The sequence below is a fragment of the Amblyomma mixtum genome, chromosome 2, assembly GCF_055824585.1.
Source record: "Amblyomma mixtum isolate Tamu chromosome 2, ASM5582458v1, whole genome shotgun sequence".
Classification (NCBI taxonomy): Eukaryota; Metazoa; Arthropoda; class Arachnida; order Ixodida; family Ixodidae; genus Amblyomma; species Amblyomma mixtum.
The window spans coordinates 126934836-127079014 of NC_143013.1; the positions used below are offsets into that span (position 1 = coordinate 126934836).

The following is a 144179-nucleotide window of genomic DNA, read 5'->3' on the forward strand; positions in this document are numbered from 1 at the left end:
TAATCCAAAAGCCTGTGCGCTTTTTAACCGAATGTTCGTAAAGTAAGGCCGCCAGTCGTCCTCAGGTTTTTATGTCCGACTCAGAGAGGTTGAGGCCTCAAATTGAGAAAAAAGAACGACTAAGAGGGTTACATTATTGGAACGTCCGTTGGAAAAGCATGGACTGCACTTGTGTTCACGTCGAACGCAGGTGTTTCAGGCCGCCACAGATGAGTGAAAACAAAGAAAAGGTATGCATGAAGTGGGACAGGCCGCGAGTTTGCCGGGAGACGACAGCAAGCGTTTACGGTCTGCGCAGCCTGCAAGCTTCATCATTCACGATGTCCGGTTCAGGCCTTTTGGACCTGGGATTCGTAGCGCTTGTGTTGCTAATTTTGGGCCTCACTGCTTTTTCTGAGGACGAACTTGGACTGCAAGCTCGCCTGACACCCGTAAGTAAATCGTGCACAGGTTTTTGTTATAGCAATTTTGTGGCCTATTTTTTCCTCGCAAATTTTTTCTGATGCGTTATATCGTCTACTTACCTGCTAATATTGTTTATATGTATGTTTTGTATCCGTGTGCTGCTAATATTGAATAAGATTATTATTTTGGTTTTATTCTTTTGGTAACCGTGTGCAGCTAATATTGTATAATTTTATTCTTTTGGTTATATAACAATGTAAATTCACTCCTGCTTGGGCCAAGCAGTCGCCTGCGGTACTTGAAACAAGAAATAAATAAATAAATAATAAAACAATGTAGCAAATTTATAAAAAGGCTTTCCGCACAGACGCAAGCACACAAAGTCATATCCAACAATTCTGGAGAAAAGAATTTTTCACCGCGAGAGACTGGTGACGACCATTTTTCAAATATTGTAAGATCTCTCTATAAATATCAACATATCTGCATGTCTCCCGTGAGCAGACGCATTTTTTTGCTATTAATGTGTTTCCTGTCATCGAAAACGTTCTCCATTGGTGTTTTACGGCAGTGTTAACTGCTCGATGCGAGGCATTGAAAAACTTTAAAAGAAAGATTTCGCTACGCATCGAAGAAATTCGAAATTACCTCCAGTTTTTTTATAACAGGTGCTTGCGATTTTACAATATTCAAAATTTTTGTCTAAGATTGCTGTATATGGGTCAGAACAGAGCTCAATGCAGTGCTTAACCTGGCCTAGAAGCGTCAATGCCGTACAGAATTTAATTTTTTTGATGACTTTTTCTTTGCATAAATTGCACTTTTTGCAGTGGAAAACGTACTCCGTCAGAAACACCACTTTTACATCTTTGTGCTTGCGTAACAATATTAATGAACGATGATTTGAACAAATTTCAAATTTATTTGACAATAATGACCGTACATCATGCCGGTATTAGAAAAAATTGCATACTGTGCTGTCTTGCTTTTATGTCGAGGCAAAGATTATTTTATCCGCGTTGAAAACAAAAACGTTAAGTCGTGTTAAAGAAAAGAAGATAAAAAGTCCACAGAAAAGGATGTTCGAGCTTGGCTTTAAGATGCTTTCACTATATACCGGGTGATTTTTTATAAGATCCAAAATTAAAAAAAAAGGGTAAATTGCTTCAGATATATTTTAGCACTGGGGCTATACTGGAGGCTACGGTGGCCGCCACACAAGAGGAAGACTGCTTTCATTAGTCCGCTGATTAACTGAATATGTTAATAAACTTTCCTAATTTTCATTTTAGGGGGCATGTCGTATTCGCAGAATTGGAGACCGTCTTCCAAACAGTGCAACCGAGAAAAAACAATTTTCATTAAAAAGTTTTCACGCACGTTACGACGCGCGAAAAAGTCACCTGGTAGGCATCTTCACACCGTAACTCAGCGGCGGTGAGCGCCTCTGACGTAGTTCGCTTCGCCCTGCGCTTTGCGTCACACGGCTGACGTCTCCTTAAGCCCGGATGGGCGGCCCGCGCTATCGCTGCTTGTTTCGCTTCGCTCCGCGGCCTCACGGAATGCCGCGTTGGAACAAAAACGCACAGACACAAAGCGCAGGGCGGAGCCAACTACGTCACAGGCGCTCACAGACGCTGTGTTACAGTGTGAAGCTGCCTACCAAGGTGACTTTTTCTCGCTTCGTAACGCGCGCAAAAAATGTTTTCATGAAAATATTTTTTCTTGGCTGGACTGTTTGGAAGACGATCTCCAATTCTGCTCTTACCTGAGGTCCGCCGTAGCGCTCAGAATATCCCCAGGGCTAAAATAAATCTAAAGGAATTTACCTTTCTTTGAAAATTTTGAACCTTCTAAAATAAACACCCAGTAGAGTACAGGCCATTGAGCGTTCATGCCTTCTTCGAGACCTCAAAAGCGAGCGGAAAATTAACAATACATTTTTAAAAATTACCGCTCTCGCACTTCGCGGCGACGCGCGGTGCCGGGCTTTCCCGGCACCGCGCGTGTAATCGGGCATATGACGTCACGGCGTGCAAGTGACGTCAGCAGCCGAGGGTTATCATCGGTTAACCACGCCAAGCTATTTCAGACATCACGCAGCTACTATGGCTGCAGCTACGCGCGCGCCAGCAGGCGGCGGAGGTATAGGAGAGTCCGAGTGGGGGGGTACGGCGGAGGAGAGCCGACGTTTTGGCGCGCGAAATTCACGAGAGGAGAGGTAAAGGTGCGAACACGCGGAAGTTGAAATTTTGACCACATATATACTCAGTTTCCAGAAAACGCATAAAAATAAATACTTGTTGGAGGATGTTTCGTGAAGCTGCGACCTTTAACATCCCAGACATGCCGCAACTTTATTAAAAGTCCCTTTTTAAGGCCGTTTAATTTGTGCTAATGCACATGTACGTTCATCAAGTCTCTTTGCGAGATAAAGGCAATGTTTCCTGCTTCCCATCTTTTACTTTTAATCACAGTAGTCACAGTAAGCGAAATACACTGTTGGCTGTGGAGGTTAAATGGAAGTATCCCGGAAGTCTTGTACTGAGTGGCATTTGGCTTTTTCGCTCATCTCGCGTATATTACAAACTATCAACTTTAACATAAGAGTAGCGCAATACCAGGACGACGGCCAAAAGGGGTGAGAACACACACCAACAAAACAGGCGCTATCAGCTTTAAACCGCTACGGATTCGCACTCTGGGGGGTGTGCGGGCCGGGCCGTCATGACTACTCTGCGTTCGGTCGTGTAAGGGTGAATTGACTGTGGCGAAGTGAATATGTAAGAAAACCAAGCTTGAAATGGAGCCGCATACCTGGCGCGAAAGAAATAAATATATGATGCAGTATGTTCTACACACTGTAATTCAGAATCTGTATTTTTTTTTTTGGGGGGGGTGGGGGACTAGCGCTCTGATTTGCGCGAAGAAAATAAATATTTGTTGCGCTATGTTCGTCAGACTATAATTCACACACTGCATTTTTTTTTTTTGGGGGGGGGGTCTAGAATTGGTATTTAATTCTGCGCACCTCTATACGATCCAGGTTAGAAATATGATGCGAACTGGACTGTGAACAGGTGCTTAATCATGCAACTTTTAACGCTTTGTATCCCAGGTACCACAAATGTGGCAGCTTTCGTTCATTCTTCTTTAAAACTAGATTATATGCTGAGGAAACCTCACGCTCCTAGCTTGCGCACATGTTGCAGCTGGTGCTTGTACTCACTGTCAATAGATGGCACTACCGGTACCGCAAGCAGAATATTTTCAGCGTCGAGATCATGGATTCCACTGGCAGCCGGCCAAGGCTAGGTAACTAGGCGCCGTTTTTAAGCATGAAATGCTTTTAGCTCCCGTTGTCGGCAATGTGGGACGTCACGCCGAGACCGACAGCCAACATCCGGGCACTGAATTCCACTCATCCGGGCTTTAAGAGAAGTTTATCGAACCCAGGACCAAAAAGGGACATCGGTCCCTCTACAAAAACAAACAAACGTTGCGGCGACTGATGTCGCCCGGTGCGCACACACACACGCAGGGAACTTAAAGAGTCCAAAACCACGAGATGTCCAAGAAAGTTCAGGGGTCCATACGCGCGGGGGAAGCACGCCGGATGGAAATACCGCGCACAAACATAACGTGCGAACAACGCACACAAACCTCGCGCACAAACGCGCGGACAACGCACACACACCTCGCGCACAAACTCTGGGCGCGAACATAGCACGCACAAACATAACGCGCGAACAACGCACACAAACCTCGCGCACAAACTTCGAGCACGAACATAACGAGCGAACATCGTGTACGAAACACGCGTACCACACAGGCGCGCCACACTTAATATGGCAGGAGCCGCATCGACACACGGCCCCTGCCCGCGACGATGAAGCGGATGGACCAGCGCCGAAGGGACTGGTGCTCCTCCAGCGACACGAGGTCCATGCACGCTTGGGCCAACATGCGCGCACGTACCCGCTGTAACATAGGGTACATGGCTCTTCGTGGTCGTCCCTGCAGAGCCGCCACACCTCTCTGGCGCCACAGCACGAATGCCCCGACGCAAAGAAGCATGCGTAGGAAAGGGTCGCGAAACCTGCAGTTGGGGCCGAGGGTCGCTACAAACATTCTAGACATGAGAACCCAAAATGTCCTGGCGACAGAACACTCAAAGAGTGCGTGCGGCAAGGTTTCAACAAGGCCACACTGCGGACATCGTCGGTCGGAGGGGGCCACGCCCCAAGCCGCCAGGCGATCTGCCGTAGGCAGGGCCCGCCAGCCCCGCAGCCAGCCAAAGTCTCGCACGTCTGCGGGAAGGGATGACGACGTCAGGTCCCGCCATCGCACCTCTCTGCTTCGCGCCAATTTCTCCTGTGGGGCTTCTTTTACGGCCAGGAGCTCGCATACCCGAGAGGCGGGAGTTGAAAAAAGCTCCACCTCTGGCAGCGCTGCAGTGAGGGACCTGAGCGTCTGGCAGACTCGCTGGAAAAACCGAGGCTGCTGGAAGGCTGTCGGGCCGACACTCTGCTCGGGAAAGAAAAGGGATCGCGACGTACCGAGCAGGTATGACAAGAGCGCCCTGCCCGGGTAGCCGGCCTGGTTAGCCAGGTCGCTGGTCGCCCGCAACGCGAGCACGTTGCAGAATGTGGGCAGGTGGGGAATGCTGAATCCCCCCATGTTAGTAGGAAGTCGGAGGAGCGCGCGCGCTACAGACTCAGTCTTGCCTGCCCAAAAGAACGAGCCACATAAAGTGGCCAAACGACGCGTGAAGGTGCGGGGTGGGTGGGTGATGCGTGCGACATAGTACAGTGGGGCGCACACCCACGCACAGATGATAAATGCGCGCTCCGCGAGGGAGAGACGGAATCGCGCCGCCACTGACAACCGTTTCACGGCGGTCTCTCTAAGCCGGGTCCACGTCTCGCGAGCCGGCTCACCGGACGCGAGGAAATAAACCCCTAAAACCTTCACGGCGGAAACCCACTGCACGTCGCGCAACAGGTCCGAGGAGAACGCGCCAAAACGCAACGCCCTACTCTTGCCCCTGTTCAGCTGGGCGCCGGACAGCTCGCTGTACACTTCAAACAGCCGCAAAAACGCTACGTAGCTGTCCTCGTCCCGCAAGAACCGGGACACATCGTCAGCGTATGCCGAGACCTTCACCTGGCCGTGGACCGGCAGCGGGAAACCACGCACGGACGGACTCGCGGCTATGCGGCGCAACAGTGGATCGAGGCACAGAACGAAAAACATGGGCGACAAGGGGCAGCCTTGCCTGATCCCTCTGGAAACACAAAAGGGAGCGCTTATCGCTCCGTTGACGGTCAGGCGGGCCGTAAGCCCCGAGTAGAGGAGCCCGGCTTTGGCTACGAAGGCTGATGGAAAGCCAAAAGCTTCGAGCACACCTAGCAGGTACCGGTGCTCGATACGGTCAAAAGCTTTGGACTGGTCAAGCGAGACAAAGCAGCCCGGGATCCCCGCTCTCGAGGTGAATGTGAGCAAGTCACGAGTAAGTGCGAGAGCGGAGAACACCGAACGGCCGGGCACGCTACACGTTTGCGCTGGGCTGACCACCGAGGGCAGAATCGCGCTCAACCTGTTCGCCAGCAGTGACGCCACGATCTTGTAGTCTGCGTTGAGCAGAGTGATCGGACGCCACGCCTGCTGGTCAGATGGGCACCCGCCCAGCTTCAGAATGAGCGTGACTCGGCTCTCTCTGAAAAACTCTGGTCGAACTCCGTCCGTCAAAAAGCTGTTGACCATATCGAGCAGGGGACCCTCTAAAACTTGGTACAGCTTCGCGTAGAAACTGACGGGGATACCGTCAGGTCCGGGGGCCGAGGCAGCATTCATTCTAGCTACTGTGGCGCGGAGCTCGTCTGGCGTCGCCGGCGCGCAGAGCTGCTGCGAGAGCTCGTCCTCGACTGCGGGAGACCCTGGCAAAAATCGCGGAGTGCGTCGTGGAACGCGGGGTCGCCCGCCCGCTCAACACTGGATGCGAAAAGCTGGGACACGTGACGTGTGAGGATTTCGCGTATCTCCGTAGCGCTCCTGCTCATGGCCCCGTTGGGCAGCGCGATCTCCGCAATGAATGCGGGCGCATCCTCATCGAGGGCGCCTGCGCGAACCTGCCGCAGGACCGATGGATCGGCTTCGGGCCTACCCTGAACGAGGGCTCGGCTGGCAGCGCGCGACGATTGCCTCAGCAGCGTCTCGTAGCGAGCCTTCAATAAATTGTAATAATCTCGCATAGCGAATGTAAGCGGCGCGCCTCTCTTGACTATGCGGATTCGAGCCAGCGTCTCATTAAGTTCGCGAGTGATGCGTGCTCTGCGCTGGCGGCCTTCTGCGATAAGGAGTGCGCGCCACTCGCCCTTCGGCTCGTCCCACGGCACTGATGGGTTAGCGCGCGCGCCCGGAGCACCCAGCGCACGCTGCAACGATGTGAGACTCGACCAATCTGTCAGTAGGCTGGCGTCCATTCGCCACAAGTCTGCTCGTGGGCGCACCCGCCGAAATCCCGCACTACTGACAGCGGTCGATGGTTGGTGATGCGCGGAGTGCCCGCGGGAAACGCGAGCACCTCGCATGAAGCTGCATATGGCGCGAGAACGGGCGGGAGCAAAAACTTGTCGAGCCGGCTGGCCGACCTCCCTCTCTCCCATGTGGCTCCGAAGTTGTCGCCATGCGACGAGACCCACGCGTCGGAAAGTCGGAACTGCACGCATAGGTCACGCAGGGAGCGCGCGCCGGCGTAAGGCCGACCCTGACCTGGGCCGCGTACATCACGTGACGGGTCGAGCACACAATTAAAGTCGCCCACTATGAAAGTGGGGTAGGAGTCTAGCATAAAGCAATCGAGCGACTCGAAAAACGACGAAGAATCGCCTCGTTACGCCGGCGCGTACACAACCAATGCCCTCACCCGTCTGCCGTTAAGGGAAAAATCGACGGCCAAAGTGCGACCGTCGACGCCGTACGTGCAATGTGCGCCTGAACGGAGAGAACTATTCATAAATACGACACCGACACCGCATGACATTGCGTCGGTAAGCGAAAAGAATGCTGGCACGAGGAAGCGATTCTTAAAGCTGGTAACATCAAGCGCGGTGCGGAAGTTGCACTCCTGGAGGAAGAGAATGTCGACGCCCTGCGCGCGAGCGAAGCGCATCACCTCCCTCTGCATATCCAGCGACCGAAATCCCTGAACGTTCAGGGAGAGGAGATGCACCGTCGCCGTGATGAAAAAGCAGGGTGCCGACATTCCGCCGACAAGTTTAGGGGGCCCCGCCATTGGCGAAGTCGCTCGCGCGCGTCAGCTTTTTGGGGAAGGACGGATCGGCTGAGCCGTCCGAGTCCGCGGACTGCGACAATGCGTGCTTCCCCGAGACCCTACTCAAGTCCATGGGTTCTGCGGAGGGTAGAGAGTCGGTGGCATCTCTCACCGCATCCTGCGAGGCATGGTCAAAAGGTGTCCTGCACGCGTTGCGGTCGGTGGAGTCCTGGGCCTTCCCCTCCGCGGCCTCTAGGGGTGGTCGGCGCCATGGACCTCGAGGCGGGCCGGCGGCGCTAGGCAGGTCGGTCGCTCCGGGCTGTTCGCAGGGGACGTCCCCGGTGAGGCGGAGCGTCGCGCTACGTGAGGGCGCGACGTCGCTCTCGTCCGCAGTGGTGGAAGAGTCGTCCTCGCCAGAGGAGGACGAGTCTGACGAGCTCGTCAGGGAGATCGGCGGGAGGTCGCCGATGTACGGGAACGTGAGCGAGTGCGTTGACGTCGTGTCCGCGGTGCTCTCCGCCTGCTCCTGCAATGAGGCTGCAGGCTCCGGGCCGGCCGGGGTTTCCGACACGTGGGTGGCGGGCGTGTCGCCGTCCTGGCGAGGCGCGGTCTCCGCAGGGGGCGCAGTCGCGGGGGCAGGAACCGCGTCCTGCGGCGGTTGCGCTGCTGACGATGCCGGCTTCTTCTGAGGGCCCCCTGAAGCGGCCGCCGCGGCGTAAGGGCGCGGCCGCAGGCAGTCGGCCGTGGCGTGGGCTCCGGAGCAGCGTCGGCACGCCGCCTCGCAACCGGCCGTTTCGTGCCCGAACTCGTCGCAGCGGGCGCACCGCGGCGTGCGGCAGACCGCGCCCACATGTCCGTCCTGGCCACAGCGTGAGCAGACCTTTCGGACGCCCCTGTAGTCGAACATGACGCGGTGACCCTGCACGGACATGAAATTAGGTACCGCCTGCTTCATCTCCATCCTGACGAGGCGCTGGCCGTTGCTCACGTGGCGTCGCCCCTTCAGCGTCGGATGAGAGATCTCGAGCACCTTGCCGTAGGGGCTCAGTGCCGAGGCCAGCGCCGCGTCCCCGACGAACAGCGGCACCCGGAATGCAGTTACGTGGACCACGGAGGGGCCCACGCAAGAGACTGGGACAGAGGTCCCGTTCACTGGGAACGATCCCTCCGCGAGGAGCTTTTGTGCCGCCGCAGCCGAGGTCACGGCGATACAAAACTTGAGCCCTCCTTGATGTTGGAGGCTTTCGAGCCCTTTCGGGCCGACGATGCTTTCAATGCCGTCGAGAATGTCGTCGGCCGTGGCGTCCGCGTTCATCGTGAACGTGAAGCAGTGCGCCTTGGGTGGAGGCGCCCGGTTTTCCGGACCAGCAGGACCGGAAGCTGGCATGGTGGCAGCAGGGGGGGGGGGGGGCCTGGAACAGCAGGACCAGTCCAGGAAGGGGCTCCCGGGCAGCTGGCGGGCAGCGCGGCGCCGTGACGGCGATCCTCCAGCGGGGCGGCGCCTGCTGCTGGGGGCGGGGTCCAGGGGTCCGCTCCGCTTCGGGTAGGGCCTAGCTCCTCGCAAGACCGGCAGGAACTACGCAACGGTCCCAAACGAGAACATCCGGGCACCGTACGAGACTTAACGAGATTCAACGAGACTCTCTAAGCCCTCCTGCGGGACCGGCATACAAGCGCCGGTTGCTGTGCAAACGAGTCGCAAAAAAATAACGGCTGCCAGTGTCTTCTCAATGCTTATCAAGATACCAGTGGAGCTGTGCATTTGATAATGCACGGAAATATAATTTCCGATTTCTAATAACGCGTGCAAAAAGCACATACATGCTACAATACACTTCGTTGTCATACGTGATCTGTTAGGGGCTTTGAGTGAAGGCCGCTTAGAGAAAGAGGGGAGCTCCAGGGCGAGAAGGGCTTTCGGCTGAAAAACTGCTTTCGCGCGCTCCCCAAGGATGGCGCTGCGGTCCTACACTCACGCATGTAAAAGACCGGCCGCAGGGCCTTCATGCCCTTTCCCCCTCTGGCAGAACGCGCTGCATATACATTCTTGTCAGGCCTGCGTCTCGTCGTGTCCGCGTACGCTTCTGCATCGTCCTGGATTTCAATGCCGCCACCGTCACAGCTGCTTAAGCCGAGCAATGGAGCCTGTGTTAGGCCCGTAAACATTTCATGCTTACTCTACTCTCGGTTACGGGAGAGGCATTTTTTTAATTGCTTTCCTCAACACGCAATTGTTGAGAACACTGAGAGCCGTACTCCGGAAGCTTAGCGAATATACGTACACGGTTTCATGTTTTTAGGTCTGCGCCTTGTCAAGCAATTCAGTTCGTTCGGCTTACATACACGTCTGTGGAACCCAGGTAACGGACGTCTGACCACCTAGGGAAATGCATGAAAAAGTACGACTGCCTCTAGCGCTTATGTGAGAGCAACAGAAGCACCTAATTTCTCTACATGAAGTGAACCTTTATAGGCGTTGTCCAGATGCGACTTCGATAGATATACATATATCAAAAAACGTTTTCGTGACATGCTGACAGCGCCTGACTGACAAGGAAATCCACGCAATTATTTTCTAGTACCCAAGTTGAATCGGGGATGAAAAATTTGGATGGGTCGGATTGCGACGAGGTCTGCACGCTGCCGGAAAGACTAAAGCTTAGCGAGAACAAAGGCTCTGCAGACAGTGAACAGGATGTGAAAGTGAAGTCGACCCCCTAAAAAAAAGGGGGGAAAAATTTGCCACTGTGCTCTTTTGGTTTTTTTTCTAAACGCTTTCTATAAATTTGTACGCTTATTCAACGAAAATCAAATGGTTCGAGGAGTTTCACGCTTTTCAAAACTACATGGCATTTCTATCCCGCAGCCATAGCTGGAACGTTTGAGGCACAATAAAAATTCGCATAAAATACAGAGGTATCGTGCTGACTTTTTTCATGGCTCTTCTAATGAGCAATACTTGCCTAAAAATAGCTATTTCTACACTCTTCATCATTTGCGACGACTGTGGATATAAGGGTTCAATTTCTCCCAGGTTCTGTGCATCTATTTGCTAAGAACACAGAGAGATTGCCAATATATTAGACGAATGACTCTTCATTATATATTGACCAAACTGGCTGGAGCATAAACGAAAGACTAAGAGAGCACCAGGGGGGTGCCTGTTTTATCAATAGCTGGAGCCGGTCATTTGCTGGATCGCAGCAGAAATTGCGAGGAATATTGCTCGATATATGATTCCACCTTTGCGATTAAGGCGGGAGGACAACAGATAGCACAGTGGGAAGTTGGGCAAGTTGGAAGCTGCTCATAATTGAAATGGGGGCGCAAACAAAACAGACACAAAGAGAGAAGACAACAGGACGAGTGCCTTGTCCTGTTTTCTTCTTTCTGTGTCTCCGTTTTTTTCGCGCCCCTATTTTCATCATGAACAGATAGCACGGGAGATACTGTAGCAGCAGCAGCGGCTTTAAGCAGCAGGAGCAGCACCAGCCGCCGAAGACGATGACGACGAAGTTCCTACGAATGGAGCTCGACTCTCGTGCCGGCGAAAATACCCTACGCGAACGTGATTCACAAGGGGGGAGGGGTACGAGATGATGTCCACATCCAATGCCAGATTTCGGCGAAGAATGAAATTAGCTTTCTGGACAGACCCTTCTCAAGCACGTATGGGTAGTAGTGAATAGTGAACGAAGGCAGAACAGTTAGCTGCGATGACGCGAGTGTGAGTGCTTGCTTGAGTGTATACACTTTAGATGTGCGCACAGTAAAGCTAACACAAAATCTGCCATTTCTTGTGTCTGTCAATCTCACGATCGCGCCTTTTAATTTCCTAGTAACCACGATATTACGGAGGTTTTTAGCTATATCCAAAAAAGAGGCTTGACTTGACTGCTTTCAAAACTGTCTCAGCGCTAGCGTTTATTTTGTCTTGCAGTTTGCCTTCAGTCTCCGAATGGCCTGTTGCTGAGGGTAATGGATGCATAATTGCTTTGAATCCCGACATCCAATTCTGTACTTCGCGCTTTGCTTGTCTTAAAAGGCGTTTCGCTCTTTTTTTTCGCCTTTATTGCTTATTACAAAGATACTGAGCTCTTAAGCCTTCCGACAGGATGAGGAAGTGTGGCCCAGCCCATCTTTACGCCACATAGGCGCGCCCGCATCTAAGCCCAATGTGCATGCTACAACTACAGAGAGAGAGAGAGAGAGAGAGAGAAAGAAAAAGTTTTATTTTGCTCGGAAATTTTAGTCTCGCATGTGTGGAGCCCTCATTTCAGGGCTCTTGCGGCTGTTTGTGGCAATTTATATTTCGGACCCGCCGTCCCACAAGGCGTTTGTGGCCCTGCACCGAGGTGGGCAACAATGTCGTTGATGATCAGGGAAACGCACGAGTGGTTGGTTGCGACATAAGCTTGTAACAATAACTGCTCCCCCCCCCCCCCCCAGTTAAATGTTCGTTGTCTTTGTTCCGCCGTAATAGACAAGTCTCTACATGAGCCTTCTGTGGCGTAATTGTCTGCGCAGTGCGAGTTGATCAGGCACTTTGGCTACCCGTGCGATGTCAGCTACGCGGCTACGGACGACGGGTACGTTCTTGAAGTTGACAGAATTCGGCACGGGCGCTACTCGCGTGACACCTGGAAAACGGGAAAGGAGCGTCGTTACCCCGTGCTACTGCTACCCTCTCTCATGGCTTCCTCGGACATGTGGTTCTTGAACTACCCGTCACAGAGCCCAGGTAAGCATCCCCGAGGCAAATATTTAGCAGTGGAGTTATCTATACGGCTAAAGCACTTTGCAGGAGATGCGGCTAGATGCAGAACTGTTAGAGATTGCTCTGACTTCTCACTTGATGCTCCGAGACCCTGGTGGTTGCTTTTAACACATAAGTTCTCGATCAGAAGCACATCGGTTTAGCGCTCACGTGACCTTAGCTCATGGTGACAGCAGCGTTCGCTACATTTTCGGACGTCTGAAACATGACATGAGTCAGACTACCATTATAATTGGCGTGCAAAGGGCTATTGTGAAGGCGACAAACTTTACAGAATGCTTTCAATTTATTTATTTATTTATTTCATTACCCTCAGGGCCAGAGGTCATTACAGAGGGGAGTGGGTTACACAAGAAAGTGAAACAAAAAATACAGCTGTAAATACACTTAAAATTTAGACATAAGTGAAGCTCACAGAAAAAACGAACAAACAGATTACGTCAAAACATTTAACAAATTAACAGCGCATATCGTAGAATAAAAACAACAACAAAAAGCAACATCTTACAAGTAAAACAAAAACGACAAGAAAAATCACGTTCAAAAGGCAGTAACATGCGCGCATATAGAACAAGTGGACAAACCGTAAAAAAAAAAAGATGACAGTGTTAATGATTCTCGAGTTTATGATAGCAGCAGGTTGGTTAAAGCAGATTTAAACGTAGAATTATCAGAAATTTTGACGATAGATTCAGGAAGGTGATTCCAGCTTACTGACGTACTTGGGATGAATGAATTGTGATAATGGTTGGTTTGGCATGAAGGAATAGCAACCTTATGGCGATGGTCAATGCGATGTGAAATGTAAAATGGAGGTAATATCATTTTATTCTTAAGAATTGGAATTAATGGAAGAATGGAAGAATTAATCTCCCACCGGCGATTTCGAAAGCACGTTCTTAAAATTGAAAAAAAAAAATTAATGTAGCGAATTTTCCCAAGATTACTAACCCTTAGTTCAAATGCAAAAGTGCTGCCAGTCTCGGAACCTTAGAACAAGCGTGGACGTAGTGCCATGAAGATTTAAGGCTTCCGCTTATAGTCGCAATTTTTCAAACACTCGATTGCTGCCTTGTGTTGCGCTTTCTTAGGGAGCAAGTAACAAGCAAACAGACATCAACATATCAGCCGTGCACTGACGGGCTTGCTGCAAACAGAGTTTCGAGGTAACTTTTGTATGGATGTATTGAGAGTTGAAAAAAAAAAAAGACCGGAGCGGCTGCACAAACGGGATCGCCAAATTGTCAACTAATTATATCAGATCTTTCTCACGTCGACGATTGAGCAGAAAATTCGGTGATAAAACTTCGCTACCAGCCAATGCTGTGCAGGAAGTCTTTGAAGGTATTTTTCTGCCTTTTGATCGATCTATTTATTTAGAGAAACCGCACGCCACTATTGTAAGTAAAACCAGAGGGGCAATACGAGAAATATTCGATCGCCGTAAGAGAGAAATGAAGGCTAGTAAAATACACAAGGAACTCTTGCAAATTCAACGGTAAATTGTTTGAATGCGTTAGCAGGTAAAGGTTTGTTATATCCGAGGTTAACACAACAAAGTTCGTTATATCCGAGGTGCCACACTAGGGTTTCTTATATCCATGGCCAACACACTAAGTTCTTTACATCCGAGGTCCAGGCACAGGAAATGGTTATATCTGAAGTGGCATACTTAGCTTCTTACATCCCAGGTAACACACGAGCGTTAGGCATCCGAGGTTAGCGCAGAAAAGCTAGTTATGTGCAGTGTAACGCAAGAAACCTCATTATATACGAGGAGGCATACTAAGGGTCGTTATACCCATAGTGGTATCCGAGTTCGTATAGTTGGCATGTGATTGCATCAGCAAACCATCTGTACTTTTGACAAAAAAAAAAAGAAAGGGAACTGTTGGATGTACGATGATTATCGTGGAATTGATTATGCGTGTGGCAGAAGTCACGTGTCTGTGTCTCGTTTTTTTCTTTCGCAACAGTGTATAAATCAATGCATGCCTCGAAATAAACGTGTTGAAAGTCAACTCTCGTTGTGCGTTCCCGTTCAATGTGTCCCGTCTGTGCTTTTGCGATGTTACTTGAAGAGACTGGGCGTCTTCGATACGTGAGATCAACTTACAAAGACACCAGTGAGAAGAGATAAAAAGCCGGATTGGAGTCGGGAGAATTTAAACGCTTGAACGTTGTCGCAGTAGTTTCCTGTTATAGGCACGGTGTATCATAGGCCCCATTCAAGAAGACTTCTCGCGAAACGGACTAAGTCCGCTAACTTTGCCTGCAAGTCAAAGAGGACGCCATCGTCTGCATTTCCACTTAGCTTTGCAATGCGTGAATACAAAGCATGGGTTGCACTCGGCCGCCCATGTTCTCAATGGGCCACATAGTGTTTCCAAGCGGCTGCTTGGTTTCCTTTCGAATGCATTGTGAGTGTTGTTTTTAACTCGCGAACGCCAACTGCCGCACCTGCAATTGTCCTCCCTGCGCAGGCTTCCTGCTTGCCGATGATGGCTTTGACGTCTGGTCTATGAACACGAGGGAGGCACCGGAATACTCGCACCACAGGACACTGTCCAAAGAGGACGCGAAATACTGGCAATGGAGGCAAGCTGTTCAACCACTTTCTTTTAACAGTAAAATTGCATGGCCTGCCACTGGTTTTTCTTACTAACTTCTGCGGCGATGTTATTCAATATTTTACGACGTCGTGGCATTTTTAAGTTTGCACAGTATTTATTTTATTATTTTATTTCTTCGATTTGCCTAATACTGCGGACCTCATGAGGTCGGAAAGGCAGATTTCGAAGGACATTTTCAATAACACCATAAAATTTGTACAAAAAGACGCAAGAAAAAGAAAGCTATAATACTTGACATCCAAGAGCGAAACAGAAAGCTCCAAGAAAATACACTATACTTTTTTTTTTACAGCACACTGCTCACAGGCCTTTCAAGTTTGTCACACGTTACAATGGCTTCAGGCAAAACATTCCACATGTTTATTCTGCGCGGAAGGTATGAGCATCTGAACAAGTTAATTTTCCCGAAGTATGCTGATAAGGCAATGATATGTGGAGAATTGCTAATTAGCAATTTTTCATCTTATTTGAAGGTGTTTTTTTTGGCAGGAGATAGTTAAAGCAGATGGTAAATCAGTTCTCTCAATCTTATTGAAAATGAATCGGCAGCCTATTTTTGTACCCTTTCTATTTTCACTAACTTTTTTGTGTATGAGTCCCAGATAATGCCGCATATTGAAGTTTTGTCCTACTATCACAGTTATAGGCTATAGATTCTACAGTGATTGGAGTTGCTTCGAGCTTAAAAAAGCTCAGTTTTGAGATAAAGTCGTGTTACTGGTTTGAATGCGGTGTCTTTTGATACCGTTCAACTTCAATCAAATTTCTTTCTCGGTATCTTTTCAACTTTCTCGGTGTCCTTTTAAATCCACTCTTCGTCCGAGAGAAGACCCAATTGGTATTGAGTGTCCCCACACAGCCCAGAACTTCTTCGAGAATACGGAAAGTAACGCGTCTTACACTTGCTTGGAGTTTAACTGCTTCCACGTATAGGTGGGGCTAAACTGGAAACTACGCGCCAGCAGGCTTTTAGAGAAAAAAACAAACAAACAAACAACCTATACCGTAGTTTAGGGGTTTAGCTGTTCCTAACTGAATCAAAATGAAAGAATCTTCCGAATCGTGTCTAATTTCATCGAGATCTGTTGGCGTTTTGCTCACTATGGGTCGGTGATAGAGTCTTGGTTAGTCGTTAACCATAAGTGGCAAAGACATACATGTACAAATGATCGTAATTTCCCTCTAAATGCTTGTTATTCCAGATGAAAATTAAGCGTGCGCCATTCGTGCGTGGTACAATGACATCCTGATAATGTTTTAAAGGGATCATGAAATGATTTTGATGGTAATATTCTAGTTCAACATTTCTGCAGAGGTGGCCTTTCTGAGTCTGCGAGTCAAATTTCAAAGCTCTGGTGACCCTATAATTTACTAATTATTTTTTAAGATTGCTGCTCGCAGTAGCTCACTACCGATTAGGGCGACACCTCACCGCGCATCCGCTAACCCGATGGCATCGGTGGGCAGTCTGGGCAAGCGTTTTCATTGTGCGTACCCAGGTGGCGGCGTGGGCGGGATAGGGCTAGTTGAGGCACGGAGGGGTACAGTTCCAGCCTGCTATGTTTATCTTTTTAGTCTTGTGCGTCGGCGTTTATGAGTTGAAGGGGGCGAAGAGGAGCGTCATTTTGAATTGCGAATATCTTCGATGTTACTCAAGCTGGCATAAAAAATTTTTCTGTCCAGTGACAAATGATGGAATACTGATCGCCCGTAGGCTTTTCCTGACCTCTGTATATGCTATTTCATGGGCGCTTTAAGAGCTGATAGACATAAATCTCAAAATGCTTTTTTGTGGGGACGAAATGTTGACTTCTGTCATATTTGTAAGGTTGATGAAAGTCCTAAAAGGATACCCAGGGCTACTCTATAATTGTTTTATGCCTAGCAGAATCTATACTATGGCTTTTTCCCGGCACATCGCTGTATGTTCAGCAGAAAAAGCTAATTTAGTAACGAGAACAGGGCATTAAAGAAAATTTCAGCCACTCCGTTCGAACTCGTGCCATGTCCATTGAAAATTCAAAATTACTCCGTGATCACTCATGATACGTGAAGGGTGGTGTAACCAGGCCCCCGGGATTGATTTGAAGACATTTACGACGTACCAGTTTTTTGCTTGCAAAATCGGGCAGTGATGGCGACGGCTGTATTTAACTTTCTGGATCGCCTGGCGTAAAAAAGCTCCGTTTTAACTGAAAATGCCGTCTTCTTCGTGAGAATGGAGTAATCTATCAATACAGGCTAAGTAGAGTTTCCAGCGACCGTAGCTTTATAATAAAATTCCATCTGTTTTGACAACTTTCGTTGAATGATTACACCGTATGCATTCGACGTTAACTCGGTGTAGTTTTCAAATACTGTCACTACGGTTATGAATATGTGTACAATAGTACCCTAATTAGCGCAGATTTTTGTCTTTGGTGTATTGAATCGTTTCGTCGACTCAGTAAGGGCGACCACACTAGGCGAACCCGCGTAATGTGAAGGAGTTCAACATGCAGCTTAATCCAGCAGTTATGTAAAAACTACGGAGTTTGCTCTCAACTTAAAAAAAAAGCCTCTTGTAGCGTGCCTGCAGGCTGGATACTGCGTGTCGCCTTGAGAGCGAATACCAGTGTGCTGGCAGCTTGCGCGGTGCTCGTTATATTGATCCTCACTGCGCAATCTTCGAAAGTCATTGCTAGTGCGAGCTATAAAGGTAGAGCGATAACTTTACTTCCTGCACAGCTTCGACGAGATTGGACGGTACGATCTGGCGGCGGGAATAGATCACGTGCTCAACGCCACCGGTGCATCGAAGCTGACGCTGTTCTCTCTGTCCCAAGGAGTGACCATTGCGCTAGTGCTGCTTTCAACGCGGCCCGAGTATAATGAAAAAGTGAGTTGTGGCGCTATACCAGCTGTTTGTCGCATCGTGCTTTCAGCTAATGGCACTGTAGTGTGTAACTGTGCTTATGAAATGAACCCATGAAGAAACAGTCTGCTGTACACCTTGAGGCTTCCACCTTTTTGGCTTGCTTACTTCACGGAATATAAAAACCGTGAAGTAACAATAACAAGCAGTTTATTCTGGAGTTAGCATGTAAATAACACCTTAGCATCAGTTTTCCGTGACCTATGTGTAATCAAATATGAACTGAGGAATGGTCGTAGTAAAGTTCACAGGTTCTCTTCGTTCCTCGCACCAGAGGTGCCCCGCCAGAGACGGTTTAACTTGAAAACTGAAGCTTATCTTCGCACCAGGGGTGCCCCGTCAGAGACGGTCTTCGATGAGTTACGATGCAGAGATAAAGGGAATACTTGAAGATTTATATACAGATATTTACAGTCACATACAAGTTAAGACACTGGAGACATATTAAGCGGCAAAAAGAGAAACAACAAAAGGGTGGAACTGGCTAACACAAGGGGAGGCCCCTACTCGGCATAGCCGAAGATGCATAGCACCTGACCTTAGCTCAGAACCCTGTTTCCGGGCTCCGGGGCCCGGTCTTAAAACCCTAAAGGCCCGGCCCACATTTGGTAGCCACCAATCATGCTACACTCTTCATACGATTGGCTCATCGGGAGCATGGCCAGCCCTCTAGCCTCCGTAGGGCAAAACACCCTCTCCATTGCAAAAAAAAAATAAAAACAAACAAACGCACAGTCGTGCCAGCCAGTGCCAGCATGTGCGGGGTAGAACATTCTCCCTCCAAAATAAAAGTAAACACAAACACAAAACACACTCGTGCGAGCACGTGACGGCGGTTTCCCCAATGACCCTCGACTTTGGCGTCGTCCCGGATTAAGGGATTATCGGGCTTAAACGGGTAGTTACCGCTGTTACTGCCACTGCGAGCTCGGACCTGCATTCCAAGGCGACTTAGCCTTCCCAAGGCTGTTTAGTCGGCGCCTCTGCGGTACCCGTAGCGTCACCCAACTCGGGCCTTCGCTGCTCGCGGCTAGACTCGCTGTCGCCGGCTATTCCTCATCTCTTTTGCCCCCTCGTCAACGGCGCCCTGACGCCGCTCCGTCCGGCAGTGCTTAATCCTCTCAGGAATCCTGCAGACTTTTCGAACGAGACGTTCGTCGCGAGCTTGTGTCGCATATCTGGTGTCCGCTAAGACGAGGGGATTAAGACAAGGGGGGGCCGACGTGTGGCGGCCCTTCAGCCACATAGCTTTCACCGCTCTTTTGCCTAGCCGGCGCGAGTCAGCCCCAAGGGGCGATGGACGCCCGAGCGGCCCGGCGCCTGCGCGCGCACGCATCGTTCCAAGAAATGTCATTCTTCGCTTCCAGCGCACCCCACCGTCCCGTCCCGTCGAGGGGGGGGGGGGGGGGGGGGGGGTCCATTGAAGACGGCCGCTGCGGGGCACTGAGAAAGAATTAGCGGTAGCAATGACCCCGCACGCACTACCGATCCCTTACAGTCGTACTAACTTGAGTTTCAACGCATTCAGCTTTAATCTTTCCAAAGCTATACACGTGCGTTGTCTGGGACCCATTGAAAAGAGCTACCGATCATGCTCTTGAAGCTATTAAGCGTACTGCTATTTGATTAATCTTTTCGATATTGTTCAATAAGCTCATTAACTGGCTTAATGCAGGGACGCCGAATTAAACCTTTAAAAGTAAGAAATTCTATGACTGAAGAGTTTCTTTTTTCTTAAATATAAGTGATTGTCAATGAAGCCGCGGGTCCATATGTTGATCCTTTTTCTATGGTGTGGTTAAGAGCACATCGCCACTCTCATATAATTTAACGCCAGAAATCACGTCTACATGCATATTCTTAGCATTAAACACCACTTACAAGCCAGCACCAAATTTTTCGGCTTTAATTTTTACATTCATTTCAGTGCTTTTTATTATTTGAATTACACTGTGCCGTCCACCCTGCTAGCGCTCAGCAGGTACCCCAGTATTGTGTATATCTACAGTAAGTAAAAAGCTGGTGATCAATCTTCCCGTATACATATCGGATACGGAGCAATGTTGGTGTTTTTACATAACTTAGAAAAGAGTGCGCGTTTTGACCCTTTCTTTCTCTCTCTCCAGGCTGTTCGAACCATGTGCCATCATTTGTTTCCTTTCGCTTAAATATCTTCACTTCTTTCGCGATACTCTCGAGACATGCCCACTGATGCAAAAGTTCCCTTCGGGGCAATAAGTTGACCCCTCTGGCAACCAATACACCACCTAAGTCGACGCAGCAAGAAAACACCTTAGTGCAGCTGGTGCCCAGTGATGAATGCAACTAGAAGAGGTAGTAGAAATTGACTTCACCGAAAGAGTTGCATAAAGATGAAGCGCTTAAAATTTAAACTGTTGACATGCATCACGATCAGGAATTTGTCGCATGCTATGGCGATTGGGCCACAGCGTGCTCATATGAGCATCAGTTAGGAATAATACACATATGCAGTGCGGTTGAACAGGTGGTTGAGCGGTATTACTGAGTTTATTGCACATGTTGTGCGTGAGTGATCTAAGAAATGAAGTTAAGATAGCTTCCACTCTAAGCTAATCATCATCGCATAATCTTATCGCGAAGACAACTACTGAGCACAGCGTGGCACCGAGCTGATTGCATATGGTGCAGCCAACATGATTATACCAGTACACCTAATATCCTTCAACTGAAGCAAGGAGAGAAAAGGGGAAAATGGTTCTCGAAGTTGAAGCGCCAGCTTGATTAAAGTAGGGTGGGAAGCATTGTCTCAGGAGCAGCGTTTCTGTAAGAGGAGTTTCTTTAGTCGCATAGAGGAAAACAATTATTGGCAAAAGCTCGTGCTCCCCTCCCGAGACTAACTTGTTCGATATAATTTGATCTCCACCAGAGGTTTCTTAAAACGCTGATGATTCCTGAAAATCACGAACACTAGGTCGTCATTTTGAGAAATTCTGTGTACGACGTTTAAAAAACGCAAGTCTTTGCGTTTTACTGAAGTTGGTAGACTACATATTCGGCATGAGAGCCCACAATGACGACGTCTTGCAGAAAATTCGCAAAGTGACGGTGGTATTAAGCGCAGCTGCCAGCTTTGGTTGTTTACATTATGTACATCTCTGCTTGTAGCCTGTACTTGGTTCCATAATGGTGAATCAAAATGAAATACGCTGGGAAGAACGCTTCTAAATTATTTTCCAGGTAGAGCTCGTCGTGGGATATGCTCCCATGGGAAACATTACCAACATGAGGCATCCATTACCATCGGTCCTGGAAATGCTTCGGCAGTTTGCAGTAAGCGAGCCTTCTTCAATCCAAACTGACCATGTGAACGCATTTATGGAGCGCCCTGTGGATGTATACAGGCAAATGCGCGTTTGATTATAAAGTCAGCACTCAGCGTAGGAAGGACAGTTCTGTGTTCCTCGCTCATTAGGGACACAAAAACGCATTACAAACACCGCGTACTACCACTTGGAATTGTACTTTTGATATCGTGCGCGATGCCGCTGTGGAACTTTAGGAGAGCCTCGTGCATTTGCGGCTGCGCAGTCACACACCTTGTTCTGCGCTCTATACATGTTTGCGGGGGAAAATGCGCGCGGTGATTGCAACGGGCAGACGCTGCTTTCGACTCGGTGTTTACTGCGCATTGCTCTTAACGCATCAGTTATCTTCCCTTCTTTACTTTCCCATTTTATTCCCTGCCGTGTACCCTGGTGTAAAAGAGTATGCCGGAGGCATGTTGGTCTAGCCGATATTTCTATTGATCCAGTGAGAAATCCTTTCTTCATGTTTGTTCTTTTAAATAAAAAAATACCATGCGGATAACGTGGGCGCATTTCTGATGGTCTCAGTCAGTCAGCCACCACGAAATGCCTGTTAGTGCATGAAGTCAATTTGTACTTTGTCAGGGGCGCTTTCTTCGTAAAATTTTTGCAACGCATTTGAACGTTCAGCGGTGCGCTGAATACAGGCTTGGGAACTGCTGGCCCTTCTTTCTTTCCGGCCTGAAAAGCGCCTACAGTACCTTCCACTTCACAAATCAGGCTGAAGCAGTCATGCCTTTTTAGAACGGATCGCGAAAACATCCGATGCACCTGTGCCCCAGACTCGGTAAAGAGGGCACGCAATAATAACTCGCTCGGTCTTCGAAATTGTTTGCCGTTCATAGCACCACCGCGCTTATGCCCTTGTGGTGTCATAGTAAATCACTCGTCAGCTATGAGAGTCACGAAGTGACTGGCGTAACGTTTCTCTCCCCCTCTACTCACTTTTTTCCGCTGGCCAGCCTCGTCACATTTTCAATCTTTCTTGGTCTATTGGCAATCACACGCGTTCTCCTGATAAGAGCTGCGCGACTTTATTTAAAAGATTAGTAATTATGAGTATACAAAAATATACGCAGGGCCGTCACATTCCAAAATGCGTAAAGAATTAGCTACTGGAACTCGCCTTAGTGAAGTTCTCGAAGTAACCAAGGTTTCGTACAGCTTCTTCAGTGTAGAAAGTTGCTGCCTTAAATCAAAGCCTGTATGAAATCGTTAGGCCTCTTACCTTTTACAAGCAAAATGATTTACAAGGAATTAATTACGCCAGCGGAATTTAAATTCTGAACCTGCGTTTCCTTGCGCTTTGGAACGGGAACACTTCAAGACTCTAGCAATTGAATATTTTCGTTGTTGAGTCCATATGAATAAAGTAATTAAGATTTGGTTATGTATTCTTTGTAATATTTATCGCATTTTGAGCACTTCCATCGAGCTTTGGCTAGCAGTTCTTCATGGAGTGTCGTCTGCTTTATGATGCGCCAAGATTATTTCGAATTTAACCTTTGTCGGCCTAAATCGTTTCTACGAGGACGAACGCTACAATGATTTGTAAAGACTGCACGTACTTGCATCTTCAAATTGAAATTACATCACTTGGACGGGGCAGGTTATATCATTTCTTCAATGCGTCTCTGACTGAAATTCTTTCGATATTGCAATGACGTTGCTACAATACACGCAGTCGTTAAATAAAACCCGCTAAACTAAAGTTTGCCATAGAGGATACACTGCAAACAAAATGGTTCAGTTGTGATGTTGCCGCGATATTTTCCCTAAATACTGTTGTTTAGCGCTGTTACGTTTAAATGCAATTCTCAGTGAAAGAGCTTTTTACGCAAGAAGGCATCGTGTTTTGATGCGTTTGGTGAAGGACTTACTTCAAACAGATTCAGAGAGACCAAAAGCTGACTAGTTGAAGTTAAGCATAGCGGTTCATGGCAACTTTTAGAAAACATCTTGGACGATGGTCAACAGATGGCTTCGGACTACAGCCACCACCATTATGAGGTGGAAAATGTAAGGTGTGTGACTGAAATGTTGATGCTTCAGGAAATTACTGTTTTTTGAACTGAGTGGAAATTTCCTGCTGTTCCTTAAAATGGTGCCAGGAATCATTTTCAAAGTGGGCTCACACTCACCTCAGTGAGATTAAAATCGAGCGTCACAAGATTCTAAGCGCTCATGAAAAAAAAATTCAGAAAAAATTGTTGAAACTGGCTGCATAGCATATTAAATATAAAAAACAAAACATGTGAAATCCGGCTCAGTGGTGAAGTAAGGCTTAATGCTGAAAATGTGAGATTTGGTACAGGTTACAAATACCTGGTTTAAAAGCGTGTTACACTTGAGAAGAATTGTGCCTTTCTTAACTAATTATGCCGAAAAGGTATACCAAGCCTTATTGCCATTGCCGTCGTAAGGAATGCAGCGCTGTGGAGACAATACATGCACTTTAGACCATTATAACCATTGTGTAGTACAAATTCGCGTAGTATGTTTGATTTCTCGACTTGTAGCTCCAGGGCGAAGGAAAAACATTTTTTCTCTGCACCATGTGCTTTCTCTGCACTATGTCCCCTTGTCAGATTGATTGTTGGAGATAATGACACCCCCTTTATAGTTTTTCTCTTGTTTTATTGATCGCGAGAGATAAGGTCGCCACCTTTTTTATTAACAGCTTTTTGTTACTTGCGAAACCAGGATATTCTTATGCATTGCTTTAGTGGGCACGAAAATTAAACGGCTTGATTCCGCACAGCTAAACCATTAGATATTTCCCTAGGAGTTAAAGTTTTAGTTAACTTCCCAGTCTTTCATTGCAGCTTCTGAGCGTAAATCCAAAACCATGGTGACAGTGCTGAAAACTAGGGAAGATGAAAGACTCCTTGCGTGTACATCTATTTATCTCACGTATTGATTGGTTTTAATTCTGCTGAAAATTGCCATTTGTCAGAGGTTTACGAAAGAAAAAGAAATAGCTCGCGAAGGGAGGTAGCCAAGGGGACAATGAGTGCGCATTTATTTCACAAATTTCTTCACAATTCGTCACGTTACTGTAGAGCGACACAGAAGTGAGACAACAGCTGAATGCAACATGGCGGAAATAAAAATCTATATACAAGAGATAGGTAGTACCACCAACAAATGCATTTTGTGCATGGGGTCAGCCAAAAAGATTTTGGACTGAGGTGGGCATCTCCATAAAGCTACTGTCGGCGTTCAGCACTGCTTGGCATAACTGCCAAGCGCGGACTATAGGGAAGATGCTTTTTGTTGCGAAAGCAATACTCCGCCAGGTCTAACCGCTCGTCGCGGGGTCCGTGGACCTCCCTGCTCCTCGAGGAGCCGCCGCCGCCGCGCTAACAGATGGTGTGACGTCAGCCTCTTCGTTGCTATGGCGACACGTGACGTCAGCTTGCTCTCTCCACCGCAACCAGGAGGAACCGGTCGTGCCGCGCTACTCGAGGAGTCTTGCCATGGAAGTCACCGACGAGGGGTCTTTATCTGAATCTAGTTGCTCCACTGCTTCTGAACAGTTTAACTCCAAGGCGATAGCCAAGCAAGTTAGGAAGAATGCAAGAGAGAGGTTACAACGTGCCGAAGAAACGGAAGAACAACGAGAAGAACGACTGCGGAAACGACGAGAAGTCGAAGCAGCTAAACGAGCTGTATCGAGTTCAGAAGCTGGGATTAGGCAAGCTAAACAGAATGAAGCCAATGCGGAAACAACGTGCCCCGGAAAAAGAGGAACAACGAGAAGAACGTTTGCGAAAACGACGAGAATCAGAAGCAGCTAAGCAAGCAAAGCTTTCGCAAACAAGCAGGTTTAACCAGAGCTAAACCACACCAATTTTTTCTTTACACCAGGGGTGCACCGTCTGAGAAGGTTTGTTGAATGGAAACCTCGTTGCACTCTAGGAGCCCCGTCGGTGACGGTGTAATGACGACTTGTAGCGTTGGGAAGTAAAGAGGAGATGAACTTGAAATTTACGCTCAGCAGATTTCCAGAGTGTACACAATAATAAAAAGATTGACAAATAACATCGAACTGGCTAACAGGGAAGTCTTCCCTGCTCGGCATAGACGAAGGTGCAGAACGTCTAAACCTAGCCCAGATCGACTGTTTGGGCTCCCGGGCACGGTTTTAAACTGTAGGCAAAGCATCTCACATTAGGAAGCATCCAATAGCAGCGAGCCTCAATAGGATTGATTTCTTGCTGCGTGCATCCACCTTCAACTTGAACAGCATTAATAATCTCTTCCCACCCCCCCCCCCCCCCAAAAAAAAAATAATCAAATTATTTACAACGTGGGCCGTACAAAGCGAGATGCGCAAAAGCCATTGGATCATGTTATCGTGCGTCCCCCCTTACATCTAAGAAACCTTCTCCGAATTTTTAAAAAATGAACTAGATGGACCCCGGAGTCCCTTTGTTCGCCGGTAAATCCGGCGCCTCCTTGGGGCACATTCCGTTGTGACTCCTTGGAGTTCCTACGCTTAGGACATTATGGTAAACCGGAAGGATCATTGTCGTGCATTATCCCCTTGAGGTGGGGTGGATGGTTCTTTATTGCGCCGCGTACCAGCCTCTGCTGTCTGCTGCTTTGCACTTCTCCGGAAACTTACGGGCAGGCTACTTGTGACCGACGGCGCGGCGGGGGAGAAAGGGTTCTGTCCCCACGTGTCTGCCTCGCTGCTCGTCGTCGTCTCCACAACACGTACAGGCGGCCGCTGACCCTTGTCCCCGCAAGCGCGCCGCATTCTTTTGAGGCAGCCTTGGCTGGGCTCACCTCAACGCGTCTCGCTGGTGCCTGATGGGACACGCTCCTCCCGTCGCGTCTTCTTCGATGAACAGGTCCCCTGTCCTTTCTTGCTATCGCTCCCCTCTATACTCTCCTCACTATCCTCTCTCTTTCCCTTTCATTTCCGCCGGCTGCAGCTCGGCTGCTTAAGATATTAGATAGCAAATGCCGCGGCCGGCAACTCTTTTTTGCTTCACTTTTTTATATTTTTATTTTTTAAAAATAAACCACTGCTACTACCACCACGTCACCCGCGGTCGCCGGCGGTTTCAGAAAGGCACGTTGTCGGGAAGAGGGGAGTTTTTCGGTTTGCAAGCAGAAAGGTAGTGGTCCTCGCCTTCTGATGACCCATTGATCGCCAGCCACACAGTGGCGCCTGTCTCCCCAACGGCGCCCGGCGTTACCCTTCCTATCCAGCTCATTACTGCGACGGTGCGCTTTAAATCACCTCGCCGTACAACGCACCTCGTGCTGACTCATCTACCCTTCCACGCGGTATCTAAGGTTCAGTTCCCTTCGCAGACTTTTTCACTTTGTGATGCTGTTTGCTAGCCGTGATTCAGTCTTGAAGGCCTTTGTTTAGCTCTGGGCAATACTGGTACCAAGTCCTTGGGTCCAAAATATTCTGGCTGCCATGAGCGCCGATTAAGCGCGAAAAGGACCGCTAACACAGAGTAACGCTACCTGAAACACGCTTTTAAAAGACTGTTGTTGTGAACTTTCTTTTAGGGGACTCTATTTATCAGAAACTATACGATCAGCGTGTCATGCACCCGCTACCTTTTAACCGATGTGCGGCAACGTACCGATAACCATAGTGCAGATATCACTAGCCTCAGATGTGGTAATTCTGCACATGTATTTGAATGAAAACCAGATCACATATAAGCAAAATATGGACGCAAACATGAAGAAACTGATTCATTTAAAGTTCACGACTTTTAGATAAAAATACATGTCTCATTAAACCATATCTCGCGGCAAAAGAATAGCTGTGAAATCAATAAAATAATGATTGAAAATTTTGAGGCATATCTTTGTATCTGAAATTCGTTTTTAAATATAATGACGCTATTATTTTTGAGTGTCATACACAAACACAACTACAAGCAAATATATTATACTGTTTTATTTCTGTGTACAGGTGGATATGGACCCTGAAAATAAGGGAGGCTACATTCATATAAATCCTCTTCTGGCCGGTGGATGCAAAAGTGTTGCCAAATTTTTCTGTACTTGGATGGGCACGTCGTGTTTATTCGCCAGTCCACATCAGTTAAACAAGGTAAGTGGTGAATGGGTAAAAAAGCATTTTTACGTTCGGCCAAGGGGGGCTTTTGCTTTGAATACAGCGATCTCCTTCGACCTTTCGACACGCAAGTGCTGCTGCAGCTGGTAATTATATTAGTGATTCTGACTGGATGCTGATTGGGTGCTTTGGATAAAGGATAAGACGACTACGAAAGTAGATGACGTTTCTTTTCCCTCAGTTTCCATTCTGGAATCCAACGTATACTCACCACAATCAAAATCTCTAGAAATTGTTGCATATGCATTTTCTTTTTCTTTGTGTTACCAAAACACCCAAAATTTAGAGCGTAATTTTTTTTTTACCAGCAGTATATGTCGATCTCTGCGGGTAAGGACTATTGCGCTAAAAAAATCTACCGGCATGTTTCCACACTCTCAATGTTGGCGAAAATAACAAGATAACATTGAGGCGTCGTGGTCCGCTGGTATCATGACGTCTGCAGATGCGTAGCGCATGCGCATCGCACACGTCAAAGTCGGCGTATTCCGCCACTTCACAAAAGGCATTTAGCCTCTTAAGTAAAATAATCACAATACTAGACAATTCCTGCTTTAATTTTTTTTCAGGAGATCGAAAGCGTTGTCAAATGTCGCTGGCCCTGTGCCAGCACCGATAGGATTAGACAGAGTTCACATTCTTAGGGCGAAGCTGAATTGGGGGTCAGAGTTTAAGTGTAGCAAACAAACGGCCTTTTGCGTAACCACGTGTGCGTCTAATGAAAGGTCTCTCGCCTTCTAACGCCCTGTTCAATGCGCCCCGAGCACTAGATCGGTTTCCAAATGGTTTGGCACCATCAACCTCTGTGTTTATTTGGTCTTTATAATATAAAACTCAACTGCATTTATTTTCTCCAGCGAGCAGCGTTGCGATGAAGGTAGCGTAATCTTATTGTCAATGAATCTTGGCCGTATTGAAATAAAATATAAAACAACTTCGACAACATGATATAACATTCGCTTAAAAGTGGTGATGAGGACTTTAATATACCGGGTGCTTCAGCGAACATTTTCAAAAATTTTCAGCAATAGGCTTCTTCGGGGAAATATATGGCTTCTGCGGCATAGAATTACCAGTGTTGGCGGACACCAGAAAACCGGTGAATCGTCTTAAGTAGTACGCTGGTTAACTAACTTTTTATAACTAACTTAATAAGTAGTAAAGTTAGGCGCCTAGTTTCAATTAGGGATTTGCAGCCCGTCATTAGTAAATAGCCATACCAGCTTCTAGAATTTAGAATACGGGACCACCCTTGCCGTTCTAGCTCGGCAAAATTTGGCTGCATGGTGCGAAAATTCATGCGCGTTCCAATGCATCCCGGCAAAGCAACTCCTTTAGTGCCCGTAACTAGTAGAAAAAGCCAAATGTTGTCGAGCCACAGCGCCAAGGGTAATCGCGTTTTCGGAATTCTAAAAACTGATATGGCTATTACTAACGACCGGCTACAAGTCTCTAATTGCAACTAGGCGCCTAACTGTGCGTGTTAAAAACTCAGTTATTAAAAATTAGTTAATCAGCTTAGTACTTAAGACGATTCACTGGTTTTCTGGTGTCCGCCAACACTGGTAATACTATGCTGAAAATCTATATTTTTCCTCAAAAGGAGTACTGGTGAAAAATTTTGAAAGTGTTCGCTGAAGCACCCGGTATACTACTACGTTCCAAGTTAGCGCTGCTGGCAGCTTTCTGCTTGCCTATAGGCTACTATGGAAGGAACCAGCGACAAAACGCCAGGGTACAGTTATGTCATATTGTCTGAAAAGCGAGCAGGCCAGTCCGGTCGCATGGGCTTCTACGGTATAGCCTGAGCCATTGTGCTATCGTTCAGTATATAAAGCATCATGAAGTTGCGAAGTCTCGAGTTACTGAGCCGCTTACGTACCTGAGAGCCTCGGCGGTTTCAAGTCGCTATGAGGCACTGTTGGCCTCAAAACAGATTTGTCTCATTGGACATTTTCCTACCCTTATTTATAGAACAGCATTTCTAGTGACTGTCCACTTACCGTTCTGAAATTTCTAATTGGTTAAATCACCTTTTTTTGACGAGTTCGCGTACCGCCCGCATTTGTTAAAACGCGGTGTTGTCTTTCTTTTAGCAAATTGTAGTCACAAACCTTTCCAGGTATTGATTAGGAACGATTGAAATACTAACCTTTTCCCGTTTTCAGACCCGCATGCCGATGTACGTTGGCCGCTACCCAATCGGCACAAGCTTCCAAAACTTGCATCATTACCATCAGGTACCAGTATATGTTGCCTTTTCGTTTCAGATGAAAACACAATTGGGCTATTGAGTATAAGTGTACCTGTCGGTTTCTATGTTGTGCACAATATTATATTTGAAAGTGCCTAACACAGACGTAACTGAGAGGGTCCCAAGGTAGGGCCAAGTGCCTCATATGCTGGAAATCTGCAGCCAGAAGCACCTAGATCATTTCACGGAGCAAGGAGACATGTGGTAGCGTCACAGTTTGCCAGACACCTAGAGCATACCACTGTCTGTCAAGTCACACAAGGTCTTTAAGCATCCATTTCAAGCCTCGGATAATTCTTTGTTCAATGCAGCAGTATTCTGGAACACGCTGTTTGACTGCTGCCAGTGTTCTAGCATTTAAGATTAGCCTGCTCCTAATTGCAAATCCGAAATAGATTGATGAAAGAAACGTATTTGTCACGAACTATGTCTACTGAGGCCCGGTCGTGCTGTAAGAACTTGTTTAATTTCTTAATAACAATAAAAATAGCATGTAAGCTCACTCCCTCTTTACCCAGTACATTAAAAACACCTGAAGCATTCTCTATAATTTTGCACGTAATACTGTTGATGTGGCAACAACTTCAAACAATGATGTTGTTTTATGATGAAGTTAGCGCTTTAAGGCCGTATGCATTGTGCTCAAGAGAGTTCAGGTTTTCAAGAATTAATCACTTCTGTTTTCCTTGGAACCTTCTTCGTCACCTCGTGAGATACGCGCACACTACTGCGCAAAACAAATTAAATACCTTTAGATTTTGGGCTGCATAAACATTACTCGCGACAACATATGAGTAGTAAGGGGTAACTGATGGCGCACAATTTCAAAACGAAGAACCTTCGCTCATACAACGAAGGAAGAAGGAGAATTAAAGTACTGCGTAGTGCAAGGTACATCGCATCCCGCAGTGCACCGGTCCCAGTTGCATGCAGGAAATGCCACTCTTCGCGTTTTACGGCGGGCGAGTGGACATCATCCACGATGCCTCTTTTCTGCTCTCCGCCTTTTGGCTCGGCGAGCAGCGCTTCTCACAAGTCTTTTGAGCTCTGTAGTTTGCCAGATCTTAATGGCCGCAAATGACTGTTAACTTTCTGATAGCCATTTCTAATATTTTATTTATTTATGCGTACCTGGAAGACCCCAGAAGGGGTATTACACGAAGAGGTGGAATATTCAACAGTTGATTCTTTCAGTGAACGATCTGCAGGATTATGGGCCGAGTTGATGCACGGCGACGTTTGACAGGTCATTCCAGTCCCTTGCTAGACGATACAGAAAAAAATGACGGATGCGCAGAAGTCCGGATAGACGGAGGATACACGGTCTTCATAGAAATTTGGCAGTTACAGATGCGGTATGCGGGGCTTAATAAATGAATGACAGCAAGAGTTGTGAAAGACACAGTGGAGAAACTTTTGGACAATCAGCTAGAGTTGTGAGGTTGGTGTTATGTTTTGGTTCAATGACACTTACATAATAAAAACAAGGGCGACATGATTAACGTGATCTTGCTGTCGTATCGCTGGCACGGCCGAGCGTCATGATTTGTTTAGCGTCTGAGTGTCTATGTTTTTCCTTCATTGAGGTGAAAGTACGATCTGTTTTGAGAGGAACGACTGTGTTGGCGACATGCGCTTCACATTCGGAGGAACTTAACTCCGCTGCCTTCCTCCGCTTGCCGGAGGGCGCAACGCATCCATCGTATGAAGCCTCTTGAACGCGCCACTACCTGGAATGTGTTGGAGCCATTTAAGGACACCGGCTTCAGGCGAATCCCAAATGAGGTCATGACTGCTTGACTACCTTTTTATTGGCCTTCAGCGCACTTTGTTTCTTCCTTTGCAAATCCGGAAAGCTTTTGCTACACATGCGTTTGGAAAGAAATATTTTTGTTGTAAATTTCAGAATCAGCAAGGAAACAGGTAGCCAAACCCTTCAAAGGGGGAGGGGGGGGTATAGGGACAAACTTTATAGCAAGAGTACCGTTGAGTGGTAGCGACTATATGATTTTTACACACACCAGAGATTTTATGAGCCAAAAACTGGATAAGAAAGAATAGATTTCTAAGTTTCCAGGTAAATTTTGATGATCGCACCTCATCGCGTGCATTGTTCAGTGTCTAAATATTCGTTCATGGCTGTGTCGTGCAGGAATATTTGGAGAAGCAAGCAGTACCAAAATATCTCCAGGAAATGCAAATTGCCTCCTTGTAAAAGTTCCGTCAAGCGGATTTCAATAATATAAAATCTCTGAGATAGGCAATTTTAGGAAGCGCACTGCGAGGAAAAAAATTTCGCACCGACTTTGCGCTGACATGCAAACGCATAAGTGCAGTGTTGAAAATTACACTTCCACAGTTTTTGTTGCACAAAAAACGAAGAGCACTACAGGAAGCCAATTTTTGCATGCAGGTTTTTGCGATCAGGTGAACATAGATTCAAACTACAACCGTGTTGGTCAGCCACCAGAATACTTCCTAGAAAAAAAATGAATAAACTTCTTATGAACTGAACTTAGAGCACTCATCCATAGGTCGGAATTTTTAGGCACCAAAAATCTAAAATCCTGCTCTTGGTAAAATTTTGGTAGTATGCCCACGCCCTTACTTTTTCGCCTGTACACTTTCACGCAGAGTACGTAACCACGCAAGGCAAGCAAGGACGGGACGAGTGGAATGAAACTGTTTTTAGTGACAGAGCTGTTGGCCGTGGCATTTCTTTAATTTCGCATGGCGGTGGCGGGGGGGGGGGGGGGGGGGGGGCGAGAACATTTATTACTAAGGGACACGAGGTATGTTTGGATCAGCCCGTAAGAGGCCGATCCTTACAAGCACCAGGTGGAGGTCTCTAGTTTGGGACCCCAGCGAGAGTTCAACATTTGTTAGCTTAACCTGTTTCTCAGCGGCGTTTGCAGATCGGATGCCATAAGTAACAGCTGCATCTTACCCAAAGGAGCTATGCGTTAATCGCCAACACCTTGTGTGCCTAATTTCACTCACTGACTTAGAAAATCGTAGAGATTAGTTCAAAACAGAGGTGTGAAGAGACATTTGTATTGTCACTGCCGTAGACGTGAAAAACGACGAGGACAATGTGCTGTGCGTGTGCACCCCTTTGTTGTTCGGCTCTTCGGCTGTCTCTCCCAGCGCATATCTTCATTCCTCTTTTGTAAATATATTTCTTCTCATTCATTATAAAACTGAATAGCCTCAGAAAACGGTGCCTCTAAGATGGTGACGTCAACTTGCTTGCTAAATGCAGTGGCCAAAACGCTTAATATCCGATTTCGTTTAACTAATATATCGTAGCCTATCAATCACGTAAGTCTATGCCCGTCCGGTCGCATAAGCGAGGTTCAAAACGAGTTTTGTGTGTTGCTCACCATTTCTTCTTAAAAATCATGAAATACTAATTTGGAACACTCTGCATAAGCAATACTGAAAAAAGGCAGGTTTTTGATCGCCTACCTCAACTGCTTGCTATTGAAGGGCACCAGATAGAAGTGTGGAACTCTTCCTTACGTACGTGATTAGCGAAAAGAAAGATCACGGAAATCCTCGGGCTGCTGGTCGATTAGAGCGAGGTGCGTGCCGCTGCTTAGACCTAGATCAAAGGTGAGCTCCCTCACGCCATCATCCGCCCGTCCTGTATTGGCCGACTTGATATAACAGAATGCAGATCAGTGAAATGTGAGCAAGATTATCACGTGGCTTGAAATTTGCTGCATCTTGTTTCGTTTGCCTTATGGTGAATAATATATAACGTCCGAATTTATTTCAGCTGTACCATACAAAAGACTTCTTGATGTACGACCACGGTCCAAAGGAAAACCTTTTCCTCTATTCTCAGGTAAAATTCCCAAACATTGTTCTTGACATGGCTCGCATTTTAAATAAATAAATCACTTGTCCTGGGTCAGAAGGAGCTTCTAGTTAATTAAAAAAAATGGGCGCTTGAAAATCTCATCATCGTGTGGTACCCATCAAAATTGAAGTCTATACCTACAAAAGAAAAAGAGGCCTTATTTTCAGTCCGTAGTAAATTATTCAGTTCACAAGTATTACCCTATCCCTATAGGCGTGCAACTAATACATGTTTTTATTCTTGCTTCTTCATAGTTCAGCTGAGGAATGCATCGTGTTGCCACTTTGTTGTAGCGCTTCCTGTATCGGCTACGTGCTTCTACAAAAGAACAATGCACGCGGCTGGGGAAGGTAATAACAAGGAAAACTCGAAAGCAAAAAACAAGAGGCGATAGAAAATGTGGCAGCCCCCAAAGAAGCGAGATAGATGGGGCAAAGAAGGAAAGAGGGGAGCTTACCAAGGAGGAGGTATCTGTTTGCTACCCTCAACTGAGGGTGAAAGGAGTGGGTGATATAAATGTGAAAAAGAGAAAGAGCTACGTTAAAACGTAAACAGGCAAATGTTTCCGCGCAACAAACTTGGTCAGTCCCGCTGGCACGACGCCCCAAAGAAAAGGAACAGTGCGTGCAAAGTCTTCACATCCGATGATCGTTGAGGTCACTTTCCGAGAATTGCTATCGCCAGCAAAAATACAGTGGATGAAGGCCACTTGACGACGATCTGTTGGATCTTAGTACTGTCTTCGCCTAAGCAAACCAAACGACGCGTTTTGTTTCTTAGACATGTGTTGGAGCACATGTGGCCACCCTTAAGCTCTAAATCTGTGCCAAGCATGAAGAACGTTCGCCGTCACTCTTCAAGGCCTATATCTCTTTAGGGTTGCTTTAAAGGCTTCACTAGGCTTATGGGAATCAAAACCCGTTTCTTGATGAAATCTGGTAACTATGGCACATATTTTTGCGAGCGTATTCCGCAGAATGGCACCAACAGTACAGCATGCGGATAATACAGAATTATAGAATTAAAAATATAGTTCTTTATTGCCTTTTCTACTTGTCGGGGCCAGGAAGCTGCGAAAGCGACAGGATTGTAGCGTTTTCTGCAGCGACACGCGAATGTCAGGCAGTGAAGAAATTAAGCACCTAAGACGGCAGAATATGTCTGTTCAGGAAACTAAACTTAATGTACAGAGGGCAAAACGCATGCCTAGAACAACCAAACTGTGTGTTCCGGAGCTCCCAAAGCCGCTGCGACCAAGAAAGCCAAAAAAGGCGATGAAATTCTATGAGTTTAATAGCACATGTTTACATCTAGACCATTTTTAACCAAATCTTATGGCTAGTTATCGCGTGTTACGCCGGAAACACGCTCAGAGCGTGTTCTAGACATGCGTTTTGCCCTCTGTTGCCCTTTAAAGGCATGAGCTATGAGTGCTTCGCGCACATGCATATATACTGAATTTGTGTGCCGTGTGCGAGCTATGTGCGAGGTATGTAAAGTGCGCATTAGTTTTTTTTTTTTTTGCACGGAAGGACTTCGCAGTTTCTATCGCGTTTTCTCTTTTGTTAACTTTCACTAGGCTCCGAGAGTAGCAGTCAGCTCCCATCAGTGGTGTGAACATCTGCCGAGCTCTCAAATCAATAAAAAAACCATTTTAAGAATTAATTACCAATACTGAGATGGAGTTCTTGGGGTACGCTATAGAATAGGTGTCCAGTTCAGCCGTCATGTTGAACTATTCATTCCTGTTGAGGCAAATGTATTTTGCATTGCGTACTGATGTGGTGCACTCAAGAGGCAGCACAATGAATAATGCTCTCATGCAAGAGCAGCCAGCATTTATTTCAAATTCAGCTGTTTTTTTTTCCAGAAAAGCTGAATCCTTAATCTAAGACTGGAATTACCCATGACAGCTGGTACATGACACAAAGTTAGCACCGCAAAAGACAAGAAAGCAGAAGACACAGACACGAACGCTGAGTGAGCGCTAGAGTGCTCTATGTCACTTGTAGTATTTAATTATTTATCTGGAAAGTAAAGCCAGTCCATCATTCACGATTGCTGTGCGCGTGCACTAAATCACGCGCGCGAATAAACCTAGTAGTTATTAATGAGTTAGTTAACTATACCAATGCTACACCCCCTGAGAACATTGTAACTTATTTTGCTTAAGAGTCTTTCGCAAAGATTAGATTTAGCGCGTCTCGTGAGGAAAGCGCGTTGCGAGATTACGTTACACTACGTCTTGCCTGCATTTCTCCTGTCAGTGCTCACTACGGGAATACGCGCGCATAAATATTCGCATGGCGATTCGTTGGGACCTCTTTTTATCGTCCTTCTCCATTGAATTCCTGTGTGCATATTTGAGAATTCCACGGGGTGGCGACGCTGCCGATCAAGTTGAACCTGGTGCTCGAATTTGTTCAGAAGCAAGAACGCTAATTATATTAATCAGAGAGATTTCGTGCACTATCTGAAAATCCTGAATACACTGAGGGTTCCTTGTTATGTTGTCGGCACTGGTAAAGCACTACCTAAAAAGGTAAGTCCCCTTTCAAGCAGGTGCATCCGTGGCGCAATGCGTTCCTGCATGGAATTTCTTAATTCGTCTTTTCCTTTTAATGTTCACAGGAAACTCCACCACCCTATCCTCTTGAGCGGATTGGAACTGCCTTCGCTCTTTTCTCATCGGAAGGAGATGTGTTCGCCAGCTCTGAGGATGTCGCTGACCTTGTCAACAGAATGCCACAGCGAACAGTTCTTCTCCACCACACAATTCCTCCACCAGGAATCTACCACTTCGACTTTGCCGTGGGGTACAGGGCGACTGATGTGCTACACAAACTTGCCATCGACGCCATACGTAAACACGCCAGCGTAAGAGTGGGCGCAGAGCATGGTGCGCTCTTGAGCACTCAGTAAAATGATAAATTTCATTTTTTTAATTGCTCCACATTTTTATTTGGGACAGGAAAGCGTTAAAACTACAAATCAAAGCGCAAAAGAGCGGATGAGCCATTTGCCATCTGCCCGATGCTGGGTAACGTGTTTTGATTGACGGGTGAGTAATGCTGGTATAAAAGAAGTAAAATAATAAAAGTGCAGGAACCAGGAGCCGTATCTTATAAGCTTTCCATTTCACGTCCACTCGGTCCTGTGTCAGTGGTCACTCAGATATAGCCGCGGCTTCCAAGCGTCCGTCGCAAGCGACCCGGCCGTTGGGTTGTTAGTGACCGGACATTATCTTTGCCTTAAAATTGTATGCAATATACAGAAAATGGTGACGCGCATTGCAGCGCTCTGTCAACAGCAGAAGATCGGAGCTGAACACGGGCTGCCATTTGCTGTGATGCGCAGCCAATGGTGAGGTCCAGTTGACAACCAAACAATGGCTGAGCAATTTGGCACAGACGCTTGAAACCCGCGGGTATAGACATCTGAGTGACCCTGAGTGACCACTGAGAGAGGACAGGATGGGAGCGAAATTGACAAAGGAAACTGCGCAACTTACAGAATACAGCCGCAGGGCATCATATTTTTCAATAGCCTCGGCACTTATTAGGAGATGGAGGTTAAGAAACTCCAGCAGCGACTCGATTATGGAAGAATTATGGCAAGAAAAAGTTAAGACAAATAGATTGTCTTTGTTTGCAGAGAAACGCACAGAGGTCAGTCTTCGTAAGCAGTTTCATCTGTGGTGACACTTATCATTCATAGGTTAGAGACACTGTGCTAGGGATAGGTGGAGAAAGAGGATTATTTCTTGTCATGATCTGAATTAAGTAGACCGCCAATGTGTAAAACCAGGTCAGCAGCGTGGATTTTCACAGCGAAGGTGAGAGCCGCGATAGCTACAAAACGAGTGGACACCTGACCAAGAGGGACAGTTTTCAAACCGCGCGACGAGTCTTCAAGAATCACCCACAGCCGAAATGCGCCCATGTAACAATTGCATGGACACAAGTAGGTCAGAGAGTTATTTATTTATTTACAATTATATAACAGAAAGTTATATATTTATTTATTCTTAGAGGCATATGCATTCAAAAAAGGAACGGTTACAACGTTAAACAAAATAAATGAAGAGTTCATATACTAAAAATAACTTTAAATTTAATATACAATGTTCGTAAAGAATTGGGAAAAATTCTACGGTAGTTCATGAATACAACTTCGGCGGAAAGGTGCTTCTCTTCCCAAATTGGTTGGTTTATTAGGGTTTAACGTCCCAAAGCAACTCAGGCTATGAGGGACGCCGTAGTGGAGGGCTCCGGAAATTTCGACCACCTGGGGTTCTTTAACGTGCACTGACATCGCACAGTATACGGGCCTCTCAAATTTCGCCTCCATCGAAATCCGGCCGCCGCGGCCGGGATCGCACCCGCGTCTTTCGGGTCAGCAACCGAGCGCCGTAACCACTGAGCCACCGCGGCGGAACGTTCCCAAATTGTAAGAGGAATAAAGGACGACAAAAAAGGCCTCGCTGCTGTGATAATCAAGACATATTATGAGAATGCGATCAACGAGATGTCGTTGATATTGTGGTTGAAGAAATAGCTTTTACTACTGTGATACATGGGAGAAACGCTTATGCAGTGAATTCAAATTGGCTAGTTAGTGCTTTCGCACGAAATAATGACAATTAAAGGCAAGTCTCAAGGCCGATATACTGGCTAAAGTCTTTTTTAGGAGCTTTATAGCAGGTGTATAGTTGCTGTGGACCAACATTGCCAGAATTGTTCCGGCGGATAAAAGATATGCGTCCGATTGAAAAGAATTTGACGATATGGTACGCTGTGTAATGGTGGATTTCTCTTGCATGTATTACGTAGCTGGCGCAAAAGATTTCGGTACGGCTCACAGTGCAGATGCGTCGATCCTGGAGAGAAACGATACGACGCTCGTAACGTGCATCCTTGCATTAAAATCAATAAATCTTTCAGTGTAGGCCAATCGCTATGGCAGAAACAAAAAAAAAATTATTAAAAATATAGATAGCTTGTGTCCGTGATCACTAAACTTGTACGTCGTTATGTCGCGTTTGCTTTAGAAGGAAATGCGCGTGCATATTTATTGTATCAGGGATATTATACGAATAACGCCCACTGGCGAAGCCTGCCGTGTACCCTGTGGAGCGCATCCGATCTCCCTTCGTTGTCTTCTCGTCAGAGGGAGGCCTGTTGGCCAGCCCCCGGGATGTGGATGACCTGGTCTCTAGGCTGCGGCCCAGAGTTGCAGTACATCACGTTTTTCCGCAAAAAGAGTCGCGTCACTGCGATTGGGCTTCAAGGTGGAACTGAACTGCTTTCTTGCACCTACGGGCAGTGAATGTCATCCACGCGTGTGCCATAATAAGCCTACGAGGAGAGGTGTGTTTCCAAATGAAAAAACAAAACAAACAAAACAAATAGAAATATTCGTTTTTCTTTTGCACGCATCCCCTCGTGCTCACGGAATAGCTTCTGACTGAGGACGTTCATTCGTTAGGGAGCAGCAGATCAACCTATTAATATTGGGTGAGAACAGCGCATGAAAATGTGGCGCTTTCTATTCAGAAATGAAACAAGTCCAAATTTTCACACTACCAAATTTATGGAGTACTAGTGAACATTTGCTTCACTCAGCTGTCAACAACATGAAAATAGCTAAGCCGGTGTAGTCGTCGCGAAACGTACGCGACCGACTTCGCTGTCGCATCCACCCACCGCTCACATCCGCTCATTGCAACTCACGTCCACTCATTGCCAATCGTGTCCACTTACATCCACTCATCAATAATGTCCACTCACCACTCACCTCTACTCACGCTCATATCCAATCACTCGCACTCACACTCCACTTACACTCACATCCACTCACTCGCACTCACAGACGTGAGTGCGCCGACCTATGTAGAGGAGTCACTACTAATATAAATGTGATTTTCTTGACGACTTAATACACGGGCGCCACGTCGTAAGCGCCCGCGTCATCTTTTCCAAACGGGCTTTGTTTGCACCATTGCAACGAGAGGCGTTTCTATCCGCATGAACAGATAAGAAGCTTCTTGCTAGGTAAAGACAACTGTATTTCTTCCAACAGGGACTTCATTAGCTAGCGCAGTGTGGCGCTTCCGCGAACCATAGACTCACCCAAGGGCTCTCGGGTCCTTCTCGGTGGCTGACACCAGTGGGGTTGGATTGGCGCATGGCAGAACATTAATAACCTGCTCCTGGATGATATGTTACAGAGAAGGCGACAGGGATGGCGACTTCCTCCCGCGCAAACTGCTTGATCTGCTGAAGAATGGTGCGCTGATCGCGATGAGTACCGCCTAGAGCCAAGCTAGAAAGGGCGTCGTCCGGAGAATTGGTACAGCGGGTGACTAGACGCTGTTTTTGAAGGTGGCCATAGCTGTGACATAATGAGACGACGTCAGAGACGATTCGGAGCTTTTCGGACGCTAACATTTGAAACGTTTCATCCTGAATGCCTCTAAGAATGCGCTCAATTTTTTTCGGCCTTGCTCATAGATCAATTCAGTCGCTTACATAAGACGACGACGTCTTCGATATAATTGGCGAAATTCTCGCCGTTATTTGGGTCCGACTGCGCAACCGTTGTTCGGCGCGAAGTTTCCTGACAGCGGGGTGGCCGAAGACGTCAGTCAAGCTTGTTTTGAGGGTTGCCCAAATAGAAAAATCGGCTTCGTGGTTGTGGAACCAAGAGTTGGCGACGTCGGTCGAGTAAAATATGGTGTTAATGAGCTTCACTACATCATCTGGTTTGTTACGGGCGCTCAGACGCTCGTATAACGCCAGCCAGTCTTCTAAGTCGGTGTCGTCTGTGCCGCTGAAGATGGCAGGGTCGCACTGACGCACGGTACCGGAACATATGACAGCAGTGGGAACAGCCTGGGCAGGTTGGGTTGAGGTGCCGGTCATCGCGGTAGAGCGAATTAAGGTGGGACTGCATAACTCCAGAATGGGATCAGGCGGCACCTCTACCAAGTGTAAAGAGGCAAATTCCACCGCTAATGTGAGTAGCAACAATCTTTATGAAAACTTGCGCGTACCAGGGTTTTCCAACCTACCGCACCATTGTATGGGTCCGAGCGAATGTAGGCATTGAGGGGAATGGGGCAGCTGATTCTGCCGCCCGTGCGCTCACTCACCGAGCATCGCCTCATCCACTACCAGCGCAGGACGAGGAACTCAATCTGCTATTACTACTTTCCGTGAGATTCCCCTCCCCTACCAAAACTTTCACGGCCACTCCCCCCTCCCCTCCACCACTGTAAAGGCCTCAAAAAGGCAGAGGTGCGCTGGTTTCTTCGTCTATACACGAACACGGGCTTGTGTTGGTGCATAGACAGAGACAGACCCGAGATGACTGGGAGGCTGCCCTACTCAGTTGCTCCGACCTCCAGGCCCAACAAGCCCTGGTGGCTCGAGCTCAGACCGCCGCGGAAGTCACGGGGGTCACGGACTAGAGAACTCTTCCCCCTTGAATTTGTAAGGGTCTGACCCAGAACCCTCTCTGTTCATTGTTTAATAAGTTTACCGCCACCACCACCACGTACTTGAAGCCAAGCGCTGGAAGTGGGGGTGGGGTGGGGCGCCTCTTCCGCGCGTTGAGAGAGCAGCTGCGCAAAGGCTCCGGCCATGGCACTGCGTCCAAGGCTGAAGCTTCACACATACCCGGGGTTCTTCAGCTTTGCTAGTGAAGTAGTGCTTTTCGCACAAGAAGAAGAAAAGGGAAAGAATGAGCATCGCCGTCAGCCGGGCGCAGCGGTTGCGGGCAAAATACAAGTAACAGATGGCGATGGAACCGCAAAAGAGAGAAGAATTTCAGATGAATGCACTCGCGTGCCGTAAATGAAAAAAAAAATTGGCTGTGGTTTAGCTCTGGTTAAACCCGGTGAATTGAGAAAGCAACATCTGAGCGCAGCCATATTATAATGTTGCCTGAGGTACGTACATTGCCCACAGTCTCGCCGTTTCGCGTGCTCTTGCACGACCATACTTCGCATGCGCGAGGAGCAAGTGACGTCACTACGCACAGCTGGCGTGCCTCGCCGCGTGCGCTCGCCTTCCTTTCCTTGCAATGATCAGGGTGTAAAACGTTGACAACGCAAACGCCAATGAGAACAATGAACTCCGATGGCCTACGGCTTCAGCCCCGCGTTTCTGGCACAACCTTGTCAATGCCTGCACCTCAGATCTCTCTCCCATCACCCCACGTACCTACAAGCACGATTCACGCGTCCACTGACCCAAGGAGCCTTTATGTGCACTTCCTTTCCTTAAAATGATCGGAGTGTAAAACGTGGTCAACGCCAACGCCAACGCCAATTAACACAACGAACGCCGATGGCCGTTGGCTTCAGCGCTGCGTTTCTGGCACAACGTTGTCAAAGCCAACGCATGCAGCGCACATCTGTCACTACCGCCACTTAGTTTAAAGCAGGTGTCCACTGTACCAAGAGGGCAGTTATGCGCCTTCCCTCTGGGTCAGGTGTCCACCGCGATGTGGACACCTCGCCCTCACCTCACGCTACGTATATCGTGGCATAGCAGAGCTAAGCCACTTCCAATTTTATATAAACCACAAGCCACGCAGACTGTGGAGCGCAACCGCTACTGCGCATCCGAGAGTGAGAGACAGAGAGGGAGACTGTCGGCGGGGCGACGGAGAGCGCGCGGCGGTGGCGGCGGCTACGGCGGCGGCCCCGGAGCGCCAGCTACGCGTTATGTGACGTCATCCTCTCCTCGCGCATGCGCAGCTTGGCCTTTCCAGAGCTCCGCGAAATGGCTCGGCGACTAGCGTAGTGTTGCTTTCGCAACAAAAATGGCTGGTGGTTTAGCGTTGCTATGCACGAAAAAATTACCGAAGACACTTTGGAAATCCTACAGTGTGTTCGGCTAAATCCTCGTCCATTCTGCCTCCCTTGGGCTTTCGCATCTGGTGGCATGTTCAGTCGACTGACGACATAGCGCACAGCTGGCGCGCCCCGCCACGCGCGCTCGCCACTGCGCGCTCACGGTATGTATATCCTGGCATAGCAGAGCTAAGCCACTGACAGCTTTTTTTTTTTTTTTAAAATGCAGATATTTCCTGGGAGCTGCGTTGCCAGAAAAATATCTGTAGTCTTGTGTTTTCTGTTATGCCTTGTCTGTTTTTTAACACACGTTTTCTGCTTTCGCTTAGAAAAATGTTTGCGAGTAGTCTTTCTTCGTTTTTTTTTCTGTTTTCTGTTTGCTGTTTTTTATATTTTCTTTTATTTTGTTGTTCTCGTCCTTCAAACACTCATAATTACACCGGGGTGTTTGAGCAAAATCATGTTTTTTTTGAAGAAAACAGCCCAGGGATGTTTAAAAACATGAAGCTTTGAAGTGAGATTATTAGCACAGGACCTCCTGGTGCCAGGCCGTGCTTTTCCTTGTGGGCTTCACCCTTGTGCCACTGCCCAAAGTCCTTAACTGTTATGGGTCTGCTGGAAGGAAAAGACTGGCTTAAGATTAACATACTACAACTACCTAGACCATTTAGTTTAGACCATTTTAACTCAGGGCGTGCTACGTCCGCCGCTTAAGAACGTGGGTGGCGCTGGTGAACACTCCCAAGATTAGGTTATTTGTGAACATAAATACCCCCAAAAGCAGCAGATCTGACAGCCGTCGCCGTAGCTCAGCGGTAGAGCACCGGACGCGTAATTCGGAGGTCGTGGGTTCGGATCCCACCGGCGGAGTGTGGTTGTTTTTTCTTCTGCTTTTCTAATCAATTAGCTTTAAGCGATAACATATTCAGTAACATTCTAAATCGAATAACAGCACAAAATAAATAACTTAATTAAAAATCCCCTCTGCCCCTTGGTTTCTGTGGCTGTTGGCTTCTCTCATATTTATAACGAGCCCCTCATTCCCCTTCCCTTGTTTGCTTCATTGCTTAGCGAGGGCCTCGGGTCTGGCAGCCTTGACGCCATAGGAAGCATAAGAGGGTTCTCACACAGATTCCACTCTCGCCGTTCGATGACGTTCTACGTCACATCAGCGGTAAGTCAGGACGTGCTACGTCCGCCGCTTAAGAACGTGGGTGGCGCTGGTGAACACTCCCAAGGTAAGGTTATTTGTGAACATAAATACCCCCAAAAGCAGCAGATCTGACAGCCGTCGCCGTAGCTCAGCGGTAGAGCACCGGACGCGTAATTCGGAAGTCGTGGGTTCGGATCCCAATGGCGGCATGTGGTTGTTTTTCTTCTGCTTTTCTAATCAATTAGCTTTAAGCGATAACATATTCAGTAACATTCTAAATCGAACAAAAGCACAAAATAAATAAATTAATTAAAAATCCCCTCTGCCCCTTGGTTTCTGTGGCTGTTGGCTTCTCTTGTACCAGGCCTTGTTGGTCTTCACAGCGGTCGCTGTACAGCAGAGTCTCCCACTGCTCCGCACTCGGGTTTTATATTTTGGGGACCACGTCTATGTTTTGGCAGGCCCATGTGATGTGGTATAGAGTAGGTTTTTCGTCGCACCAGGGAAATTTGTCCGCGTATATAGTAGGGTGCATTTTGTTTAGTATATGTAGGTTTGGGAAAGAGCCTGTTTCTAATTGTCTCCAAGTGACAGCTTCCTCTCTGCTGAGAGATTTGTGCGGTGGGGGATATCGCATTCTTCTGCCTCTATAGTTTTGTAGTATAGCCGAGCATTCCCTGGGTGCTGGCGCGAGTTCCGCGGTCTCGTCAGATGCTCGAAAATTAATGTATCCTCGAGCTATCCTGTCGGCCTCTTGGTTCCCTGCCACCCCCGTGTGCCCCGGTACCCACACAATTTTGTGTGGGATCTTGTCGTTTTGTTCTTCCTGGTTTTTAATTCTGTCGCTCGCTGCGAGGAGTATACGGAGCGCGTGACTACCTATCTTGCCATTCATGTAATTTCGGCAGGCTGTTTGAGAGTCCGTGAGTATTGTTAGTGACCGCCCGGTTCTATAGCCCTCCGCCACCGCTAGAGCAACAGCTACTTCCTCGGACTCTGCAGCTGTGCAGCCTCGGAGAGACGCGGTGGTCATTTCGCGTAAAGACGAATCGACCACCCCCGCTACAGCGATTTTGGTATCTCCTCCTCTCGAAGACGCGTCTGCATACACGGTCATGGCTTGAGGAGCGTATGGTTTCTCGAAGAATTCGGCCCTCGCTTCTCTTCTGCCTCGATGGAGGTTGGGATCCATGTTTTTTGGTATTGGCGCTACCTTGAGGGTCTTGGTAAGCTCGTCTGGGATCGTTGCCGTCCTCGACATTTCTCGCATCTGCTCGCGGTAACCGAGCCTCTGCAGGAGCGCTCTTCCAGTCGTTGTTTGCAACAGCCTGAGTTTTTGCGACTCAAGCTGCGCCTCTCGTAGCTCCTCAAAGGTGTTATGTAATCCCAGGGCCATGAGGTTTTCTGTAGACGTGTTGCGTGGTAGTCGGAGCGCTGTCTTATACGCTTTGCGTAGCAGGGCATCCGCTTGTTGTATTTCGTTTTTGTTGAGGCACTGGTAGGGTAGGCTGTACGTGATTCGACTAACTACTAGGCTTCTGACTAGTTTTAGTGTGTCCTCTTCACGCATGCCATGTCGCCTGTTGGTGATGCTGGTGATCATGTGTGAGACTCGTAGCGTTGCTGCTTTCAGTAGGGTAAAAGTGTGAGTACTGCGCTGGTTGGATTGAACCCACATGCCCAAAATTCTTATTGTTGTCTTTTCGGGTATGGGCGTCCCTTCTAGGTAGACGTTGAGTTTCAGGTCCTCGTTGGTTGGGACGGTCCGGTTTCGCTTGCCTGTCCAGACTCTCAGCAGTTCCTATTTCTCGGTCGAGCATGCGAGTCCTCTTTCTGCGAGGTATTGCTCTACACAAGAGGCCGCTTGCTGTAGCCTTTCTTCCTTCTCTCCGAGACAGCCCGTGTTTGTCCAGACTGTTATATCGTCAGCATACATTGCATGCCTGATGCCTTCGCTGTTCTCTAGTTTTCGAGCTAGGCCTATCATAGTTATGTTGAAGAGTAGGGGTGAGATAACTAACCTTTGGGGTGTTTCCTTGTTTGGAGTGCGAATTTTGTCCGATCGAAGGTCTCCTATGCCGATGGTGGCAATTCTATCGGACAGGAAGGCTTTGACGAAGCCGTGGATTCTGCGTCCGCAATCCAGGTTGTCTAGGCCCGTAAGGATCGCTTCGTGGCTGACGTTATCGAATGCCCCATTGATGTCCAGGGCCATTATGACATTTTCTCCCGTCCGAGGTATGTTTCGCAGGACATCTTCTTGTATTTGGAGGAGAACGTCCTGCGTCGAGAGCTTCGCTCTGAAGCCGAACATGGTATGTGGTACACAGCCGTTATCTTCCATGTAATTTTGCAGTCTTAAAGTTACAACCCGTTAGTAAAGCTTGCCAAGGCACGACGTGAGTGATATGGGCCTGAGGTTTTCAATTTGGAGAGAAAACCGGCAGCATAGATAGCAGAAGCCGGTCAACAAGGTTTCAGTTCCCATTCCTTCTCTTTGCTCACGTGGGCATCCTTAGAGTTCTGTACTTGTTAAAATTGTTTCTCAAGTGATGGCATATTTGTCATCACTCTATTTGTCAAGATGGCGCAAGGGCATCTGCGACCAAAGAGCGGCCTGGCACTAGGTATGTTTCTTCTACTCAAGGTGAGATCAAAGACCCATTTTGCCAAGCTTTCCGCCCTAAATAAGCCAAGCAGCAGAACAGGGGAAAGCTTGTACCCATTTTATCACCGGTGGGTACCCGGAGGCACTGGGAATCGAACCCCGTGCCTTCCGCATAAGAGGCAGATGCTGAGACCAACAAGCTAGCGCTGCGGCATAAACACCCTGTTAAAACTGATCGCAGCTTAATATTTAACCTCAAGATGGCCAAGCCTATTTCTTATCGTGCTTTTCAGGCACGCATGATTTTCTGGGGCTGAACCCTCTATTTCAGAAAAACAACAAGCCTTGTTCAAAAACTACCGAAAGACGGGCACGCCGGGCACTTCGACGTTCGCGGAATTGTAGCCCTATTTTTTCTGTCAAGGACATGTAACAACAATTAATTATTTTTGTTATCCTCTCAATCTGTTTCGTAACCAAAATATGGGAACGGTTAAGCCGCCTTAAAAGTGAATTGGTATAGCATTATATTTAACATCTGTATTCTCTTATATCTGTATTCCCTTAGCATTATTGCCCATAAATACTCACTACGTAAGTTTGAGTAAAGATCACACTGGCTGTTCTTTTTTATACATGAGGGTTCAGACGTTTATTTTTGTACTGACATGAAAGCGTCGATAAATAAGAAACGTACAAAACCATGTGACTGACCTTCCATGACACGCAGAACATTGTCACTGCCTTATACTGGCATGTCTGCGGATCGTGTCGACGGCAAGTTTATACAATGAATCTGTCGACCTGTACCCCGTGACGAAGTCGCAGTGACGCAGTCCTGGGTCCGACACAACATGGTGCAAAACAATTCGATGCGGCATCCTGACGATAAGGTCGGCGACATCCCGGGAGCTGGCGAAATGATCTTCTTCCGACGAGAAGATAGCAAAGGCAGTTCGGATGCGTTCCAGAGGGTACGGTGGTGGCGTTGCCTGTGAACGCCAGTAAGAATCATATGAGAGTGAAGAACACAGGATGGTTATAAAACTGTAAACTGTGGGGTTGAACGTCCCGAAGCGACACAAAGGGCACGATGGATGCCGTAGACGAGGGCTACGGATTGATTTAGACTACCTAGTTTTCTTTCACGTGCGCTGGCATCGCACAGCACACGGGCGCCTTTTACGATTTGCCTCCATAAATACGAGGCCGCCGCGGTAGCCGGGATTGAATCCGTATCCTCCTGCTCAGTAGCAGTGCCCTAACCAGTGAGCCACCGCGACAGGTGGATAAATAATGCTGAGGATACATCCAAGCTGACTTAATGGCGACGAAAGGTACACAAACCGGATGACCGTTTCTACTTTATATGGGTAGCTTACCAGCATTTACGCATTACCTCATATGATTATCAGCCTGCAAAACGCTATGAGAGGTGCTTTTGTGCTGCATTCCCTCGCAAATGCGGATCGATGGCTTGGTTTGGTTTGGTTTATGGGGTTTAACGTTCCAAAGCTACTCAGGCTATGAGAGACGTTGTAGTGGAGGGCTCCGGAAATTTCGACCACCTGTGGTTCTTTAACGTGCACTGAAATCGCACAGTACACGGGTCTCTAGAATTTCTCCTCCAAAGAAATTCAACCGCCGCGTCCGGGATCGAACCCGCGTCTTTCGGGTCAGCAGCAGAGCACCATAACCACTGAGCCACCACAGCGGCGCGGATCTATGGTGTAACTTACTTACGGGCGATTGAGTGTCCACAGACGCTGCATTTGAGAGAAAGGGGTTATGTGAGGGATTGGAGACTGTGGCCTTCTGTCTCCCGCGTGCAGCTCCTCTGTCCTGTGTGCAGTGCGGCTAGAATTGCAGAGCCAGTGGCTAACAGGCGCCGCCGCGGTGAAAAAGATGAAAAACAGCAGATCACAAAACTTTGGCCCGATATTGAGCCGGTACGTGACCTCAGAAAAAGTCACTGTTGTACGTAGCCAGGTACCGTAAAGGTACCTGGCTACCGGTCAAAAAGTGTCCCAACGTAATTGAACGAACGATAAACCAGTTTAGTCTCTCTGAAGAACGTCTGTCACGATCGTTGGCCTGAATAAGGTACGCAAACTAGAGGCCAAAGTAATCTTTCACTGGAGCATGATAACAAGAGCAATGACAAGAAGAAAGGAAAAAATGGGGACCACATGCCACGCACACGGGAAGAATTCCTCACTAGTGCGTGGTGTGTGGTCCTACTTTTTTCCTTTTTTTTCATTTTGTTTTTATTGCTCTTGTCATCTTATTCGCCGGGTGTCATTTTTATGCTGCTTCTATTTTCACAATGAATCATGTGGTTTGCTCGTCAGTGCAGGTGTCTGTCTCGTTCTCGGTCCAGCCTTCAAAAAGCGCTGTTACTTATTTTCTGCCTTTTTGTAAATATTTATTCCCCAACATGCACGAGGTATTACATTCATGAGGTATTGCCTCTTACACAGCCTGAAATATTATACCGGTCACTGTTGACAAACAGCGACTGGCAGCGGGTAATTCTGGGAAAAATTGGCAATATAGGTCACGCCGAATTGCTTTCTCTAACTTCCGTATTTCGCTGTGTAGAATTGGTGCCTGTTTGCTGCATTTTTTGTCGGTGCATGTTGAGCAACGGTGCGACTTATGTCCGGCGAAAAATGACGCGCTTGCGCGGGCAGTCGTGCGCCATGAACAGTAACTATACTTGAAGAAAGAGTCGAAGTTTAAGACAGGAGAAAGTCAAGACGTTAATACAATGTTAACCTATCGGTAAAATCACATAATCTCGCCACCGCCCGGCTTAATGCGCACGCAGCCACTCCAGATATATTCTCAAAAGTTTAAGTTTCGATGTTGCATTCATTTGGCCTCTTGAGCGTCGCGTGTCATGCAAACGAATGAGCTACGATACAAAACCCAAGTAGAGTGACATTGCATCAGAACGGAAACAGAGCAGCGGCTAGAAATTCAGTATGAGCAAAGAATGCTCGGGCAATTGCGGATACCCCCAGAGCGGTCCGGTCGATGAAGCGAAAAAAAAAAAACAAGGCCTACCGTAACAGGAAGGCATGTAGGCCAGAGCTAGCGAATCGTCTAAACACGGCGGCTGTCGCAAGGGCGAATTTTCGTCCAAATCTGTAAAGAAGGGATCTTGAGTGTGTTTTATTATGTTTTTTCGCTTTTTTACAACAAATAAAGAGATTGTTAAGCCTTTTATTAGCTCGAACGAGCAACATAGTAAATTCGCAATGACATGACGGTCATGAAGAGGACGCCCCCTTTTTTCCAGCAGCTTCGCACCCAAACATGTCGCTAGATCTCATCCGACATTAAAGGGACAGGCTGTTTGTTCAGTTCTGGGTAAGCGCCGGCAGCTACCTCAGTCGCACAAAAGGCATTTTGGATCCACGCATCCGCACTGGCGATCCACTCGCGTCGCATCCGCACTGGCAATCTAAAGATCTTCTTTGACTAAAAAAAATGGCGGTCGATGTAATATGGTAAGGCCAAATTAAAATTAGGCGCGCTAGCACTTTGGGTTTCCGTTCGGTTTCTGTTCGAGGCTCGGTTTTCAAGGTGAAACAGGTCAGACAAAGTTGAGCGAAATCGGTGAGATGAAGGTTTTTTGCTCCCGCATTAGAACTGCAGGCGACAGTGATGCTCCGCCTCAAAGGCATGACACGACGGCGTTATTGCCCATATAGGCGAAATTACACATACTCAACCTTAAATGCATAGATCGATCGTAATCGCCATCATCATCCGCATGACTACGCCCACTGCAGGGCAAAGGCCTCTCTTGTGCCTCTCCAATTAACCCTGTTCTTTGCCAGCTGCGGCCACTGTATCCCCGCAAACTTCTTAATCTCATCCGTCGCCACCTGCATGCTACGCTTGGCTTCTCTTGGTGTCTACTCCGTTACCCTTAGGAACCAGGAGTTATCTTGCCTTCACGTTACATGCCCTTCCCAAGCCTAATTCTTTGTCTTGATATCGACTAGGATGTCATTAACCCGCCTTTGTTACCTCACTCACCCTGCTCGCCCCCGGTGTCTTGACGTTATATCTTGCATTTTTCTTTCCATGGCTCGCTGCGTTATGCTTAACATAAGCAGCAGTTAAGCCATTTGCAATTGCCCTGCGATGGCAGATGCTGCAACCTGTTGGGCTTGTGAGACCAAGGTTGCTCTCCCCGTGCAACTCGTCACGACCAATCATTACTAGAGCTGCTCCCTGCCAGCGCGCGGAGTTTGCTCACAATCTTTTGGGCATGCTGTAATGACGTCACAAGGTCACCTGACCTTAGTGTTCCACTTCCCATCCAGGAGGGCCACCTAGACAGACAGACAGACAGACAGACAGACAGACAAACGGACGGACGGACGGACGGACGGGCGGGCGGACGGGCGGGCGGGCGGGCGGGCGGGCGGGCGGGCGGGCGGTCGGGCGGGCGGGCGGGCGGGCAGGCAGGCAGGCAGGCAGGCAGGCAGGCAGGCAGGCAGGCAGGCAGGCAGGCAGGCACTGGCGAAATCGGTAAGTGAGGGTCTTAGTCCTAGCGCGCTGAAAAACCCGAAGGAAAATTAAGGTTTCACCTGAGAATAGCGACGAATGTTTTCTTCGGTACCGTGATCGTACATCACGAAATCCTGCGCCTGGTATATCTGAAATAAGTTTTAATATTAAGCAGTAGTGCTCAAGGGTTAAATGAACAAAGGCAGCTGCCGAGTAGAAGTGATCAGTTTGCAACATTGCAAAAGTATTAGAGAATGTATTTCTCCATTCAGAAGTATTTGGGGTACCATTGAAGCAGCGCGGGGACTTGCAGAAATTATTAAGAAGCGAAGAGTCACATGCAGGAGGGAGGCCTTTGGTTCCACGTGTTGCGTGCAAAGCTCCAGCACCTGAGCTCATCGGCGGCTGTGTGGCCCGCACCTTTGGTTATATTTCTCATGTTAAGGCAGGGATCCAGATCCGGCGGTTGCCACTGGCCGTTTTTACAATGTTTTAACGATCACTGTGACCCTCCCGCATGCACAAGATAATTCGAATCTGCAAAGTATGTACTTTCTGATCGCATATTTCATCATTGCCAATTAATGTTGGTGCATGGTGAGTTATATATGCAGAGCGCAAAAAGATATTTTTTCGACTTGGCTGTCTTTGCGCAGCATTGTGGGAAAACAGCTACCGCGAAGAAGAAGAGCTTCTTCAGCAGCATTATGGAAATATATCATTTTCTTGTTAAAGCTATCTGTTAAGGAGAACGCGTTTTCTTAGTTACGGTGACTGTTGAAAAGAGAAGACTAAAGAACTATAAAATCCAGTTCTAAGAAATTGTGCAGGTGTAGCTAAATATGCGCAATCTACAGACGTAGAAAACATGTCTTCATTTGATAAATCAACCCCGAAGCTATGCGAGTTGTGCCGTGAGTAATTTTTGCTATTTTTGGTCGTTTTGAAAGCGTGTAGTGTTATAATATAGCCACTGGGGTCAAATCTTACATCTGAGATGACGACAGTAACATCTCTTGAAAATGCTGCACAACCACGGCGCTTTTGGCTCCGTACATTCTTGAAAACACTTCGCAAATGTAGTCCGATTGAACAAAAATACCGTTTTATTCACTGAATTTTGCTCACTGTATTGGCGTTAACAATGCACTCTCCATGCAAATTGAAACAGACTGATCTTTCCTACGGCCTCTAACTTGTTACTCCAGCTCCAGCGCAATGGCTACAGCATGCGAATAAAAATTGTCAGTAAAGGCCAGTGGCCGTATTAAGCCGCCGACCCACACCTTCAGATTGTATTAATCGGGACAGCGTTCAGAAGTGCCGCATCCAACCTCATTCAACACTGTACTTTATCAGCGAACATCCCCAATGTTTTTCTTTTTCAGCATTTCCTACATAAAAGCCTATTGGGCACAAGAAACCACTTTTGGTTTCTGCAATCATCGTGCTGCATTTTAGAAGCAAGGTTAGCTCAAGTCGTTCGACGCACATTTTTGGCTCTGTAGTGTTTAAGTCATACTTCTGAGTTTCGTGGGGCACGGCTGTCGCGAAGCGATAATTCTGTGAGGCTCAAACCTCTGCAGCTTGCACAAACACTTCAGAATCATTGAAGGCCTTCAAGCTTGCTGCTTCTTGAGCAAGTTAAATTCACGTTAGCGCTCATACCCATTTCCGACTGAATTTGACAACACAATAGTAATGAAACGAGTGTTCTTAGCACTAATTATCACCAACTCTCTACCGTACGTGTTGTCACTTGACACGATGGAACTTCGTTGAGAGAATGTGCGTTATGATTTAAGCCGTACAGAGCACGACACATTGTTGCGATCTTACAGCGACGTCCTGATGTTGCCAGAATAGGAAGCCAGCAAGTGCTCTCTTCCTGTCCGCAGCGTTCGTACGAAAGCTCGGAGTTGAACCGGAAAATAAAAGTTATCTCTCTATCGCTCCCAAGACAACCCCGAGAAGTCGCCGCGAAACTGCACTCTCTACTCAGAACGCTAGCTGGTATGAAATGCGTGTGATTCTAAATGTTTGCGGGAGCGCCATATACGTATCGTTGTGTGCATTCGTACGAGTATTCGTATAGTACAGTAGTATCGTATAGTTTATTCTAGTGGTAAAATATGCAGGACTAGATAGCGAGGCCGTCATGAAAGGAAAGACTCCATTTTATTGACTTTTTATAATGGTCAGCAGTTTCAAAGACATTATTTAAAATATAATTGCTGTGTTGCTGTGACAATAAAATGTGGCAGAAAATATTAATGTGGCTAACGTAACTAGATAAAACGACGTTCTGCTATACCGCAACAACAAAAAAGAACTTCTAACGGTACCTGATGCATATGGTGCACATTTTGAAAGCTTGTGCCGATAGGGTAATGGCCCACGTACATCGGCAAGCGCGTCTGAAAGAAGAAGACCATTACTAAAAGTGAACATGGGTTATGAGTGCCACCAATAGAGTTGGTGACCAAGCTTCGCTAAAGCATCGCGTATTTCAAAAGCAGGCGGTAGAGAACACCGTAAACATTTGACAGCTTAAGCGAAATGAGCGGTGCCTGCTGGCACCGCCATACTCTTTGCTATTTTCGAGCATTAATCATTTATTTGCGGTGCTGTGTCATTCATAAAGCGCTGTGTGGCCTAGAAAAGTTTTTTGTAAGCCTAATTTAGGTCATTCTGTCTGTGGAGGTTGCAAATACATCAAAGTGAAGAAGGCTCTAGTGAGATAAAAGCAGAAGGACTGTGATATTATTATGTAATCTCGTGATGAAATGCAATTATAAATGATTCATTTGCATTACTGCAAGAGTCACAGTTTAGTACAGGCAAGTGGAACTGAAAAAAGTAAGTTATAACTGCAGCCATCGCACCTCCTTGACGCGCCAAATGCGGTGCGGAAGACTTGGATTACCACCGCACGATAGAAATTCTCTGGACAAAAGTTAGGCTACTCAAAGCAGTCTTTAACATGCTACAAAAAATTCATCGGGTAATTCAGCGAGGACATTAAAATAGAGCAAGGGTGAAAAAGAAAGCAAATATTTTAATTAAACGTACTGTACGCCACAGCGAACGTAAGTGTATAAGTAACCATACTAAGCAGCTGGCTGTATGCTTCTGGCTTAATAATTAACACTTGAATTCACATACTCTGATTGTTGGTGTTATTAGCGAATTTAAAGCTAACAGAAGATTATGTTATATTAGTCTTGAAAACGAAGAGAAATTAACTCTGTAAAGGCGCAATCAGACAATGCAGATACGAATTTTGCGAATACAAATTGGTTAATTTGAATTTAAGTTAATCCCCCCCCTCCCCCAGGATGGCTTTAAAGCAGCTGACGTCTGCCACGGTTGAATGTGCGTCCATGTACATATTTTATTTGTATTTTTAACTCAACTGTTAAGAGTCTTCCAAAACTTTCGCGGCAGCACCCGGTATAGCCTCGTTCATGCGGTCTCGTTCTAGTTTTGCCATTATGCATGTAGAACATGCAGGACAGAGCCAATCGTTCAATGCACTAGTACTCAGTAAAAGCAGAGCAACCACTTCCCAATGATTGGTGCAGTAAAGCCTTCTTATTTCGCTCTTAAATGTGTTCAACTTGTCCAGTTAAAGTATCTTTCATTTCTAAGTTGCGAACCGCTGTGTTGAAGTGAGAGGATGTCAGATTTTTTCTAGAACACGTGAAAGGTAGGGTGCTAATAAAAATGGCTGTAGCTTAGCTTGGTTAAGCCCGGTAATTGCGAAAGCAACATCCGTAGCTACGCCATGGTTCAGCTGGTAGTGTAGCTGGTGGTGGTGCTTGTGGTTAGACTTGTGGTGATGCATCGGTTATTCAATCCAATCCAATCCAATCCAATCCAATCCAATCCAATCTAATCCAATCTAATCTATCTAATCTAATCTAATCTAATCTAATCTAATCTAATCAGATCCAATCCACTCCAATCCAATTCAATCCATTCCGATCCAATCCAATCCAATATTCTAATTTGGTAGCTACCGGCCTCGCTACGCGACGGGCTGAAAGTGCAACTAGTATTGCTTTCGCAGTAATATCCGTAGCTACGCCATGGTTCAGCTGGCAGTGTAGCTGGTGGTGGTGCTTGTGGTTAGACTTGTGGTGATGCATCGGTTATACAATCCAATCCAATCCAATCTAATCTAATCTAATCCAATCCGGTCCATTCCATTCCATTCCATTCCATTCCATTCCAATCCAATCCAATATGATAATTTGGTAGCTACCAGCCACGCTACGCGACGGGCTGAAAGTGCAACTAGTATTGCTTTCGCAATAAAAACGTGAATGTGCGGGCAAGCACTAGCAGGCGCAAGGGAAGGCGATTCTGATTCAAATATTCCTACAGTCCTTACGAACATTTGCAAAGGAGAAGGAAACAGCAGGGGTTGAAAAGAAAACCCTATTAGTGTCGGTAGAGGCACTACCAGAATTGCAACGAGGATGGGAGAATTTCAGTCGTTCATAGCCCATATATCTGGCACAGTGGTTGTGAGAAAGAAAGGCGATGCAAGTAGCGCAGATGCAAAGACGTCGTGGACAGAACATGCGTAAGTGAAACTGTTGCAGGAAGCGCCAGAATGCACTAAAATAGCTACTTAAACCATAAAGATACACTGACTCCTTCGTCCTCACTGCGCCTGAGCCCCACATCTGCAGAAGCCATGATGTGTGCAGTTTTCAGTTCAGCAAGGTGAAGTACGATGGGGCCTTTGGCACCATACAGGGCTCGGCAATATCTGCATACTACGAATTAGTTTCGCTGTAGGCAGTTCTAAGCGTGGACAGTTGCGCATGCTTAAAACCTCTGCTGTTGGAAAATGATATGCCAAATAATATGAGATTTTCTTGAAAAGCAAACACAGGACACCTTAAGTTAAGTTTCTATCTCATCACGGACATTATAATTTCACAAATTCTGCAGCCGGATGCTTTTACTGACTATAACACTCAACTTTTACCCTGCATTACTACAGGTTTTCTTAGCGTACCCAATATAAAAAACTAAGAAATGACCCTTGGAGAAAAAGATGGTCTGCCGTTTCTCTTATGTCTATTATTCTACCGTTTCCAGTCAGCGCCCTCTAGGAAACAGCAAAAAGTTCGTATCATCTACAACTGTGGTTGAATGGTATTTGTTCGAAGTGAAATCAGCCTATTAGAACCAAATGCATTCCTTGTTGGAGTACAAAATTGAACTTTCGGCCACGCTTTCAAAACTTACCTCGTTGAACTGGTAAGCAGTGATGCAGGAAATTGATCTAAGAATCCAAGAGCAGAACTTCTCACCGAAGAGGCCGCAGCCATTCATAATGAGAGATTTGAAATAAAAGTACCCTCCTTCCTTCTCGGGGTCCATATCCACCTACAGGCAAAAATGACCACTAATTAGTTTTTTCATGTACTTCTCTTGAAATTTAGGTACTCATTACTTCTGCGCCCAGATGGTGCGAGTCTCGTATCTAACAGTAATCTTGGGGTATCTAACTATGTTCTCTTGTATGTTCTTGTTCTTCGGGTATCTAACTAAAAGGTGTACTTAATGTCTCCGTGAAGACGTGTCGTGCGTCACCTCGCCAGCACTGCCAAGGCAATGTTAACGCCGACCATAGTAGTTCTCCTCTCAACATCTGCCTTTCGGGGCTAGCCAACCTAGAAATTACTCGCATATGGCCTGAATAGTTTCACAAGAGGCATTTACTGCGTGGCCGAAGTGCTGGATTTCACACAGCACAAAGAGCAGACGAACGAGAGGGAAAGGAATTGCGCCTTTTCAATGTTTCCATTCAAACAACAGTTATCTAAACTCCGTCCTCCTACTGGGCCAGCGGTGTGCTTTGCGGAATAGGAAAAATTTTTGCATGGTACGTTCCACGGTCTGTCATGCATTCAAAGCTTTATTTGGGTCTTGAATTTTTTTACCAACTTGGGGAATCGACGGAGACTACAGGACGACAAATCTTTGGCTGGTATGCAGTTAGGAAACAAAAATACCCATTATGTGTGCAAGGTTATCGAGTTCAATCGTCCAACGCCACAAAAATATATAAAAAAACTTTCCAGGGTTTGATTACCTTCTGCCTGTACTGGTTAAGTACACAATAATTTAACGTATGTTGTAAGCTGAGGAATACATGTATTCTGCGTCCTAAGGGAAGAGATAAAGGAGGGAGTGGAAGAAGAAAGTAAGATAGAGGTGCCGTAGTGGAGGTCTCCGGAATAATTTCCACCATCTGGAGATCTTAACGTGCACTGACATCGCACAGCACACGGGTGCTTTTTGCGTTTCGCAAGAGGCTCCCGTGTGCTGTGCGATATCAAAAGTGAGCCAGGCATTTGGATTTTTATTTCCGGCAGTGTTCTTCGAATAATCGAACGTCGAAAATGTGCATGTCGAAGCTCGTTCAGCTGCCTTCCTTGAGTTTCACATTGAAAAAAATGGTGAAGCTCGCATTTCTAATGCAGCAAATACAGATGACCGTGCATTTCATGACGTAGAAGGAGACTACGTGATCCCCTCTCGCCTGCTAGCGCCGTGTTCTCCTTCTGCACTTTCCCTCTTCCTATTCCGCATTATTCTCGTTCAGTACTACCTCGTCTTCCCCTATTTCGTTCTTGCCCTCCCTTCGTTATCACCCTGCTTTCAACCTTCACCGTGCTGTTCGCTTTGTCATAGCTGTGCCGGTGCGTCGTGCCCTTCGCTTTCTTTTGCTCTGCACGTGGCCTAGCTCTTCGCTTTGCTATAGCTGCACCGGTGCACCGTGCTCTTCGCTCTGCTGTAATCGTCTTTGCTCTAGCCGTGCTCTTTCCTGTGGTAGATGCTATGGCATATGTGGTGCTTGTGAGACCTAGTATGCTGTTCGCAGGCAACCTCTCACCACCAGTGATTAATTGGTTTGGTTTTATGGGGTTTGACGTCCCAAAGTGACTAAGGCTATGAGAGACGCCGTAGTGGAGGGCTCCGGAAATTTCGACCACCTGAGGTTCTTTAACGTGCACTTACATCGCACAGTACACGGGCCTCGAATTTCTCCTCTAAAGAAATTCAGCCGCCGCGGACGGGATCGAACCCGCGTCTTTCGGGCCAGCAGCCGAGCACCATAGCCACTAAGCCACCGCGGCGGCTCCAGTGATTAATTGAACTAGCACCTTCCTGATGGGCAGTGCATGTATATATACATATATATTGTAGCGGGGAAGATTATAGTTACAGCGAGACATATACCAGCAGCCGGGATAGCTGCTAGTAGCGCCGTGCGGACCGAGCGAGCGATCTTTGTCGTCTTCGTCCGTTGTCCACTCGTGGCAAATGCATCTCTTCATCGTCGTCGTCAGCTCGCTACATGACCCCGTGCGGCAAAAGCGCCATCCGGGTGTTAGGGGACGGAACTGTCAGCGACGTGGTAGGGTTTAAGGCGGACAGTAGTTATTGCATACAACTACTGTCCGCCTTGGGCTAAATGTGCGTGAGGATGTATCGAGCATGCTGTAGTCATCTTTTTCTGCTTCTAAACTCACCCGTTATCTTTTGTGGAACCTGCAGGCCTTCGAAAGTAAATAGATAACTAACGCGCACTTATTTACAAGTCAATGTGGTGACTAGTTTAGAGGTCATCCTTACTGAGGCTTGTTATCTGGTTGAAGCCCCGTAACTCTCATCGAGTGCAAGCTGACTCCCTCAGTGAGAATACCTTCACTTTCTAGTCCTGCTGATACTCCAACGAAAGTCCGGCCGAAACATCTTGAAGGAGGCAACATGCCACTTGTGTAAGGAATCACACATTTTGAGCCAGTGCAGTACCACGGCTTTGTTTGCTGCAGAACCGTCTGGAGGTATGCCAAAAATGGCATCATATATGTGTGGCATTTTTACCCCTCTAAACGGGTCAATAAGAGGGCCTTTTTATTTCTTGGACAGTGAGCTTCGTGCCATTCTTGTAGTTAGCTACGCACATAGAATGCCCCTTATTGTAATGCCTAAGATTTCAGCAAAGACCCGTCTATATGCTCGTGGCAGCCACGGTGGCTCAGTGGGTACCGTAATGGGGTCCTGAGTAGGAATACCCGGGCTCGAACCCGGCCGCGGCAGCCGTGTTTCAGTGCAGGCAAAACACAAAAGGCACCTGCGTTCTGTGCAATGTTAGTGAACGTTAAAGATCATGACGTCGTCGGAATTATTTCGAACCCCTCCACCATCGCACCACTTTCTGTGTCGTCTTTCACGTCTACCTTCCTCCTTCCCTCATGGCGTGGTTGAGGTGTCCACCGAGAAGGGAGAAAGTTAATTCACCCTTCATTTCCTCAAAACAAATTTTCCAATTTTCAATTTCCTATATGCACACATCCGATCAGGCCCGAGCCCGGCCCATGCTCTGCCATGGATTGCTTAAACAGCGTTTTTTTTCGGCCCTCCGAGATTTCCCACCCGCCCTCCGAGCTTCAGGGCTTTCGGGTTGACCCCCAGCCCTGGCCTTTATCATGCAGTAATGCTTGTATGCTGCCTGAGCTGGTGCAGACAGAAAAAAAGAGAGCATCGAATTTTCTTTATCGGAGGAACATCATTAGGATTGAAAAGGAAGCATGAACGCAGCGTTGTATATTCAGTACTGTTTTACAGCGTGATTTTGACGTGACATCTGCATTCAAAACTGTACTTAATATTCCTGGGTTTGAAGCGCTCACTCATTAAACAAAGCGGGGTTGATGTGCCAACCTAAAACATTAGCATAGCAGTACAATCTAGCATGTAATGAGAACTTCTATATTAATTGTAAAACAATGTTTGGAATGTTTTGCACAACCTGGGTACTCACATATTTATATCTGGGTGTAGCAAAGCAAGGGAGTTTGATTTATGAAATATCAGCTCTAATGAAAATACAAACAAAGCAAACTTTTTCTGAGGTGAATCTCAGACTCACAGTGTAAAAATTTCCTTGGTAAATAATTTGATAAGAACTGCAATATTTTTCAGAGAACGTAAAATGCATGTACCTATGATATGAGTGTCGGATGGTATGTTTTAATACAGGTGTGAAAGCTCCGGTTAGAAATCGTGCTAAAGTGAAAAGAATGCCCTGTTTAATTGCCACATGAAACATTTTCAACAAGGGGGCTGGACTTGAGTGCGGATAGCCTCTAGAGTGGCCTCCAACCCCATCTCCGCACGGGAGCAGCACCGTTACCTCCAAGTTGCATCCATTACTGTCCACAATTCTACAGTGATACCAGTGCTGCGAAAGAAAAGTATTCCTAGCGTTCACAATTTCCAGCCTGTCCCAGATGAGTGCCTTTGACAACAGTCGCTGTGGGCCCTGTTGAGCAGAAGGCGAAATCGCGATGTTGTTTAGTGCACTAAGGGTACTATCCGTTACAGGCTCTTTTGGTAGTTGCGAAAGAAAAATCGTGAAGACCCTTTGATCTCAGAGAAAGTGCCGGAGCTGACTGCCAGAAAATTCCTGTCTATTTTTGTTGTCTGATAAGAAAACGATAGAACAGAAGTAACTCAGAGGCGTGAGCCTTAGATTTCTTGTAGGGATAACAGCAGCTATGCAAAGGCCAACCCAAAATGGGCGCATATTTTCTTGTGCAGAAGTTCTAATTTCTAGGAGCAAATACAAACTCTCATCCTCATTAGCGTACAGTAGTTCACGTATGCATACGCACAAATTGTATATTAAGTTCAAACCCCACTTAGCACGCCCTCACCTTCACTAGACACGAAGTGACATAGCAAGCTTAGTAGAGGTACTCCTTCTATAGAACTAAAGATACATAGTCACAAAATAAGACTAAACACGCTTTGTGGCGGCTATTTCAAGCAAACAAAACTTTTCCTACGTACCCCTGAAAAGCACCAAGCGGACAAAGTAGAGCATATTGCCACACTCTACCAGCGCTCCCGTGCGGTCTGTCTTCGACCTTTGTCGCGCGCCGGACTTCGTCTTCTTCTGCTCGGTGCTAGGGTCGGCCGGCTGCGCTCCGCCCAGTGTGCTCGCCAGGGACAGAACGTTCTACCGGCGCCCGCGACATTTTGGTGCAGCTGCGGGGTACGATCCATGTACGAAGAGGTCCCAGGAACCTCCAGCGCTCCGCCACACCCCCTGGACACGACGCCTGTCCACAAGTCAAGCCGCCGCTTGAAAGGCTTAGCTCCCGAGTACAAACCCCTCACCGCGCCATCCCGCACGATGACCTCTACGGTGGCCAGCCAGACCTTCCAGCCATCTGTGAGTTCGCCACCGCTACTTCTTCATACGCCTCGCACGCCTGCGTCGTTTCATGGTGACAAGTTTGAGGATGTGGAGGACTGGTTGGACGGGTATGACAGGGTTGCTGAATTTAATCTGTGGGACGAAGACCGCAAGCTTCGGAACGTTTACTTTGCCCTCCAGGACGCCGCCAAGACGTGGTTCGAAAACCACGAGTCCGCCATCCACACCTGGCAAGACTTCCGGCGGCAGTTGCTGCATACCTTCAGCAGCAACGAACGGAGGGAGCGTGCTGAATTGGCCTTGCAATCGAGAGCGCAGCAGCCAAACGAGAGCGTGGCGATGTTCGTGGAGGACATGACCCGGCTCTTCAACCGCGCTGATCCTTCGATGTCTGAAGCCAAGAAGGTGCGCCATTTGATGCGGGGAGTGAAGGAGCAATTGTTCGTTGGGCTCGTGCGCGATCCTCCGGCTACAGTCGCCGATTTTGCGAAGGAAGCGGCAGGCATGGAGCGCGCCCTGCAACAGCGGTTTGCGCACTACGGCCGTCCATCAAACATCACTGCTGTGGAGTGCCACATTCCGAAGCCCGGGGATGAGAACACCTCCCTCCGAGAGCTCATCAGGAGCATCGTGCGCGAAGAGCTGCAGAAGCTTCGCTCTGTGGAGCAGCCTCCTAGTGTGACCGCCATCTCGGATGCTGTCCGTGACGAGATACGCCGCACGGTGCAGCCCATTCCGCCTCCCCAACCGCCAGCGCCCTATGTGATGACATACAGCGAGGCATTGCGAAGTACTGCGCCACCACCGCCGGCGTTCTACTCTCCTGCCCCTACCGCGCCGTCCCGCCGATTCCCGTACACGGCAGCGCTGCCAGACGACCGCCCACCCGTCACGAAGGCAAACATGTGGCGCACGCCGAACAACAGGCCCTTGTGCTTCCACTGCGGCGAAGCAGGCCACATCCGTCGTCACTGCCCGTACCGCCGGATTGGCCTGCGCGGCTTTTCGCCAGACGCACCCCTGCCACGCTATGGTGAACGACCCCGCGAGATTGATCAGTACCTAGCGGCCAACGTCCCACCTGCACCCACTGCCCAACGTATGTCCAGGTCTCCGTCACCTCGACGGTTGTCTTCACCAGCCCGCCAGTCCTACGTCCGGCAGTCCTCCAGCCCGCGCCGGGAAAACTGAGGACGGCGACCCCCGGAGGTAGGGCCGCCGTCACTGGACATAATGACGAACATCCTCCGCTCACCGACGTTAGCATGCGACCCGACCTCCGATCTCACGCCGCTACGACCTTTCGACGCCCAGAGACGCCTTCGCTTGACGCTTCAATTGGACAATGTGAACGACCCTTACGTCCGACGACTTTTCGACGAATAGAGACGTCTCCGCTTGACGCACCAACTCGACCGCGAGAACGATCCCCAAGTCCGACCACCCCCACACAGCGTTTTTCCGAAGGTGACCAAGCTTCGGCTGATATCCCGATCATCGTTGATGGCCGCCGCGTGACTGCTCTCGTAGATACCGGCGCCGACTTCTCCGTCATGAGTCGTGGTCTGGCGACTGCCCTGAGGAAAGTCCTGACACCTTGGCCTGGAACGCACATCCGGACAGCTGGAGGCCATCTGGTGACACCGCTAGGTGTCTGCACCGCTAGAATGGAGATTCGCGGTGTAACCTTCATTGCCTGCTTCGCTGTGTTGGCTCATTGCTCGAAGGACCTCATCCTCGGGTTTGATTTTCTTCGAGAACACGGTGCGATAATCAACCTCCGCGAACTTGTCGTGACGTTCTCACCTCAGTGTGCCACAGCCGGCAGAAGCGAGCCCGACAGGCCTGTTTTTCGCGTGTGTGATGACAATGTCACGCTACCACCACGCTCCAGTTTGTTTATTACGGTGGAATGCTCCAACCCACGCACGCCTCACGGGATTGCGGAAGGTAACCTGTCGTTACTGTTGAGTCAACAAGTCTGCGTTGCGCGTGGTGTTGCTTCCCTCCGCGGAATGCGAACGCAGCTTTTTGTTACCAACTTTAGCGCCGAATACCGCCACTTGCCGCAAGCAACAGCCATAGCCTATTTCGATGAAATTAGTGACTCTGTCTCCCACTGCGCCTTGACCCTCAACGATACCCATGAATCGACGTCTGACGCCCCCGTTCTGACTGACGTGAACCCCGACCTAACCGCCGATCAGAAACACCGCCTCCACATGATCCTCGACTCTTTTCGTGACTGCTTTGCGACCACTTCTAAAGTTCGGCAAACATCGGTCGCTAAACACCGCATTGTAGTTGATGAAGGCGAGAGGCCTATACAACACCACCCCTATCGAGTGTCGGCGAAAGAAAGGGAGGTGATTCGGAGGCAGGTTGAGGAAATGCTCCGCGACGAGGTTATCCAGCCGTCAACAAGCCCGTGGGCTTCGCCCGTTGTGCTGGTCGCCAAGAAGGATGGCACTCTCCGATTCTGCGTCGACTATCGTCGCCTCAACAAGATTACTAAAAAGGACGTTTATCCGTTGCCCCGAATTGATGACTCATTCGATCGCCTGCGTCATGCCCGCTACTTTTCCTCTCTAGATCTACGCAGTGGGTACTGGCAGATCGAAGTCGATGAACGTGACCGTGAAAAGACCGCGTTCATAACCCCCGACGGTTTGTACGAGTTCAAGGTGCTCCCCTTTGGCCTGTGTACCGCTCCTGCCACCTTTCAAAGAATGATGGACACTGTCCTGGTTGGCCTCAAATGGCAGTCGTGTCTCGTCTATCTTGATGATGTGGTTATTTTCGCTGCGACCTACGAAGAACATCTCAAACGCTTGAGTGCAGTATTGACGGCAATCCGATCAGCCGGTCTGTCTCTAAAACCCGAAAAATGCCACTTCGCGTACCAACGGCTGAAGTTTTCGGGCCATGTTGTGACACCTGAGGGCGTCAGCCCCGACCCTGACAAGACGGCCGCTGTAGCTGCGTTCCCGACTCCCACTGATAAGCGAGCTGTGCGCCGGTTTCTTGGCCTCTGCGCATATTACAGACGCTTCGTGCAAGACTTCTCCAGGCTGGCTGAGCCTCTCACACGGCTGACAAAAGACGATCAGCCTTTCGTCTGGGCACAGGAACAGCAGGACGCCTTCGAAAAGCTCCGCGAACGCCTACAAACAACGCCCATTCTTGCCCATTTTAACGAGGAGGCGGACACGGAACTTCACACCGATGCCAGCAACATTGGCCTCGGTGCAGTCCTCGTCCAGTGGCAAGATGGTATTGAACGCGTGATTGCTTACGGCAGCCGCACGCTGTCACGGTCCGAGGCAAATTACTCAACCACTGAAAAGGAGTGCCTAGCTGTTGTGTGGGCGATAACGAAGTTCCGGCCTTACTTGTATGGTCGCCCGTTTCGGGTCGTGAGTGACCACCACTCACTGTGTTGGCTCGCGAATCTTAAAGACCCCTCGGGCCGGCTAGCTCGTTGGAGCCTTCGCTTGCAAGAATTTGACGTTACAGTTGTCTACAAGTCGGGCAACAAACACAGCGATGCAGACTGCTTGTCCCGTGCTCCTATTCCGTCCAGCTCTGATGACCTCGAAGATGACCCTCTATTTATTGGTGCTCTGACCACGTCCGCCCTCGCTCAACAACAGAGAGACGACACGGAATTGCGCCCACTCATCGATTATCTCGAGGGAACTGCCTCGTTACCACCTCGTCTATTCGCGCGTGGCTTGCCGTCGTTTTGCTTGCGAGATGGCGTCCTCTACAAACGAAATTACGGCCCGACGGACTCTGGTTACCTGCTCGTGGTTCCAACGGCGCTCCGCACTGACGTTTTGCAGGCGTGCCACGACGAGCTTCCTTCCGGCCACCTCGGATTTTCTCGAACGATGGCACGAGTTCGTCACCGTTATTACTGGCCCAGGCTTTCTGCGGCTGTCAAGCGTTATGTGCGCACTTGCCGCGAGTGTCAACGTCGGAAGAAACCACCTTTCAAGCCGGCTGGCTTGCTCCAACCCATTGCTCCGCCGAGAATTCCTTTCCACCAAGTCGGCATGGACTTACTGGGCCCATTTCCCACGTCATCATTGGGTAACCGGTATATTGTGGTTGCCACCGACTACCTCACCCGGTATTGTGAGACGAAAGCCCTTCCCCGCGGTACTGCTGCTGAAATTGCTGACTTTTTCATCATCAGCATAGTCCTCCGCCATGGCGCCCCTTCTGTTGTTTTAACTGACCGAGGCACAGCGTTCACGTCCACGCTTACTCAGGAAGTTATGCGGCTCAGTGGCACAAGTCATCGTAAGACCACAGCTTACCATCCTCAAACCAACGGCCTAACCGAGCGCCTCAATAAGACTATCGCTGATATGATTTCTATGTACGTCGACGATGACCACAAGAACTGGGACGCAATACTTCCGTACGTCACGTTTGCCTACAACACTGCCCTTCAAGAGACGACGGGGTTCACGCCATTTCGTTTGGTACACGGTCGTGAAGTCGTGACTATGTTGGACACGATGTTGTTGCCCGATATTGCGCACCCATCCGTCGCCGACGCTGATGCATTCGTTCGCCATGCAGAAGCTGCCCGCCGGCTGGCTCGGCAACGAACCCGCGTGCGGCAGGAAGTCGATGCTCACCGCTATAACCTTCGTCATCGCGAAGTCATTTTCCAGCCTGGCGATCAAGTGTGGGTTTGGAGCCCCATCCGTCAGCGCGGTCGCTCCGAGAAGCTTTTGCGCCGTTACTTCGGTCCCTACGAGGTACTCCGCAAACTCAGCGACGTTACGTATGAAGTGCTCCCGCAAGGGAGTGTTCGTTCTTCAAGACGCCCGCCGACATCCGAAATTGTGCACGTCGCAAGACTCAAGCCATACCATGCCCGCTAGAACAACTCTCACCACGTTCAGTGCCCGGGACTCGGTTCACGCACACACGTGGCTCCCCCTCAATCTCAGCCATCGAGTCGATGCCTTTCCAGAGGGGAGGGGCAATGCCACACTCTACCAGCGCTCCCGTGCGGTCTGTCTTCGACCTTTGTCGCGCGCCGGACTTCGTCCTCTTCTGCTCGGTGCTAGGGTCGGCCGGCTGCGCTCCGCCCAGTGTGCTCGCCAGGGACAGAACGTTCTACCGGCGCCCGTGACAATATTTATTCTAGCCGGAAAAAATGTGAACTTACAGCAAGCTGCTGGATCGCTCCGAGCAGGAGAGGAAGGGGGTGCCCCATGTTACTGTTATTTGCCACGGGAGCGTAGGCCACGACGAGCTCCACCTGCAAAATAAATCGGAGCCAGTGTGGTTTATGAAGAATCATTTCCAACAATTTCGACCTCACTGAATGACGCAACGTGTCGACACTGACCAAAACAAAAAGGCGGATCAGAGTGACTCCAGATGACTGCTACGCTTTGCCCTACTGCAACTACCTGTTCCCCTTGTGCCCAACGCGTTAGAGGCGTGGTATGCCTTGGTACCGGCTTTTCAAAGTATTCACGTAAAGGCTGCGCACCAAGCTGTCAGCGCAGTACCGCATATTCGAAGTTTTAACAAATAGTCAGTTGTAGAAGAATTTCCGAAGTCTTGGCTGAGCTCCAACAGATAGCACCTCAGCACGAAGACCTAATTCAACGCCTCAGGCCCTGATAGTTACAGCGAGTTGCGGCTGATTACCCTGAGTGGTGATACTCATTTTTTTTTTATAATGGCACAGCGGTGGCTGTGTGGAAATGACACTCGGCTGGTGAACCGAATGACGCGGGTTTGATCCGGACCGCGGTGGTCCAATTTCGATGAAGGAGAAATTCTAGAGGCACATGTGCTGTGCGATGCCAGTGCACGTTAATGAACTCCAGGTGGTCCAAATTTCCTGAGCCTTTCAACACAACGTTCAACACAACGTTCATCACAACGTTCATCACAGCCTGAGTCGCTTTGGGACGCTAAATGACCACAAACCATAAATCATCCTCAATTTTAAAAAAAAGGCCATTAGCGTTGTGAGGAATAAAAGTAATATATATATAGTATATACGCATCTAACGGCCGCATTCATGCAATAGGCGATGTAATTGAATTTTGAAAAAAAAATTTAAAAATTACTCGTGTATAAGCTACACCAACGATTTCAGGTAGTTTGGCGAAAGCGTCTACTCTGGGACGCAGGTGTTCCCGAATATTTTTGATTACTGACGGCGGATGGCATGCAAAATTACGCCCAGCACAATCCTTCATATCGGTAGTAGCCAGGAATAGCCAGTAGCGCGGCCTGTTTGGCCTTCTCGGTTTATCTCGTTCGCAAAGTGCGTGTAATATCAGAGTCAGAACGCATCGAAAATGTGTGTTTCGGCGCTGGTGTGTTTGCAAGTTCGCCGCTGTCGTCGCTTCGTGATGGGGAAATACGTGAGCTGTACTACTGACTAAAAACTGAAAGTTTAGGGTTTGCGCGAAAAAAGACGATAAAAGAGCGGCGGGACGAAAGTTTGGGGTTGACTGGGATGCCTTGCGGTTTTGTGCAGCAGGATCTTCGATGCCCGGGCCGCGGTTCCCTTTAAGACAGCGGAGAAAAGCTTTAGTCATGACGCTCGAGGCCCTGACGAGTTCGGAGGAGGACTACGAGGGTTAACGTTCTTGGAAGCTTGTGAAAGTGAGAGGTGTTTAGTTTTTTTTTTACTTTCTTCTTCCAGCACCTGCGAAAACGTTTGTTTAATAAACGTAACCACCACCGAAAATATTTCTGTTGTCTTTTGCTCCGTACAAAAGCCGCCCCCAGATTTTAACCCTAAAGTTTGGAAACAAACTAACGGCCATTAGACGCGTGTGTACGATATTCGCCAAATTAGTATTTCAAATGGGAATCGTACAGCATAAATAATGAATAAGGAATGACGGCAGAGAGATCTCCGATGCGCGCTGATTATATATTGACCAAAGAAGTCCAGCCTGCGGCGTAAAATCTTTCTGTACCTTATCCTCATCACTATCATCATCATCAGCCTGATTACGCCCACTGCAGGGCAAAGGCCTCTCCCATGTCTCTCCAATTAACCCTGTTCTTCGAAAGTTGCGGCCGCCGTATTCCTGGAAGTTTCTTAATCTCATCAGCCTTTTTAACTTACAGTGCATTTAGCTGAACTTATGGAACTTCAAGAAACTGGCGTCCGTTATTACTCACTTTTTCATTGTACTCGGGCCTCGTGGACAGTAGCACCAAAGCAGCGGTCACTCCTTGGGAGAGGGCGAAAAGGGTCAGCTTTGATGCACCAGTAGCGTTAAGCACGTGTTCGATTCCCGCAGCCACGTCGTAACGGCCGATCTCGTCGAAGCTACGAATGGAACAAGTGTGCCACCAGTTTTAGCACTTGTAGCAGGAAAAAGCCTAGAGTGGTGTACAGCCTCCTAGAAAATTACTTGCGACACGCTGGCAGTTACCAAAATTTTTTACCGATTCATCTCAATTGAATTCTAACCTTTAAGGGGAACGCAAGCTCTTGTATGGCATTTAAGTGTACAGTATTTAACTGCTACCTTACACGCCTCAGATCTGCAAGCGACCTTCCAACTTGCTGCGTGCTTCAGGTTAGACTGAGGGCCAAAATCCAAGTACACTGTCCGAGACATCAATTAAAATTCTCTGTCAGTATTGGCATCATATACTTATTCATTGCATGCCCAAAGGTCATCCTCTGAAGCCGTATGTAAGGAACGATTTATTTATTTATTTATTTCATTACCCTCAGGGCCAGAGGGCATTACAGAGGGGAGTGGATTACACACGAAAGTGAAACAAAAATACAGCTGTAAATACACTTAATAATTAGACATAAATGAAGCTCACAGAAAAAAAACGAACAAACAGGTTACGTCAAAACAAGTAAAAAATTAGCAGCGCATATCGCAGAATGAAAACAACAACAAAAAGCAACAGCATACAATAAAAACAAACGACAAGAGAAATCACGTTCAAAAGGCAGTAACATGCGCGCATATAAAACAAGTGGAACAACAAGTGGATTCATCGGTAGTGTGTGAGGGACACGTCTTATGTCTGTCCGGGTACACAGGAGAGGAGGCTTTTTGTGACAGCTCGCCCATATATCGCCAGCAGACCAGCCAGAACGCCTCAAGGGGCTTAAAGGGCAACTCCGGCGATTTTTAATGTTCGTCGATCGAAATGAAATTTTAAGGCTGTATTCTTTATGGTAGTCTGACATCTCATGTAAAATTTCGCACTTGAAAGCGGCGTAGTTTTTTCGCAAGCGAATTTTTGAAGACAAGCGCTCCAGGACGCGAGCGGCACCCATTGATCGAGCAACTTCTACAGGCCACCCTGTACTGTGACGTCACTGGCGGGGCGGCGTGTCAAGCTGGTTGGGCGCGCGCTGGCGTTGGCAATGCAGAGGAAAACTGAAAATTGATTTTGAGGAAAGTAAATGCCGGAATAACGGACACCCGAACCGGGACATAAGGGAGGAGTGAAAGAAGAAAGGAAGAAAGAAGTGCTGTAGTGGAGGTCTCCGGAATTATTTCGACCACCTGTGCAATTTCGCGCCATCTCAACGTGCCTGATGTGATGTGTACTCCAGAGTGACAGGTCACGGCAACTTCTGATGTGCTGTGGGCTGCACAAATTCTTCATCTGTGGCAACGGGCGTGATCTACCATAGGTTTCCTAACGATAAGAACCTTCGCGACAATTGGGTGAGGGCTGTCCAGCGTGTCAACTGGTCTCCGAGGAAGCATTCCCGCTGGGGCTCGGAGCATTTCGCGCCAGATTGCTATGAAGACAGCGTGTACCTCAGAGGGAGCTTTGGACTCGCTAAGGCTTCGTTCAACCGGGGCTTGAAGGCAGATTCTGTGGCAACGTTATTCGAGTGCAACCGCCCATCGCAGCGGCCAGCTGAACGAAGCGCGGCCGTCAAGAGGAAGCGGACCACGGAGAGCGCGCTTAAAGTATGTTCGATTGTAGAACTGTAGCTGGCGTGAATTCACTTCCAAAAGCTCGCCGTCGAGACAAAGCTTCGCAAAGAGAGGAATTTTGATTATGCATTCCCATGTAAAGACGTTGTGCACCGCGGCAAAGTTTCGGCATCAAATTCTTTCATCAGGCTGGGTCGGCCGGCTCTCGCCACACGAACAGCTATCAGCGGGAGCATCACATTAACTTTTGTTCTGACGGCTGTGTCACAAATGCATGTACGACAAATGACTCAAATACTTACTTCTCCGAGTTCAGACCGTCTTCATGCTGCAGGTGACGCGGCCTGTGGTGTGACTAGGCTAGCTCGCGGGGTGGTGGATCATACCTGAAAGGCGACTCGTCCAGTCCGAAATCGTCGAATGAGTCGTCTTCTAAAGACTCGCTGGTCAAGGAAAAACTGTTCTCCGCGCTTCAGCCATGTCGACAGCGCGGCTCCGAACTTCGCAGCGCAGCGAACCCGCTAGTGACGTCACAGTAAATACCGCACGAAGGCACCTCTCCAGTTTCGGTTTTGCGGTTTCGGTTTCGAGTTTTGCGTTTTTTTGCTGTTTAAAAATTATTTTGGGGTTGCTTTTGAAAACCTTGTATCGTACACATTACAGGAGGTCCTTAGGAACACAAAACAGCAATGAACTTAAAATGGCTGAAAAATCGCCGGAGTTGCCCTTTAAGGAGAGATGGACGGCGGAGGTAGTGACGGCGGAGGCGTTTTGATCGAACCATTGCGCAATCAGGGTCAGAACGGTTTGACAACGGTTGTATTGATATGATTCCTCAATGACCCATGCGTGAGGAATGCTGAGGAGACAAAGTGAATGCTTGGTCTCGGCAGGAAAAATAGATAATTTTTTCTTCCATGTTTTCGTATAGAGAAGGTCTTGCTACACTGCCAAAATTGTCGCCTACTGCACGCGACTCAGCGGACCAATTAAATTCTGAAATGTCGCAATCGGGTGCCGGCTGAACGTGGGTCGGACACCAAAGTATTAAAGCAAAGATCGGCAGCCTGGGTTCGGTGCTCTTCACCATTGGCCTTACCGAAAGCGGGACAGTGGGAGTTATCGGCTTTACTGGAGAGTGGGAGAGTGGGAGACAGATCCAACTTCTACCCTCTCTCGATCTCTTCTTTGTCTCCGGCAAGTTGCTGTGTGTCTGACGGGTGCACTTCCAGTGGAAAAGCTCCCCTACCTCGGAGATCGACAAGTCACTTCTACTTCCGGTTGTCGTGAAAGTAAAAGGACCATCTTAACTTTATTGTATCATTAACGAGGTAGGCACAAACAAGAAAAGAAGGGACGCTAATTAGAACAACCTAATTATCAGATAAGTATAACCAGAAAAGTAAGGATAAACATGGCCAAAAAAAAATTCATGCAAGGAAACGGTTTGACGCCTCAAGGAATATCAGCGATGCCTCGAAATAAATGTCAGCGAAGTCCATATTGATACCGCATTTCATTGAATCGCCAGCACACTTTCGAAATGGTGGTGCCATACAGGTGGATAAGGCATTATCAGGCGTAATATGAATTATTTACAGTTGATGATTTACAGTTGATGATTATGATGATTTATTAAACAGTTGTAAACTGTAAGGTTTAACGCTTCTACGATACAGTTGGGCTATTAAGGACGCTGTAGTAGAGGGCTGCTGATTGATTCAGACCACCTGGGGGTTCTTTGACGTCCACTGACATTACACAGCACACGGGAGTTTTAGTAGTTTGCCTCCATCATAATTCCGCTGCCGAAACTCGGATCTATTTCTCGATATTAGGATCTGCAGCTGAACGCTATAGTGACTGAACTACCACGGCGGGTCTTTTCAGTCTATCTTACAAGTGACTGGTGCACCAAAGGAGTCAGAGGAATAGAAAAGTGGAATACTGAGTCAATGTTGACTAGTCGGCTGGATTCACATGGCAGGCAACGTTATTTTTAAAGTAAGCAGGGGTAGAGAGTCGGGTAAAAAGAAATACACACATCAGCACCTTTCGCAGATTCTCGCAACAGGGCCTAATAGTAATAGCGAACCAGTGTTAGTTTTGTGGTAGTAGTCCTGTGTGCTCCCGTCCATTTTCACGAGATCACAGCTATTATCGTGAAATCTTCGCCAACCAGGTTTCCCTCATGGCGAAACTACTATGCTTCCTCGTGCATAGTAGTTTCGCCGTAAATGAATAAATAGGGGTCCAATATGAACAAAGAAGCGTGGAAAGTGTAGCCAAGAAAAGGAAGAGTCGCATAGGTAAAACAGCTTAAAAAAGGTGATGGAAAAAGTTACAAACACTAGCTCTGAGCCATTGCACTCACGTTCGGTGCCCTTCATCAAGTTTTAACCAGCGGTACCTCAGCGGCATCCAAGCTCGGAAGTGGCGCCTCTGATCTGCCGAAGAGCTCCGCAAAATACACGTTTTAAAAATGACGTAACCTTGGCCTGGTTCTAGGTTCCTTAAATGTGGGAGGATATTTTGAATGCCACTTCAGATTTTGTCAGCAACACCGCCACCATTCAGTGGAGAAAAAAAAGGTAGTATAAATGCGGTAGTATTAACATGCAGAAAACCAAAGTAATGTTCAACAGTCTAGCAAGGGAACAGCAGTTCGCAATTGGTAGCGAGGTGCTGGAAGTAGTAAGAGAATATGTCTACTTAGGGCAGGTAGTGACCGCAGATCCGGATCATGAGAGGGAAATAACTAGAAGAATAAGAATGGAGTGGAGCGCATATGGCAGGTTCTCTCAGATCATGAATGGTAGTTTACCAATATCCCTCAAGAGAAAAGTATACAAAAGCTGTATCTTACCGGTACTCACCTATGGGGCAGAAACGTGGAGGCTAACAAACAAGGTTCAGCTTAAGTTAAGAACAACGCAGCGAGCTATGGAAAGGAAAATGATAGGTGTAACGTTAAGAGATCGGAAGAGGGCAGAGTGGGTGAGAGAACAAACGCGGGTTAATGACATCCTAGTTGAAATCAAGAGGAAGAAATGGGCTTGGACAGGGCATGTAATGCGAAGGCAAGATAACCGCTTGTCCTTAAGGGTAACGGGGTGGATTCCAAGAGAAGGCAAACGTAGCAGGGGACGGAAGAAAGTTAGGGGGGCGGATGAGATTAAAAAGTTTGCGGGGAAACAGTGGCTGCAACTGGCAAAGGACAGGGTTGATTGGAGAGACATGGGAGAGGCCTTTGCCCTGCAGAGGGTGTAGTCAGGCTGATGATGATGATGATTAATGCGACAGCATTATAAGCCTCATCACGAAAAACATCCGTCACTATTGTATTTAATAAAATTCGCTGGCTAGTTTAGACAGCTATGGTGTCATCACAACTCCTGACGTGCCACCCGCCGCCCACTCCAGCCGCATTACTCCACTCGCAGAAAACACTGCGTTGAAGTCTGTGGGATTGGCTGATTGGTCGAGCCGGCCTTTGGTCTGTCATAAAATTCGCCGACTGGGCGGGACAGGTTTAACGTCATCATGTCACGTGACGGGTCACCTGCCACATCCTTCCCGCCGCTTGTATTCACCTTCCACAGCCACGTCTTTCGTAGTAGTTCATGGCACCTAGTATTTCCGAACACCTTTTGATTTTGGCGGCGGAAAATTCTCTGCACACTTAACTAGACTTTCGTATGCGTCGATTCCTTCTGTCGTAATGACGTCGCCTAAGAACTTCGCTTTGTCTGAGCCGCAAATAGATTTGTTATGGTTGAGCATTTTTCCTGCCTAGTTTACAGCGAGAGCTCTCCTCCCTTGGGTGCGACTTCCGATTTCTACTTGAATGACCCTTATACAAATGGCCTATAGACTGTCTATAGACTTTTTATAGACTCTATAGCCATCCTATAGACTTTTCCTTTTGTCTATAGACAGTCTATAGAAAATCTATGGACTAAAGTCTATAGCTGCTTCAATTTCCTTTTCTCTATAGACGGTCTATAGATTCTCTATAGACAAAGGTCTATAGCCGCCTCAATTTCCTTTCGTCTATAGACTGTCTATAGACCCTCTATAGACTAAGGTCTATAGCTGCCTCATTTTCCTTTCGTCTATAGACTGTCTATAGACTCTCTATAGATTAAGGTCTATAGCTGCCTCAATTTCCTTTTGTCTATAGACTGTCTATAGACACTTTATAGACTAAAGTCTATAGCTGGCTCAAATTTCCTTTGGTCTATAGACTGTCTATAGACACTTTATAGACTAAAGTCTATAGCTGGCTCAATTTCCTTTTGTCTATAGACGGTCTATAGACTCGCTATAGACTGAAGTCTATAACTACCTCCATTTCCTTTCGTCTATAGACGGTCTATAGACTCGCTATAGCCTAAGGTCTATAGCCGCCTCAATTTCCTTTTGTCTATAGACTGTCTATAGACTAAAGTCTATAATTGCTTCAATTTCCTTTCGTCTATAGATGGTCTATAGACTCGCTATAGACTAAGGTCTATAGCTGCCTCAATTTTCTTTTGTCTATAGACTCTCTATAGACTAAAGTCTATAACTGCTTCAATTTTCTTTAGTCTATAGACGGTCTATAGACTAAGGTCTATAGCTGCCACAATATCCTTTCGTCTGTAGACGGTCTATAGACTCTACAGACCAAGGTCTATAGCTGCTTCAATTTACTTTTGTCTATAGACGGTCTATAGACTCTCTATAGACTACAGTCTACGACTACCTCAATTTCCTTTCGTCTATAGACTGTACACTATAGATAGTCTACTGCCTATAGACCAGTCTATAACAATCGTAATTTTATCTAACAATGTTCGATACAGTGACTTTCGACTAAGTCCAGAACAATGTCAATTCATTTTTGCACTGCATGTTGAGGGGACCTGCATCTAGTGACCGCAACTATGTCGGGAGTCCCCCACCTCCTTCGCTATTACGGCAATTAAAAAGTATTGCGTAAGGCCATTACAACACCCTCCTGTATATTGTTTTCAGGAGCATTGACAAGCTCCCTTTCGTTATACCGTGACGTATATTGTCAATACAATTAGATATTAATGCTAACAAGTAAGCCGAGGAAAGGGAGCCGTTCTTGAACTAAGGGCGCCCGCAAACGAATACGCTGTCCCTTAAAGGAATCGCTCTACACAATTCCATTCCATCTTTCGATCGTTACTGTCCAACGCGCTGAAATCAGAAACATTTCATCAAAGGTTCTACATTTCTCTTTAAAACGTCCTGAAAATAAAGGGGGAAATACGGGTGTGAGAATTCAAGGAAGCGCCCATGCCTTAGAAACACTTTAGATTAATCTCAAAGAGCCTGGTCCTCTGTGCGATTAACATCTGCCATTTCTACCTTTGCAGTTTGTATTCACGTGAATAAGTGCTGCGACGCAACAGTCACAAAGCCAGTATTTTTTCGTTCCTACCCTTGCACCTGTTGCTTCGGAGCCGATGACACGCTGATGTGGCGCATATCAGTTTTCTAAACACGAACACACGCAAAAAAGACGTTGTGCTATGCAACCTTATAATTATTATTTCAGAATTGTACAACATACTATTCGGTGGGAGATGCGGCGCGTATACCGACAAGAAGTTAGATTTCGGTTCTGTTTTCACGAAAACAATAAGATTTTTAGAGGGTAAGTGAAGAATTTAAGCTTGTAAACCAATTGCCTTCTGTGGTCTTGGATATCAGATCAAGCTGCACACGGCAAGAGTGCGAGCGATAAAGATACGACCGTGAAATGGGTTTCTGTTTCACGTTTTACCCATTTTACCGCGAGACGGCGGAAAATCATTCGGGCTGCAAACAACCCTGTGCGTGGCTGCATCAATGGCGTTGGAGTGTTTTTCGCGGATTACGTTTTCTTCAAAATCCAGCTTCATCGTCCGCTTACGGTAAGTCTACACGTTTATATTTTATTCATTTGGTCTCCTAAACCACTCTAAGCAGAGCTGTGTGTGCAGAACAGATTATGTGCGCAGTTACAAACGTCCTATCTTGTCCTATCTTCGTTTCTAAGGCGGAAGCCATCGGGTTCTCGACTAATGCAGCTTATCTCTGTTCCGGTGTCTTTACTAACGCGCGGAAAGGCAGTCTGTGCGATGCCGTTGATGATAAGCCGCTCCTCGCGAGCTGTCTACTAGATTTTTCGTGTTTCAAGGTAGATGCGCGGCCAGAAATGTCGTTTAGCCTGTGAATGACGGCCGAAATGGAACTGTGTGTTAGTTAGCGCCGTATGAGCTCAATTTACTTAGCACCTCCGAAAACGTACTTACATACAGTCTCGTTCAGTGGTGGATTACATTTATTTTCTTATCTTTGTGTTATCGCCTCTCTGGACCATGGAGTGCTGTTCTTTTTGAGGTGTGCATTGCTTGCTACGTATGGACGCTCGCTCGGTGTGCGTCGTGGACGCCGACGTTTCAGCAAAGGTGTCTTGTAACGCTATAGACTGGAGCGCGAGACGTTTGTCAAAGTTGTATTCAAGCGGCGCTGGAGGAATGCTTATAGTGTGATGGGTGAATAAAATTCGTTGCCGGCGCGAATGGCCGTCGTGCTCAAACACCGCGAAGAACCCACGAGCTCCATCCTATCTCCCCTTCGTTGCACACGTATGGATTCGTCCGTGACTGTCATCGGAGCCGTTGGTCGCCGCCGCTGGCTTGCGGGCACTTCATTTTGAAAGCTGGGTAAAGGTCGGCTCGACAAGAGGTGGCTTACATTTCGTTCCGAGTGGTTCGTTCATCAATCCCGCTCACGCGTGCACAGATTTCTAGAATACCATTTGCGCGAGAGGCAAAGTATGTGTTTCTGATTTCAGACTGCTACGTTACGAAAGCGCCGATGTGACTCGCCGCTTATTTGCGCCTAAAATTAAATTAAGCTCTCGTGTTATTATAGCTGCGCCTGTTGAAGGCGTTAATTGTTTCATTGAAGTACTTCCTACTTTGAGCACGTTCAATGCTTTCGCTGATTTTTCTAGCAGCGTTGGGTTAGCTGCCTCCATGGAAGAAACACACCTCTTTACTGCGCTGTTGGAGCTGCACTTGAAGGAAAAACTAAGTGAATTTCAGGCGGTATTTTATCGTGACAGTCAGTAATTTGCTGTCTCAACCTCGCGACTGCTTTTGAAACGGCGCAGCTGCAGCCTCTGTGTACTGTATTAGTTTTCTGAATAATGAGCGCGGCATGGAAGCGCTGCAACCCGCTTGTTTCTAAGAGCGCGCGCAGATGTACGAGTATGCTGTTCCGTCTTTGTGCTTCAAGTTATAGGCGCAAATCTGTGGTGAACTGGTTGCTTCTGCCTGCTGGTTTTGTATAGCTAGTGCCCGTTTGAGTGTCGGTTTACGTACACTCGGCCAAATCTTAAACTGGCTTAGGTGTTGCATCGCTAAATGCACCTGTAAAAAGGTGCCTTTTGGCTACACTGCTGGCATATTCATGTTGTAATTTGATGCGTGAGATGGCGTTTCATAGTTTCTTTTTGTTAATATAATGTTTGAGTGGAGTACTTGCATGTTTAGATCAAAGTTATCAGAAATATTCATCGTCTGCCGCTACGAAGAGCCGAAACAAGCGGAATACGCAGCAATGGTTATGGTGGCGCATTTGCACTAATCTGGGTAAACGACTTGTCCGCCATGAAAGGAGTGGTACTTTACCCAGAGGATGAGGCCATATGGACAAGATCCATTGCTGCGTATGCCGCTTGTTTCAGCTGTTCGTAGTGGCAGACGAATGTTTCTGATAACGTTGATCTAAATACGCAAGTACTGCACTCAAACATTATATGAACAAAAAGGAACCACGAAATGTCATTTCACTCGTTAAATTACAGCATGAATATGCCAGCAGTGTAGCCGAAAGGCACCTTTTTTACAAGGTGCATTTAGCGATGGAACACCCGAGCCAGTTAAAAATTTGGCCGGGTGTACCAGGCTTAATTCACGCAGGCTATTCTGAAGCGCTTCTTCTATAGCGGTTATAAGAATAAATGCTGCAATATTCTCCTTTTTGCATCCCTCTGTAAGGTGCACTGAATCTGTATTTTATGGAGGTGGCATTCTTAACAGCTCCTTGCGAGTCAATGCAGATATGTGGCACAATTGTTCGAAGTCTTCTGTTACAAATAGTATAAAAGGATTGCCATAAAGAGATCAGTATTGGCTGTAACAGTATTGCCATACAGAAATCAATATCAGTACTGGATTCAGAGTAGAGTGCTCCAGGGATTAGGGGTCTTTGTTACAGTGTTTTATGACGACACTTATAATCTGTAGTGTATTTACTGAAATGATTGAGCCGGCATGATAGCTCAGTGGCTATCATGTTCGTATAGCGACCTGAAAGATGCAGGTTCGATTGCGGCCTAGGCGGTCGCATTTTAATAGAGGCAAAATGCCAAAAGGCCTGTGTACTCTGCACAGGTGACCGAAATTATTCCCCAGCCTTTCACTTTAGCGTCTCGTAGCCTGTGTCGCCTTGCGTCTTTGAACCCCATAAAACCACACCAAAAGATCAAGATTGCCTTTCTAGAATGGCATAGCCAGGATATGCCTTGCATTGTAAAGCACATGTGTAGAGATGGAATGGGAATTTTTTTTTAGTTCCTCTTATATTATTTTTTTTCCTTCGTGCTGTGCAGGTGAACATGCCCGGATGATTTACTGCAGACAACAGGCCACAAGAATGCTTCTGAGGAAACTAGCCGGACTGTTACTTTCAACTTTTATGTTACTGTGGTGCATTCTTATGGTGCATGTATTGCATATTCCCAGCCTTGATAGCTTGGAAATAAACTAAATTTGTAAGTATATTGATTGTTTCATGTGTGAACTCTGTCTGGTGACCTTTTTCAATGATTGTGGACATCCTATAGGCAGTCTATAGATAATGGTCTACTAATAGTTTAGTAGACAGAGGTCTATAGACTGTCTATAGACAAAGGTCTATAGCACTGCCAGGCCACACACCTATGGAATGTCTATAGACAGTGTATAGACATATGTCTACTGGACCAGTAGACTTTTGTCTGTAGACTGTCTATAGACAGTAATCTACAGGAAGTCGATGGCCATAAGTCTATAGGTCGTCTATAGTCCGTCTATAGACAAGTGTCTATAGACGGTCTATAGACAGCTCTATAGGAAATGTATGACCATAAGTCTATAGATCGTCTATAGACTGTCTATAGACCTGTGTCTATAGACTTCCTATAGACCTATAGACTTTCAGTAGACATTTGTCTATAGACTGTCTATAGACAAAAGTCTACGAAAAGTGTATGGCCATAAATCTATAGACTGTCTATAGACCAGTCTAAAGGATTTGTCTATAGACAGTCTATAGACTTCACAGACTAAAGTCTATAGACAGTCTATGGACTGTCTATAGAAATTTTTATAAGGGGAGACAGTGACCTTCAGGGCCTCACAAGGTTAAACCGAACTTATCTGCGTGTTAATATGGCCCAAGCTATGGCAGTACGTTAATTGGGTACCTGACCTCTGAACTTTACCTTTGCTTTGAGACAGTGGAGACCAGGCTTAACAGAGCCTCCGCTCGTATAGGAAGGTTCAAGCTACGGTGAACCCCACGAATTTTTCTGCGAGCAGTGCTGCTCATAGGCGCCCAAGTTCCTGTTTACTTGTGCCCCACACGAGTATTTAGTCAATATAGACATGTGTTCAGTCCAGGCCGTCAACATTTAGCGCATTGCTTTGTGGCACACTTCGTTCACATCGGATATCTCGAATATGGCAACGGTGTGTGTTATTTAAGTAACTTAATTGAAGGGAATTTGATGAATACTACAGTTAGCATTTAGCTATACTATTGCACTGACAAGCTGGGAATCAGGTGCTTCTCGGCAGGGCACCAGAAAATGATAGCACTTCACCTACCAGTATGCGTGCCTAGGTGTCATGCAAATGCGCGAAAATCCATCTTATTTTTGGACTAATGACCTTAAGACGCGCATACTCCGTGCCGATTGGCCTTTTTTTTGATCATGCTTTGACGTTCCATGCAGCCTAACTATTTACGTAATGGCTCCCTAAGCGGATGTTGAGGGCAGGGAGGCACAGCGTGTTCCTTAATTTAGGTCGAAGCTGTAGGCTCCTTTTATGCTACATAGTCCTTCGAAAAGCTTTGGACAAATGCAAAAAAACGCGTATTCATATTATCTGGCCTTCTCCTTGTTTGGACTCTAGAAACTGAACTCAAACGTTTTCAAGCCGGAGGGCCTAGTAGCGTTTTCTCTGGAACTTTCTTGCCAGCAAAAAATCCCTCGGCTATTAAATTTTGGGATGCCAAGTGGCAGCGTCACACTTCCAAACTGCTAAATCACATCGCTACCATAGATCGTCACGAGCGTGGAAGATGGTCCAAGGTGTTTTGGTTAAGATGAAATAAGGACAAGGTGCGAGGCAGTGAAGTGGCTTCCGCCTGCTTGTTGATTAGAAGCCATGACAAGGTCAGACAAGCATGTCGCGGTTATCCAACCTTGTATTGAGTAAAAAAAAAAACCATTTATTATATTACCTGAATGGTGCCGGTGCGCCCGAGAGGTGTCTGCGAATAGCATTTCTGTATAGAAACTCTCTCTCGCTGCTAATTCTGTACGACACTGAATTAACCAAAACCCCACTCTCGTTAGTATTTTAATACTGGTTCCAACGTGTTGATTAAAATATTGCAAATATATTTAGGTAGCCTTTCCACAATAACTTCATTTTACATGTTTTAATGTTTTCCTTCAAAGAACAATGTGTGGCGCTGAAAGGTAAAACTATTTTTAGAATGACTGTACAAGAAAACTTTTCGAACACTGTAGGGAAAAGAGACGCAATACACTGTTATTGCTACATACGTGTGATATTTTTCACTCAGCATCAAATTTCTGCGTAAGGCTACAAGGGAGTTTGTTACGCCGCTTAGTTTAACAGTGGTGCGGCGGTCGTCGACTGGCAGGCAGTGCTGTCTATTAAGATCAAGATTCCACAACATTTTTAAACAAATGATATTTGGCGTGGCTCAACGAAAACACGACCTTCTTTTCTGTAACCTATCCCGATAATCTGAATCATTTTCCCACATCCCGCCATACCTGTAGATTCCAAGAGCTTTGCCTGGACCCACTCCCAGTTGGTATACGAAAATGCAATTATCCACCCTGGCAAATGTTCATTTTTATTCAATATTGGTTTAAGCGCATTGGGATAGTCTTATTTGAGCAGGCTAGAGTTTTTTTTTTCAAAACTTTAGGGCAGCCCATAACTATTGAATTTGCTGTGGAGCACGCCCAGTGCCACATCAGAGCCGTAGTAGTCGGTATTTTTGTTTTGAACTGTGCAATAAGAAAATAGTATTGCACCGTAAAAAACTCCTTGTCTTGTATGAACGCTATTAAAGAAGGCATATTTTGATCCCACTATTAACAAAAGCAGACTTTCTCGATTTCCTCAGGTTTGGCCATGCTGAAAGCCGCCAAAACGGTGTATCGGCCCCGCCCAGTTTTCCCCCTCCACAGTGCCGCCTCTCGTATTGGCCCGCTCGATCCCAAGCTCAGCTGTTGGATATACGGGGTAAGGAAGCTCTGTCAGAGGGACCTATTTATGCTGTCGTAGTCAGCTGTAAAAAAGAACTGCGTCTTTTTTAGTCCCTCAGGTTGCTGGCGCCAGTCATGCACCACCTGGTGGCAAAAAAGGGAAACTAGGTTGTTGCGCGAAACTTCAAATAAGGATGCGTAGAAACAGATTTAGAAAGGCTTGCACAAAGTGCCCACAAACAGCTGAGAACAGTAGCTGCACGACTTGCCTCCATCTCCAAAACTTGCCGTCCTCTTTCTTTAGCGTCTTGTGGTGTGAATGTAGCGCAGACTCTCTGAAATTCATGGTCCAGACGTCAAAGCCGTCATCTGCAAGGAGGAAGCCTGTGAAGGTAGGCAATTTTTAGATCCACCGGCAATCATCGCCTTCTGATTTCAATTTCGTGGTAAACCACACAGCCCATGAAATACCTGAACGTCCTCTCATAATAAGAAGGTAATGAATCAAGAGGTGTAAAGGCGTGCACATTATGTATTAACACTTCTTTTTGGGCGAGTTGGTGCATATTTCATTTCAAGAAAATAGCGCCAGAGCATGCAAGTCACGGAAAGACAAGGACGAGACACAAAGCGCTAACTCACAACTAATTTTATTGAAACCAGGCAGCGCCTTTATATGGCGAAGTTTCACTGAAAAAGAAGTAGGAGGGCAGGAAAGGTAAAGATATCAAAGCGACCATCACAGCGAGCACACATGAGCAAGCGGTGAAGGAATGCATAGAAGCAAACGGTGAAGTGTCTTTTCAAAATTCTTTAGGTTTGTCGGTTGACAACTTTATCGCATTATTGCAGTTTTATCTTAGGTCTACTTTTATAAGTTTTGACAACCTGCCTTTTTTGCAGCGCAAGGATGTGTGCATAGGTTCCTGTGTGGCCCCCATCCTTTGCGATATTTTCTTAGCGAAAGTTGACCAGTCTTTAGACGTAGTTTTTAATGGGGGTGGTTTTAAAGGTTTTTAGTGCTTTTAAAAAAGCAGACTTCCTTCACCTACCCCTCTACAGTAGGTGAAGTTTTAAATGCTTTTAACAAACATGGACTTGGGCTCACGTTCACCCATGAACTTCCTGACACCAACGTCTTACAATTTTTAGATCTAAAACTAACCTTTCTTGAGAGACATGTTTGCTGGGGCTATTACCCGCGCGCGAAGAAATCTTTTGCCTTATGATTCTATGCACTCAAAGACGGTGAAAAGAGCAATAGCGTCGCATTGCTTGGAGTCTTCTTTGAAAAAGTCGTGCCCGCATCGGTTGCAGGCTAGCTTCCAGAATCAGGTGAGCCGGCTTTCGGCGGCTGGGTTCCCCTGCTCAGTGTTGACTGCTGTCTGCGAGACCCTTCTAAAAAAACTCAAGCAAGGAACACGAAGAAACTCCGCAGAGGATCGTTGTAGGTCACAGAAGCCGTTGGTGGTGCCTTACTTGCACAAAGCTGCTTACAAGTTGAAGAAAGTGGCCGACAGGCATGGGGTGAGTGTCGTTTTTTCCGCCCCCAACAAGCTGAAGAAGCTGTGCCCCCGTATTTGCAGCTCAAGAAAGCGGGGTTGCCAGATAAGGCACGACTCTCCATTCATCATGTGTTCCGCAGGAGTGGTCTATGCTATCCCTTTAACGTGTGGGAAGCCCTATGTTGGCCAGACTGGGCGCTGCATCAACGAGCGCTTGGGGGAACACGCCCGAAATTTATCAAATTTAAAGGATAAATATGCACATTTGGTAGCGCATATTATGGGTTGCGACAGATGGGAGGCACGATTGAGTCAGACTAAGATTCTTGGCGAAAGCGCAGATAAGGAGGCACGTGAATGTCTGGAGGCTTTTCACATAAGGAAACTTGGCAATAGGTGTGTCAGCACCCCATCTGTTTCACTTTTTTCGTCCGAGTTCGAATTCTTAGATGCCGCCCTTAAATAATCTTTGTTAACATTTTGTTTTTGTTTTGGTTACAGCTTGCTCATGTGTGCTCGCTGTGAAGGTCGCTTTGATATGTTTACCTTTCCTACCCTCCTCCTTCTTTTTCAGTGAAACTTCGCCATATAAAGGCGCTGCGTGGTTTCAATAAAATTAGTTGTGAGTTAGCGCTTTGTGTCTCGTCCTTGTCTTTCCGTGGTTTGCATGCTCTGGCGCTATTTTCTTCAAATCACATTATGTAGTTTTCATAAATTGAATGGCATAAATATTCAGAGAGGATACTGATTATAAGAGAAAAATATAAAAACAAGTCATTTCAAGCATTGCGTGTTTTTTAGCTGGACCAACAAACCAGCTTTTTTTTTCGAAAAGTTCTTAAATCCATTTGACTAGACTTCACAGGATGGTTGAATATGATGATCTGATGTTCACTGAATTCAGAATAATAATTCGCTAAAAGAAAATAGGACAAGAATGTCACACTACACAAAGACGGTGAGGTATACGGAATAAAACTGCATATCATTCTGAAGCTCACCGACCAAACCATAATACCATAATACTAGCATTTCGTGTTTAGGTAGGCAGCGCATGTAAACGAGGGGAAAAGCGCAGAATAAAATGTTATTCTTCTTATTACATTTTTAAAAGCAGGCGCTTGAAGTGATGTTAATTTTACCACTCTATGTTTCTTCGTGTTCCTGCTTATATATTTTAGTGTGCTAGCACTGACAAATGATAGTTGAGGCGACAAAAATGAAAAAGAAAATTTGCCTCTCCCGCACCACTGATGTATCGCGGGTATAAGCCCAATAGCAAAATAAAAGATTTGGCCCGAGGGCAATAGTGATTTTGCCACCCGAAGGTGGAAAGAAATCAATAGGGAAAGCTCTACTTTAGCGACCCACCGCCGAGGAAGCGGGCCCGGGGAGACTCCCCTGATCTCCCCTGGGACATAGAGGGATGGGATGGGCGTTTGGAAATGGGAAATTGGAAATTGGTTTGGGTTGTGGGAATTAGGTGGGATTGGGGACAGCAGGTATTTCGACCAGATCTGGCTTGATTTGATCCTGAGTTCCTTTTCAGGCCTCCTTGAAGGGCGAGCACTCAGTGCACCAATTGTGGGCCCTCGGCGTTGGACGTACTCCCACACCACAGAGAACGTTTTGCCGGCGATCTCCGACCGTCCGAGACAGGGAAAAACCTACAGGGGCTCGACTAGGATCCCCTCCCCCAAGCCAGGTTCCGCCACCCCGACCCTCCCACAGTACTAAGAGACGGATATTTCGCAGCACTCGTTCGGTACTTCGGCTCTTACTCCTGCAGTACTCGCACACGCTGCAGCCATCCTTTCACGGTTTTCGCGGCGATCGTTGCCAGCGATCGCCCTGGCATAGTATGTGAAACCTCAATCCATACTACCCTCTATCATGGTTGAGGTCTCGATTGATGTCCGCAGTGACATCACGCGCTACCACACGGTATATATGCGCGTGCCCGGGGCAGGCATTGATGCCCTCTGCGATTTCACCAGTCTACTAACCGTTACTCAGACAGCCGCCAGGCTTTCCCGCGTTTCGGAGCTTACTGGCCTTGGAGTTTGCTGCTACTTACTCCATCTCTTTTCGTGCTTTCAGGCCAAGGGCAGCTTCCCCAAAACCCAAGCTTGGATCGCCCAGCCGCATGCCCCCGCGAGGCACCGAGCTCTTCGTGATCGGAAACCAACGCGTCCGCGGCTGGGTGGTACGCCCTCGTACCGAGAGGGAACCGTGACTTTCAATTTTGCGAATTTTGGAACGACCGCGTCTGCCCGGGCGCGCTCGTCGATCGGCAAAACAGCTAAGTCGGAACCGCGTCTACCGCGGCGCCAGCACCAACGGCAAAACGACCAAGTCCCGACCGCGTCTACCGCGTCGACCACGCCAAACGCAAACAGCCGTTCTAGTCACCAGTTCTGCTTTTAAGCCGGATTCCACGTGCCCAGTCCGTGTCCCTTCTCGGACCTGCCCTCCCACTCAGGCATAGGGCATCGTGGGCGCGACACGCTCACAATGTCGCGGAAAGTCTGCTGCACCTTTCCTGGGGATTCGCAACCCCAAGAGTGGATTCCGGCGGATCCACCCACCGCTGTGCGTTGCACCGGAACAAAGCCTAGTAGCCGAAACTACACCGGCCCGTATCCGGTGGCAGGGGGGGCCACGGGCAGGCCGCACAGTCGGATTTCCCCCCCGCTAGCACTGACAGATATTAGTGTGGGCTTAAAAATAATAAGAAAAAAGTGCCCTGCCGCTAGCACTGACAGTGGCCATTCCCTGCATTTAGCTGTTTTGTGCATGCCTGTCTGTCTATTTGGTTTTCGGTCTGTCTGAAGCTAGTTTTGTGGAACGCTGCTCACCTACTCATTGATGAGTGGGCAACCTAGCCAGGAATACATATATATATATATATATATATATATATATACAGGGTGTTTCACCTAAGACTTTCTGCAATTTTTAAAAATAAGCTATTTGAATTAGATGCGCGCTTTTTCAGGCATAGCATTGTCAGTGGTGTGTACATCATAATTCAACTAAGACGTGCTAACTTGCAGGCTTGTTAACCAATATTTAATAGTTAACTTTTAAACTATTACCATTGGGCTCCTTAATTATTGAGAGGCATGTAGCCCACCGTAAGTAATGTCCATATCCGTTTTTATAATTTCGAGAACGCGATTATCCTCGGCGCTGTGGCCCAACAAATTTTGGCTATTTCGACGAGTTAGGTTCACTGGAGAGGTTGCTTTGCCTGCAAGCTTCTCAAACCGCATGTATTTTGCGCGATGTAGGCGAAATTTGTTGGGCCACAGCGCCGAGGATAATCGCGTTCTCGAAATATATATATATATATATATATCGGGTGTTTTTTTTTAGAAGGTCCCAAATTAAAAAATAAGGTAAATTGGTTTAGATTTATTTTAGCACTAGGGCTATACTGGAGGCTATGGCGGGCGCCAGGAAAGAGGAAAACTGCTTTAATTAGTTCGCTGATTAACTAAATATGTTAATAAACATTTCTAATTTTTATTTTAGGGGTTATGTTCTATTCGCAGAATTGTAGATTGTCCTCTAAACAGTCCAACCGAGAAAAAAGAATTTTAATTAACAATTTTCCACGCTCGTTACGAGGCGCGAAAAAGTCACCCTGGTAGGCATCTTCACACCGTAACTAAGCGGCGGGGAGCGCCTCTGACGTAGTTCGCTCCGCCCTGCGATTTGCGTCACACGGCTGATATCACCTGAAGCCCGGACGGGCGGCCTGAGCTATCGCTGATTGTTTCGCTTCGCTCCGCGGCCTCACGGAATGCCGCGTTGCAACAAAAACGCACTGACACAAAGCGCAGGGCGGAGCGAGCTGCGTCACAGGCGCTCACCGACGCTGTGTTACAGTGTGAAAGTGCCTACCAGGGTGACTTTTTCTCGCTTCGTAACGCACACAAAAATTTTTTTTCATCAATTTTTTTGCTTGGCTGGATTGTTTCCAAGACGATCTACAATTCTGCTAATACAACATATATCCTAAACTAAAAATTATAAAAGTTAATTAACGAATTCAGTCTATCAGAGAACTAAATAAAGTAGTTTGCCTCTTACCTTGCGTCCGCCGCAGCCCTCAGTAAAGCCCCAGGGTTAAAATAAATCTAAAGGAATTTACCTTCCTTTAAAAATGTTGGACCTTCTAAAAACAAACACCAGGTGTATATATATATATATATATATATATATATATATATATATATATATATCAATGAAGATTGTTACTTAATATTCAGTAACATTCTTCATTGATCAACACCACAAAGTAGATAAATATAAATAAAAAATTCCCCGTGCTTCTTGGTTTGTGTGGCTGTTGGCTTCTCTTATGTATATAGATATATTGTAAGTACGAAGAAGTTCCTATTCAGGCGAAGACGACGACGAACTTCTGACCGTTGTATGGAGCGGCATTGCCATCGCTGTTGTGTGTGTGCTCTCGGTGGTCGACCTCTGTGTGTACAGACCTGGCATTGTTTCTGAATATTCAGCAACATTCTTCATTGATCACCACCACAAAATAAATAAAAAATCCCCCGTGTTTCTTGGGTTCTGTGCCTGTTGGCTTTTCTTAAATGTATAACGAGCCCCTCATTCCCCTTCCCTTGTGTGCTTAATATATATATATATATATATATATATATATATATATATATATATATATATATATATATATATACATAGTAGTAGTAGTAGAAGACGTTTATTCGGCAAAAATTTACAGGCCGAGCATGTCGACCGCCTGGGCGACCAGAAATCGCTGTTCTTCCTCCCCTTCAGCGCCAAGCCAGTCGAGCCAGGTGGTGATGGATAAAGAAGGTGGGGGGTAGGAACCCGACTGCTGAGCAGCCGGGCAATAGAAGAGGCAATGGGCAAGGTCCGCATAGATACAGGGGCAGTTGGGACAGGAAGGGTCCGATCGATAGCGATAGAGAAAGAGGCGAGACGGGGTGATGATTGCATTCATTTGAACGTGCCGAAGAAGGCGAGCCTCCGGCACTGTGAGTGATGGATGAGGGGGAGGGTAAAGGCGTTTGTCGAGGCGGAGCTCGAGGTAGACCTCTTTTATGGTGCGGCGAAGGGTGAGTCTCCCACCGTCGTCCGAGGGCTTGGGCCAGGGGATCAACGGTGCCCGGAAAAGTGTGTCACGGGCGAGCTGATGAGCCAGCTCATTGCCGTCAATCCCTGAATGCCCAGGGACCCAGCGGAGGAAAACGATGGAAGGCTGCAATGCGGAGACCGCTCGTTCGACCTCCTGTTGAAGAGAAGGGGTTGGGGTGCGTTTCTGTATGTGGTGTATAGCGGCTTGTGAGTCTGAATAGACTGTGTACTCTTGAAGAGAGGGAAGGAGGGCAAATGACTGGAGGGCATGCGCAATGGCGAGGACCTCGAGGGACAATGCATCCGGAGGGCGTAGAAACGGCCCGCTGGTGTGAGTTACAGGAGCGGGGAGGGGGGGGTGGTACAGGGCGTAGCCGCAGGAACCTCGAGGAGCCACGAAGGAGGCATCGGTGTAAGCTACACCCTGGGTATCAAAGAGAGGGGAATGGTGCTGTGCGGCCGCATGACGACGGCCGGCGTGCAGAACGGGGGACATGTTGGACGGAAGGGGGAGGATCCGAAGATTGGGAGCCGGGGTGGGAATAGGAAACCCAAGCTCAAGTTTGGGAGCGCGACGCCAGCGCCGCAGCGGCGAGCAGCGGAAACTCGGGGCGGCGCCGTAGCAGACGCCCTGCTAGCTTAGTGTGCACGTGCGACGGGAGAATCGCGCGAGGCGCAATCTTCGCGCTGACAGACGCGGTCTCGGCGAAGCAAAAAGGAGGTAGTACGAAGGCCGTAATGTGAAAACCAAAGCGTATGTACACGGTGATCCACTCTTACCGTGAACACGCGAGTATGCGGCCGCGCTCTTCGGAGAGCCAGTGAGTCTGTCCCTACCATGCACGAAAAAAGTGGCAGACGACGCGCAGGCAAGTCGCTCGCTGCTCGATTTTCCAGCCTTGCGACTGCGAGTCGCAAGCCGCTGAACTAATCGGCGAGACAGTCGAGCTTTTGGCAATGACGCCGTCCGCGGACAGTCGAGCTTTCGGCAATGACGTCGCCCGCGGCCACGCCGGGCGACGAGCTGCGCTGCTCCCTCGCTGCCGTAGTCGTCGCTAAGCCTAACCATTTCGCATCGATACTGCAGCTGAGGGCACTTCGGAACTGGCCAGCGGTGTAATAAAGGTGCTACTCGCGTCACCGTTTTACTATGTTCACCGTCACATAATAAAACAATGACGTGATCGATTTCCGTGGTGCCTTTAACTGCGGAGCCAGGTGACAACAGGCGAGCAGCACTGGGCATCAGCAAAGCGGCTTTGGAAAAGAAATATACTTGTATCGCAGTTATCACTTCTACCAGCAGCTCGGTATTGGCCAACGATCCTCAAAAATGATTCATTTTCGACGTTGCTCTACTCCAGGGTTTGGTATGAACGCGAACAAACAATATTAGCGTATTTTTCTGACGGCGGCGGCAGGCAAACAGGTCGGCAGGCCGGCCCTGAGAAGCGCGCCGCTGTCGCTGTCATCACGACGCTTATACGACAGCGGTGCACATCAATACCGTCACGACATCCTCCTGGTCGCCGTAGTGCATTGCGAATCGCACCGAGCGCGAGTGCAGGAGACGCGGTCAAAGCAGACGAAATTCTCGAAAGCGCGCAAGCAATGTTATTCCGGAGAGTTTTCGTTTCAAGCGAGAAGGCGACCCGCAGGTCGCACTTGCAAGTGTGAACAATGGTGGTCAAATGTTTAGGGGGTTCCCCCAAGGTGGAGTAGAATGTTGACGAACTGTTGCCTGGTCGCATGTCCTTTCGACTCGCACGTAAGTGGATCGCCGTGCGCATCGCATGCAACAACTGACAACTACGATCAACAAGTGTCTCGCTTTATTTCGCAGAGCTGATAGTACTTCGCATATTTCGAGCATATAATTATACAGTGGACTTACCTCTAGTTACATGTCATACAGTACGACGTTAATACTCACTCGAGAAACGCATTTTACAGTCAAATGGGCCTCCTCATTGTCGATCGTCTGCTCCACACAGTAGACGCGACTAATCAGTTTCCCCCCTTTAATTAAGTTTGCATTGAAATACTGCGCGTCAGTCTGAACGATCTTATTGTGGCTCATGCAGGCGACACATAGCGACAGCGCGGGCGCGCGCACGTGCAGGAAAGCGCGCGTGCAAAGAAGCGTGGTGAAATCAGCGCGAGCAGCGAGCAGCGCCCCAGTTTTTACTTTTCTCCCATAGATGGCGATGCACATCAGGCGCAGCAGCGCCACCCGGCGATGCTTTGGGAGCCTATAGGAGAGGTAAACGGGGCGCAGGGAATGGGTGAGATACCCGCTTGAGTCAGTAACCACTGACCCTGACGGGTAAGGGAAAGCCGGGCAATCTGCGAGTCATGATGGAGAGAGAGCAGAGAACGGAGAGGATGAAAGAGGCCTGTTGCAAAGATCTTTGCAGTAGAGGTAGTGATAGGGAGGTTGAAAGCTGCCGTGTAGAGGCCCACAAGGGCAGTCTCAAGAGCGTTAAGTTGAGTCTGATTGAAGGAAACGTAGGGTGCAAAGTACAAGACCTTAGATACTTTTAGTTGGCCGTACGTAACGGGCTTACGTACGGTACGAATGGCGCGTCCATCACACTTTTAGTTAGCCGTACGTTAGCGTTCTTCCAAGTGGACGTACCAAGCGCATCCTAAAATTCTCCGCTGTGCTTCTCCGCGCCATCTGGCGCAAGAAATAAGAACTGATGCTTGAAAAGTTCTTGACATCAGCCAAGCCAAGCCTCTCGCCAATCCTCCTCCAGCCGGTGATTCTCGTGTGTTGCGCGACTACCACAGCAGCTATCGAAATGCCGAGAAGCATTTAATTACTGGTGACGAAGCTGGCTGCATCGCGAGTCTTTTTTTTTTGTTCCAAGAAAAACTATGCAAGCAGAAGAAAATGAAATAATTGACTAAAAGCCAGAGAAGTGCTCCGCCAGGTGTCGTTGCTACGAGGTAAACAAACACTGTTAGGCCTACAGCTTGAAAATTGCCAAATTATTTAAAAAACAGGGGCTAGTTATCGCTTTTACTTCTGCGTGTGCGGCCCATTAAAATCTGCTGCGACTAGTATGAATACACCTGGGTCAAAGGTGCGCAGATGTGTGAGCCATCTAAAGTTAAGTACAGACGATTGGGGCCGACCATGAAATGTGCCTAATAGAACTGGATTGCGCTGAGGCTTAGTAAGAACGGCAATTACTTCTTCACTATTATTGGATCAAGGAGATAGGTCCAAGGGAGAATGTGGTGTCGAACATTGAACATATATAGCTGCTTTACCAGGAGCAAGACCACTGCGGTGTGTCAAGTATTTATGTGTAGTGATAGGCGCAATAACCAGAGAAAAAGAAGGATGGCGTTATACTCCTGTACAAGGAAAGCCCAGGCGGAGAGTTTGCCTTCTTCGCAAAATAAAAGCGAACCGCTAACATTTGAGCGAGCTATCCCGCCGGAGAATGCAGCGGCGACATGTTTTTATTTCGAAGCGGGCGAGCTGGGCGCCGCCATCTTGTCAACGCAACCCGTAACGTGCCCGTAGCGCGCGCACGCAACGACACGATGCGTGCGTACGTACGCAAGCGGCCCAGCGGTACGGAACGTTCTGCGCATGCGCACTCGCGACCCGCAACGTTCCTGCGTACGTAACGCCGTTCCGTACGGCCAACTAAAAGTGTCTCTTGTTGAGGGCCAGCGCGCGGGCAACTCGGCACGCATGAGCCTTGTGGAGACCTGAGCGCCGAGTGACCACGCGCCGCAGGAGGTGAGTTACGGAGTGGCAGGTGGTCACAGCACGGTGGAGGGCTTGCACGTTCTTGGCTGCATGCAAAGGAAAGTATATAGGTTGCGAAAGCATGGAGTACTTGACTGCTTACAAGACTATATAGCGAAGTATACGCTTCGTTAAAGGAAACATAATTATTCTACTTGACGTTTCGATCGGAAGACCGATCTTCTTCAGGAGTGACTTTATTTAATAACCACCGCTCACATACCCAATCCCTCCCCAACCTGCCCCTTTCGAAACACCTCCGCGAGAAAGGCCACGAGTTTGACAAACTTAAAGTAACAATACTACAGAGTGGCTTCAAAAACACTCGTGAGCGCGAGCAACGAGAATCGTATTTTATTTTTAGATTTAACACAGTACAAAATGGCATTAATGAAACTTACGGCACCCTCACCTCTCTTCCGAGGTCAGAGGCCTACGAAATTCAACAAAGCAACACTGACCCTGTCGTCTGAGGTCATACCCCTTTCTGCATGCCACATGTGTGCCTTGCCTTCTCCCCCCCCCCCCCCCCTGGGTCTGCTCACTTTGTGGTCCCGCGAACGCCACATTATATTATTTTTTTTCTTTCCCAATATTTTTTTTTCTTTCACAATGTAAGCTTACATTTTTTACATTCCTTCCGATACTTCCGGGCATGGGTGCATTATTCCTGGGTGGGAAGAAAAAGCACTGCTTCAAAGGTTTTCTTTTCCCTTTTTTTCCCCGTAAGTTTTTTTTTGTTAAGGGTGAGATTTTTATTTCCTATTTTTTATTTTCTTTCCTGCCCTCGAGTTGCTGCACGGCCACGCACCTGTCGAGCATCTCTGAGTGGGACACGCCTGTCAACAAGCAAGCCTGTTTTGCTTAACATAGCAGAGGCCGCATCTGGACGTTGTGTTTTCTCCCTGTTCCTCACACTCGCCCCCCCCCCCCCTCCTTTTTTTTTGTGGGTCGCGCTGCCTCTAATAATTTTTTATGTGTATTTTTCTGCTATGTGCTTTGTGTTTCCCACTTACCTGTTCTGTACCCACCCCTATAAAAGGGGATGCATTAACAATGTAAAATCACTCCTGAAGAAGATCGGTCTTCCGATCGAAACGTCGAGTAGAATAAATATGTTTCCTTTAACGAAGCGTATACTTCGCTATATATATATATATATATATATATATATATATATATATATATATATATATATATATATATATTTATATATAGGCAGGTGAGTAGCCTACCCAACATGTCAGGCAGCAGCTCAAAAGAGAGGGGCTGCTCGTGAAGAGCAACCTGGATCGCAACCCAACCCAAGCAACCCAACTCCAACCAATGGCAGCGCCTGCCAATGGATACCAGTGGTGCATTGTTTGACCACTGCACCACTGCGCCAGGAGAGGTAGGAAGACTCCCAGGGATAAATTAAAGTAGATGATGAGCAGTTCCGCAGATATGGACATTAACCCATTATTGCTAACCGATCAACTGGCATCGATCCGTGAACACCGAATCTGAACACCGGAATTAAAAGGAAAACCGATTTGATAGCGGATATAATTCGCATTTGGCCTAACTACAGTCATATTTTATGACACTGCAAATGATACACAAGGATTAAAAAGTAGAAGCATGTTTTGTAGCATGAGGGTGGACGCCAAAGTCGTCAGTTCTTGCAGCGAAGTGCACAAAAAAAAACACAATGCCTGATAATAAATCATCGGCCTTCGAAGCATTTCGGCAAGTTTTATGAGAGCTTAAAGCCTTCCTTGTCATAACTCCGTAACCTGTGTCTCAATAGCACCACTGGAGGACAAAAAAATTATGAAATTCAGACTCCTTCATGAATTGCTCGAAAAAACTTAGTGTTAAGAATGGCTGCGTGGAGAATGTTGTCGTAGGCCTTCGTGATATGTGTTGCTAGGACTGCGAATTGGACGGCTCTGAGGTGAGCTATGTATTGCGTCGTTGGCAAAGCGTTCAAGGCCATCTTCGAATCTGTATCTCGGTCAGAAACCACTTTAGGAAGATGAATATTTCTGATGATGGCCGGGCCACCAGGAGAGTCGAGTGGCAAGCAATTTTTCATGCAGTTTACAAATAGTGGGGGTAAGAGAAATCCTGCGTAGCGCCCCAAGAGTTGTGGGTGATTTGCCGTGGTTTGGTATAGTAACTACCACTCAATGTTTTCAATCTGGTGGCATTTCACTGGACGTCCACATTCCGCTAAAAATTCTGAGAAGTGAAGTGAAAGCTTCCCCGTTCAGATTTCGGAATAGGGCATAAGGTACACCACTTTGGCCAGGTGCAGTGTTAGGGCGGACGTCTTCAGTGGCACCTATAAGCTCAGCCATGGTGAACGGGCATGTGATCTTATCTTTTGCCTCATGTTTGGGACTGACTGGAACAGGTGCAGGTGAGCAATCGAAATTCGGGAAGAACTGAAGGGCTGCTTGCGAAGCGAATTCATCTGGTGAAAGACGTAGGGCAAGGCAAATACTCTCAGCGTAGTCTTTGACGGATGGCTTGCGTTCTTTGGAATGAAATACACGCCATAGGTGGCGGTTGCCAACAGCACTAAAATGAGAACATCACTCCGTCCAGCACTTGCACAGAAAGCGTTTAGAATACCGGCGGGTTTTTGCGGTTTGCTCTATGAAGTTACGTTTGTGCATTTTGATCTGACGGATGCTGAGTGACGTATACGTCCGGTTGCTTGCGCGGTGCCCTGACATTAAGGAGGTTAAGGTAAGTATTTGGTTCTTCTTCGTTGACAGTCGAAGAAATTGTGCTCTGAGTTAGGACAAGCATGAATGTAGAAAAGACTGAGGCAGGAGTTATTGAGACAAGGCGGCCATCCATGCGGAGACTGTCCCAAAAATTGACATGAATCTTCCGGCGAATTTTACGTGATTTACATGAGACAAAGTCAATTGTCAGGAGAAGTGATCACTGCCCCAGTTGTCTGCTTTACGAGACCAGCGAGGATTGCCTGGACCAAGCTATCACATAAGGTCCGGAGTCGGTGGAGAAGCAAGCGGGCGGGTATAATTGGAGGAATTGTTGAGAACTGTGAAAGATTAGACAAAAAAACGTGTCGTAAATTTCATATCCTCGTTTAGAGCCATGAGTACATCCCCAGTCTGTGTGCGGCCCATTAAAATCTGCTGCGACTAGTATGAATACACCTGGGTAAAAGGTGCGCAGATGTGTGAGCCATCTAAAGTTAAGTACAGACGATTGGGGCCGACCATGAAATGTGCCTAATAGAACTGGATTGCGCTGAGGCTTAGTAAGAATGGCAATTACTTCTTCACTATTATTGGATCAAGGAGATAGGTCCAAGGGAGAATGTGGTGTCGAACATTGAACATATATAGCTGCTTTACTAGGAGCAAGACCACTGCGGTGTGTCAAGTATTTATGTGTAGTGATAGGCACAATAACCAGAGAAAAAGAAGGATGGCGTTATACTCGTGTACAAGGAAAGCCCAGGCGGAGAGTTTGCCTTCTTGAATAAAGTTCAGGGAGCTTATTAGTAAGACCCTGGCAGTTTAATTGTATAACATGGAAAGTAGCATTAGTCGTCATTCGCTCTCAGAACAGATGCAAACATCTGAGGCAGTTGCTGCAACATATAATCAGGGATGACATTGAAGGCGTAGCTGCAGATTGCTTGGATTGTTCATATTTAGAGTGAACGACTATGCATAATAGGTAAAGGTGGTACTTCACAAATAGGGTCACCAGGCAATGGATGCGGAAGTTGTAGTAACAGACAGCGACGGGGGCAGAGCTGGTCAAGTTGGTGAACTTTGGTGATCTCGTCATCGATGGCAGAGATCTCGTCAGGTACAGAGGAGATTATCGGAGGAAATTCATCCTCTTTTTAGCGATGGCCACTTGAACTTGGCTTCTAAACAGAGGCATAAAAAGAGCGGATACGAGACGCTTAAGGCAAAGACATTAGCGGGTTTTCATATCATCCTCATCTGTGTATTTCGACACAGCATAAAAACGGTTAGAGATCTTGACTGCAGCCGCAGTAAGCGCAGACACCACACGGCGTTTCTTTAGAGGGTACTTGGAATAAATTATGTCGTGGTTGTCTTACAAAACGTACACCTGAAGGAGGGAAGACTATCTGCTGGTAGTTGGGGCAGAGTGTCTCGTGATGCAGGGCACAACTTTTTTATGTGATCTTGTCGTACGAACCGATAAGAGAAGACCGGTGCAGGACAGAAAAGCTTCGGATGAACGATTCGTCTGTTGTTGAAGAATACAGTAGGCAGTTCTAACGGACCCATCAGCAGGAGAAGTAATATGCCTCGGTTGCCTAGTCAGCAGGCATTAAGCACAGAGTACGGATCGGAGAAGAGATAAGTCATCCTTCCGTCGGAGGCGCATTAAGTTCCAGGTCATAAACGGCACATCTTTGCAAGGAGGGTCTAGAGGCCAGATAGGCCTGCACATGTACACGCTGCGATTCAATGATATATAAATGCAAATACGACAGATCCTTTCAGCACCGCCCGGTGCCTGTAATTGCATAGTGATGGAATTACAGGGACGATGGTAAATAAAACAGCTGTACCCTGTGATGCCAAGTGCACGGTCAATGAGCTGCTGCACCGATCTTGAAGGAACTGATGTTATGTCGTGGTGCAAGTTAGGCTTAATATGCACTCTCGTTTGGTTTGGTTTATGGGGTTTAACGTCCCGAAGCGACTCAGGCTATGAGAGACGCCGTAGTGGAGGGCTCCGGAAATTTCGACCACCTGGGGTTCTTTAACGTGCGCTGACATCGCACAGTACACCGGCCTCTAGAACTTCGCCTGCATCGAAATTGAACCGCCGCGTCCGGGATCGAACCCGCGTCTTTCGGGTCAGCAGCCGAGCGCCGTAACCGTAGCCACCGCGGCGGCTGCAATAATATGCACTCTGAATGAGCGGTTAAATTCCGGGAATGAATATTTCGACGGTGGCAAGGTGATAGGGGTTAACGATAATTCGTCCTCTACAAGTGAGGACGGCGACTCTAGTAGCGATGAAATAACGCGTGCAAAAGAATCTGAGGTCCTGAGAAGATATCCTTGAAGTGGAAGGGTAGGCGAAACAGCAGAGGCATGTGATAGCAGCATGTGATTGGTCTATGTCATGTTTACTGTTCATGTCCGTCGGCCAAGCTGAGGTAGGCCTGCGAGCCTCACGGCATGAGCGTCGGCGTTGCGAAGGCAGCGTCGGAGTGGTCGTCTGAGATCCTCTGGAGGTGACACTATGGCCGGGAAGGTAAACACAGCACATAAAAGCGTAAAGGTAGGCGATTGTTCTTGTTCACTTCAGGTGATCGGTAGAGATAGGGCAACATCCCAATTTCGTCTTCATCGTCTTCCTATCTTCAACCAATATAAAAAATTCTGAAGTTCCCACGGACGTTGCGCATTAGGAGCCCATTAGATAGAATTTCTTCCGAGGCCTTCAGGATGGTCTTTGCGGTGAATATTTGTTGCGTTATGATTGTAATTTTTTTCGTATATTCTAGTTGGATGCATCATTGGAGTATTTTTTGACTGAGACGCGTTCTTGCGCTGAATTTATTTTACAAGTGCTCTTCAAATATTTGCAGTGATTTCTTTTTTGCAGTGATGTAGCTTGTGGAGCTTGTTGGCATTAATATATCACAAAGTAATATCCGCTAGCAAAAAATTTTCATAAGCACTGCCATTAGCGGCAGATTATTACTCTTTGGCAGACGAAAAGACTGCAGAAAACATTGAAGTTCAAAAACATTTAACTATGCCACTCCAGGACCAACACCTCTCCTAATGGCCTCCAACTAACTGTTCCATTCGCCAACTATGACCGACTTATGTACGCAAATTTCCGAAAATCATTCGCGTAACAGGCTCTTTGCAACCCCCTGCTAGGTTTTTCTTCACTTCGAATCCGTTTCGTTACACTAAGGAACAATTGCTACCTACCTTTCGCACAACACGCCTGGCCCATGCTTATTGATTTCAGCTCGGATATCATGAAATCTCAGAAACACCTTTACCGTTCTGGTCGGGACCTGCGTCTTAATGGTACACTCACCATTTTATTTTCAATAATCATACGAAAAAAGCCAACAGTCCCCGAAACCAAGCAGTGCAACGAAATGTTTCAGTCGTTTCTATTTGATTTGCAGTGTTGCTCAATGGAAAATACTAGTGAAAAATATTATTGCCGTAAGATAACTTGTGGGAAAGCCGCAGAAAAACTTCCGGCAGTTTAGCATTGTTGAGAACGAAATTCAGTGCGAAACGCGTTTTTTGAACGCCGACACCACCGCCACGTACCTGAAAGCGCGATTGATGTGTCCGCGTACCCAGAGAGACAGTGATGCGCCTCTCATTTCCTGCAAGTCAGCGGAGTCTACAACGATGACCCGCCGCGGTGGCTCAGTGGTTAGGGCGCTTGGCTACTAAGCCGGAGTTCCCGGGTTCGGACCCGGCCGCGGCGGCCGCATTTCGGCGCAGGCGAAACGCAAAGAGGCCCGTGTGCTATGCGCTGCCAGTGCACGTTAAAGATACCCAGGTGGTCGAAACTATTCCGGAGACCTCCACTACGGCCCCCTTTCTCTCTTTCTTCTTTCACTTCTACCTTCCTCCCTTCCCTTACAGCGCGGTTCAGGTGTCCGCCGAGATATGTGAGACAGATACTGCGCCATTTGCTTTTCTCAAAAAGCAAAAACCAGTTTTATACGATATTGTCAACTCCAATGAACACCGGCGACCTATTGGAAATTGGTTTTTATGGAAATAAAATTGCGCAGTAATGGTTTGCTCATTGCGGTATTATTAATTTTATTTGTACATTTTTCGTCCGCGTCGAATTTTCTGCACCCTAGGTGAAAAATAAAACATGTGACAATAATGCGTTAATATTCAGGGAATTCATTACTTGGGAGTGCCTGTCAATTGCACTCCGCATCATTCTTTTTCTGGTAGATAATTATCTCGTGTTTACGATCGATGGTCACTATTTCCCCTAAGTAAATGTATTTCCGTACCACCTAAGATTCCTCCTTGCCCTCGAATACTTTTGTTTCGTTGTCATAGTGCTGGACGTTAATTAACATAGTTTTATTCAATGTTGGGCCTCTACCAGCACCTGAGCACTTGTTCCTCACATATCTCACTATGCGCAGAAATTCGCGCTTTACGTCTTAGAGGAAGAAAGTTCGACTTCAGCAGTAGATGCTTTACTTAAACTGAAAATTTTTTAAAACTAATCCCAGAAGCACGGTTCATTAGCGTCAATATCGACCATTTTCAGCACATAAATTCCTCTCTGCTGTCAACCTCAAGCATTAAGAGTAAAACTGACTCAATAAGATGGCAGGACCTTCAAGGCTCCACGTAGAATGCGCGTAACAAACAGCAATTTATAACAAATGTAGCTTATAACGCTGTGACGATCCAAACAAGAGCAGAGCGCAACCTCATGTGTAGCGTGGCGTGGAAGTGGGAAGTGGACTGTGGCAAAATACAATTGTTCCACCGAACTTAAGAGGAGACACCTCAGCCTGCCTTGAACGCTGTTTATCTGTGACAGTGCAGGTACCACTTGTCGAGATCTGATTACTATGATAGTCCGCCACTTATGCTAATATATCATCGTATATCAAGTTCTGGAGTTAATTGTATAAAAAGCGATGGCCACGGCTTATGTTTTGCCATGAACTGCTGTACTCTAGCTTCGACTACCATTATATGCAACTCGACGTCTCAAGCGCACGGCCCGTGGCGCAGAAGTTCGTCATGGTAAACATGAGGCTTCCGTCCCTGTTAAGATTGTAGTTAAGGCAGTTTGCCTGGGTCGCTGTCTCGACAGCTCTTGCTAGAATACGCGGCTGAATTTCCATTAGGCTGCTCTCAGGTAGCGCTCTCGTCAAAACAAGTACAGGACCTCTTTTTCCTTTCAAGAGAGAAACGTGAACGATGCTGGCGCATGTCTTGCCTGCTGTCATTGACTGATTTCTCTGCTAATCTGTGGCGTGGTCTACAGGCGAAAGAGGAGCCGTTGGCTCAATTCCTCATTCTGTCTTTTTTACGAATGACGCATGAAGAGCCGCCAAAGGCTTCACTGGGTTTTCGGGCTGGTTAGGCGCAGATTACCATTCGAGCAGCTTATTAAGCGTCTGCCGATTAGCGGCCGATGACAATATTGTGACTCGCAGCTGGATGCATCTAGAGGTCCTGCTTCTGACGATGGGGAAAACCAAGATTGTAGCAGTTTGATTATGCATAAGTAGGGTACCGAATATACTGAGACACCGAGAAGTGCAAAAAAAATATTAGCCCTGTCACTATAAATAAAACAAACTTTATAAAAACAAAGTGCGTAATAAACTCCCTTTGAACCCGTCGGTCGGAAGTTAATTTCGTTAGCAATTTAGTAAAACTTCTCATTTATAAGAAAGGTGCGTTTATACTATCTGTTCTTTTCAAGCAGCCTAGCGTCATGAGCTCACACACAATTCTTAACAAAAATATTTTGTAGCGAGAGCTACATTGGTTGTATTGTCGCCATTTCCTCGCGTATTCTTGCCGTGGCCGGTGGTCGCACCGCGAGCTAAGCCGTTGCCTAGCAACCACCGCAGCTGTCAGCGCCGCTCGCCGCGCTATCTGGCATGACGGCAGAGGAGGAGGCGGTGAAACCGTGCTGCAACAACAGAGTAGGAGGCGGCGTTGCATCGTATATATAGAAGGGGAGGCTAGGTGGGATTCGTCGGCAGATATGGCAAGTAAGTCGGAGAGACGGAAAGAACCCAGGCTTCGTCGTCGGAACGAAACCAAGAGGAGGTAGCGAGCCGAGGAGACGGAGGAAGAATGAGCTGCACGCCTCGAGAAGCGTCGTAAGTACGAACGGCCAGGCGAGTGGATTGAGATGAGGATGGTCCGTCGTCGAGCTCGGCATCTCGCGCTAGTGCCGCGGATCAAGGACGGAGTGAAACCACGAGGAGGCAACGAGCTGCGGAGACAGAAGATGAATGGGCTCGGCATATCGAACAGAGACGGCAGAGTGATGCAGCTCAAACAACGTAACCGTAGAGATAACCAAGCTAAATAATAACATTCGCCATACCTCTCGCTACGAATATCAAGGCATAACTGAGTTAAGCCACAGCCATTTTTTTTTAACTGGAAAGAATTTATAAACAGCGTTTTTTCATATAATGCAATGTTTCACTATAGAAATCGTGTCTTCAGATCTCCAGCTGGCAGGCTTGCTCTTGTTTTTGCCATTAGCGTTTTTGCTATCAGGCAAAGCCTTCCCCCTTGGTTTTTGTGTGCCATTCTTAATTGCTCGATGCAAGCTATTCAAAAGCCTTAAAACTGCACGTGGGAAGAATGGACCATTGCCATCAGTATTTCCATCAGAGTACTTATAATTTTATATAAAAAATTTTTTGTCCGAGAATATTGAAAATAGGACGTCCCAATTTCAGGTAATTTTCCTTTAAACTATAACTGTCTTTCATTTGAGCGCCACAAGGGAAGCATAGTCTAAGACTCTGAATGCCAAAATTCGTCACAGTGCTGACTTGGTCAAATGTTTAGGGGAATCCCCGAAGGTGGAGTAGATGGAGTAGAAGGTGGAGTAGTGCTGACTTGTATGCCATTCTTCATCGCTGACTGAGGTGCAAGAGTTATTTGCAATCGTTATATAAGGGTGTAACTATTGCTCTTGCCCTGTCCTTTAATGTTGCCGATTTGCTAAAGTTTTATTTGGTAGTCGTCGTGAACCTGCTTACCTGCGCTCTGTGAAGGGTAATTTATGAACCACATGTCCGAGGCGGATAGTAAAGCAGGAAGAAACAACACAGGGTAGCGACGCTCCTTGCCCAGATCACAAGCATCGCACCCACAGCGGCTGTGCGGAATTCTGTCAACTTCAAGCACGTAGCCGTCTTCCGTGTTTGCGTAGGTGACATCGCACGGGTAGCCATGGTGCCTTACTAGTTCGCACTGCACAGAGAGTTGGGTAGAAAAAGACGGTTATGCAGAGACATATCAGCACTGCCGCTCGTGGGATTACGCGCGGGTGGGTAGACAGTAATACATGAGATCGAGACGCGTTTGTGCAAGAACGGGGAATGGCGGGCACTTTGTGTTAAGAGCAGCAAGACGTCTGCTTTGACGCCGCCTGGTAGTGGCAGCGAGGAGAGAGGACGAAATGAAATGGAAAGATAAATAGATCTGTGCAGAATAGAGACCCAGGTCACACTGATCTTGCGCTTGCGTATTAGTTCTCTGACGTCAGCCCTTTCAAAGAAAAAGAATGATGCCTGCTGACTGTGCTGAAGTGAGTCTCCACAGCTCATCTCAACGGGCTGCACGAAGAATGAACGAAACTATGGGGACGCTTAAGTAATGTTAAGATTGGAACTCGATAGCATTACACTTCGCATTTGTCTCATCTCCTGTTGCAAATTATGAGTCTGTTTGCGCCAGTTTCTTTGCAATGATCGGTCGATCAACTGCCATATTCGGACTGGCAACTGCAGTTGCAGGTGTCTGCTATGCTGCGACAGTGACAATATTTGCTTACTATACCTAGTATTTTTTACGATTATTGATGTCGATACAATTCTGAATTCCCATCCTTTGGGTAGCGGCCTCTGATTTGTTAATTAGAGATCACGTGATCTTCCGACGTCTTACCTCCTTTGAGGGTTGCGTGACCTGATGCCGTCGAAGTTCTCTCAACAATGAGCGAACTTCATGACACCAGACGGCCCCTAGTTCCTTCTGGTACTAAATGTAATGCTCTCTAGACTGCTAGCTACAGACAAGGTTGCTCACAAACCGGTGGGCCAGTTGTGCCGACGTCACAAGGTCACCTGAGCACTCTCGACCAATAATGTAACTGCCACCTGCCACGGTAGATAGGTTGTTCAAAATCCAGTGCCTGGGTGGTCGCCTACCTTAGCGGGCAATTTTTGATCTCGTCACTTGTTGGCGAATTTCGGGACGTCAGACGGTAGATTTGGCTCCTGGCAAAAGCACTAATGATAGCGCATTAAACAAACAAACAAACAAAACAGCTACCTTGAACTGCGCCCCTTCACCATCTTTAAATTATTTTTTTTTGTCTTCGTGATGACAGAATGGAAGCTTCGTCTCGGTTGGCTTTCTGTGGTCTGCTTATCCTTATCTGACACGGCGGGTGGCGCTTTCGATATCCCGGCTGCAGATGCTTCAGCACTTTGAAGCCAGTGTTGACAGAGGCGCCGACTGCTCACTTAGACACGTTCAGCGCGCACGCCCTGTTCGTTGATAACTCGGTTGAGAGCGTCGTAATCTTTTGCACAAAGACGCAGTCGCACGGTATTTTTATATTTCGCGGGCTTCCATTATGTACCGAAATACAAAGAACCATGCACTAGATGCGTGCTAGAAAAAGAAAATGTAATCAGCTATTTGTGAGCCCACTCAAACGCTAAACAAAACATTCCAAATGCATACAATACACATCTTTGTTAGACAAGAGTTCTTCGGGCACGTTGTTCACTCACATTACTGAAGTATGACGCTAAGCGAGATTCTTTTCATTGTGGACATATTAATTAGTAAGTTTAAGTAGTAAGTTTAAGTAGAAGTAAGTATGTTTAAAAGCACTGAATTGAAATAATTGATTTAACCTGAAATTATTTTTTGTCACAGTTTTCTGTTATTATGTACTTTGTATGCAACACGATGGTTTTTACTAACTCTCAATGTCCGAAAATTCTTTTTGCATGTAATGTTTTCAAAGCTATTTTCTTTCTTTTTCCGCGCCGAATGTTATCTATTAGTGCTATTTAGACTGCTTTGCTTTTAATCTTGTACTACGCTTACGCTTTTGTGTATATATCCGCCGTTTTAGAATTTGCTTTTACGTATTTTGTGTACTTGGACCCAAACTAGCCGTTTGGTATGGGTCCAAAAAGTGTTTGTGTTTCCTGTAAAAGAATTTCGAAATAAACTGAAATTGAATTGAAATTGAATAGCCTGCCGCCCATTTTAATGCTTTTCAAACTTTAAGCAAACCAACCTGGTTATTGTTCATAACTTCTTCATATCTGGCATTATTTGCCAAAATAGTTCTGATTTGATACGTACCTTTTTTCAGACCGTTCACTAAAACTTTACACCTCGCAGCTAGATCTTGATATTGTAATCATAAATTTCGGAGCAGCGTTTAATAGAAGAAACTGGCGCAGAAATCAGGGAAAGGAAACAAAGCGTCCAAATACATGGTTGGTGAGCTTGAGCTACCAAGACTTCTTATTAAGGAGGAACTGGTGATTGGTGTGAACACAAGTCACTAAAGACCACAAGGAAGAACCTACAGGTCACGAAGGGTTTTCGAAACGAGAACTGTTCTGAACCCAGCCCCTATATTTTGTTACCGTATGTCCGCCTGGCCTGCTTTAGATTATCCTCGACACTCATGACGAATGAGCAGGTTGCAGCTGCGGGTGAAATGCCCGGGAAAGCTGCGTTGAGCTGCAGTCGCCACAGTTGCTTTTTCTGTACCCATAATTTTTATGCAGCTGTTCTCTGAGGCACGTAGCGGTAGAAGAGCTGGCGGCAAGCCGCTTGCGCTGTCAGGCGAATTGAACACCCTTGCAGGCGGCCGTGCCGCGGTGACCGCAGCCAAGAATGTATTTCCGTTTTCATTTACTAATATACGTATTCCATCTGGGTGATATATAATTTGGCTGCAGTGTCTCCAATGAAGAAATGAAAGGAAGAAAAATACAAGTTGTGGGAAGGACGACCGAAACTAGGACATCGGCAAGAATACATAAATAAGGACGGGTACATAAGGGCCACACGATGCGCGAAATATTGAGCCGCGAGGAAGGAACTCCAGCTAGACTAGCTGCGGATCATCTTTATTCAGTTCTTTAATGCCTTTCGGGAAAAGAAGCATGCTAAAACTTTTGTTACGGTGCCGTTATGATAGCAGTGTAGCTGCGCATATTGGCGAACTAATGCGCACAAGGGTACCATTTGTTGTACAAGTGATTTGTTGCGAAAGGAAAGTTTGTTTCCGCAAAGATAAACCATGAAAAATTGCTGCGAAAGTGATAACGTATGTTTTTCACCTGTTCCAGTATACAATATTTTCTTCGAGGAGCCTTGTGCGTTGCATGAAAACTGAACTTCGTTCATTTGCGTAGACTCGCTCTCTTGCTATATATGTATATATATTGCGAAAGAAAAACTGGTCATGGGACCTAAACGATTGCCCTATCTGTGCACGCATATATGTACGTATGTAGGCGTGTGGATGTGCATTATTTGGTAGAAGTGCTTCTTTCCTAGCCCACCGCAAATTAAATACCCAGTGACAACATACTATTCGCTTTGCCCCCCTAATTCCCTAATCGGGATTACGATTGGCCTACCGGAGTCAGATGCGCTTGGTGTTCTAGTTCGTCACCGGCGGACGCATCCAGAGAGAAAGGCAGAGCCAGAAAGGCAAATATTGTCGGGGCGAAAGAGCACACACACACCATTGCAAAGAAATGATCGTAGGGCGCTGTATAGAAGCCACTACGGCGCGTCCATGGATAACGACGAATGTCACGTGGCTCCTGCATGTTTGTTGCTTTCTTTTCCATTCATCCCTACAGCAGTCAGGAACACCTGCATTCCATCTACCACTACTTGACAGCTCCTCCACATCGTGACGCAACTCTCAGCGAAGATGATCCTGAAACTATTTCTATTATTAAGGCGTAGAATGACACTGCACATTACTCGAGAGCGTATAGAGCTCGTTCTGTCGAAAAGCCGTCGGCGTCGTAGTAATAGAAGTAGTAGTAGTAGTAGTTGTAGTTGTCGGCCCCGCGTGTCGGAAAAAAATGTGTTATGCCAACCGTTTGCCACAAAATGTCCCGGCTGGTGTGATACGATTGAGCGTTTCGTGTGGCATAAACTTATTAAGTTATGCTATTAAGTTATAGCCCAGCTTGCGGCAGGAATTCAAGCCGGTGACCTATAATCGGGGGCTGCAGGTGTCCACCGAGATACGAGACAGTTACGGCCTCATTCTCTTGCCTCAAATAAAATTTTCATTCCCTCCATTATGGCACCTCTTTCTCTTTTTCTTCGTTCATTCCCACCTTCCTCCCTTCCCTTACGGTGCGCTTGATGTGTTCACCTAGATATGAGACAATTACTGCTCATTTCCGTTCCTCACAAATGCTTTGCGTTCAAAGCTGTTTCCAACGGGCAAGGCGTCGCGCCGAGCGCGCGAAGGCGTTCCGTGGACTTCGGTGGAAGGCGTTCCGTGAAAGGCGTTCCACTCCTAAAGGCGCAGCTGAAGTGTCCTCCGATTTTTGAAGCCAGAGCTTCACTACGGGCCTTGGGCTTCCCTCGCGGACCGTGTAAATTTGACCTTGAGCTGAGTTAGATTTTAAAACCATGAAAAAGAGAAAAATAAAGTGAATAAATATCCATGGCTGGGAGTCGAATCCGCGGCTGCGCAAACCGATCTCCTTTAAAGGAGATCGGTTAAAGGAGGCGCCAACACGCCTCGTGTTGTTGTTTTTGTTGTTGCCTTGGTGGCACGGCACATACCCGTGATGGGGGATAGGCCAGGGTTCAGTGAGGAGAGCCAAAAAAAGGTAAACTGGGGCTAAGCTAATGGTTTAACTTTGATTGCCAAGCTAATGATGTAACTTAGGGTAAACATTCAGAGGAATTAAAGATGGAATCATAAATTAAAATAAATAAAATAAATAAAAATAAAAATTATTGGAAAAAATTAACGGGCGAATAGATTAGGCAAATGGATGCAAGAAAAAATTGCTGAGAGATCTAGCAATGCGGTAATTTTGGATACCATTAGCAAGGGAATCTGCCGGTAGCAATTATGTAATTGTGGAGGTAGTCGCAAACTTTATGCAATGCGAAACCTGTGGCGCTAGCACCGAAGGAGAGAAGAAGCGGAACCGACAAAGTGAGTCCCATTCGCCATTCGAGTAATTGGAATTTCTAGACACGTCCTTCTCTGATGTGCAAACCTCCGGCAATAGAGTAGGAAATGCTCCAATGTTTCCACGTCTCTAGAATGCGCGCAAAGGTTTGAGGGACTGCAACACACTCTCGCGCTCTGTACTGGAGAGCGTCGTCTTCATCAACTTCCATCTGCTCCGTCCCGCGGTACTGCCTGCTCACCGCCGTTGTCCCCTACGTAGCACAAAAATTTCCTCCGACCTCGACGATCAGGAACTCGAATTCACTCCAGCGCACACCTTCAAAGACATCGTTTTACTCTATCAATCTGGCCATGGTCTTTATCCCCGCCCGTGTAAAGGTCTGTCAAAGGCGGAGGAGCGGCTTCTGCTCCGCCTGTATACTAATACTTTGCTGTGCCTGGCAGCTCTCAAACACTTCGACACTTCTTTCTCGGGCAGCTTCTTTCTGTGCGGAGAAGTGTTCGGACATCTACCACATGGTGTGGGCCTGCCCCTCCAACCCTGCTATCCCCCCTCACCCCAACCCAACCCGGGAGGACTGGGAGGCGACCCTGCTCGGCTGCTCTGACCTGCAGGCCCAACGGGCCTTGGTCGCGCGAGCCGGGGCGGCGGTCGACGCCACTGCGGTTCCGAAATAGGGACCTCCACCTAATACTGGTAAGGGCTGGCCCCCTCTGGGCCAGCTCGTACATAACCTCTTGAAGTGTATCTGTACATAAATGTTTGCCACCACCACAACAAATCTGGGCTTTCGCTCCGATTCGAATGTAGTAAATATTGTCTGTAATTTATTTTACTCGCGCTGTCGCACCAAATATTTTTGAATTCAGTTCCAGATTTGCATTAACACCTTCCCGTTTCGAATAAGTTGGCAGCTCCTTTGAAATTGCATTTCACTCGTCACGGGAGAAGTGACTTAGTGGTTTTGGTGCTCGGCTGCTGTTCTCCATGTAGCGGGTTCGATCACGGCTGGTGTGGCCATATTTAGATGCAGGGGAAATACAAAAACGTCCGCTCACTGTTAAATAACAGCGTGAATTCATGAACTCCATAAGCCATAAATTATTCGGGAGCTCATCACTTCAGCGTCCCCATTGCACATGCATCCCTTCGTGACGTTAAAGATCACAATTTACAATTTTCGTAACTATACAAGAGGAAGGATTGGTAAATGCGTAAACAGAATAGTCAGAACTAAAGAAGATAAAGACTCCAAACCCACAGTAATATGAATTCCAGGACACACTGCGGATGCTGTAAATGAAAGCGCTCACGCCGCTGCCCGCGCGCTTTAGCCCCTTGTCCCCCAACATTCCCAGGAACATAATTACTCTGAACCACTATTAAGTTGTAGGCATTTACTCCAGCATTTGAGTTTAACGGGGAAAGTACACGCCGAATGGCACAAAAATCTAAACAGGGAGCAAGGGGTCATCTATGGGAAATTGCAATCGAATACTTATATAAATACTGTCAAATTCAGCTATGTGCTTCTGAATTCATACTATCCGCAATTCGTTTTCTGCGCTGGAGTGGCTGACTTATAGCGTATGGTATGAGCATGCCAGGAAAACAAAACTATACAAATAATAAAAAACGTTAGGGATCACAGCGGCGACTCTCATTGGGAGAAAGCGAGAAAGTGACGCCTCTCCCACACTCGTCGCCTTTCTACGCTTCATTTGCGACTATTATATCGACGTCCAAACGTATTTTGACCTCCAAGCGCTTTTTTTATCGTTCGTTTCTGTTTTTCATCATTTCTTTTAATTTTTTGTCATTGTCTTTTTTACTTTTACATGAGTTAACACTTTCTAACCTTTTTAACCCCTTTTTTTTCGTTTTATACCCTTTCGACGAATGAGGCTGTTTCGACCCCCTCCCACTACATCGTGTCATTGGTTTTAATTGCCTCTAATTACTCCACGTCAACTAAAGGTTTTTGTTTGACTTATTAACACAAATGATCACTTTTTAATATTTTTCAGACCTTCATCCGGCTTGGTTGCGTATTTTCCGAGAATTTTGACGATCACGACAGTTTTGACATTCATCCACTATATCGACGCCCGCGACTACTCTAATCGACTTTTTCGCAATTAACTAATTACACCACATGAAGCAGATCTGAGGCGCATGGACATTTTATCATTCTCTATCAAATTCAATCATTCTTTTACTACTAACTCTTCCTCGAATGACGTAAGGGCTGCCGACACGTTTCGCGCTCACTTTCTGCGGGCACGAAACAGCTGACATAGCGAAGTAATGCTTTCGCATTAAGAACTGAACAACTGAATGCTGGGAGTCGGCGCTGTACAGCTCACATTCAGGAGACTAGCTTTAGATGTTGAACCAGGCAAGAGCGGCGAAAAAAGCCAATGGGCTCGTGCAATGAGGGTCCACTCAACCATTTTACGCATTAAACGCTTTCCTCTTTCTCTCTTTGTTTCATCTGCGCATTCCCAATTAAGAGAAGCAAAATTCAAAACATAACACGTGACGCACGAGGGTAAATTCTGGAGAACAAGCGCGATAAAGTGAAATTGAAAGTGAAAGTGAAAGTGAAACAAAAACAAGGTGACGCGCGAAGTCATGGAAGCGTATTCTATCCACAATCAGGGAACAAAGTGCGTCAGCCACCCTTCCGCGACATTGATTGACAAAGAATTAGAATATCTGCCTCCCACATGACACAGTTTCATTTGACTTGGTGTCTGTTGTCGATTTTTTTTTACTGCATATATTACACGTTCCGTCTTTCAATAAAGTCAGTTGCTAGTCAGCCCTTGTCTTCTGTGTGACCCGCCTTTGATGCGCTGTTCCCCTTAAGATGAATACTTACCAACTCGCCCATATTTCAGCTTTACTCAAAGTGAAATTAGCCGTCATGTGCGGAGTGATTTCCTGCCATCCTTGAGTGCTGGGCGCAGTCTTCAGTGGTAACCTTCCCATCAGTATCTCTCCCTTTTCCTCTTGGTACCTTTTGGCCAACCTGAAAGTATCACTCTTCCCATGATTTTCTTCCTGGCCTTCCTTCCACCTGCACTCGACAAGTCCCAGAAGTCAGGGATGACACGACAACGACAGTGACATCACTTTATTGGGGAGCCGCAGCGATAATGGAGCACAACATTGCGCAGTTTCTTAAGTAAGCGTAACTTAGTCAACTTAGCGTTCAACAGTGGCTGTTACACTAAGCGAAGGTAGCCACGCTTCCTATCACTTTAAGGTGCTAACGGCCAGCAAGCAAAGCTAAGACAGGAACTCTGGCGCGGTGAGGTTTGTCCGGTGCCAAGGCACCGAAAAGTGTTCGACAATCGCAATAACATTCTTGTCTTTTATTTACGTATTTAGTAGTCAACGTTATCCCCCCCCCCCCTCCCCCCTGAAGAGAAAATTATACAACAGCTGTATCCTACCGGTACTCGCCTATGGGGCAGAAACGTGGAGGCTAACAAAGAGGGTTCAGCTTAAGTTAAGAACCACGCAGCGAGCTATGGAAAGAAAAATGATAGGTGTCACGTTAAGAGATCGGAAGAGGGCGGAGTGGGTGAGGGAACAAACGCGAGTTAATGACATCTTAGTTGAAATCAACAGGAAGAAATGGGCTTGGGCAGGGCATGTAACGCGAAGGCAAGATAACCGCTGGTCCTTAAGGGTAACGGAGTGGATTCCAAGAGAAAGCAAATGTAGCAAGGGACGGCAGAAAGTTAGGTGGGCGGATGAAATTAAGAAGTTTGCGGGGATACAGTAGCGGCAACTGGCGAAGGGCAGGGTTAATTGGAGAGACATTGGAGAGGCCTTTGCCCTGCAGTGGGCGCAGTCAGGCTGATGATACTGAGTCAACGTTATGTTATTTTTTGCATAGCCTTTCTTCAACCTCAAGACCTCTCTTCGACACACTCTTTTAATGGTGCATGTCGTTCAAGTGACTATTGTATTGCTTTCACAGTGTCAAAAAAAAAAGAGAGAAATTGCTTGTTCTTCTCGTCCCGAAGACTATTTGTTTTTGCACATATAAACTGCTGTACCGTCTGTGATCCTGCGTTAAAAATTAACGGAACGAAAACCCGCGGCGGTATAAACGTGGCTAAAAGTTTGCATCCCGATTTCTGTGGTGCTAAGTATACGGATTAGGCAACAACGACTTACAGGCTGCCGCTCAGCAAACACAAGGCCGCATAATGCGCTGCCAAGCCTTCCACATTCATAGCACTCCTAATTGCTGGAATATTTTCTTGACATTATCGCGATCACTCTTATCGTATATGCTTCCCGCACTACTCTCGGACAAGAAGCGTGTTTCATTCAATCCGCGGCTTTCTGACGCCAACGCTCGTCAACGAGGAAAGCTTGGCCAATGTTCTCTGCCTAGAAACCTGTGTGTTACTAAAATTACACACGTAGGAAGTAAACGGCGCTATTCATAATGAAGACGCGAAGGATTTTCTTTGGCCTATTTATTTTAACGCGCGCTTGCTCATAGTTTTGAGCTGCTTTCACTTTTATTGTCGTTCCCAGGCCCGTTACGACATCGTACGGGCTGCGTTCCAATTTGCGCTTCTTCTTGCCGCCGCTGAGTACATAATCCTTGTTGTATACTTTGCCCTAAGTTGCATCCGTCTCCCCCATCTGTTCTTGTTTTTTCATGTGGATGCCTCTTCCGTTTTTCGTTTTATCTTGACAAAGTTCCTTTTCCTGTTTTCTGGAGGAAAGCCTACCTGTTGAAGTTACGTCTGGATCCATCTTGAAAACGTAGGAGCACGAAGAAACGAGGACAAAATAGACACAGGTACGACAGGACATATGCACTTTCAACTGAATTTTATTGCGGAAACCAAAGCTTAAGTACAGCGCTACTATCATCCCCGTGGAAATCAATCGCAATGGTCAAAAACGCCAGTTCATTATTGCGATTCCGACCATTGCGATTGATTTCCACGGGGATGATAGTAGCGCTGTACTTAAGCTTTGGTTTCCGCAATAAAATTCAGTTGAAAGTGCAGCATATCTCCGCTCATACCTGTGTCTATTTTGTCCTCGTTTTTTCGTGCTGCTACGTTTTCAAGATGGATCAATGCCAACTGGCCCAAACTTCGGTGCTTTGACGTCTGGATGGTGTCCTTAACTCAATAGCCTTACGGCTCTCGTTCTGGTGAAAGTCCAGCGTTGTTGTCGTCGGCGTCGCATCTGTGAGCGAAAAGTCCCCGTAGAAGCAACTTAGGCGGGCGACCTTGTGGCGTCTTCATAGCCTGCCCACTGGGGTGTGACCAACTGACTGACTGACTGATAAACTTTATTTTCTCTTTGGTTATATAGCTCCCAGAGAGAGGATCCATTATTCCAGGACTCCATTATCAGGTGCCATCCGGCTCGCACGGTCGATCAGTCTGCGCTGATCGTCCAGGTCAGTGCTGGAAAGAGCGGCTTCGCATTGTGAACAAATTGACCACCGTGGCAAGTGCGGTTAAATTGATAACCGGTCGCGGGTGGTGCCATGGATAGAAACCCCTGGGTCGCATCCTGATTTTCAGTAGGGTGGTATGTGCAGCAACTCCCATTTCAGGAGAGTGGCTCAGTGTAGGCGTGCTGGACCGTTAGCTCAGAGGTCCGTGGATGGAAGCCGCGGTCGGCTATAGTCATTTTCATTAAAACTTTTTTCTTTTCCGGGCCCATTTGCCCGCGGATGCAAAACATCTTGGTAACATTTAATAGCAACTATTAGGGAAAGTACAATGCGAACATTTTCAAAGCAATAGCTCTTGAAAGTCTTTTCCCGGGGCCCACGATATCCTCCCTTGAAACCGCAATATGCCGCAATCAAAAGCTCTCTTTCTTCTCTCGCCTAGGGAGCGTTTGCCAGGCAATCTATCGCTGTAACTTTTTGTCCCATTCTGGGAAGCACGGCCAGGGATATCTTTCAATAACACCGTCGTCGATTCAATAACATGTCATATACGGGCAGACTGGAGGGTGGCTGATTCGGTGCATTCCGAAGCCTACAACATGCCGATAATAAGCTACCATGCAATGGCAGGTCAGTTGTATTCATACAATTGACATTGTACAGACGGGTGGTTTGTATAACGCTAATAATTCTCTTAACTTTTCAAGTTCAGCCCAGTTCCAAAGGGACCAAACAATTTCCATAATTAGACGCTAAATTAATTCATTACGCAGCAGTGCTTTGTAAGAAAAGGTTATTTAAAATGCAGCATCATAAACCTTGGTTGTCCATGATTCCTATCGCATGGCGCTCACCTTAGCATTCCCTTCAAACAGTTCTGAAAGGAGCTATAAATGTTAAGTTCTAGAATAAAAAGGAAAAAAAAATATTTTTTTTTTGTCTCTTGCTTTTTAAAATACTTTCATCTCTACATTGCTATGGAAACGTTTTTGCGTCCGTGCTCCACAGGTCCTCCTGTACATTTTCGCCATGCGGTGTTTGATTCTTTCTTCTTTTCGCCTATTATGACACCCAACCGGACATTCGTATTCTCGGCACTGCCCAGCCCCGCAGGCGCACAATCTGTCGTCAGCTCCCGCCGCCGCCGCGCGAAGGTCGTTTGTTGCCAAGGGCAGTCAAGAGCAAGAGATCGCATTGCGTCAGAGAGGGCTGCCTATGCTCAGTAATGAAATGCGAGCAGCGTTCACGCTTGGAACGTCCAGCAGAGTGGCGCAGTGGAAGCGTGCTGGGCCCATAACCCAGAGGTCCGTGGATCGAAACCACGCTCTGCTAATTTTTTTTTCTGTCTCTTCTGTGGCAGGTTCTGCGCCATGACCACCATGTTGAATGCAATTGAAATACCTAGAACTTTTATCTGCTCCCTCGTCCAGCAGAGTGCCATGGTTTTGTCGACTGTAATAATGTCATCTTCTTTTGTGGACGTGATGCAGCGAACCATAAAGAAAGATTTGCCGCTCACTCCGCATGGCAATAGGTTTCTGCGTGTCGAAGACGATGGAGCTCCATATGACACCATTTTTCTGCTTGGCTTGCATTCAGTGTGGCGTAGTGCCATGGCATATCGCCATTGCGATCCTGGAGCCAGATATGTGTATCAATATTTTGTTGAGAGTGTCCTGAAAATTTACGATGAGTTAAAAGACCGAGGTTTTGACGAAGAAATTGTATCCCTTTTCCAGAATCTATCCCAACTGACGAAGTTGGAATGGTCGCTGGAAGCGAGGAGTGCTGTAGCCATGTATATAGCCATGTAAATAGTCACATATGTTGTAATGCCCTGTATTGCTCGACGCTCATGGTATTCGGTACTTGCCTGTAGAGAGTGAGGATGGGACACCATTCGACCTCATTATGCTAATGGGCCTCCATTGTATTTGGCGCTCCAGAATGGCAGGATATCATTGCGATCCTGATGCACGGCCAGCACGGATCTATTTTCGGGAGTGCATGCATAAGTATATTGAAGTTCAGAAACTTGCTCCTGAAGCTCCCGAGTGGCTCGAAAGAGTCGAGCCTTTGGTGACGCTTAAGGAGTTTTAATATGATGAAGCCACGCACCCCCGGGCGGATAGTGTTGTTAATTATTGCTCATTGCGCTCTGTAAGTGTATTTGTGTACTGTGTTCTTGCCGAAGTCAGGCAATAAATAAATAAAAAAAAGCCCTGTATTCCCACGCCTTTGAAGGCAATAAAGAAAAAAAAAAGTGCCGCAGTGTAAGCGTGCTGGGCCCATAACCCAGAGGTCCGTGGATCGAAACCACGCTCTGCTAATTCTTTTTTTTTCTTTCTTTTTCTGTGGCAGGCTCTGCGCCATGACCACCATGTTGAATGAAATTGAAATACCTAGAACTTTTCTCTGCTCCCTCGTCCAGCAGAGTGGCGCAGTAAAAGATGAAATTGCAAAAATAGGCCCCGGTAAAAATATGCACATATGGCAACAGTGGGAGCTGTGTAAGGAAACTATAAAAATTAAAGCAATAGAGAGGGCTGCCTGTATACGGTTTCAAGAAAAACAGAAAGAGACAGAGTTAAAGAAGCTGCTCCATAGGCTGCTTCAACAGGAATCTCTAGTGCCGCGGAAATGGACTGAAGATGTAAGGAAAACAAAGCAAAAACTAGAATTGATGGAAGAAGAACGGTATCGGGGAGCGTTAGTGAGAGCAAGGGTAGAAGACATAGCTGCAGGGGAGACGCCATCAAAACGAGTGCTAGGGTTGGAAAAAGCAAAGGCTGAAAGAAACCACATCGAAAAAATAGAATGGGGCGGTGTCTTGTCGGCGGACAACGACCAAATAAAAGCAGCTTTCAACGAGCATTCCCAAGCGCTCTTCGCTTCCCACGTGGTAGACATTATCACGTTTAAAGATAAGTTTCTGGCGGCGATGCCGCGTCTCGGTGATGACGTAAAAGAGAGATTAAAAATGGCTATAACTGAAGCCGAAGTGGAGCATGGAATCGCCAGTTTAAACCCCGGTAAATCGCCGGGACCAGATGGGCTCAGCGCGCGTTTTTACATAGAATTCAAGCACAAAATTGCCCCTATCTTGAACGTGATCTTTAACGCAGCCTACACAGTAAATGCACTGCCTCCGTCATATGGGTCATCCCACACGGTGCTCATTACTAAAACAGATCAAATAGATAAATTGCGACAGGGTACAGCCTACAGACCCATAACACTTACGAACGTTGAATATAAAATTTTTATGAAGGTTTTGGCTCGGAGGTTGCAGACGGTGATTAAGGATATAGTTGGGCCACACCAGACATGTGGGATAAAAGGGAGGTCAATAATGTCCAATATTCATAAGATGCGAAGTGTGCTTGAGTGTTGTGATGACTCAAATCGTCGGGTGGCCATTCTCCAGGTCGACCTTGAGGAAGCTTTTGACTGCGTCGATCACGAAATTTTGTTTTCTATTTTGGACCATGCGAATGTTGGGTCAGTTATCCGCAAGGGCGTGGCCCTGGCGTACCGAAACTGCACGACGAGATTGATCGTAAATAAGAGTCTGAGGGCCCCCATTAGCGTGCAGCGTTCGGTGCGACAGGGCTGCCCTCTCACCCCTCTTTTGTTTTGTATATATATTGAGACATTGTGTATTAAAATATTGAACAATGATAACGTAAATGGGTTTTAGTTACAAGCAGCCGAGGTGAAGCTGCTGGCGTACGCGGACGATGTTGCAGTTTGTACGGTTGACCATGAGAGTATAACCGAGGCTGTCAAATGTGTCCGTGAGGTCTCTCATGTTACCGGGAGCGGGGTGAACTGGGCCAAGTGCCGTGGGTTCTGGCATGGACGGTGGCCATCGAAGCCTGACCACTTTGCAAATGTGACGTGGGCGAAAACCCCGACCAAGTACTTAGGCGTCGAGCTTGATGGTTACCGCCAAAGCGAGCAATATTGGCAAGAGCAGACGAAAGCGCTACGGGAGAAAGCGGAGAATTGGAAAGGTGCCAACATCGATTTTCACCAGGGCTACTGTATGTAACCTTTTTTATATCAGTAAACTTTGGTTTGTTATGCAAGTTTTGCATTGTTCGCGTGTAAACATACAGAAGCTGCACAGGATTTTCGCTGTCTTTGTTTGGGCTGCAGAATGGGAACGCTGCAGCAGAACAAATTTATTCCGTCGGGTAAAAGACGGCTGCTTGGGACTTGGACACCTGTTTTTGCGGCAAGTGGTCAACCGGTTTTTGTTTTTTCGCGACGTTTCTGACCCTTTCTTGCGCAGTGTCTGCCAAGTTAGGCTGCGGCGCCTACTGCCGGAGTTTGTTGTCTCCACCGAAGAAGTTGCGTGTGGTATTTTCGGCTATTACAGAGAGGTCGTCGCAAGTGTTAAATTTCTTTCAGTGCGTTTTTCTAATGAATATTTGTCCTGTGTAAAACGGAAAAAGCTGTACCACGATTTATGTGACACTGTTTTACCACAACCTTTGTATAGAGTCTTATACAGTGGAGGCCCAGGCTCAGACGTCTTAAAGAGGGTAAAGAAAATGCAGGTGCCGCCAGGAGCTAAGACCTTTTTCTTTAAATTACACACCCGAACGTTGCCAGTAAAGAAATTTTTTGAGGAAAAGGATTTATTTTTACCTTGGGGTTCGCATTGTTTAATCTGTATGCAGCCGGAAACAGTAGACCATGTTTTTTTACATTGTTGGGAAGGGGTTTATTTTTGGGATGTTTTGCAACGGACTATGAAGAAAGACTTCCCCCTAGATTCGCATGGCATTCGTTATTTAAGAATTGATAATGACGACGGGGTTCCATTTGATTTAATTATGCTCCTGGGTCTCCACTGTATATGGCGCTCAAGAATGGCAGGCTATCACTGTGACAGGGAAGCCCGCCCTGCCCGAATTTATTTCCGAGAGTCTATGGATTGGTTTGTCGCTATACAAAAAGCGGCTGCGGAACCTCCCGACTGGCTCTCAAGGGTAGAGCCTTTGTTGTCTTTGCGGGAGTTTTAATGTGACGAAGCCAGCCTGACGCTGGCTGAGTATGACTTTCAGTGTGTTCATTGTCTTGTATTATTGCTTTTGTGATTTGTCTGTTCTTTTTCGTGCAGTGTTGTTTTCCAAAGCCAGGAAATAAAGAAAAAAAAAGCAGAGTGGCGCAGTGGAAGCGTGCTGGGCCCATAACCCAGAGGTCCGTGGATCGAAACGACGCTCTGCTATAGTTTTTTTTTCTCTCTTCGGCGGCAGGCTCTCTGTCATGGCCACCATGCTGCTTCGAATTGAAATACGTGGAACGTTTCCTGCTCCCTCGTCCAGCAGAGTGGCGCAGCATTCTACTTCCGGCCACGCCAGTGAACGGTCGCAGAATCATGAGCTCCGGTGGAGCGGCGATAGCGGCCCTTGCTGGCCGCGGAAACAGGTCCGACATTGAAGCAGATAAGGATTACGAGATTATTTTGCCTACTCTGCCAACAGGACATGTTGTTCTCAACACGGTGTTTTTGCACGGCGACGTGCGAGCGCGGCCTTATAAGGTCGAAGACTTTCGTGACGCCCTCGCCCAAGCGGGTGCGCTCCCCGATGTTGTGGCGTTGGGGGCGTACCAAATCAACCATGTTTGGGCGGTGACACTCAACAGCGCTGAAGCAACGAAGCGATTGGCGGCTTTCAAGGAGCTTCCAGTTAAAGAACGCCGGTGTCTTATATTCGAACCCGAGGACCATGTGCTGAAACTGCGGCTGCACTGGATGCTGCACGGCGTCGCCGACGAAGAAATCCGGACTGCATTTGCGGCCTTCGGGAACGTGACGAAGGTAACCCGTGAGCGTTGGCAAGTGCAAGGATTGAAAGAAAAGGGCTCCACCACAAGGATAGTTCTGCTCAAGCTGAAGCCTGGAATGAAGGCGGACGACCTCCCCCACCAGAAAAGAGTCGCCGGCGAGCTTGCCCTTGTGGTCGTGCCTGGGCGGCCCATGCAGTGTTTGCGTTGTCAGGGAAGCGGTCATGTCCGACGTGACTGGAAGATACCTCGCTGCTCACGCTGCCGACGCTTCGGACATTCGGAAGATGGGTGTGTCCGCACATACGCTGCCGCAACGGTGCCAGCGCTTAGAGAGGAGACACCGGAAGACGTTATGGACGTCGTCGAGGCTGAGGAAGCAGCCAAGGGGACCGATGGTGTGGAAAGCTCTGCGGTGGCCCCCAGCGTGATAACTCCGACGACCACTGAAAAAGAGGCGGGCGAGGGCGTGGACAAGAAACAGGTACTGCCATCCGTTGTTTCGGAGGTGCCTGTGAGCGAGGAAGCGCCCCTTCAAGGGACAAGTGCTCCGGCGGCATCGGCGGATGAGAACACCAATGTGGAGAACGGCGGCCGGTCAACGAGCGCTGGCAGTGCGCCGAAGCGCCCGCACGCCGACGCCGGTGACGGAGCGGGAAAGCAGCTCCCTGGCAATGCCGAGGAACCACCAGCGAAAACTGTGCAGGGACGACGACCTTCCTTCAGACCGCAACCTAACGTCGCGACGGGCCGGAGGGCAGCCGAAAAGCCGCTCTCGCAGCACGTCCATCCCGATAATTACGATGGCGGCGGGACTTCTGGAAGCGTCTAGCGACGTGCTAGGCGCGAAAGGTAAGCACCATGCTCCCTGCGTCCTTCTAAAGTACGAAAATGGCGATGCAACAGTCACTGAGCGTAGCAACGCTTAACATCCGTGGGTTTGCATCGAAAAGAAAGCAAAGTCAAGTATACCGTATTTTAACGGACCAGGACGTGGACGTGCTGGCGGTTCAGGAAACCAAAATAGAATTGGAAGAGGACACGGGGAGCATGGTGCAGCGTTTCACGTCGAGGTACGATGTGGCTGTTAGTCACGCGGTTGGCACATCGGCCGGGTGCCTTCTGCTCGTTAAGAAGTTGCCAGGACTGACAGTGCAAGAAGTGATTTCATGTATGCAAGGTCGCTTTATTGTTTGTGACTTCGTTTTTCATAACAGCGAATGGCGCGTTCTTTGTGTTTATGCACCGAATGCGGCTGATGAAAGGTTAAATTTTTTCGTGAGCATCCAGCGATATCTAAATAGTGGGCGACAACTCGTCGTTATGGGCGATTTCAATTGTGTCTTAAGTGCTCGAGATCAGACAAGTAGCCGCGCCTTTAGAGACGCAAGCACGGATGTTTTGTCGCAGCTAGTTGGCGAATTTTCTCTAGATGATGTAGCGGAGTGTTTGGAGGGAGCGCGCAGCGTGAAATACACGCATTTCCAAGGTTCTAGTCATGCCCGCCTCGACCGTATTTATTATCGTTGGATGCGATTCCTAAATGCCAAAATTATGTCGTTATGGCGCTGTCTTTTTCGGATCACTGTCTTGTGAAATGTACAATCGGCCCTAGAAACCGAAAGAAAAAATTTGTGTGGGGACTGTGGAAGCTAAACTCCAAACTCTTAGAAGATGAAGCTTTAGTTGAAATAATTGTAGGGAAGCTTAAAGAGATAGAACAACGGCCTTGCACCACTATTGGAGAGCAGTGGGAATGGTGCAAACAAGAAATTAAGATGAAAGCTATAGAAAGAGGCAGTTGTATTCGACATGACGAAAAGCGAGAAGAAGCTTGTTTAAGGGCGACACTAAATGAGTTAATAGCACACGAGTGCAAAGAGCCAGGGGTCTATAATGAGGATATTAGAAAACTGAAAAAGAGAATTGAGTTATTAGAAGAGGATCGTTATCGAGGAGCGCTCGTTCGCGCCAGGGCCGAAAGAAGCGCAGCAGGCGAGACGCCCACTAAACGGGCTCTCGGTCTCGAGAAAGCGCATGGTCGTCGAAACGACATAGAAGAGATAGAGTGGAACGGCAACCTCGTGACAGATAAAGACGGCATTGCACGTGCGTTTTACGAATACTATCAGCAACTGTTTGCATTTCGCGACATGAACATGGGCAGGTTTAAGCGCGTGTTTCTTTCTTCCTTGCCACGACTAGATGCTGACACAACAGAAAGGTTAGAGCTGCCGATTTCCGAACATGAAGTTGAGCGTGCCATTGATAATCTAAATCCAGGGAAGTCGCCAGGGCCTGATGGCTTGAGCGCGGCTTTTTAAAAAGCATTTAAAAAAGTGTTGTCCCCATTGTTAGCTGCAGTATTTAACGAAGGCTACGATCTTAACTTGTTGCCGCCTTCTTTTGCGTCGTCACATACTGTACTAATCCCTAAAACAGAACAAACTGAGAAATTGAGATTGGTGACGTCATACAGGCCAATAGCCCTAACAAATGTTGATTACAAGATACTAATGAAAGTACTAGCAGCCAGATTACAGACCGTTATTAAGGAGATTGTTGGGCCTCACCAGACTTGCGGGATCAAGGGAAGGACCATTGCTACGAACATACATAAGGCGAGATGCGTACTGGAGTGTTGTGATGCAACATGCGGTAGCGTTGCGGTTCTGCAACTCGACCTTGAAAAAGCGTTTGATTGTGTTTCACATGATGCCTTGTTTGCAGTTCTAGATTACATTAATGTGGGTTCTGTTATCAGCGAGGGCGTAGCCTTGACGTACCGAAACTGCACTACAAGATTAATTGTCAACAAGGAACTTGGTGCACCCATGAACGTGGCACGTTCGGTGCGTCAGGGTTGCCCCCTCAGCCCGCTTCTGTTCTGCATTTATATTGAAACTTTGTGCTTGTCAATCCTTGAGAATGAATCTGTACAGGGCTTCCAAGTCCACATGACGGAGGTCAAACTTTTGGCGTATGCTGATGACGTAGCCGTCTTCTGTGCGAACAGAGAGAGCGTTAGCGTGGCAGTCGAAGCCGTGAAAGATTTCAGCACGACCACTGGAAGTCCGGTGAATTGGGGAAAGTGCCTATGGTTTTGGCACGGAGAGTGGCCATCGACGCCTTACACGTTTGCCAACGTGACTTGGGCCACAACACCGGTTAAGTACTTGGGTGTGCCTCTAGAATGCTATGAAAAAAGTGAGCCATTTTGGCGCGATCAAGGCCAAGAAATCCGTGAGAAGGCTGACAAATGGAGCGGTGTTCCGCTGTCTATCTTTGCACGCGCAGCGGTGTGTAATCTGTTTTTTGTTGCCAAGTTGTGGTATGTAATGCAAACGCTTCACTGTTCCAGGTTAAACATTCAGAGGCTGCATCGGGTATTTGCCGCTTTTGTTTGGGCGTCGAATTGGGAACGGTGTAGACGGGATAACTTGTTTCGGCGTGTCAAAGACGGGGGTCTTGGGCTAGCACACTTATTCGCCCGACAGCTTGTAAACAGATTCATTTTCTTCCGCGAGGTAAATGATCCATTTCTGCGCACTGTTTGCCAAGTAAGGCTCGTGCGGGCGTTGCCAAATTTTGTTGTTGCCACAGAAAGTATGCCAGGGCGCCTTTTTGGTTTTTTAGGAGAAGTCGTAAACAGCGTCAGAATTTTGACAACTCGTTTTTCGATTCAATATTTGTGTTCAGTCAATAGGAAAAAATTGTATAAGGATGTGTGCGATGACTTTTTCTCCGTTCCTGTGTACAGAGCGTTGTACAACGGCTATCCGGGTCAAGATGTATTGAAGCGGGTTAAAAGGATGCCAGTTTCCCCAGGAGTAAAAACGTTTTTCTTTAAGCTGCATACTGGAACGTTGTCGGTAAAAACATTTCTTGAAGACAGGGGTTTTTTTCTGCCATGGGGGTCGCTTTGTTTAATATGCAAACAGCCTGAGACAATAGATCATGTTTTTCTACACTGTTGGGAGGGGGTTTATTTTTGGGACATGCTGCAAAGAACCCTTAAAAAAGACTCACCTTTAGATACACTCCCCGCAGGGAGGCGTCTGCAGCATGCAGACGTTGGTGAGTGGCGACACCACGGGGTTAACCCGAGCATCCGCAGGGACATCCCCGCAAGGGGGTGATGGTGAACAATGCGTCACCACGGACCCGAGCATCCGCGCTTAGCCGTGCGTGGCATCGCCGTGTCCGGGGAAAAGGGGATCCTGGTGGTTGAGCCGATGCCGAGCGTTTGGACCTTTAAGGCCCCTCGGCGGAGGCAACACACCACTTTGGCCCCAGCTTCCTGTAGACAGCACCTCCGGCCTGACCCGACCGGGGGAAATCGGCAGTCGCCTTTTCCTGTTCTTCTCTCCATCTTTCACTGTCCTATCTCCTTTCTTACAACTTTCCTGTATCCTCCTCTCTTCTTGGTTTTTCCTCTTTTTCCTGGCGGCGAGGGTTAACCGTGTGTGACCAACTACCCTGAGTTGAGTCATATTAGGTTATAGTTAAGGTGTACAGCTGGCGTAGGCAGGACTTTCTTTCAAGTTCCTGTCGCGTCCCCTGGTTGGACTCCATGGTGGGTGGCTGGCACCATGACCGAAAAACATCAATTTTTTATGGCTCCCCCCCTTTCCAATCTTGATCGCTCTCTCAAAAGAGTGCGGAACGAAGCAGCTGACTTTTTTTCGAAAAAGAAACCGACATTCACTAAGTTTCATGTGATACACAGCAACAGTGACGAAAAGCAGGCCCGAATAATATCCCCATTTCTTGTTACCAAATGCCTAACAGATACCTTAGGGCCTGGCTAGAAGGTATCCAAAATGTCCAGCGGCGACCTACTCCTTGAACTACGCGAGAGCATCCAGTGCTCGAAAATTGCAAACATTGTTTCTATAGGGGACGTCTCTGTCTCCGTAACTCCTCACCGATCCCTCAACACAGTTAAAGGCGTGATCTCAGAAGCTGACTTTATCCACCTTACAGAAACCGAAATGCTTCAAGGACTCTCCGACCAAAATGTCATTGACGTCCATAGGATCAAAATCCGCAAGGATAACAAGTAAATAGACACTAAACACATGGTCCTTACATTTAACACCAGCAGCTTACCCGAAACAATCGAAGTAGGATACCTGAAAGTCAACGTAAGACACTACATACCCAATCCCCGTCGCTGTTTCAACTGCCAGAAGTTTGGCCATGGCTCACAGAGCTGCCGCGGCCGCAAAACCTGCGCGAAATGCGCATCAAAGGACCACCAGTCTGAGGAATGTGACGGAGCACTACGCTGCGCAAACTGCGAAGGAGACCATGCTGCGTACTCCAGGGCGTGTCCGTCCTGGAAAAAAGAGAAAGAAATCATTACCATAAAGACAAAAGAAAACATTTCATTTAAAGAAGCCAGAAGGCGTTTTGCACTTACAAATACATTCTCCTTCTCAGCAAAACCAAACTTCGCTGATGTGGTGCGCAGGGGCGTAGCACCACACAGCACTCCGGCACCTGCCGAGGCCAGTTCCACTGTGCCTGTAGCAGGGCCACCCACGCCCCAGGCAGAGACAGCGAAAGCTGCTCTGCCAACTCCAAGCCAGGGAGTGCCGGCCCATGGGTCGACATCCCGCAGGAGTTCCCCCCGTTGGGGGAGACCTGACACTCACACACGCGCGGCTTCCCCGTGGTCGTCCAGCACCTCTCGCGAGGTGATGGACGTATCCCACAGTCCGCCTGCTTTACAGCGGCGGAACAGCTCTCTTGAGCGGAAAAAAGGCAGGGCCACCATAATGGCCCCAGAAAATAAGTAAACTCCCAATCGTTCCTATCCCAAACATAAATATGGCTTTTCTAGTTCAGTGGAACTGTAGAGGAATGTTGAGGAACTACAATGACATAAAAGATATCCTAGGGTCAATCTCGCCCGTAGTCTTATGTCTTCAAGAAACAAATCTAGGTCCACAACATACAAATATCCTGAAACATTATAAAACTTTTAGACGCGATCGTGAGCACGCAAATATACTATCTGGAGGCGTTGCGATTGTCGTGCAAAGCGGCGTCAATGCTCGAGAAATCACACTCAAAACAAAACTTGAAGCCGTTGCGGTCAGTGTTGTCAGCCATAAAACAATTTCTATCTGTTCTGTATATATTCCTCCACATTTTACATTAACAGTCCACGATTTACAAGAACTTATCAATGAACTTCCAGAACCGTATCTAGTAGTTGGTGACTTTAACGCTCACTCCCCTTTTTGGGGAAGCGAGCGCTGTGACTCTAGGGGTCAAATAATCGAAAATTTTATCATCACAAACAATGTATGTCTTTTAAATACAGGAAAAGCCACCTACTGCTCCCCTACCTCGGGGAAAATGTCCTTTTTAGACTTGTCATTTAGCTCACCTTCTGTTTTTAATGATTTTAAATGGGATATCATTGACAACCCATATGGCAGTGACCACCTTCCTATACTAATCACTTTAACATCCCCACCGGAAATAATCCCCACAAGGCCACGGCGCTGGAAGCTTCACCTCGCCGACTGGTCACTTTTTAGAGCAAAGGCAAATTTAGAAAATATACTTTTAGATAATCTCACCATCGACCAGATAAATGAAAAGTTCACTAATTGTATCATCACTGCCGCACTCACAGCTATTCCACAGTCGTCAGGAGTGGTGCAACAAAATCATAAAATATGGTGGACAAAAGAGTGCAAGGAAGCAAAAAAACTACAAAACAGAGCTTGGGGTAAATTTCGCAGGTATCCGACACATGAAAATCTCGTTAATTTTAAGAAGGCAAGAGCCAAAGCTCGGTACGTCCGTCGGGGTGCCGAGAAAGCATCATGGCAGAGTTATGTTTCATCCATTAACAGTCAGATGACATCTAAAAAAATTTGGGAGCAGGTTCGCAAATTAAATGGAAACTTTTCACCCTTCACAATTCCTTTTTTAACAACACCTGGCATACAAACAAGCATAGGGGAACAGGCAGACATACTGGGGGAACATTTCGCTGCAGTTTCGAGTTCATCACACTATACAGTCTTTTTTAAAACACAAAAACACAGCCGAAAAAAAAGACTTCCAACTAGTGGAGGTGCAAACCAAAAATATAACAGTGTGATTACCCCCGAGAAATACAGTACTGTCTGCTGGTAAAAAAACTGCTCCAGGACCCGACCAAATCCACTACGAAATGCTGGCACATCTATCTCAACCTGCCGTAGAAGCACTTTTAAGGTTTTTTAACACAGTTTGGATATCGGGAAAAATACCTGAAGCCTGGAAAAAGCTATTATTGTGCCACTTCTTAAACCTAGTAAACCCCCAACTTCTCCTAGCAGTTATAGACCCATAGCCCTGACCAGTTGCCTCGCCAAATACTTCGAAAGTGTCCTAAATATACGACTAACCTTTGTTCTTCAATCCTGTGAACTTCTTGATATCCATCAGTGTGGTTTTAAAAAGGGATGCTCCACTACAGATCACGTAGTCCGTCTCGAAAATACAGTCAGAGAAGCTTTTATACACAAACAACACTGTCTTGCAGTCTTTTTTGATTTAGAAAAAGCATATGATACAACCTGGAGGTTCGGGATCCTCCAGGGCTTAGCTGAACTTGGCATCCGTGGCAGAATGCTGAACTCCATTAAAGACTTTTTATCTAACCGTTCATTTAATGTCCGTCTAGGCTCAACCCTTTCGAGGGATTTTATTCAGGAAAATGGAGTGCCTCAAGGATGTATTTTAAGCACAACTCTTTTTATTGTAAAAATGAACTCTCTTAACAAAATAATACCAAGGTCTGTTATGTATTCACTTTATGTAGACGACCTACAGATAGCTTACACATCCTCGAACATATCAACATGTGAAAGACAAATACAGCTAACAATAAATAAACTGACAACATGGGCAGACAAGAATGGTTTCCAATTTTCCCCACAGAAAACAGTGGCCATTCTGTTTTCACTCAAACGAGGCTTACAGGCAGACCCCACCCTACACCTTAACGAAATAGATTTACCTGTAGAAAATGAACATAAATTTCTAGGCATAACATTTGACAGAAAACTCACTTTCCTGCCTCATATTAACGCGTTAAAAAAGAAAACTTCCCGATCACTAAACATACTCAAAGTCCTTTCGCATAAACACTGGGGTTCTGACAGGGCAAGCCTTCTAAAAATTTATCGTTCTGTGGTACGATCCTCATTAGACTATGGTAGTATAATATATGGTTCAGCAAGGCCCTCGTACTTGAAGCGACTTGACCCAGTGCAGAATTTAGGTTTACGTCTTTCAACTGGTGCTTATAGGACGTCGCCTATAACCAGTCTTTATGTTGAAAGTAATGAACCATCACTTACAGACAGACAAATCATGCTCACATGCTCATACATTCTAAAAATCCGTTCCCTACCGAAACATATCTGTTACGAAATAGTTACAAAGTGTCCATCCAGAACACTTTTTAATAACAAACCACAAACTACCAGGCCACTCCTCCTGCGTTTTGAAGAGATGTGCGAGAGTCTTGGGGTACTGAACGCGTTGCCTAACATTGCGCTCAGAGGAGAGCCACTCCCTCCATGGTACAACTTTCCTGCAATATGCGACTTCACTCTTACACAGTTTCACAAAACGCAAACCCCACAACAACATATAATACAAGAATTTCTCGCACTCGAGGTAAAATACAATGGTTTTACGGACTTTTATACGGACGGTTCAAAAACAGATGCCTACGTACGAAGTGCAGTAGTACGGGGTCATGAGAAAGAAATAATCAGACTTCCACAGTGTGCATCAATTTTCACAGCCGAATGTTATGCTGTAGGCTTAGCCGTAAAAAAAGTATTAAATGAAAACCTCAGAAACATTATAATTTACACAGACTCCCTTAGTTTACTTACAGCTCTCCATTCTAGAAATGCAATTACTCCGATGCTCGGTGACGTCATACACAACATAGCAAAAGCCATAGCTCAAGGAAAAAACATAAAACTTTGTTGGGTGCCGAGTCACGTCGGAATTAAAGGCAATGAGAGAGCAGACCTCTGCGCTGCGCAGGCTCGTGGCAAGCAAATAACGAAAGTAGATATTCCCTTTAAAGATTGCATGAACTCGGTACTTTGTGAAATAAAGAAAAAATGGCAGTCTGCCTGGGACAATGAAGCCAACAACAAACTACACTTCATAAAACCAGTTTTAAGAGAATGGAAATCCTGCACCCACCAAGAACGCTTCAAAGAAGTCATTCTTTGTCGTCTTCGTATAGGACACACTCACCTCACACACAATTTCCTACTGACAAAAAAAGATCACCCTATTTGCGAGGAATGCGGAGTTGAAGTTACGATTAACCACATTTTATTCTCTTGTACGAAATTGGAAAAATAAGGAAAAAGTACTTTACTCAATTTTGTAACGAATACATCCCTCTTCACCCTAAACTGCTTTTAGGAGATAATGCAATTGTTGATATATCACATGTTTTTAGCTTTCTTAAAGAATCAGGATTTCTTAAGTGTCTCTAAATGTGTTTTACCCACTGGTCTGTTTTAATTCTAATGCACCTCGGCCACTTTCTCACTCCCGAGAAGACGGCTGAGGTCCCTATTCCATCAGTTGGGGACCTCGACATCCTTGCACAGCCAAGGATGGCTGCTGAGGATTCCGACCCTCTTTAAAGCTTTTACTATAAGTCACTTCTAAAATTTTGTCTTATTTTTCTAGGTTCCATGAATTAACTTTTTAGGCTCTTTACACCGCCGTTCATTTAGTCTTTCGTATAACATCCTATATAAAACAATTTTCTTTACCCTGAGCTTGGCGCATGATAGCCTTAGTTGCTTATGCGCCATTAAACACAACACAACACAACCTTTAGATACACATAGCATCAGGTTCCTATCAACAGATAACGAACACGGCATACCTTTTGATACCGTCATGTTAATCGGTCTGCACAGCCTCTGGCGGTCCCGGATGGCTGGGTATCATTTAGACCCCGATGCTCGCCCTGCAAGGCTCTACTTTCGTGAAAGTATGCATGCCCTTGTTGAAATGCACAAATTGAAGTGTACAGTTCCAGAATGGCTGCAAAGATTAGAGCCCTTGATCCATTTGAGATAATTTTAAAACGACAACGTCATCCCACCTAAGGATAACAGCTTCCTTATTACTATCATTTCCACGTGAACTTTTGGCTGTGAGTTCGCTTTATTTTTTCCGTGTACGATTTTGTACTGTGAAAGTATCCGAAAATAAAGAAAAAAAAAAGCAGAGTGGCGCAGTGGAAGCGTGCTGGGCCCTTAACCCAGAGGTCCGTGGATCGAAACCACGCTCTGCTATAGTTTTTTTTTTCTCTCTTCGGCGGCAGGCTCTCTCTCATGGCCACCATGCTGCTTCAAATTGAAATACGTGGAACTTTTCGTGCTCCCTCGTCCAGCAGAGTGGCGCAGTGGATTCCACTTCCGGCCACCGAGCGTGACGGACGTGTAATGACTAGCTCCGTCGCAGCGGCTACAGCGGCCATGTCTGGCCGCGGAAACAGGAATTTTGGCTCGGACAGCGAGTACCAGGTTGTACTGCCTAGTTTGCCTAAAGGGCGTTTTGTTTTGAACACAGTTTTCCTGCACGGGGACATCAGTGCTCGCCCCTACAGGGTGGAAGATTTTCGAGATGCGCTCGCTCCACTGTCGCTCCTGCCGGAAGTTATCGCCCTGGGGGCGTATCGCATGAGTCATGTGTGGGCCGTAAACTTCAAGGACGCCGACGCTGCGAAGAAGATTATCAACATCGGTGAGCTCAAAGTGAAAGGTGCCCGATGTCGTGTGATAGATCCTGCAAACAGGGACGTCCGAATGAAGCTACATTGGCTCCTACACAGCGTACCGGACGAAGACGTGCGGCTTGCCCTCGCTCCGTTCGGGAAGGTGACGGACGTCCCAAGGGAGCGATCGCGTGCACAAGGCGTGTCGGACAAGGGTTCAACTACGAGGCTGGTGACCCTTAAGTTGAACGCCGGCGTCAAGATGGACGACTTGCCCCACCAGGTGAGCGTAGCCGGTGAGCTTGCGCTTGTGGTCGTGCCGGGCAGTCCTCCCCACTGCCTGCGCTGCCGCGGCACAGGCCATATTCGGCGTGAGTGCAAAATCCCACGTTGTGGTGCTTGCCATCGCTTCGGGCACGAGGAAAGCCAGTGCGCTCGGACGTACGCCAGCGTCACCGGACCATCGACCAGTGAGGAGACGACAGATCTGCTCATGGATGAGGCCGATGCGGAGGACGCATCGAGAGCGGCGAGCGGGCCAGTGGCGAGCGAGACCGCGTCGGATGCTCCTCGGGCGGATCAGTTGGAAGCGCAACTTTGCCCGGTCGACACTCCGTCGTATTCGCCTCCAAATAGCCGTGCATGGCCAAAAACTGATGATCCGGAAAAACGCCTGTTGGTGAGCTCTTATCGTCCGATAAGCCTCACCAACGTTGACTACAAAATATTCATGAAGGTGCTTGCAAAAAGATTGTAGGGAGTCATAACCATGCTGGTAGGTGAACATCAGACATGTGGCATAAAGGGGCGAAGCATCGCCACTAACATACACGTAGCGCGATCCGTGCTAGAATGCTGCGACTCTTTTGACGACCAAGTGGCGATGATGCAGCTGGATCTGGCAAAAGCCTTTGATCGTGTTTCCCATGAAGTACTCTTGGCCATATTAGATTACTCGAATGCGGGCGAGATAATAACAGAGGGCGGGAAAATGGCCTACGCAAATTGTACAACTCGAATTGTTGTCAACGGAGACCTCACAGAGAGCCTGCAAGTGCGGTCTTCTGTGAGGCAGGGTTGTCCTTTGTCACCCTTGCTATTTGCGGCCTACCTTGAGCCACTTTGCCTGGCTATTCAGAATAAGGACCGCATAATGGGCTTCAGGCTGCAGTCAGTGGAAGTGAAAATCTTGGCATATGCCGATGACATTGCAGTTTTCTGTTCAAATAGAGAGAGTGTTTGTGAAGCCACAGATGTAGCACACAAATTCTGTAGATCCACTGGAGCTCAGATCAATTGGGAAAAAAGCTACGGGTACTGGCATGGCAGTTGGGAAGTCACGCCCGACTACTATTCTCGAATGCGCTGGTCCACCATTCCAACAGTATATCTAGGAGTACCACTTGATTGTTACCGAGAGCCTGATCGGTACTAGAATGAGCAAGCAGCGAAAGTCAAGGAAAAAACCGATGCTTGGCAAGGACGACAATTGTCCATGTTCTCACGTGCCACTGTTTGTAATATTTTCCTTGCCGCAAAGATATTGTATGTGATGAGTGTGCTGAGCCCAGCGCGGGTCAACATTCAAAAAATCTATCGTGTTTTTGCCGTTTTTATTTGGTCTTCGACTTGGGAGAGGACCAGTCGAACAAATTTGTTTTTGTCCGTGAAGAAAGGTGGGCTTGGACTTGCACATTTATTTTTGAGACAAGCGGTCTCGCGTTTTATGTACCTCCGAGATCAAAACGATATGTTCCTACGTACCGTAGTGCAAACTCGGCTAGGTCGATTTCTTCCAGAGTTTCTTGTGTGTTCGTGCCAAAGCATGGGTGGGGCCGTGAGAGGGTATCTGCGAGAGGTCGTACTCGCGTATAGGATGTTGCATGTGCGATTTTCTATGGAATATTTGTGTGGCGTAGGGAGAAAAAAATTGTATAAGGATTTAGTGGACATAATGCTACCTGTACCGATGTACCGTTTCCCACATCGTGGATGCCCAGGAGCAGATGTTCTTAAGAGAGTAAAGAAGATGCCAGTATCGCCATCAGTAAAATCCTTTTTCTTTAAACTTCACACTAACACATTATCAGTCAAAACATGGATGCAAGATAAAGGTATCTTCATTCCCTGGTCAACTAACTGTTTTCTATGCAAAAGAGCTGAAACCATAGAATACGTTTTTTTGGACTGTTGGGACCCCATCTTCTTCTGGGATGTTCTTCAAAGGACTTTAAAAAAAGACTTACCCTTAGATTCTTATGGCATAAGATTTTTACCGTTCCACGACGCAGATGGCATTCCATTGGATGCGATTAAGCTCCTGGGCCTGCACAGCTTGTGGAAAACAAGAATGCAGTTCAACCATGCTGATGTAGAGGTTCGTTCTGTACGGGAACACTTCATTCAAAGTGCTGTACGTTTCAGAGAAGTGTATCGAGGACTACCTGAACCGCCAGAATGGGTTGATGTGCTTGACGTTTTGACGCAACTGAAAAAAATTTAACATGCCGTGTCAGCCAAAGCCTGGCTGGCACGTTTTATCAGTTGTATATTGTTGTGAACGTCGAAGTCGGCAATAAAGAAAAAAAAAAAAGCAGAGTGGCGCAGTGGAAGCGTGCTGGGCCCATAACCCAGAGGTCCGTGGATCGAAACCACGCTCTGCTACAGTTTTTTTTTTCTCTCTTCGGCGGCAGGCTCTCTCTCATGGCCACCATGCTGCTTCAAATTGAAATACGTGGAACTTTTCCTGCTCCCTCGTCCAGCAGAGTGGCGCAGTGGAAGCGTGCTGGGCCCATAACCCAGAGGTCCGTGGATCGAAACCACGCTCTGCTATAGTTTTTTTTTTCTCTCTTCAGCGGCAGGCTCTCTCTCATGGCCACCATGCTGCTTCAAATTGAAATACGTGGAACTTTTCCTGCTCCCTCGTCCAGCAGAGTGGCGCAGTGGAAGCGTGCTGGGCCCATAACCCAGATGTCCGTGGATCGAAACCACGCTCTGCTATAGTTTTTTTTTTCTCTCTTCGGCGGCAGGCTCTCTCTCATGGCCACCATGCTGCTTCAAATTGAAATACGTGGAACTTTTCCTGCTCCCTCGTCCAGCAGAGTTGCGCAGTGGATTCCACTTCCGGCCGCGATAGCGAACGGACGCGTGTGAAATGGGCTCCGTTGGAGTGGTATCAGCGGCCGTGTCCGGCCGAGGTAACAGGTTTTCTTCTGCATCGGATGATGAGTACCGTGTTGTTTTGCCTAGTCTGCCTTCAGGGCGTTTGGTTTTGAATACCGTTTTTATGCATGCGGACGTGAGAGCACGGCCCTACCGAGTAGAAGACTTCAGGGATACGCTGGTGAATTTGAATCTGCTCCCCGAGGTTACGGCCTTGGGGGCGTATCAAATGAATCACGTGTGGGCAGTTACCTTCAAGTGTGACGCAGGTGTGCAAAGACTGCTCACCAACAACGAAGTGCAAGTGAAGAACCAACGCTGCGTTCTCATCGACCCGTCTCACCAGGACCTACGGTTGAAACTGCACTGGCTGCTGCCCACCGTCCCCGACGACGACGTGCGGGCGGCTTTGCTAGTGTACGGGAAAGCGACAGATGTGGTCAAGAAGCGTTGGAGGGTGAATGGTGTGTCTGACAAGAGCTCGACGACCCGGACCGTGACTTTGAAGCTCAAGGCTGGTGTGAAGCCGGAAGATATACCACATCAGCTTAGGATTGCTGGTGAGCTGGCCCTTGTCGTGGTGCCGGGCAGGGCGCCCCTCTGCTTGCGATGCCAGAGCACAGGCCACATACGTCGTGACTGCAAGGTACAGCGCTGTGTGCTATGTCGTCGCTTTGGCCACGACGAGACCGAGTGCGTGCGTACCTACGCCAGCGTCGCAGGGCCCGCGAGGATTGATGATAACTCGGAGCTCCTAATGGATGAAGCAGCAGCCAAGGCGGAGTCAGAAGACAAAGCTACGGCTGGAAATGAGCCGGCTGAGCAAGCCTCTGGCGAATCAGTACGCCAAGGCCCTCCAAACCTCGAAGAAAATGGCACACATGCGAGAACAGAAGACCCATCGACGGCGAGGTTGGTTCAGGACGAGAAGATAAACGCGACATCGGTGGGAAGCGCCAGCGAGGGGGAGAAGAACATGGACACATCAAAGGAGGGCACCGCCGCCGCGGCGACTAAACGCTCGCACGAAGTCGTCGAGGAAGATGACACATCTTCTGGCCCGCCTGTCAACGGAGAGCCACCGTCAAAAGCAGCTCCCGTGCGTCGGTCGACGTTGCGACCTCGGCCGAACATCCCTCCAGACCGGAGGACGACGACGAGGGCGACGACGCCGCCGCCGACGCCGCCGACGCATCCGCCGCCGCCGGCGGCCTCGTAGTTGTAAGTTTTGTGACTGGACGAGCGCTTGTTCTGGCTCTGAGGATGCTTCTTGTCAACGGTAAGCACCATCCTCTTGGTCTCCTTCCATACTACAATGGCGCTCCCAGATAGAGCTTTGCGATTCGCCACAATCAATGGTTTGGTGTGGTTTATGGGGTTTAACGTCCCAAAGCGACTGAGGCTATGAGAGACGCCGTAGTGGAGGGCTCCGGAAATTTCGACCACCTGGGGTTCTTTAACGTGCACTGACACCGCACAGTACACGGGCCTCTAGAATTTCTCCCCCAAAGAAATTCCAGCCGCCGCGGCCGGGATCGAACCCGCGTCTTTCGGGTCAGCAGCCGAGCACCATAACCGCTAAGCCACCGCGGCGGCCCACAATCAATGTCCGAGGGCTATGTGCGAGGAGGAGGCAACGGCAGTTATATAGGTTGTCAACGGAAAAAGATTTAGATATTATTGCCGTACAAGAGACGAAAATTGAAGGAGATGTTGAGACCGAGAGTATGGTGCTGCCTTTCATGTCACATTACTACGCGTGTGTGAGCCATGCGGTTGGGAGATCCGCAGGCTGTGTTCTTTTTGTGCGCCAACATTTGGGGCTTGAGGTGCAGGCCGTACGGTCGGACATTGCAGGACGTATGGTTCTTTGCGATTTTAGTTTTGGTTCAGTGCTGTGGCGGGTGATATGCTTGTATGCTCCTAATGTACTCGAGGAAAGACGAGAGATGTTTGAGGGACTCAAAAATTATTGCGATGTTGATCGGAAACTAGTACTGATGGGAGACTTTAATTGTGTTTTAGCGGCGCGATATAAAGCGAACGATACACCGTACAGAGACGCCAGCACGGCAGAACTTCGAAGCTTGATCGATGAATTTGGGCTCGAAGACGTAGCGTAATGCTTGGAAGACGACCACTGCGTTCGCTTTACGCATTTCCAAGGAGCCAGTCACGCCCGGCTTGATAGAATGTACGTTTCGGCCGAATTGACAGCGCTTTGCCGAGAGTACCATGTGCAGTCTGTGTCATTCAGGGACGACTGCCTTGTCTGGTTTGATATTGAGAACAAGAAAGAAAATAAAAACAAATTCACATGGGAGTTATGGAAGTTTAACGCGATGATTTTAGATGACGACGTTTTCAAGGAACAAGTGTCAAGTATGCTTGAAGAAATTAAGGATGATACAGCCACAGTGGTTTGCGAACAATGGGAGACTTTCAAGCAAAAAACTAAAATGAAAGCGTTGGAACGAGCTAGCGCTATAAAGTACGAGAATGATAAGTATGAGACGAACTTACGAAAGAGCCTGCGAATGCTAATAAATCAAGAAAACTCAGCTCCAGGCACGTTCAAGGCTGACATCTGTTCGCTCAAACATAAGCTCGAACAGTTTGATATCGACCGATACCGCGGTGCGCTTGTACGAGCCAGAGCTGATAAAGAGATAACCGGTGAGGCACCAACTAAAAGAGCACTGGCAAGGGAAAGAAAATGGGCCCGCAAGAATGTGATTTCCGAAGTTGAACAAGACGGCATTATTTTGAACGAACAGAACGACATCGAAAACGCTTTCACCCTGTTTTACAAAGGTCTATTTGCGCTTAGTGCGGTAGACTTAGAAATCTTCAGGACAGAATTCCTGGCTTTAATGCCTAGGATTAATGACAACTCAAAAGAGGTGTTAGAGCGCCCGATTACTGTCGCTGAAATAGAGTTGGCTATCGATGACTTAAAACGAGGGAGGTCACCAGGACCAGATGGTTTAGGCGCCGAATTCTACAAGACTTTCGAGAATGAATTAGCCCCTATAATAGCCCACCTTTTAGAAGACGCATATGAACGGAAGCGCCTACCGCCTTCTTTCCTGGCCACGCATACAGCTCTCATCCCCAAAACAGAGGATCGAATCGCTTTAAGGCAAGTAAAGTCCTATCGTCCAACCAGCCTGCGGCCGCGCCCAAAGGTCCCGACTGACAAGCGTGGCGGCAACAAGGCGCCGCCTGACCAGGAGCACGTGCTCGCGCCGGATGACACCGGCGGCGACGGCATCGTCTAGCGACATGCTGGACGCGAGAGGTAAGCACCATGCTTTCGGTCTATTCTTCCTAAGTTAAAATGGCTTCTGCAACTCCGTTTAAAGTCGCCACCCTAAACGTTAGAGGCCTGGCAGGTAAAAGAAAACAAAGCCAGCTGTACAGACTTATAACGGAGCAAGATATTGATATACTGGCAGTGCAGGAGACTAAAGTCGATGGTGAGGAAGAGACCGGGAGCATGGTGCAACGTTTCACGTCTAGGTATTTTGCCGTCGTTAGCCATGCTGTAGGCACATCGGCTGGCTGTATTCTTTTTGTTAAGAAGTTGCCGGGAATAGAGGTACACGGTCATCATTCGTGCCTGTCGGGTCGACACGTGTCCATCGATTTTTCGCTCTGTAACATAGACTGGCGCATTGCTTGCCTCTACGCACCTAATGTGGTTGATGACCGAGCCACGTTTTTTGGAAGCGTGGAAGAACGGCTTCGCACGGAGAGACAGCTGATTGGTATCGGCGATTACAACTGTGTCCTTAGTGCGCGTGACAAGACAAGCGTCCGAGGTTTCCGAGATAAAAGCACCGAAGTGTTGTTACGAATGATTGTCAACTGCAACCTCGAGGATGTAGCAGAGTGTCTTGAAGGAACGCGTGCTGTAAGGTACACACGATTCGAGGGCACAAGTCACGCACGGCTAGACCGAATTTATGCATCCGCAGAAACTGTACCTAAATGCAATAGTTATGTAGTTCTGCCGGTTTCATTTTCTGACCACTGTTTGGTTCAATGCTGCATAGGTTTCATTAAGAAGGGGAATGGTTTTACATGGGAAATGTGGAAGTTAAATGACAAGCTACTCCAGGACGAATTTTATAACCGAGCTGTAAGGGAAGAAATAGCAAAAATAGAAACAAGTAGTAACATGAGGATTTGGCAGCAGTGGGAGCTCACTAAAGAAACTTTAAAATTGAAGGCAATAGAAAGAGCCACCTGTATACGTCATGAAGCAAAAAAAGAGGAAACAGAGCTAAAGGCACTGCTTCAGACGATGATAAAAAAAGGAATGCCGAGCGCCTGGCAAATGGATAGAGGATATAAGAAAAACCAAACAAAAGCTAGAGCTAATCGAACAAGAACGTTATCGGGGAGCATTGGTGAGGGCAAGGGCCGAAGACATGGCTGCAGGGGAATCGCCAACGAAACGAGCGCTTGGTTTAGAAAAAGCCCGTGCCGAAAGAAATCACATTAACGAAATAGAATGGGGAGGTGTTTCAAAAACGGACATCGATCATATCAAAGCAGCTTTTTTCGAGCATTACCAGGCGCTCTTCGCAGCGCATCCGGTAGATATTATCACATTTAAGGAGGCGTTTCTAGCCGAGATGCTGCGTCTGGATGACGAAACAAAAGACAGATTAGAGCAGAAGATAACTCAATTGGAAGTCGAGCAAGCAATAGACAGTTTAAACCCTGGTAAGTCGCCTGGACCGGACGGGTTCAGCGCGGCATTCTACAAAGAATATAAAAATGTAATTTCCCCGTTCTTGCAGGTAATCTTTAATGAAGCCTATAAAGTAAAAGCACTGCCTCCGTCCTATGGGTCTTCCCATACTGTGCTAATTCCCAAGACGGATGACATAGACAGATTACGAATGGTAACAGCATACCGACCCATTGCACTCACTAACGTCGAGTACAAAATTTACATGAAAGTTTTGGCACGAAGGTTGCAGACCGTGATTCATTTATTAGTTGCTCCGCCTCAGATCTGCGGGATTAAAGGGCGGTCTATTTTTACAAATATTCACGTTGCGCGCAGTGTCTTAGAAACCTGTGATGACACTAATGGTCAGGTGGCTATTCTCCAGATCGATTTGGAAAAGGCTTTTGACTGCGTTGCCCATGAACTTTTGTTTTCAGTATTAGGCCATGTTAATCTTTGTTCTGTTATCCGCGAGGGTGTGGCCCTCGCATACCGGAACTGCACGACGAGATTGATCGTTAACAAGAGTCTGGGGGCCCCCATTAGCGTGCAGCGTTTGGTGCGCCAGGGCAGTCCCCTCAGCCACCTTTTATTTTGTATTTATGTGGAGACCCTTTGTTTAAAGATACTGAAAAACAGGAGTATTAACGGATTCACTTTACAAGCAGCCGAAATAAAGCTCTTGGCGTACGCTGATGACATTGCTGTGTTTTCCGTTGACGAGGGAGGCATAAGCGAGGCCGTTCAATGTGTACGAGATTTCAGCCAAGCTACTGGAAGCGGGGTTAACTGGTCGAAGTGCCTCGGGCTTTGGCATGGGAGGTGGGCATCTACGCCTGAGCGGTTTGCCAGCGTGTCTTGGACGACGACGCCAGATAAATACTTGGGCGTTCCACTCGCTGCTTACCGTGACAGTGAACAGTATTGGACAGGACAGATTAAAGAAATACGGGAGAGAGCGGATAAGTGGAAAGGAACGACCTTGTCCATTGTCGCCAGAGCCACTGTTTGCAACTTGTTCTTTATCAGCAGGCTCTGGTACGTCATGCAGGTGCTGCACTGTTCACGGTTAGGTATTCAAAAGCTACACGGAATTTTCGCCATCTTTATCGGGTCGTCTGAATGGGAGCGCTGCAGCCGGACCAACCTGTTCCGACGGGTTCAAGACGGCGGGCTGGGACTGGGCCATTTGTTTCTGAGACAGCTGGTCAATCGTTTTTTGTTTCTTCGGGACACAAGAGACCCGTTTTTGCGTACCGTATGCCAAGTTAGGCTGCGGCACCTGCTTCCAGAGTACATAGTCGGAACTGCTGAGGTTTACGGTAGGGTCACCGGCTTTTACCGGGAAATCGTTGCCAGTCTAAGGTTTCTTTCCGCGCGGTTTTCAAATGACTTTCTGTCGACTGTGAAACGAAAGAAACTGTACCGTGCTTTGTGCGACGTAGTTTTCCCGGTGCCCTTGTACAGGGCCTTGTACAGTGGAGGCCAAGGCAAAGATGTTTTAAAGAGAGTTAAGAACATGCAGGTGCCATCAGGAACAAAAACCTTCTTTTTTAAGCTCCACACCGGAACCTTACCGGTTAAAAAATTTTTAGAGGGAAAGGAATTATTTTTACCTTGGGGATCTCACTGTTTAATTTGCAGAAAGCCGGAAACAATAGACCATGTATTTTTACACTGTTGGGAAGGGGTTTATTTTTGGGATGTATTGCAGCGAACCTTAAAGAAAGAATTTCCACTAGACCCGTATGGCATCCGGTACTTATGTATTGAAAATGAGGATGGGGTGCCTTTCGATTTAATAATGCTGACAGGCCTCCACTCTATATGGCGCTCCAGAATGGCAGACTACCATTGTGACAGAGACGCGAGACCTGCCAGAATTTACTTTCGCGAAAGTATGGACATGTTTCTGGCCATTCAGAAAGCCCCTGCGGAGCCTCCGGAGTGGCTCTAAAGACTAGAGCCGCTCTGTACGTTGCGTGAATTTTAATTGGACGAAGCCAGGTTCATGCTGGCTGACCACAAGTCGTGTGTACATAGTGTTTATTGTCTTTTGTTGTTTTTTTGTGTTGTCCAATTTTCTGTGTCAAAACCAGGCAATAAAAAAAAGGCAGAGTGGCGCAGTGGAAGCGTGCTGGGCCCATAACCCAGAGGTCCGTGGATCGAAACCACGCTCTGCTATAGTTTTTTTTTCTCTCTTCGGCGGCAGGCTCTCTCTCTCATGGCCACCATGCTGCTTCAAATTGAAATACGTGGAACGTTTCCTGCTCCCTCGTCCAGCAGAGTGGCGCAGTCATTCTACTTCCGGACGCGATAGCGGACGGTCGCAGAATCGTGGGCTCACACGGAGCGGCGATAGCGGCCGTTGCCGGCCGCGGAAACAGGTTTGCCAGCGACGCCGATAAGGATTACGAAATCGTTCTGCCTACCCTGCCCACCGGACGTGTTGTTTTAAACACGGTTTTTCTGCACGGAAACGTGCGTGTGAGACCCTACAGGGTCGAAGACTTCAGGGACGCCCTCGCCAACGTTGGTGCGTTCCCCGAAGTCGTGGCGTTGGGGGCGTACCAGATAAACCACGTGTGGGCGGTGACCTTCAGCAGCGCTGACGCCGCAAAGAAACTGGCCGCCATGAAGGAGCTGGAAGTCAAGGGACGCCGCTGCATCGTTTTTGACCCAGAGGACCACCAGGTCAAGCTGCGACTGCACTGGATGCTTCACGGCGTCGCCGACGAGGACATCCGTACGGCATTCGCGGCGTTCGGCAACGTGACCGGAGTCACCCGGGAGCGTTGGCGCGTCGCCGGCATGAAGGAGAAGGGGTCCACCACAAGGACCGTGCTCCTCAAACTGAAGCCAGGCGTGAAGGTGGATGACCTGCCCCACCAGGTACGAGTCGCTGGCGAGTTGGCTTTCGTGGTGGTGCCAGGGCGGCCGATGCAGTGCCTGCGCTGCAGCGGCACGGGGCACGTGCGCCGTGATTGTAAGGTGCCCAGAGGCTCGAAGTGCCGTCGCTATGGACACTCCGAGGTTGACTGCGTGCGCACCTACGCGTCGGCTACCGGGCGTGTAGCGGCGAGCGACTCCGCAGAGCTCATGGATGTCGTCGAGGCGGAGGAAGCAGACAGCGGCATCGACGACACGGGCAAAACGGCGGGGGTTGAACCAGCTGTCTCGAGCAGCAACACCGACGCGGCTGGCGCACAGGAGAGCGGGTCGCTAACTACTGACCTGTCTTCGTCGCCTGTGGAGACGCCCAAAGAAAACCCGAGCCCGCCAGAGCACGTGGGCGTGGAAACAAAGGCGGCCAGCGAGAACCGCGACGAGAAGACGGACGCCCGCATGAGCACCAGCGTGACCACCCCAGCGAAGCGTTCGCACGCCGAGACCAAGGCCGACGGGGAGAAGGCAGCAGAGCCCAGCGTGGAGGTACCGCCGGCAAAGACGCCGCAAGCGCGACGGCCCAGCCTGCGGCCGCGCCCAAAGGTCCCGACTGACAAGCGTGGCGGCGACAAGGCGCCGCCTGACCAGGAGCACGTGCTCGCGCCGGATGACACCGGCGGCGACGGCATCGTCTAGCGACATACTGGACGCGGGAGGTAAGCACCATGCTTTCGGTCCCTTATTTATAAGTTAAAATGGCTTCTGCAACTCCGTTTAAAGTCGCCACCCTAAATGTCAGAGGCCTGGCAGGTAAAAGAAAACAGTCAGCTGTACCGACTTATAACGGAGCAAGATATTGATATACTGGCAGTGCAGGAGACCAAAGTCGACGGTGAGGAAGAGACCGGGAGAATGGTGCGACGTTACACGTCTAGGTATTTCGCGGTCGTTAGCCATGCGGTGGGCACATCGGCAGGTTGTATTCTGTTTGTCAAGAAGTTGCCGGGGCTAGAGGTACACGGTCATCATTCGTGTTTGTCGGGTCGATACGTGTCCATAGATTTTTCACTGTGCAACACTGACTGGCGCATTGTTTGCCTGTACACTCCTAATGCGGTTGATGGCCGAGCCACGTTTTTTGAAAGCGTCGAAGAACGGCTTCGAACGGACAGACAGCTGATTGTTATGGGCGATTACAACTGTGTCCTTAGTGCCCGCGACAAGACAAGCGTCCGAGGTTTCCGAGATTAAAGCACCGAAGTGTTGTTACGAATGATTGTGAACTGCAACCTCGAGGATGTAGCAGAGTGTCTTGAAGGAACGCGTGCTGTAAGGTACACACGATTCGAGGGCACAAGTCACGCACGGCTAGACCGAATTTATGCATCCGCGGAAACTGTACCTAAATGCAATAGTTATGTAGTTCTGCGTGTTCGTTTTCTGACCACTGTTTGGTTCAATGCTGCATAGGATTCATTAAGAAGGGGAATGGTTTTTCATGGGAAATGTGGAAGTTAAATGACAAGCTACTTCAGGACGAATTTTATAACCGAGCTGAAAGGGAAGAAATAGCAAAAATAGAACCAAGTAGTAACATGAGGATTTGTCAGCAGTTGGAGCTCATTAAAGAAACTGTAAAATTAAAAGCAATAGAAAGAGCCACCTGTATACGTCATGAAGCAAAAAAAGAGGAAATGGAGCTAAAGGCACTACTTCAGAAGATGACAAAACAGGAATGCCGAGTGCCTGGTAAATGGATAGAAGACATAAGAAAAACCAAACAAAAGTTACAGCTTATCGAAGAAGAACGTTATCGGGGAGCGCTGATGAGGTCAAGGGCAGAAGACATGGCCGCAGGGGAAGCGCCAACGAAACGAGCGCTTGGTTTAGAAAAAGCCCGTGCCGAAAGAAACCACATTAACGAAATAGAATGGAGAGATGTTTCAAAAACGGACATCGATTATATCAAAGCAGCTTTTTTCGAGCATTACCAGGCGCTCTTCGCATTGCATCCGGTAGATGTTGTCACATTTAAGGAGGCGTTTCTGGCCGAGATGCCGCGCCTGGACGATGAAACTAAACACAGATTAGAGCAGGAGATAACTCAATTGGAAGTTGAGCAAGCAATAGACAGCTTAAACGCAGGTAAGTCGCCTGGACCGGACGGGTTCAGCGCGGCATTCTACAAAGAATTTAAGCATGTAATTTCCCCGGTCTTGACGGTTATCTTTAATGAAGCCTTTAAACTAAAATCACTGCCTCCGTCCTATGGCTCGTCCCATACTGTGCTGATTCCGAAAAGGGACGACACACACAGATTACGACTGGTAGCAGAATATCGACCCCATAGCACTCACTAACGTCGAGTACAAAATTTACATGAAGGTGTTGGCGCGAAGGTTGCAGACCGTGATCCATTTATTAGTTGGTCCGCATCAGACCTGCGGGATTAAAGGGCGGTCCATTTTTACAAATATTCACGTTGCGCGCAGTGTATTAGAATGCTGTGATGACACTAATGATCAGGTAGCTATACTCCAGATAGATTTAGAAAAGGCTTTTGACTGCGTTGCCCATGAACTTCTGTTTGCAGTATTAGGCCATGTTAACGTTGGTTCTATTCGCCAGGGTGTGGGCCTGGCGTACCGGAACTGCACGACGAGATTGATCGTTAACAAGAGTCTGGGGGCCCCCATTAGCGTGCAGCGTTCGGTGCGCCAGGGCTGTCCCCTCAGCCCCCTTTTATTTTGTATTTATGTGGAGACCCTTTGTTTAAAGATACTGAAAAACAGGAGTATTAACGGATTCACTTTACAAGCAGCCGAAGTAAAGCTCTTGGCGTACGCTGATGACATTTCTGTGTTTGCCGTTGATGAGGGAGGCATAAGCGAGGCTGTTCAATGTGTACGCGATTTCAGCCAAGCTACAGGCGGCGGGGTTAACTGGTCGAAGTGCCTCGGGCCTTGGCATGGAAGGTGGGCATCTACGCCTGAACGGTTTGCTAGTGTGCCTTGGACGACAACACCAGATAAGTACTTGGGCGTTCCGCTCTATGCTTACCGTGACAGTGAACATTATTGGACAGGACAGGTCAAAGAGATACGGGAGAGAGCTGATAAGTGGAAAGGAACGACCTTGTCGATTTTCGCCAGAGCCACTGTTTTCAACCTGTTCTTTATCAGCAGGCTCTGGTACGTAATTCAGGTGTTGCACTGTTCACGGTTAAGTATTCAAAAGCTACACCGAATTTTCGCCGTCTGTATCTGGTCGTCTGAAAGGGAGCGCTGCAGCCGGACCAACCTGTTCCGACGGGTACAAGACGGCGGGTTGGGATTGGGCCATTTGTTTTTGCGACAGCTGGTCAATCGTTCCTTGTTTTTTCGGGACACAAGAGACCCGTTTTTGCGTACCGTAAGCCAAGTTAGGCTGCGGCGTCTGCTGCCGCAGTATGAAGTCGGAACTGCTGAGGTTTGCAGTAGGGTCAGCGGTTTTTACCGGGAAATCGTAGCCAGTGTAAGGTTTCTTTCCGCGCGGTTTTCCAATGACTTTCTGTCCACTGTGAAACGAAGGAAACTGTACAGTGCTTTGTGCGATGTAGTTTTCCCCGAGCCCTTGTACAGGGCCTTGTACAGTGGAGGCCCAGGCAAAGATGTTTTAAAGAGAGTAAAAAAAATGCAGGTGCCGCCTGGAACAAAAACCTTCTTTTTTAAGCTCCACACCGGAACCTTACCGGTTAAAAAATTTTTAGAGGGAAAGGAATTATTTTTACCCTGGGGATCTCACTGTTTAATTTGCAGAAAGCCGGAAACAATAGACCATGTATTTTTACAGTGTTGGGAAGGGGTCTATATTTGGGATGTATTGCAGCGAACCCTAAAGAAAGAATTTCCACTAGACCCGTATGGCATCCGGTACTTATGCGTTGAAAATGAGGATGGGGTGCCTTTTGACTTAAGAATGCTGTCAGGCCTCCACTGTATATGGCGCTCCAGAATGGCAGGCTGTCATTGTGACCCAGACGCAAGACCTGCCAGGATTTACTTTCGCGAAAGCATGCACATGTTTCTGGCCATTAAGAAAGCCGCTGCGGAGCCTCCGGAGTGGGTCTCAAGACTAGAGCCGCTCTGTACGTTGCGTGAATTTTAATTGGACGAAGCCAGATTCATGCTGGCTGACCACAAGTCGTGTGTACATAGTGTTTATTGTCTTTTGTGGTTTTTTTGTGTTGTCCAATTTTCTGTGTCAAAGCCAGGTAATAAAAAAAAAAGGCAGAGTGGCGCATTGGAAGCGTGCTGGGCCCATAACCCAGAGGTCCGTGGATCGAAACCACGCTCTGCTATAGTTTTTTTTTTTCTCTCTTCGGCGGCAGGCTCTCTCTCATGGCCACCATGCTGCTTCAAATTGAAATACGTGGAACGTTTCCTGCTCCCTCGTCCAGCAGAGTGGCGCAGTCATTCTACTTCCAGAC

The 144179-nt window shown here is 47.5% G+C and overlaps 2 protein-coding genes and 1 non-coding gene across 3 annotated transcripts; 2 read left to right on the forward strand and 1 right to left on the reverse strand.

Annotated features, from left to right (window-relative positions):
* Positions 1-320: 320 nt before the first annotated feature.
* Positions 321-41057, forward strand: LOC149360815 (lipase member N-like). The gene is made up of 10 exons (XM_089567934.1): positions 321-431; positions 12209-12422; positions 14942-15056; positions 17819-17969; positions 21225-21317; positions 27303-27443; positions 29636-29707; positions 33503-33571; positions 36218-36463; positions 40941-41057. Exons 1-10 carry the CDS (start codon positions 321-323, stop codon positions 41055-41057), a joined length of 1329 nt encoding a protein of 442 aa, XP_089424060.1.
* A 5887-nt stretch (positions 41058-46944) lies between these two features.
* Positions 46945-105463, reverse strand: LOC149360816 (lipase lipl-5-like). Its single transcript, XM_089567935.1, has 9 exons — positions 105353-105463; positions 101708-101921; positions 81771-81885; positions 68173-68323; positions 66181-66273; positions 56000-56140; positions 53080-53151; positions 50815-50883; positions 46945-47199 (listed from the first exon to the last, which is right to left on the reverse strand). The coding sequence occupies exons 1-9, from the start codon at positions 105461-105463 to the stop codon at positions 46945-46947; spliced, it is 1221 nt and encodes a 406-aa protein (XP_089424061.1).
* Positions 105464-138937: 33474 nt separating this feature from the next.
* Positions 138938-139009, forward strand: TRNAM-CAU (transfer RNA methionine (anticodon CAU)). Its single transcript has one exon. It is a non-coding gene; the product is annotated as a tRNA-Met (tRNA).
* Positions 139010-144179: the final 5170 nt, after the last annotated feature.

Bases quoted from the DNA above. Each gene is read 5' to 3' on its own strand.
- LOC149360815 (XM_089567934.1), top strand. From the start codon at position 321: ATGTCCGGTTCAGGCCTTTTGGACCTGGGATTCGTAGCGCTTGTGTTG. The intron at 432-12,208 runs GTAAGTAAATCG...TTGTCTGCGCAG, and splicing joins TGCAAGCTCGCCTGACACCC to TGCGAGTTGATCAGGCACTT. The intron at 12,423-14,941 runs GTAAGCATCCCC...CTCCCTGCGCAG, and splicing joins CTACCCGTCACAGAGCCCAG to GCTTCCTGCTTGCCGATGAT.
- LOC149360816 (XM_089567935.1), bottom strand. From the start codon at position 105,463: ATGGTGTGTGTGTGCTCTTTCGCCCCGACAATATTTGCCTTTCTGGCT. The intron at 81,886-101,707 runs GTAAGCAGGTTC...CTACCTTCACAG, and splicing joins TTACCCTTCACAGAGCGCAG to GCTTCCTCCTTGCAGATGAC. The intron at 68,324-81,770 runs GCAAGTCGTGCA...TTCCATTCGTAG, and splicing joins GGCAAGTTTTGGAGATGGAG to CTTCGACGAGATCGGCCGTT.